This window comes from Thalia democratica, chromosome 5, assembly GCF_965202585.1.
Source record: "Thalia democratica chromosome 5, ktThaDemo2.hap1.1, whole genome shotgun sequence".
Taxonomy (NCBI): domain Eukaryota; kingdom Metazoa; phylum Chordata; class Thaliacea; order Salpida; family Salpidae; genus Thalia; species Thalia democratica.
The window spans coordinates 7,979,549-8,123,727 of NC_139169.1; positions in this window are offsets into that span (position 1 = coordinate 7,979,549).

Here is a 144,179-nt window from a genome sequence, read left to right on the forward strand (position 1 = left end):
AATAATTGAAAAATAGCAATGTGGAAAAAGAATAATTTATTTGTAGGCAGCGCTCAGTAATAACAATTGATTTTTTTTTAGACTAAGCCTTTTTAAAAAAAAACCGTAATTTAACTATTACCTTAAAAACAAACATTCAACTTTATAAATTAATATACTAATAAATCAGCCAAAATAAAAAGTTTTTAAATTTTATTAAGTAAGGAAAATAAAAAAACAGTTTTAATGTCAAACGAAATATAACACGATATAATGCAACTAGGAACGTAAATCTCACGTTAAAAACAAAAATAAAGGTTACAACTTAAAGATAATTTGTCTTAAGTAGTACTACTATAACGAGTATCAATCAACACAAATTTGTCTTTATGTGCATAAAACGGTTAATAAACAGCAAAAGTTATAAGTAAAATAACTATTGTTCCAATAATGACTTGTCTATAGTTGACTGGCTGAAGAGAACCTGGATTAAGCAAGTTTTTTGATATATAGTATCCGCATATTTTTTGATAAAAAACTTGAAAAGATCATGTATTATAGGATAAAAGTTAAAAAACTTAAGTATTTAAACTAATAGAATTTAAGATAAAAAAATGTTTTTGATAACTATTTGATATAGGATATATTTTTATTACTTAAATTATTATCTCATTACAGTTACTCAGTGTAAACTGAATTAAAATTGTATTATTGTGTAAATTGATATTAATGTTTTAAAAATGAGAGAACTTTTTATTGAATATACTACTTTTAGTTGTAGAAAAAAAAAGGTTTAAACTATCAAAAATGAAAAAAATTAATCAAATTAATCAAATTACTACCTTTTTGTGTAGAGTCAGTGGTGCTAGCATCATTATTATTGAGAGGAGTAACATCTGTAACTGAATCAGTATACTTTGCAGAAGTTGAAACTGAACTTTCAGGATTAGTAGCAGAAGTAGAATATTTCTCAGGACTTGTAGCAGAAGTTGCGTTGCTTTCAGGACTTGTAGCAAAAGTATTGTAACCTTCAGGATTCTTAACAGTAGTGGTATAAATTGCAAGAGTAGCATCATATTCAACTACGTTCATCAGCATAAAGGAGGATGTAACAAGAAATAACAAGAACTTCATTTCATAAACACTGTAACAGCTTTAGAGTAAAACATAATGATTAGTTATAGTTAACGAAGATAAAAAATATAACTTATTAATTTAATTATTTGATTACATTTTCTACATCAACTAATGCTAACTTAATTGCTTGTCTAAAGTAAGAACCACTTTTAAATTAAAAAAAAAAAACTTTTTTTAAATTTTTTATTTATATATCAGATAGAATTTACTTCAGTTTTTTTAATTTGTAATGTTTTTTTTATAAAAATGTTTTTTGTTTCATACATAAACCAAAAACTATTATTTTTCTAAATTCTCTAATTCTCTTATCTTATAAATTTTTTTCGAACATTAGTTTTATTCAGTTTAAAATTGTTAAGTTTGCTTAGATTAATACTAATACAAAATTTTTAGTATAAATTATATATATTTTACAGCTACATCCAAATTTAATTCAACTTCTGTATAAAAGGTTTGGGGTATTAAAACTTATATATTTTATATCTAAATGACTGTAATCTTAAGAACTTTTCAGAGTTAATATCAATCTATTTTTTACTCAAATAGCTATCGATTCACTTTGGAGTTAATTGACAACAGCATTATCATTTACCAAAACGTTTTTTTAAAGTAAAGAAAACTAATTACAATTTTGTACACTTAGTTTTTTGACATAAGTTAAGGCCCAAGACAAGTGGCCAAGCTATAACCTTAGGTTTAACAGGCAATAGAGGCTTCAACAAAAATGTTATTTTGTCAATGACAATGATTATAAAGTAAGAGACAAACACAAAAGAGAAGAGCAAAACTGTTATGAGAGAAAACACAACCACTAATTAACCCACCAGGTTCAAGCAACTGATGATAGACAGTTTGCAAAAGAAAGCACCCACACTAATTCTCCAAATTATTCATTAAAAATTAGCTCAACAGGCTATCAACCTATTAGCATGGAAAAAGAACAGGTTGAACCTCAAAGTGAAATTCTAAATTTAATTCCAGAAAATGATGAGTTGATTAAAGAAGGTCTAAAAATTGAAGAAAATGTTGAGAATATTAAACTTAAAATTGAAAAAATAAGAAATAAAGTTTTTTAAAGGCTAATGTAAAATAATAGTACTCTAGGGTTAAGTTAGACATGACAGTTGAGTGATGTTTCTGTATGCACAAACGAATGTTCTTTTTTGTGTAAAAATAATTTGATCTTAAAACCCATTGATACTATATTAGCAAAAAAATTTTTTGAAATTTTATATTTTGATTAAGAGTTGTTTATCTATTAATAGTAAAAACAATATTTAACATTGTAACCGTAAATTTATTGATATTTCATTTTATTTATTGTGCAAATACTATAATGTTGAGACCATTTATTTTCATTTTTTTTATCATGTTGTCTTAAATTTTTTACTCAGTTAGTTATTCTGATAAAACTTATGTTTTTATATAAAAATTATTTTTTTTTGATATGTGAAAGCCAAACACTTAATTTTTTCTCTCTTCTATTAATATTCTACATCAATTTGATTTTTAAATTAGTTCATGACTATTTTGAATTTATTTTTTCTTTACACTGTTCCTTTATTTTTTTTTGCTGTTTACCGATTAGATTTAGGTGAACATCACCTTAAAATTCTGCTAGAAGGAGGCAAGCAGAGAGTAGAGTGATATCCCTCTTCAAAAAAAAAAGGACTACAAGAGAAGATGTAATGAATACGTGCATTATTCATTATTTAAAGATGAGCTCAGAGAATATTTTGAGTCAGATACGCTTCATTGCGATAGCCAATGAGAATCAACTGACGTGTTTAAATCTAATTCTGATGCAACTAAACATCAGAACATGACAGGCAGATATATGTAAGCAGTTAGTTTAGTTTTGGTGTGCAGCGGGAAGCAACAACAGTCTTGAACTATTCTTGAACTATTTTGTGATTGCTTATTGTAAGTTTTGTTTTGTTTTATGAGTGAATATTTCAACTGTTGTTTAATTGTTTGAATATTTTTAGGTTTGTATTTTAATAGTTTGTTAAACCTTTTAAAGTTTATTGTTTTACAAAAGGTTTTGTTTAATTTTTAGTTTATTGTTTTAAGTATTTAGATATAGATTTAAATAGCTTCTAGTTTATAAAGTGATATAATAGTAATTTATAGTTTTGTATATGCTAGTATTTCTTGTTGTGTTTTATATAAAAGATTTATCACTTAAAACTGTCGTGTCTAATTATATATAGTTGTTTAATTAGAAATTAGTATTTATTAGATAATAATTAAATAAGGCAGAGTTTAATTATGATGGGTAGTAATATTAAGTTAAGTAGTGTACCATCATCAGTAGCCCACAGAGCTTAAATTGTCTAAGATTATTTAAAAAAGCTTGTTTTTAGCTTGATATTTTTAATTACTAGCAGATTAAATGATAAATCTACAGGGAGACATCAATAATATTATTACTTCTGTAAAAAAATAGAATAAAATTAGCTATGTTAAATTGAACTCTTGTTTGTTTAATGCGTCTTCTACAAATATTTGTTTCCTTAAAAAAATAGAAGTTAGTCAATATACTAAAGTTCATTTTAAAAAATTGATAAATCACTTTCAATTAGTGAGCGTTTTACTAGTTTGTTAGAATTTTAATAAAATATACCCAGAAAAGCAAAGTGATATATCCAACGAAACACTTTTTTAGAATTTATTTTTTCATATCTAAATAACATAAATTCATTAACCACATATTTTAAGTTTAATATTTATACAAACTTATTAAAAAAAACAAACCATTATTTTAGATGATTTTAAGCTTCAGTTAAACTAAAAAAAGAATTTTTCTTCCTTGTTTTGTGAAATAGTTTATAGTAAAAGTTTTTAAAATTTAGTGTTCTACTGCAACCGTATACGGTCAGTTTGTGCTCTTTTAAAAAGGGATTTAAATCCTACTATTTTATAGAATAGGTAGTTTGAATGTAAAATTTGCAAATTTTTGAGCCGTTACTTGTCTTATAGGTAATATTAATATAGCTTTAAGGTGGTGATACTATTCAAGTTTTATTGTCAGTAATTTTGTTTAAAGTTTAAAGATTATGATGTTAATATGAAAGTTAACCTATTTAAAATGATAAATATTACACAGCTACGTTAAAGCTGTGTTTTAAAATACATTTTCAAAAATGCAAACACAGTAATAATTTCTGCTAGTTGAAACTTATGTTTATTTTTATAATAAAATAGTTTAACTAAAGCAAAGTGACGTCACTTTAATTCACACAAATCAAAGCTTATATACTGTAAATATTTTAACTTCATTTTTTCTTCGATCTAACAAGTGACAAACAGTCTGTATTTGTAGCGAGACATCGATCATTCTTATCTTTCTCGTTTAAAAAAGTAAAAACAAAAAAAAATACCAACTTAAAATTCTTTTGTTTCATGTGTTATCGTTAAATATTAAATTTTAAATGGCAAGTAAGATTTATCTTTCTTGTATACTTACAGGTTTTTCAAAAAAAAAAAACTCTTATTTAAGTAAACTTTAGATTTTAACAATAAACTTACAAAAGCTATGGTACATTATTGATATTTGTTAATTTTAAATAACAAAAGTAGTCTTTCAGTGACTTATTTAAGAATTTTGTCTAGAACACTTTACGTTAAAAATGATAAGAAGTAGATCAATTATGTAAAAAACAATGTGTTTTAATTTTAATTAAGAAACAACTATTTTTATTTATTTTAATTAAAAAAAAATTAAAAAATTTATAATTAAGTCATTTTTAAATAATAAAAATTTTACTTAACAAATATAAAAAAACTGAAATGCGAGTAAATTATAACTACGTACGCTCGCAAAACATTTGCAAATTGTTCTGCAAATATCTAATAAAATGAACTGCAATTCTGAAGTGACTGCATAATTGTTTAAAACGGCAATATGCTGCGTACAACTATTATGTATTAAAATTGCTCGTAAATATATTTAAATATACATGATTTAGCAGTTATTTGACAAATTAGCTGCTTAGATTCTACAATCATACCAAACCTGTTGAACGGCTCTGTGCCGCACATAATATTAATCCTTAAAATAAATAGTATTAAATATAAGATTATAATTTTGTTTTTCAATAAATGAAGTATGAAGTAAAGTTTAATTTCAGTTTTAAGTTGTATACATACTTATTTTTATAAAACTTTTTTTTAACTAAACAATACACAAACTAAAACTGTAGAATATAATTAAAATTTATTAGTATTGTATTTACAAACTAACAACTAATAAAAAGTTTAATAACTATCAAAAAGTAATTGGTTTTGGCTGTAGCAAAATTAATAGATTAAGAAACTCTTATATGTAATTTATAACTAGAAAAATATATTTTTACTTACTTCACATTATTAAATACTAAAAATACCAAACAATAAAAATTGACAAATACTATATAAAACTCAATATAACACTTTTACTAACTAAAACTATAAACTTTTTTTACTCTTTTAAAACTTCAAATTTGTAGTACATTTATCTTAAAAAAACTAAAACAAAAATAGAATAATATAATAACTTTTAGGATTAAAATAGCTTTTATTAAACAATAAGCAAAACGTGCAAACGATCAATAAAGCGAGAATTAATTACATTTATAGATTTAAAATTTATTCTAACGCTTAAACTCTTACTGACGTCATATCTTGCTAAAACAAATGCTTGCGTTCAATTATTGTATATAAAAAAACATCAGATATTGTTAATATACTACTATCTTTTAAAATTTAGTTTTCGTAAATTTTAAGACAACTTATACAAGTTGATTCTATTATGTTTTAGTTTCTTGAAACTGATATTTTTCAGAAACATTAATTTGTGGTTTTTTATAGTTTTAAACAGCTTTCTTGTAGCTGTATTATTTTTCATACCTAAACTATACATAAAGAAAAAGCGTATATTGAGTCTGTTTAAAAATATTATAAAGAAACAAAAAGAACTATTTAGTTATATTAATTACAAAGCCAAAATTTATGAGGATTAACAATTTTTGTAAGATAAAATTTATGATTTAATTTTTTTGTAAATAATTTGCCTAAAAAGCAAATCATAAACTAATTACTATGTTTTTTAGAGTTAAACTTTGTAATATCAACAAAAAACATTATTTTTATTGACAGTTTATATCTTTTTTTATAACGGTTATATTCACATTAAATTGAAATTTTCAGTTACTTAACGTTTTGTTTTAAAAACAAGTTGAAGTAATAAATTGTAGTAGAATATTTAGTTAACATTCAGTAATAAACATGATTTCGACACACATGTTAATTTATAAATAATAATATAGACTAAGGTAAGGTAATCAATCAGTTTTATTTTTGAGAACAGTAATTTATGTTTCATCAAAAAAAAAACCATTGGATTGGAGCTCGACTTTTAGTCAGGGCTCCTTAGAAAAAATTGTTTTTTTTTATCAATTTTTACTTAGCTCGAATTAAAAAAAAATTAAACAATTTTTTACTGAATAAATTCTGTACAATATTTTATTTTCAACTGTTAGTATTTTGTAGAATTCTTTTTTATTAAAACTTTTTATTGTTTAATTATTTTTTAGTTTGCTCGGGTAAGGTGTGAAGAATAATTTTTTGTTGAATTAAGCGAGTATAATATGAGTTTAATAAGAAGGTAAAATATCTAAAACAAAACAAGCATAAATGTATAAAGTAAAATGAATTAAAGTCTAATATTTCTATATACCCTTCTGCTTATTTAAAGAAAGTAAACTATAAATAATCAAAATTATAGTATAATTAATGTTTTTAACACAAAACCTTAGTTTTTTTATTAAGTTTAACTAAATTGCTAATGGTAAACTTGTTCTATTTATACGTTTTTGTTATTTTTTAAATTAATAAATTTCATGGCGTTTGTGAATTAATTTTTTTATTTAATTAAATAAAATTAACAGTGCTTTCTTATTTATATCAAATAAGTTCAATTACAAAAATAACCTTGTTAACATTTTGGCTTTGTTAGTTGAAGCTCAATTGAAAAAACTGTTTAATGTTAACTAAATCACTAATGTAATCAATTTTAAAGTGACCAAGAGTCATAATAGTAAGATTTACTATGCAATTGTTTTAGTATCAGATTCTTTTTAACTTTTTTAAAAACAGTTTAGAAAGTGAAATTTAAATTTTTCCTTATATACTAGTATTATTAGTTCACATAAGTTTGATGTCTCTTCTTCTTATGTAAAATTTCAAAATAATATTAAAGCTTACAATTTTTATAATATTAGTAACTAAATACGTTGCTGAAAAAGTTGTTGAAACATTTTTCAACATAGCTTTGTTATCCAACAGCTTTTCAGTTGCTGAATTATATCATAATTATTTGATTGGAGTTTCGTTTAAATAAACTATCATAAAGTATTTTCAATTTTTTTTTCTTTCAAGTTTGCTTTGGTAAAAATATTGTTTATCAGAACATTTTAGCAGTATTTTTAATAAATGTTGAAATCACATATGTTTACGTATTTCTTAAAATGAAGTGAACTATTAATACACCAAATACCATTATATTATAAGTATTTTAATATGAAATAGCATATCTCAATTGTTTGAAATTTATAACAGTTTAAAAAAAATGTACATTTTATTATATTTACATTTAAAACCATATATTTTGTTACTTGAAAAAACGTATATGTTGAAAAGATTATTATAACAAGCTATTTTTATTTAATATAACAGAAAATATTGTCAAAAGAATATAAATGAATAATTTAAATTGTTTATGAAACAGTATGAAAACAAAGTTTTAAATGTTAGTTGTATAAAAAAAAACAGCTGTTAAATTAGTATCATATGAAATTACTGTGTTTATTTTTTTTGAACTTTAAAGTTTGACCTAAGAACTTACCATATAATTACTATTTTGATTACTAATGAAACGATTTGTTGTAAGTTAGAGTTTTTTTCAGATACTAAACTAAAATATTGTACTTTAACTATTATAAAACTTATGTAATTAAAAGTTACAATATAAACTAACAGTATAAAAGAATTCAAGTTTACTGAAAGTTAACAGCATTTATAGTAAAATTACATATCTTTGTGTTGATGTTAGGTAGTAAAGACAAAACATACCTTGTAACTTTTTTTTTGTGTACAAGCAGAAATTTTGTTTTCAAAAATATTTGGAATTTTTTTTTTTAATTTTAAACTTACCGTTTAAATTGTAGAAATATTAAAAGAAACTGCAACTTTTAATTTAAGAAATATTGTACCATAAAATATATTTTATTAAAACAAAAAAAAGTTTATTGCAAAGTTTTATTAGAACTTAGATAATTTTTTAATTATTAAATACTTTCATTTACAATTTTGATAACCTTATATTTACTATCTTTTTTTGGTAACTAGTTTGAGTATTTCTAAACAGAGAACGATATTAGCTAAATTTTTAGTTCTAATTAAAAAAAAACTTAAATATAAAGATATAATAAAGTTATGTAAAATATATTTTAAGTTTTTTTTCATGTTTAAATGAAAATAAGATAGTAAATTTACCTTGTTTCATGACAAAAAATGCTTTTATTTACTAAACACTTATAATTTATGTTACTTTACGTGTTCAGTATAACACATCAAACTAACATAGGGAATCTCGGTATGCAAAGTTGTGGTGACTTATGAAAAATAAGGATATTTGATTTTTTAGTTTTATTGTTTTAAATTAAAAATAAATTAATGATATTATTGTTACTTTAAAACACAGTTTGAAGGTTTTTACAAAATTAATCTATATATTAAAATCATAATTTTGAGAACACATGAACTCATATGCTGCAAGTGGTTTTTCTTTAACGCGTTCGTAAATCTTATTTATTACTGCAAAGTATTAAGCTATAAGGCTTTTCCTAAACAATTTTAAATATGAAAATTCACTTATTACTGTTTAAAAACACATTATCGTTTGCTTAAAAAATATCTAAATTTTTAATGCAGTTTAATAGTTATTAACTTCTATTTCACTACTTTGTTACCAAGCCTACCAACTAGTAACTATAAAAATTTTTTAAAGTTACCTATAGATTATTTACAGCTCATTTGATAATGAATTTAGTAACCTTAAAAAATTTATGCTATTTTTTTTTAAGTTGAGAATAAAAGAAGTAAGAGCAAAAGTAAAACAATATTCACTAAAGTAATATTAAGAACTTGTTATATATTATTGTTATTTCAAACTGTATTTTCTCTTTTTTATTGCTCGAAAATGCTCTCTTAGATAAACTACCATTTTTTTTTTAAAACACTTTTAAAAATAACATTATATTGTACAAAAGGTATGAATCAAAGTGTTTTTATTTTGTTTAAAATATACTAATTTCTTTTTTAAAGTTCGAAACCTCTAAAAGCTATTATCTAAAGGAAAGTTTACTAAAAATTTTTCAAAAAAAGTAAAACTAAGCATAACTTTACAACACCAATGAATAATAACACAGCTACTAGAATGCTGCTACAAGTTAAGACCTAAAAATATTGCCATGGTATTAGAAACTATTGGACTTATGAACTGTAGATTAATACTACTACTTGTTGTGACGTTAAATTGTACGTAAGTCTTTATTATACAAATTTGCCAAAAAAAAATATTATTATAAACGCTATAAAATAAAAAAGTTACTAAAGCTAGTTAGTAGTTGATATTTTAAACGGTATTTAGAAAATTTTTGGGTTAAGTGTGATATGTCTAATATATATATAAAATAATGTTAATATTCAAACTTGAACACCTTCTACTGAGCCTACTTGAAGGGCTTTTAAATAATTTATTGAAATGACAATTTTAAAAATACTTGAACATATGCTTCAAAGAGACAAAAAGATTGTCTTTAAATTTCAGCCAGTTCAAATTTAAAATAAAAAGCACTTTGGTGAACAAAGATGAAAAAGTTTACAAAAAAAGAAAAACAAGATGACGTAAGAATTGTACATTACAAAGATTCAGTACAAAAATCGATCTACCATCTAACTAATCAAACAACTAAAACTAACGAAAATAACAGTTAAATGACTATAAAACACTTCAAAATTTGTTGTATTCTAAGAGGAGCTTTTTCATATGTCGACAAGACGATATAAATTTACTCTTCTTATTTAAACAACCTTCCATTTTTAACGTATACATAACTGTTGATTCTTTTAAGCACAGCCTACAAACAGCCTTTAATCTTTTTTGTCTATATACGTATATATGTATATATTTAGAAATTTAAAATTCTTTATACTTATGTATACTTTTTTACTTACAAATTATCAAATCGTTGGATACTTTAAAAGTTTATTTATCTTTTTGTAAATATTTTAATTGCACAAGTCTAGTTTTTAGCAGAGTTTACAGTAGCTGCAATGTTTTTTATTTTATTTTATTGTTAAGTGAACCAGGCACAATTCATTAAAATTAAAAAAAAATTAAAAAGTTTTTGAAATCATTTAATGTTAATTTGATGCTTTCAATAAAAATAAATAAATCTATTTAAAATTACAAAATTAAAAAAAATAATTATTTAAACAGTAAAAAAAAATGTTGTAAGTTGAAGATACGCTTTATAATTAAAACTAATTAAAACTTTTTACCTTAGACTAGTTTAATTTTTACACATCGAAAAAAGCGATGTCAAAAAGTTAGTTTAATTCGAGATAAAAAACTAGTTGTGTCAAACAAACCAAATGATCTTCATACGATTAAGTCAAAATAAAATGTTCAATCTAATTGTAACAAAAATAAATCAATACTATGTCTGTTTGATTTTTCTTTATAAAAACATAGATGAATGTTAATTGACTTACCAATAGTGATTAAGTGAAATGGTTGAAAAACAAGTCGAATATGTCAAAGTAAACTGAAGTATTTTTACTAAATTAGTCTATATATGTTATTAAAAAGTACTATTCAATTTAAATATTGCTTTCATATATTAAAATTTGAGTACTAAAAATATAGAATTTATTTTAATTTATTCTAGCAAATTTGTTAAATTTATCTTAAATGTTAACGTATATTGCTAAACTACACCTTAAAAAGATATCATACCATCTTATATTTTTAAAAGTATAAGTTTTAGTTGTTTATTATAAATTTTTATAAACACTTTATAATAAACTTAAACGTTTTAAAAAAGTTTGTTTTATTTTAGTTTTATAAAATATATTTATGAATAATACAGTTGTAAGTTAAATATATTTAGTAATGTTTTAGTTTTCCTATTCTAAATAGTTTTGTAAAAACAAATGTCATTGCCTACGTTATGCCTCAATATTACAACAGGTAAAAGTAAATAATTAAAATATATTTTATGTCTTGATAAATTGATTTCACTAAATAAGCTACTACGCAAATATTTAGAACATCTTTCTAGTAGCTGTAAAAGACCTTTATAAAAATACAATTTTATTCAAATGATTTATGATAATTAAACTAGTTTAATACATTTGTTAAGAAAGCAACTTGTCAATCTAACACAACTACAATAGTTTTTTACCAACTAGCAAAACTGTAAGATAATTATACTTCAAAAACTCAATTCACCTAGTTTTATTAGTTTTATAAATTACTCTCAGCTTAATTTATTTCATACTTGTTAGATTTTGTTCAAATATATCTTTTTTAATACTTTTACAATTATTAATTATTTACTAGTTTTTGGATAGAACGAACTTGCAAGCTGTATGTTTTTCTAATATAAAATTGGTTGAAATAAGGATCGATAAATTAAACATGTTCTTGCAAGTAGTTTAAAAAATTTTCTAAAATATAATTAAAAATTACTGTAACAAATAACCCATGAAAAGGATTTGGTAAACTAAGCAAAAACCTCTGGCTAAAATTGTTAGGTCACAATTTCTGATTAGACATATAAATAAGAAAAGCTTTACTAAGACGCATACAAACGTTAACGTTTTTTTTAAAGTCAAATTAATTGCAAAGCTTGTCCTCAGTTTCTAATGATACTAAAAACCATAGCTCTAGGTCAGGGATCAGCAGCCTTTTAAATCTTTCCTAGAAAAATTGCTTGCAAGCCGTACTATTTAGAAAAAATTCTTTTCGGGCCGCAGTTATTTCAAAATGGTAGTAATAATCTGTATAAAAATACTTTTAAAACAAAATCAATGATAAAAAAAGCAATAACAAAGCACTAGTAATGAGTATTTATTGAAAAAATTCTAACTCTAAGTTTTAATCAAAAAAATTTCACATTTAGTTAGCTAAAATAATAAAAATGTTAGCTAAAAAGTACTTTGCGGGCCGCCGTTTGCCGACCCTGCTTTAGGTTGTATTATAGAAATAAAAGAAGTTAGATGTAATTTTCATCTTAAGGTTCCTTTTTCAAACTGCTGTTTTATTTTTGCAACGATTACATTAAAACAATAGTTCTAATCCAAAATTAACAGTTTTTTATACCAAACGTATTTGAACTACTAGTTTCAATACACTAATTCAGAAAAAATAAAATTTAGAACAAACTACATTAATCTATTTTAAAGTTAGTTTTACAAAGTGCACTATTTTTAATTAGTAGTTAAAAGTTTATTACTAAAATAAATTTAAACTACTAACTAAACGTTATACATAAGCAATGCAAATTAATTTGGTAACTTTGCTTATTTACACTGTAAAATACGTTTTAGTCTTCTAAACTGTTTGACTCTAAATGCGTTTTGTTTTTTTGAGCGATTATTCTTGAAATAAAACATTTTTTAACTGCTTTAGACAAATAATTTTTAAAGTTTTTGTCTTAGTTTACTTAAATAATTTACCTTTTTTCATTGTTTTTTAATTCATATTATAAAATTATTAATTTTGTTCACGTTTTCTTGTCAGCTGTAAAGCAATTTTACAAAGTCGAAGAAATATTAAACTTGACAAAAATAAACTTTCAGTAACTGTAAAAAATTTGTTTTTTTTTTGACTTCCCGATGGACCTAGGATTTTTTAATCTCTAAACTAAGTACTGTATTAATTTGCGTCTACTAGAAGATAAAATTTAATTGCAATTAAACTTGCTTATAATAACTTTGTTTAACATCAAAATTTACTTTACACTGATTAGTAATTACCAGATATTGTGTGTAAGAAACAAACTAACAATCCTAAAATAAGTTAGAAAGTTGATATTTGTAAGTCTGTAAGTATCGATTTACTTGTCACTTATTGGAACTTTAATTTTAAAATTTGAAATATTGGAAATGATAAATAGTTGACATAGTATATAGTTTAATACACAGCTGATAGAAAGCTGTTAAAAACTAAGGAAATTGTGGAATGGATTCATACTAAGACATATCAGTTATTGTACTGTTTGTTAAGAATTTACCTGTTTAAAACTAAATGATACGTAAGCATATACTGAATAGTTTTCAAAATACTTTTTCAAATATTGAAATAGTTCTTTGATAAGAAAATTTTAATAAAAAAATATTACAGTAAATTTTTTAATCAACTTTTTAACCGGTGTTTTTAAAGTACAGTGCAAACAAATATACATATATAATACAATAATGTTACATACTTTATTGATACTTACAACCAAAACACAAATTTACTTAAAACTTTGTAATAGACAAGTAAAACCGCAAGCATAAATCAAAAGGTTATATTTACTGACTTAATTTTGTTTTCGAATAAAGATAATACTTTTAATAAGCAGTTTAAGTTACTGTGAAAGAATATGCTTTCTTGATATTATGACACTATAAATTATTCCTGGACAAGACTTTAAAAGGTCCATGTAGTGTACGACTCGATAACTTGAAAACTTGATAAATTCTTCGTGCACTAGGTCCTATAACCAAACAGTTTGAGCGTTTTTATGTCTTTTCAATATCAATTTACATTTTGACCGTTTTGTATTATGATAAAATCTAATAGTTAGTCGTATTACACAGCTCTTAGATAGCTGTTACAAATTTTATCAACAAAAAGAACACATTACTTTTTGCAATTGATAAATTATATAGTTATAAAATGTAGTTTAAATTTGTTGTGATTTAATTGATTACGTAAGCATTTTGTATAATATTGACTTAACTTTTATTATATCCTTAAAAGTTCTTCTTTTATATTTATGAAACTCGTTTTGCTAAAATGAATAATAATAGAAGCTTTAAAACTTATATAAAATTTTCTACTCCTAGTATTTTTAGTATGAAGTTTTTAACCGTTATTTATTACAGTCTACAAATTAGAGATGTTTTCTGCCATCAAAAATAAATTATGAAACTAATGTCTAAAAAAAACAGATTTATATTTGAAATTTTACTGTTGGTCTTATTTTAGAATAGTATAGATCATATGAAATTTTACATATAAAGTTACATAATTTAAATTTTTCTATTTAGTTTCATCAGAGCCTTCAGTTAACCTTTTGTTACAGTAAAAGTGATCTTCCATTTTATAGTTTATTTGCTATTGATATGGTATGCAGTTGATATTGTATTTGTTATTGATGTATAACAAATTAGGTTATCTATTTAAAATAAGAGTCTAAGCAAAGTCGAATGACAATTTTAATCCTTACATGTAGCTTATAAGTCAAAGAGAAAAAAAATAATATAAAAGTTAAAATTTACATATCCCATATAAGAAATGCTACGTTACATTTACCTTATTTTGTTACAGTTGATTGTTAGCTGTAGTTTATTTAACTTTTACATTTGATAAAAAAACAAAAGTCTATGTTGATGCTTTAGCAGTCAAAAACTTTTATCTTTTATGTTAAGAATACTTTAAAGATACTTGTAGTAATATCTATAACAAACGAAGTAATTTGTGTAGATATGTACAACAATAATTTTGCTAGTTTCAGATTAACTATACGAGAATGCAGCTACTAGAAAGCTGCTACAACCTAAAAAAATTAAATATTTTTATTTTAATACTATAAATACCGATCTATACTATTTTAATTTGATGCATTATAATTAACACGTAAAATAACTTGCGAAAAAATATTTAACTAAAAAGAGTATTATTTTTCACGTAACAATATTAGTTGACTTTTGACAATAAACCTTCTAAAATTATATCTTTAGGTATAAGTAATATATTTAATAGTATTTGTAATTATAATGTTACGTTTTTATGTTGAAATTTTTATTAGTTTTAATAAAAATATACAATATATGTTTCTATAATTAAAGATACTTTAACTAATAACAATTAAAAAACAGTAAAAAATGGTTGCTACGAGTTTAAAGTAAAGTATTTTATAAATAACAAAAATTATCAAAATTGTTAAAATGGTGCAATACACTATTTCTTAATAAATAAAATGCTTTTACATGGCTTAGTATAATCTTAAATCAAAATTGGAATTTGTTCTAACATTTCTTGTTTTTAAGTGGTAAGCTTCAAAAATTATTATACTGTTCTAACTATTTTTATATATTTTTTTGTTAAACAATTTCAGTTTTTACATTAATTCGAAATAAGGTTCAATTTCTTACTTCTACCTAACATTAAACCTAAATAAGATATGTTCAATTATTTATACTCTCAACTTTGGGTAATTTTAAATTTTTTTATTCAGTTTTTTTTTTATTGTAAGGTTTTAGTTACTAGAAAGTAAAAAATTTAATAAATTTGATATTTAGCTATTTAACAATGTTACAGTTTAATATATGCAAAAGCTGTTATTTACAATAAATTGTTTCATTGTTAGAATAAAATTTTAATGACAAGATATATTTTTGTTTTAAGCTTTAAGGTTAAAAAAAAGTTAATAAAGTAGTTCTATATATACTAATTTAATGTTATTTTTTTAAATACAGTTAACATTTAAAGATTTGTTTTTATACTGTTTAAAAAATAATAAATTGTTCATTGATATTATTTTTGTAATGTTTACTGTTATATAAAATAAAAACAGCTTGTTATAATTATCTTATCAATGATAAAAGTTTCATCTAAGTAACAAAGAGTGTGATTTTTTAAAGTAAATTAATAAAAACAACATAGCTTCATTAAAGCTGTTACAAGTTTTAAGAATTTAAACTATGCTTAATGTCATATAAATACCTTTAATATAATGATTCTAACTGTAGCAAAGGTTTTTTTACTTATAAGATGTACGTTAACATAAGTGAATTAAAAATTAAAAAAACGTCTACTAATATGGGATGCATATCAGTATTTTTATTAAAGCTGTACTTTTAAAGTAAAAACTTTTAAAATATTTGATGGTAGTTTATTTAAAAAAGTACTCAAAATAATATTTAAATTATTATGTGTATAGGAAATACATAAAAATAAAAAGCAACCGAAAAGCTGTTACAAATTGAAGTAACGGTGAAGAAATTTTATCATCAGTCTTTATCAACTTATATAATATCAGTTATAACTATTAGTATTTTGTTTTGTTAATTTACATTATATAAGAAAAAGTTAAGCTTGTTTTTTATACTAGCTTTTTAAGCTGAAAAGAAAAAACAAAAATTAATTGCGAAGTTGTTCTCAGTTTGCCGACTTTTAGTTTAATTAAAATTGATTACATTAGTGATTTAGTAATTCAACAGTAAAAAGTTCATTTTAATCTACCTTAACTATAATGAACAAAACATTTAATTTTTTTATCCTTTGTTACTATGTAAGTTAAGTAGATAAGGCAGTAGCTTTTTCGAGATAGGAACGAATAGCAAGGACTCAAACTTGATCAATAAATTTTCAACAAAGGGTTCAATAAACCTAATACAAAAGAAAAAATAAAAGTTGTACTTTATGACATTATTAAATATTAATAAAATAATTCATTAATTTAATTTTTTTAAAGTTTTGTATATATATTATAACAAATAATAATTATGCTTACATGTATAAATTATTATTAAATGGGAATATCCAGCATTAATTAATATTATACTTATGAGTGCAACTTATACACCTTTGAAAAATATAAAATTTATAATTTTTGTAAAGTATTAAAGCTGAAGAAAATCTAAAATACATATTATGCTTCAATTTATTTATCAAATGAATTGTTATACTAGCTGTCAAAAAGCTGTTACAAATATTAGTTCAAACCTAAAACCATAAGTATAAAACTCTGATAGGTTTATCTACTGTTAGATAAAACTGTTATATTTCCTAATTCAAAGCTATCGTAAACAATAAGTTAAGTCTTAAAATAGTTTTCACGATAAATTACTAATACTATTGTATTATTCACGATAATATACTAAGTATTGTTATTCATGAAACAAAATTTGTTGACTTTCGACAATCAACTTCCTAAGATTATATCTAAGTGGAAGTAAAACATTTAAAGTATTTGAAATCATAATGTTACATCTTTATCTTAAAACGTTTTTGCTGAGTTGAATTAAAATCTAAAATATATTGTTCTACTAAAGTAGTACTTAAACTAATAACTAATAGAAGAAAGTAAATAAATGTTTACTACGAATTCATTAAAAATATTTTATAGATAAAAAAATTATCTAAATTGTTTAAATAGTGCAAAACACTATTTTTCAATAAATAAAATGATTTTATATGGCTTAGAATGGTAATAATTCAAAATAGGAATTTATCTCAACATTCCCTTTTGAATAGTGAACTTTAGAAATTATTATACTTTCCTAACTGTTTTTATATGTTTTTTAATAAAACATTTTCTGCTTCTACATAAACAAATTTAAAGGTTCCGTTTCCCTCTTCTAATTGACATCAAAACTAAGTTAGATATCTTTAATTATTAATACTCTCAACTTTGGGTAATTTTAAATGTTTTAATTATGTTTTTTTTATTGTAAGGTTTTAGTTACTAGAAAGTAAAAAAAAATAATAAATTTGATATTTAGCCATTTAGCAATGTTACAGTTTAGTATCTGCAAAAACTCTTTTTTACATTAATTTTTTTCATTCTTAGAATAAAATTTTAATGACGAGATATGTTTTTGTTTCAAGCTTTAAGTTTATAAAATTTTAATACAGTAGTTCTATATATTTTAGTTTAATGTTATTTTAATTAATTATTAATTTATTTTTATAAAAGATGTGGAAAAACCACATAAACACAAACATTTGATAAAATATTAAATAAAGTTTTCAAGAGCTAGTAAAACTTTTAAATAATACATTTTATATATACAGCTGATAAAAATTATTTTATACTAGAGCCTATAACATAAGTTTTATACATATTAATGCTGCTTTTTTTGAATGCAACTCTGAATAAATTTATAAATAAACAAATAATATTATAATTTTAAAAGTATTATAATATAAATTATAAAACTTGCAACCATAAAAAAATTTATAAAGTTTTATTCCATAACAGCTACTTGAATTATGTCATTAAAGCTATAAAATAAAAACACTTAAGAAAAAATAGATCCTTATTTCTAAAATAAAAGATCTAGCTCTAATGGATTTAATGAACTAAAACAACACTATGAAAACATGAGATGACCTCTAAAACCTTTCGGTTTAGAAATACTTATGCACGATACTTCGGTAAAGTTGAAGAGATCTTGTCATGAATACGATTTTGTTTACCAAGCCCGTAACAAAAATTTGAATAAAAACAATCAGAAATTACTTATATATTAACGAAAATATCAACTAAAAATGCTTTTAATGTTATATATTAGTAGATGTACTTTTATATAATTATATGATATATTATTAATAGATTGACAAACATATATATTATACAATCATTTAAATTACAAGTATAAGTAAAGATGCTATAGATACGACCAAAACTACGAGGTAAGTTGTTTTAATTAAAATATATAAATAGTTTAATAAACTATTCTATTGGCTTTACTTATAACCCATGACGTAGTTAATAAAGATTTGAATTTTAGTTTAAAAAAATAACATTATTGATATTAATTTAAAAACTGCTTTAAGTTTAATATTATATATAAAACATATTTCACAGTTTTCTTCTTTTTTTTAAGGCAAAACAAAACGGATAATTTGTAATCGGGGTGCTTTGAGAGTATGTGTAACAAAAAACAAACAGTATATTTTGATAAAACATAACTTAATAGTTGTTAACTGTTAAGATAAAGTTAAAAATTAAAAATTTTGATTTTCGAAACATATATATTAATAAACATTTTTATTATAATCTAACGAGTTAGTTTTTATAATATATTTTTTATGTGATGCTGCAGTCGTAAACTCTTAATAAAATATATAAATTATATAAAAATAATATAGTTTCTAAAAATATAATACCAATTAGCAGTATAAAAGTATTCAAATGTGAAAAAATAGTTATTTTTCAGGCCTTATTTAAAGTTGTATTTTTATTTAATTCACGAAAATGTTTCAATAGTTGTGGTAACAAACCAAAACGGCTACAGTTTGAATAAATAAATTGAAAATAAAACATCAATATTATACAAGTGATTTACAGTTATTTTTCAATTGACTATAGATAAAATATACTACATAGTATTGTTAATAAAAAACATAAAAAGAAGAACATTAAACTTTTTAATTTACAAACGACGAAGTCATGCTTTTACTACAATGTCTTTTTTGGTTAAATATTTAAACAAAAAGTTAAAGATAGTATCCAACAAAGGTTTAGCTCCACAAACTATTAGATTAATAAAACAAAATGATAATAAAAAAGTTTTTTTACCAATATTAGTTATCAGACTTACATTGCTGTTACAAATTTCAGACTAGAATAAAACTTTATAATTTATATTTTATTTTATGTACAACTAAAACTAAAATAAGATAGTTTTTGATTAGTATTGTATTATTAAATACTATTTCAGTAAAATCATTAAAATTTTTAAAACTTAAATACTATATTCTTACAAAAAAAACCTTTTACATAAAGAGTTTTACTAAAAACTTCTTTATAGTTAGTATAGTTTGTCAACAATTACATATCATGTTTTTTTATAATTTAAAGTACAGTTTCATTTATAAAAATTAAAACTAAACATATAACATTTTATAGTAACAAATTTTAAAATTTATAAAAATTTACACACTTACTAGAAAGCTGTTACAAACTGTACATTGAAAAAATACTATATTTATTAAATTATGCAAGATTATAAACAGTTTTTTGGCGCTTTTATTAGTTATATATATTTGATATAACGTAAGCGTATTCTATACAATATTATTTCTTAACAGGAACAATTTTTACTATGTTATCATTAGAAGTTACAACTTGTGAAATTTTTAATCAAATAATTTATGTTTGAAATGTTTTTGTGACTGATTATATTTATATCATGATTTTGTATCCTTTTTATTAGCTTATTATGAATCGTTTAAAAGAATTGTTAGAGTATAATAATGCTAAGAATAATTTTGATTTTTAGTTTAGTATATTTGCTTTAGAATAATGCATATCTTATAAAATTGCTTAAGATACTTGTATCAAAGTCACTTACGTATATTTTAAACTCAAACAAAAAGAAGTATCAACTTTTAGTATAATAAATCATGAGTTATCAGAAAAAAGAAGCATTTCTTTATTGAAGTTTGTAGTAGATTTTTATTAGCTGTGTTTTTGTTCAATATTTAAAATAATAATATTTAACTGATTTTAATTAAAGTTCTGTTAATGCTTTGAGAGTGTGTGTATCAAACAAAACAGACAATACATTGTTTATAAGATATATCCTGATAGGTATTAATAGTTAAAATTTAACATTTTTTTCGGTAAATACCTATTTATTTGATAAAAATTCTATTATATACTAAAAAGTTAGTTTTACAGGCAATAAACATAAATAAAAATAACATAAAAATAAATAAATATTAAACTTTATAATAACATATTATATGTCATACTGCAGTCCTAAAATTTTAATTAATACTAGCTATAACATAAGTGAGCAGTATAAGAAAATTCTAATTTTAATAGAAATTTCAATTTTAAAAGAAATATTTTTTAAACCTAATTAGTAGCAGCGTTTTAGTAGCTGTATTGTTGCTTAGTTTACAAAAATGTTTTTTAGCAGTTGTGGGAATAAATCAACACGGCTACTATTTAGTTGTTAGAAAATTTCTAAACAGTTTGCCATATTTATAAGGTTTTAATTATCATACCTTATTTACGATAAATACAGCTAGAAAAATATTTTAATTTAATTTTATTTTTTAAATAATAATCATATTTTTGTCTTTGTTTTTATTGCTTTAGGTTCTTTAAAACTGGTTTTATCAAAATACTTAAGTAATTGATTATAAAAGATTGCTTTAAAATAAGTTTTTAAAGTTAGGGTTTTTAACAAAAACCAGTTAATATAACATCGTAAAGAACAAAGTGCCACTGACGAAGCTTAGCTAGATAAGTTTATACAATTTTGTTTTTTTATAAATAGTAAGTAGATAGATAAAGTAACATTGTATTGAACAGAATGTCACTGACGTAGTGGTTTATACCAACGACAGCATGTTTATTCAAAATTCATAAATAAAAAATCTAAACCTAATTTCTTGTTTATTAAAATAACTTCAATTTTTACAGCTTAAACTAGCTGAAATTACTTTAAGTTATATGAGCAAATAAAAAAAATTGTTTTTTTTTTATGTAAAATAAATCAAATTTATAGCTTTAGCAACACTCAAATTATTTACAATGAAATATAGAACATACATCATGTTTGCAGTTTGACAGATGTACGTAAATATAATTTGAACTAAATTAGCTTTTTACTGCTACTTTGTTTTCTAAACTATGAATAACTTTAATATAGTCAAAGTTATAACAGTTAAACTATAAAATTAATACTAAAGGTTAGTTTAGTTTGTTTATTTTTTGCACATACTTCAATTAATATAAAACAACCATCGATAAAGACTTTGTTGATGGCCAAATCTTGTTTGCAGAAATTAAATTGTCTTTATTTCATTATATGACAAAACTTCCTAAATTAACACTCAAAAATATATTCTTAAATTACAGCGACTATAAAGCTGGTACAAACTGCCAACACACGTACATACTGATCAAAATTTACTCAGTTATTAATTTAAGTTGTAGTGATGCTATTGATTTACTGCGTAAAAAATGTTACGTTGGTGATGATTTATTCCATTTTTATCCAGTTCTTATACAATCTAAAAAGCTTACGTTATTATTAATGAAATAGTTTATTTACGTAGTTATTGAGAATTACAATATAAAATATTTAAGCTAAATTGATATTTATATATAGAGTGCCGTGATAGAATTTTTATATAAACTATTTGTACCATGTAATACTATTCATATTTATATTGGCTTTTACAATAAGTTATTCTAAAATAATTGTTTATAAATTTACTAACACGTGAAAAATATTATTCAAACATTTATTACGAAACAAATTATAATATAATACGTAATTTTTATTTATAAACTTATATTGTATTTACACATCAAGCAGTTTATATCTTTTGAATTGCATTATCAAAATATTCAGATTCAGCAGGATCTAAATTTCAAAATTTAGATTCGGATTTTGCCGAATTCTAATTTGAAATTAAGACTCTGATTCAGATTTGTCCAAATCCAAAATTTTTTTATTTAGTAGATCACTACTTTTTTTAAGATACAAAGCAAATGTATAAAATTAGAAGCTAAATGTTTTAATGACTTTTTTCAACAACACTTTTTTATTGAGTTAATTAAATATTGATTTTTTAAATGTCAGTAGTAGAAAACTTTTTTTAAGTTTGTTTAATTTTTTGTGGTTAACTTGAGTAAAGGATGTAGCTTTAATCTGAACTTAAAATAAAATAATTTTTATTTTTAAGAATATATGTGTTAAGCTTAGTTTATAGCTACTTATTGCAATATGATAGTTATTTATCAAATAGTCTAGTGGTTCTTAGAGTTATTAAATATTCTTATGTAATCAAAAGATATTATTTTGCATAGATTTCTTACAAATTCTTGTTAATCTAGCTGAAATAACTATTTTATTATCGAAATATTTTTTTAGATATACACTAATCTTTATGCATGCTTTTAAAATACAAATACTAAGAATACAGTTCTTTTTAATGTACAAAGTACAACAATGCACTTTTAAATAAAAGAACTCGTATTTTTTTAACGTAACATAATGATTTAGAGACATTTTTAATAAACAAACACACAGCTACTGAAAAGCTGTTTTAAACTAAGAGTTGTCAAAAATGCAAAACATAATGACTTTAAGGCTTGTTGACTGCAAAAAGATGCACTAATTTGTTGTAAATCAAATTCATACATAGCTATTAGGAACAGTTATTTTAAAAATTTACATTGTAGTATACAAATTGAAACTTTACTTTTTAGAAATTTCGTTTGAAGTTATATGCAATATAAGTTTTCTAACTGTTGTTTATAATATAAAAAAGAGTTTACTAATAGAAATAATTAATTTTGAAATGTAAAATCGTTATGTTTAAGATTATGCTAGTTGTCAACCTAATTAAAACTTTAAAACTAAAATGTTTGAAAAACAGTATAGTTTAAAGCTTTTTTTAAAAGAAGAAAACTTAAGGTAAAAAATATATTTTATTCTATATCTATTTGGCTTAGAAATACCTATTCTATTACTAGTTTTAAACAAACAAATTGCCTTGCCTAATCATAAATAGATAAGTGATAACTTGATACAAATTCTAAGAAGCTGCTACAAACTATATGTTTTATGTCAATATAGTTCATCATTATAAATACTTGGTAAAAAAATATTATGGTTTTAGCATACGATAGCTGTTTATACTAAAGTACTTACTTAAAACACAGCCTAAAAGTGTTACTCAGCAGAAAGTAATTAATCATAAAGGCATGTTCAAAAATTTTGCAAAAGTTTATTTAGTGCTTGAGTTATGGTGATACTACAACTATTTCTAGAACTAGATGCGGATATTTATTCTTTAAAAACATTTGAATAATTACTGTTAATAGTATTGGTTTTCATTTTAAATACTTGATGTTCTAGTAGTTATTAAGCAAAATAAATTGAAATTAATAAAGTTTAAAGCTTTTCAAAGTTTAATAAAAAAGTAAAAGTAGAATATTTAAACCAATACGTTAATAAAACCAATGATATAATTATTGTAAGTTAATAATCTAGATACTAATAAGTATGGTATAAGTACTGAAATTTGTTAGTGGAGTACAAAACCTAGGTAAACCAATAAAAAGCAAAAACTAATAAGCGCTTTATAACATACTCTATACATTTCTTAATAATGATCAAGTATGTGATTATTTAGTTAATATCTGGAATACACTCAGTTAGAGTTCAACTCCTTAATAAAAATGATAAATACGTCAAATCAAATTTTCTTAAATTGTAAACTTGCTGCGCATCAGGGACAACTTCGCACGAAGGTTTATTTTTGCAAAAATAAAAAAATGCTGACCTACGGTGAAGGTTAGTTGTAAAAGTTTTAATGAAATAAAAATAAATAATCATACATATATATTTCAATAATGCCGACCAATCTAATATTTGCATTAACTTTTTGTTCAAATATCAACTCTCTACAAAAAGTAAGTACTCGTACAAAATTAACGCCGTGCATATAATTATTTATGCAAAAGTGACCGTTTTTTGAACATATTTCTTTTAGCAAAGGGTTTTGGTGGTTCCAAACGGAGCTTGAAATACATTAAATTTTAAGAACTGCAAACAAATTCTAAGTTATGATATTACTTTAAAATCAAATTAACCTATTTGTATAAGTTTATAAAACGTGTTGTATGTTTTGACTTTGCAATTGAAATATCAAAAGAAAAATTAAATTTAAAGTTATAAGGTATAAAACTTTACTCATATTAACATATCTAATATTAAAATTTCTACATTTTTTACTTATATCATGTTTATTAGTACAATTATATATTGTTTCCTTAAACTTATAAAAATACAAGCATTTTGTTTTATTTTATACTGTACAAATTTTAGTTGATACTTTTAGTTTTTACCAAATTTCAAGTGGTTATACTTTTATATCCAACAGAAGTAAGTATTAATATTTGGCAACTTTTTGCAAGTATAGAACCCAATTAAATAGAACAAGTATTTTAATCCAATTTAATTTAAAGAAACTTTCTAATTAAATGTAAAAAATAGTGAAATATCCATTAAATATTCCGTTTAGAGAAGTTATATTAAAAACACATTTTTAACAATAGTTTTATAAGAATTATTTTTTTTTTACTTTAAAAGGTTACCTGAGCTGTTGATGTACTCTACTGTAGTTGTTTTTTAGTTCATTCTTATAGCTGAAAGCGCAGAAACTTGTGCTTACAGTAAAAAATTACTGTTATTACTACATTAACATATATCTATCATTATCTTGGTTTAAGAATTAGTTATGCTTTTTAATGTACAACATTTAGTTTAAGAATTGACAAAATCGAAAGCTAAAACTTTGATCCGCATAACATTTTTTCTTAAAAAACAGTAAATAAGTCAAAAAAAAACATTAACATATAAGTTTAATTAACAGTAGTGCTAGTTAAATTGGCATACTTTTTCTATTATTTTAAGTAAAAATTCTCAATTTTTAATTGCAACTAAAAACTAATTTAAACCTAAGTAAAACAACCTTAAAACATTAAGTTATTAAAAATTAAATTTTTCAGTTTCAAAACTTAAATAAAATCAAAATACCTGCACTTGTATGAATTCTAAAGTTATTTTTTTCAATTACAGAAACATTGAACTAAATAAGTTTTTTCTTTTTAATTTGAAGTATACGAAAGTTAATAAACAAGTTTTAATAGTAAATTAAGCGAATAATCTATTAAATGTCTGATTGAGAAATAATAAGTTGAATAAATTAATTTTCTAAGAAGACTTTTACAAAAAGTGTGGATATTCAAAAATAAATTCTAATAGATATAAAGGATGTTCAAAAAAGAAATCTAACTAAAAATTAAAACCGTTTAGTTTAAAAACAAATAAAAAAACAAAAATTGAACTTATTATGGTATTTCTTTTGTGTATGTTATATACCAGGGGTCATCAGGCAGTTGGTACTCGAGAGTCAAATTTAAATTTTCTAAAATCTTCGCGGGCCGCAGCTTTAGTTTTAGTGACAATTAAATAATTTTTTGGTTTTAGTTTTAGTCACTTTTAATAACATTTTACTTTTATTCCGTTTTGTATATCAAATAAGACTTAGCTACACAAAAACTATTTAAACTATACAAATTTATTGGAATAAAATTTACATTGACAAATATAATGAAGTCTTAACAAACTATATACAATCTTAAACATTTAATAAAATTAACTTGATATTTTTGTTATGTTATTTAAAATCTAACTCTTTTTAAAAACTGAGCTTAAAAAACACTTATGGGTCATTTTTATACATATTTTATGTTAAGAACAACTTTTTCATATTAAAAAAATATGAACTTAAAAAAGCAAAATTGCGTTTTTAATAGTCTGCACTTTTTAAAATTTATCTAGTTAAAATTAATATTTATTTATGTTCTAAAAAAAACTAATACTGTTTTTAAACATAACTTAAGCTAAAATACATTAATAAAATACTTAAATTGTATTTAATTAGTCTTTTACATTGTTGCCACTTTAAAACCAAAAATTTCTGAGTTATATCCAACAAGCCAAAGTTTCTTAAAAATTAAAAAAGCTAAAAATCTGCTGTTAATTAAGCTTAAATACCTAACTAAAATATCATCATTATAAAAAAAAATATATTATTTGTGAGAAGTCTAGCAAAATTTACAACTCACAAACTACTTTATAGTCATAAAAACTATTTTGAGAATCCAAAGATTTATTCAAAGTGTTTATAATAAAGGTTTAATCACACCTGAGGTTTCAACAATTTCTTGATCATGTTAAACCTAGTATGAGATTTCAAATATTTAAACTAGCCTGTTTGTTTGGCAGCCCTGTTTAAAATAAAATTCACGAAATAAACAAATAACGAAGTTTATTATGAGTGAACAAATTTAAATATATAGCAAAATAAATTATTGTAAGTCAGCTTGAATGGACGATCAAGTTTCTTAAATATTTTTAACAAAATTATAAAAATCAATTGAGCCATAAATAAAGTAAAAAAAAAACTTATTTTTATTGAGCATCATAGCAATTCTTTATCTGCAATAAAAATATGGCATTTAAAAAGAGTAAACATGAAATATAAGACGAGCTACAAGCATTGTAAAACTTAAGTTAGGAGGTATTGCTAGTAAGAAAAAAAAAACAAGTTGCTTAAGTTAGTTCTAACTAAGTACATGATTATCTTCAGTAACTACATACTAATCAGAAAAGTTGTTAAGGCAAGTTACAAAGTAGCGAAAACAATTACTAAAAACAATTTAAAATTTTAAACTTTTTTAAATAACTGGTTGGCGGTAATAAGAGATTTTCATTTATTTCTTCAATGTCAAAAAGAATCGTGTTTAGAAAATTCCAAAAGAGTATACAGCCGCATAAAAAAAATTCGGATTTTAATCAACATATTAAGAAGAGAGCACTGATACAACAAATACTGCTCATATGAGATTTTTATTAGAGGTGCTTTTACTAACTTAGACATTTTAGAAGAATTTCTAGGTATAATACCAAAGCAATAAACAACAATCCACTTAATATGTAAAGACATTTTGAAAGTAAAGGTCGGACTCGGACTTGGATTCGGCCCTACCCAAATTTTAAAATTTAGACTCGGATACGGATTCGCCCCTATCTACTCGGTAGATCACTAGTTTTTAACTAATCAAAATATATATTTAAGTGTTTGATAACTAAAGATCCTAGTGAAACAAGTTCACTGGTATATAATAAAAATAAATAATAATAAAAATATTTTAACTAAAACTTAAACTTTTTAGTTAAAACTTTATTATATTTAGTTATTATACATTTTTTATTTAAATAGAATTTTGCAGATCTATCGTTAACTTGATTTTAAAAAAAAATCAAACTGTAATTTATATGTAGAATTTCGTCATGTATGAAAAAATGTAAAATAAAAGTTTAGGTCAAAATCGAAATATTATGGACAGTTTGTTTTATATTATTTGATATAAACAAACTGTTGTTATCATAAGCGGTTAAAAAATATTTTTTAAAACAGGGTTATTTAAGATGCCTATAAATAATACAAACTTTGAGTTTAATTCTATAATATTCAAATGTTTTGAAAACATTTTTAAGGAAACAATATTTTTTTTGGAAACCACTTCCATTTAATTCTTTTATAAGTTGATTTTGCAAAGTATCTAAAAAGATATATACATTTTTACATTTTTTTAAACTGTATCAAAAAATTATCGTTACTATGTCTGACTAATCAAGTTCATAACTAACCATTTCAACTGTTGTAGATGGTCATGTACTTCAGTAAGAAGTATAGTGTAGTTTTTTTTGCCATAAGCAAAATCTCTTTTTTACTATCTCTCAAAACCAAACTTCAAAATAAAGTGTCTGTGCTTAATTTTTTTTCAAGCTAGACGTTGTCCATGTAATATTTTTTTATATAAACGAAGTTTTTTCTAATTAGGTCTTATTACAAGGCAAGCTGTATTAACGATTATGATGTAAAATTCATACTTACAAAATCGTTTTATAAGTTTGAAAATTACAAATATATATCATTTCGGATAGTTTTCAAATTTGCACGAGCGTACAAAATTGCAAAAGTACACAAAATTGCCCGAAGATACTTTTGCACGAGGGTGAAAAATTTCACGAAGATAAATTGCACAAAAATAGTTTTGCCAGAAGGGTCTTTTTTACACGAAGACATTATGCACAAGCAGACAAGTTTTCACGTGTTATTTTTTTTTTGTTTTTTTTTTATTAAATATTTTATTTTTTTTTGTTTAAGTTTTTTTTTTATTCCATTCTTACCCCTAACCCTTACCCTCGGTTAGTAAGGTATTTTTTTTGGTTAGTTTATAATTAATTATGTATACAAATATATATATATATTTACTATGACTGTTGCCCCGAACACTTACCTTCGGTCGGTATCTTTTTTTATGACATTTTTCCTTTAATTATTTTTTAAAATAAATTTTTAATAGCTAATTTTTCACTTTTAATTTTTACCTTTACTGTTATCCTAACATTTACCCTCGGTCAGTAATTTTCTTTTTGTTAATTAAAGTTTCTTTTAATTTTATTTTTATTTTTATGGTTTTTTACTCTCGTGCACAGTTGTTCCTTGGTGCAAAACAGTCTTGGTAAAATTCTGTTCCCTCGTGCAAATTTTGCTTTGTGCAATTTTGTGCACTCGTGCAATTTTGTCTACTTGCAACTTAGACTCGTTCCCATTATTTACATTTCATAACAAAATTATTATTTTTTCAAATCAACTCTTATACAATGTGTCTTCCCATCCTTAATCAGATCTGCTTTTAAGTTTTTGTCAATGATATATAAAACTGAGCGCCAGAAATGCTGTGAAATCTTTTTGAAAGAAACATACTTAGAAAGGTTCATTTTTTAGAAAGCAACGAATTGGTGTTTTCCTTATACAATAAATATTTTAAAGCAAGTTTTAAAGTTTCAAAAGTATATAAAGTGCTTATTCACTTATCCGGACACGTTGTACAAGATTTTTCTGTAAACATGTCCGGATAACTAAAATTCCGGGTAAGTACAAAAAATCAATCATTTCATATAACAATATAACTGCTGCATATAATGCAATAATAATAAAAAAGTTATATTAAAAAAAACATAGTAATTGTTAGTAATATATAATAGAATGATAAATAGTAAAAGAAAAATTCTAGGCTAATTTATTTAATTTTTCTAAGGTAGAAAAACATCAGACATACTAATCCTTTGCAACTATATGCGTTTTTTAAGGGTCAGAAAGTAAAATTCGTCATTTGTAATTCCACCTGCCCTAAATATTAATTTTAAAAAAGATTTATTTTTGTTTCAGAGAAACTATAAACAAAATTTATTTTTTGAAATAAAAGTTATATAAACCTATCTCTCTAAATAAAGAATAAAAAATCAAAAAAAAAAACAGACTATAAGAAAAACGAAATGTTTTGAGGAAGTTTAAAGTCAAATAAATACAACATATTACTCCTAACATATTACGGAAACATATTACTCTTAACACACTAGTTTTTATTTGAAGTTTTACTAAAATAAGAAAAAATCGACGTTTGTAGAATTAATAAAATCACTCAAAGTTTTCTTACAGTATGAAAGTTTAAATGTTTGTATCAAAGGATAATGTTACTGTTTAATAAATATTATAAATTTTTTAAATGTATTTCTGACCAAAACTGTCCAGATAAGTGAAGTCCAGATACGTGAATAAGCATTGTAATTACTAATAAATTTCACATACTGATACTACTACTTGTGGTAAACATAAATAATTAAAGTTTTAGATGCCGTGATTGTTTTAAACTAAAACATTTCACTTAAGATGTAAAAATTCAAATTTTTCATGTCTGTATTAAAAAACTACAAAAATATATATAATATTAAAGCATTAAATATTTTAGAAAACATTTTTAAAAGTAATTTTTATTTTTTTAACCGACTTAATATCGTAAATACTTATCCGTGAAAACAAACCATAACAAATTTTTAGTAGAAGTACCGTACTAATTTGTACATTATAAATTTTATGTAAAGAATCTTGTAAGTTAAGTTTAGAATAGCTTTTTAATAGCTGTACTTTTACTTTTACATAAAAAACTTCTTAAAAATTTAGTCTAAGATATTTTTCTGTTAAGTATATTAAGCCGTAAAAACTAATATCAATTGGGTAGCCTTTAAAAATCACAAGTAAAATCGTTTAAAAAAAAGTTTCGATAAGCGAAAATACGACCATTCAAAAATAAATATAACAAAGTCTAACTAATAAACTTATATTTTTAGTTATAGTTCTAATTCTTACGTCAGCCTTAAGCTTAAATTTAAATAAAAAAATTTGTAAATAACTATAAAATATTCTCAACAAATTTCCTAAATACTTCATAGTAAAATTACTTTATGTATGAGCATTCTTATTGCTTTATTTGTATTAAAATATTTGTTATTACTTTTAATTAAAAAAAAAGTTTATGTTAATGTTTGCTTTAACTTAAAGTAATAATTAAAAACTTAGCAGTACTTAGCGATTGTAATGGAAACCGTGAGTCTAGATTAGGGGTGGGCAACGTACGGCCTGCGGGCCGGATCCGGCCCATAGAGTAAAAATGTCCGGCCCCCGGCCGTTTTTAAACATAAATAGGATCCGGCCCGCAAATGAAAATGACCGACCCGCAAGCAAAGTGACAGGTCCACTAAAGGTCAATTAAACAAAGTTTTAATAAAACTTCTCATCATACTTTTTCAAATCAAAGCTGTAAGAATTTGACTTTAAAAACATGCTAAAATACGACTTTATAAACTAATGTGTATTGATAAATATACCATTTTGTCCTAATGTTTTATGTTGTTCTAACTTAGTTGGAATATCATTTTGTCAAAATACCCCAACCAGATTTTTTTTAAGTATGGTATTTTACATACGTACCTTTGTCAATTAAATGTCAATTATACTTATAGACATTGTTTTAACACCTAAAATATTTCAATTTATATCTTAAGTTATCAGACTAAAGAAAAGTTTGTGAACTTTAAGAATTCAAAAATGTGAATCTACTGTATCCGGATCTCGACTTAGTATGCATTCCGATATAAAAAGTCATTATTCGACTGGATCCGGACACTGTATCCGGTAAATAACTAATTCGAAATTCTCCGGCCCGCAAAAGACTAAATATCCGGCCCGTTAATTGAAAAACGTTGACCACCCCTAGTCTAGATGGCAAACTAAGTATAGAATCCACAGAATGGTACAAGCTTTACTTAAACAGAGAAATACGCCTGACTTGGGATGCAAACTATCCCCTGCTCAGATCCTTTTGGGATAAAATTTAAAAAAAAGTCATTATTTTACGTTAGAAAAAGTGTTATGACTTACAATAACCCGAAAATCTCAAAAATATGGCGTAACGTATGGAGTAAAAAAGTAGAATCTCTCAGTATTCGTTATTTCAAACGTCTCAAAAATTTAAGCGAGCGCCCAAAATCGTTTCCACCACTGAATTGCAGTGATACAAAAACAAACAGGTAACTGTCCTAACAAGTTGGGGAAAAGTGGAGTAGTTGTGGAACTAAAAGACTTCCATCAATATGTTATTAAAAGTTATTATTATTAAAGTATCTTTTAGCTTTATTTCATTTTTTATGTATTTTTACTCTCGTGCACATACTCTCGTGCACACTCTCGTGCACTCTTGTTCCTTGGTGCAAAATAGTCTTGGTGCGATTTTGTTCCCTTGTGCAATTTTGTGCAGTCGTGCAATTTTTACTTGCAACTTAGACTCGTTCCCATTATTTACATTCCATAACAAAATTTTAATTTTTTTTAAATCAACTCTTATACAATGTGTCACCCCATCCTTAATCAGATCTGCTTTTAAGTTTTTGTCATTGATATATAAAACTGAGCGCCAGAAATGCTGTGAAATCTTTTGGAAAGAAACATACTAAGAAAGGTTCATTTTTTAGAAAGCAATGAATTGGTGTTTTCCTTATACAATAAATATTTTAAAGCAAGTTTTAAAGTTTCAAAAGTATATAAAGTGCTTATTCACTTATCCGGTAACGTTGTGCAAGATTTTTTGTAAACATGTCCGGATAACCAAAATTCCGGGTGAGTAGAAAAAATCAATCATTTCATATAACAATATAACTGCTGCATATAATGCAATCATAATAAAAGTGTTATGGTAAAAATAAAAACATAGTAATTGTTAGTAATATATAATATAATAATAAACAATAAAAGCTAAATTCTAGGCTAAATTGTTTATTTTTTCTAAGGTAGAAAAACATCAGACTTACTAATCCTCTGCAACTTTCAAAAGTATATAAAGTGCTTATTCACTTATCCGGTAACGTTGTGCAAGATTTTTTGTAAACATGTCCGGATAACCAAAATTCCGGGTGAGTAGAAAAAATCAATCATTTCATATAACAATATAACTGCTGCATATAATGCAATCATAATAAAAGTGTTATGGTAAAAATAAAAACATAGTAATTGTTAGTAATATATAATATAATAATAAACAATAAAAGCTAAATTCTAGGCTAAATTGTTTATTTTTTCTAAGGTAGAAAAACATCAGACTTACTAATCCTCTGCAACTAAATACATTTTTTAAGGGTCAAACAAGTAAAATTTTTCATTTGTAATTCTACCTGCCCTAACTATTAATTTTAAAAGAAGATTAGTTTTTGTTTAGGAGAAATTATAAATTAAATTTATATTTAAAAACAAAAATTTATCTAAGCCTATCTCTCTAAATGAAAATAACTTTTTCAACAAAGAAAAGAAAAAAAAAGACATAACGAAAAACGAAAAATTTTGACTAAGTTTAAAGTCAATTTAACAGAAACATATGAATACTATAAAACAAGTTTATATGAGAAGTTTTACTAAAATAAGAAAGAACAGACGTTTGTACAATTTATAAAACCACTTAAAACTTTCTTACAGCATAAAAGCTTAACTATTTGTGCCATAAAAAAATGTTGGTGTTTAATACGGAATTAAAATTTTTTGAATATTTCTTCTGACCAAAACTGTCCGGATAAGTGAGCGTCCGGACAAGTAAATAAGCACTATACTACAAAATAGATACCGTTTATAATTGGAAACGTTTTTAAAAATTTGTATTATCGGTAGTAAAATATTTCTGTTAATTTCTTTAATGACAGCAAGATGACGTGTTTAAAAAATTTGTGAAGATTTTAAAACTACATAAATAAAACTTGGACTATTATCAATCTCATAAGATGAGAGAACTGATACAACAAACAATGCTCATCTGAAAATTTTCATTAGAGGTGTTTTAATTAGCTTTGACATTTAAGAACAACTTCTAGGTTTCGTTCTAATGCAAAGCACAACAATAATTAGAGATGTTTAAAAGCAAAGGTGCAATGCACCTATCTTAAGATTTTTAAAGTACAACTTTTTAGGAACATAACATTTAAAAGTAATTTTTTTTCTCATTAAATATTTATTACTATTAAGTTAAAGTGTGGGGTGTTAAAACTTCTCAATTTGTTGCTTCTATACTTTAATGTAAAATTAAACAACGTCTTAAATAAAACAAAATTAATTAAGCAAAACTGTGATAAAAAAAATTATATTTTAATAAAAATTACGCCAAATATTTTTTCTAAAAAAATTTCTATGTTAGAAGTCAAATAAAATGCAGCGCTTCGTTTAAGATTAGAAACTAGTGCAGCTACTAGATAGCTGCTAAAAACTAGATAAGCTCTCAGGGAGTCTCGTTTATAACAAAACAAATGATGTTCTAAACAGCTCACTGATATTATAGTTTGTGTTCAATGTAAATAAAATCAAATGTTTTTGTTTTTGTTACAAAGCTTTACTTAAAAAAAATTGTAAGTATTGAATTCATTAAAATTATTTAAAAGTATTTTTTAAGTTTTACAACTTAATTTTAGTTTTTATTCATATTTTACAACTTTATTTGTTTTTTTGGTTTGAAGTTACTTTAGTTATTATTAGCCATTTTAATTAAAATACTAAGTAGTTTAAAGATTTGAATTATTTCGAATTTTTATTTTTTTTTACTTTCATTTGTTTAAAAATTGTAGGTATATCAGTACAACACAGAGTTTATACGGTAATGTTTATGTAAAAACAAACTAAACTATTTTTTTTATCCGTATGTGTTGTTAAAAAAAATACTAACATCTATGCAGAAGTATTTATTACAGTTTTTATGTAGCTTTGTGATATTGATTATTTTAATTAAGTAAATTTTAATAATAATGTCATTGTTTATTTTATTACAAAAAAACTTTTTGGTTATTAGAAAATAAAATATATACAACCTGTTACCATATTAAAATATAATATCTATTACTCAATAAACAATGCAACCCATTAATTTACTTGAGAAAATATATATCAGTGTTGTGCGCGGCAAAGTCCCCTTAAAAAATTTGAGAAAATGTCTAAAATAAATAGATAATTATTAATAATCTGTTCAATTTAGTATTCCGTAAATTTTTGCGATCGTTTGTGGTTATAAATAAGACAAATTTAAATTGTTTTGTAAATTTTAGCCAGTTGAATGAGCTAATTAATATAGTGATTTTTAATGTAGCAAAAACTTTTAAACAATAAGAGTTAATAAAACTAAACATTAATAAAATACTAACCGTTTTATTTTTTATTGAAAAACCTATGAGATTTGCTCACTTCGGTTTTTCTTTGGTGGCTAAGGTAGGAAGAATGTTTACAAAATGTAACAGAAAAAACTAGGATAGTAGAAAAATGGTCGTTTTATTAACAACAAAATGGTCAATAAGATATCAAAGTTGAATATGTCTTAAATTAAGAAAAATTAAAAAAAAACTTTAATTTTATTTCTGCGCAAAAAAAAATTCATGTACCCCAAAACAAGTTTCATGCACCCCAAAAGTCTCGTGCACCCTAAAAAAATTTCCATGTACACTAGTGTGCACCAGTGTACACCGTGCAGACCACTTGTTTAGATATTTGGGTTAACATAATTTGACTATTAATGATTATGTATCAAATTATAAACGTGTGAAAGAAAAGGTAAACAAAAGATAAGATAGTTAGTTTTGTTTCTATATACTTCAAACATGTTTCTTTGTACTTTTAATACAACATGTAATAAATAGATTGGAAAAAGATTTTAAAATATCACTTACACTGAACAAATATATAGATTAGTTTTGAAGCTAATAGAAATTTATAGAAAAAATATAAGTAAATTGTTCAAATATAGTCTACAAATAACGATTATAAATGTCATAGTTCATTAGTTAGTTTACATTAATAAAAAATACTTGGTGTGAATCCGAACTGTACAGAGCAGGGGCGTGTCAAAGCATTTTCCAATGAGTTCAATTCGAAAGAGAGTTCACAATTTTTTTGTTCTTAATTTTCCGCTTAAGTACGCATTTCTTAGGTATGCACTGTTAGTTAAGTGCGCAATATTTAGCCGAAAAACTCTGTGTTTAGAATGCTTTTTTCTGCTTAAAGTAAAAAAAAACATATAAGTAGCAGAGACGTGTCTAGACTTTTTTTAGTAGGTAGCACAAGTTTTTTGTTCAAAAAAAAATTATTATGTGTGGTAGATTTTAATAAACACTTAAGAAATTTTCATGAATGTCTTTTATACAATTGTCTAAAGTTTTCTTATCTACATAATTATTTATACTTTAAAACTTAAAAAATACTAGTTAAACAGAAAGCAAAAAAAATGATAAGTAATAAAATTATTTATATTTTAGTAAAACAATTAAAGGGTATGCATTAGGTGATTCATTAATGATAATGCAGAAATTTGCATTAAAAAGTGAAGATAACATGAATAACGAAATTATTTATTAACACGACACTGAACACGAGAACTAATCAAAATTAGTAACTAAAGTTAATTAAAGTTTTGAAAACGAAATATATAGTTAAAGTTTCAAAAGTTAAAAATGAAACCAATTGAGTTGGATTAACATTCAAAATTAGTTTTTTAAACAGTTTTGATTGGCTTATTTTGTATCAAAAGTTTCATTTTTCGTATGTGAATCTTTTTGATTTATAACATTTTTATACAGTTTTTACTATTTTTAACATAAAATCTTTTAAAACTACGTCATAATAGATTAAAATTATTCAAAAGTTTAGCAAAACAGCACAGCTTAATCTACTTAAATATGTAAAATATCCGATAGATAATGTTTTAACTGAATAACCTAAGCTTTTTTTTCTTATGCTTTTTTTTTCATAGGGTTCACAGGAAACAGGAAACCAGTCAAAACACGCCCCTGGTACATATTACATACAAATAATGTAAACTGTACATAAGCACTAAACTTTAGTATAGTCAAGAAAAGACATTATGTTTATTTAATAAAAAAATGATTAATTGGTTGGTTTTGAAATCGTAATACCCTTTCATTTAGAAAAGTAAAAGATCGTAAACTAATTTTTGAAATATGTTTAGGTTTTATTACTTAGTATTGAAATTAGATGGTTATAACTAGATGTGAATACTGCAGCTACTTAAAAGCTGTTATAACTTAGATATCTGTGAAAATGCGATTACTTGCAAAACTATTGCTATATATACTGTCAATTGATAAATTAATTCGTGAAATATTTGTTTGCTACGTAAGCAAAATGTAAGTGAACAACGCCTTGAAAATACATTATTGTCGCTTTTTAAAAATTGAGTTATATTAGCCAAATATAAGTTAAAAAACCTGCAAAAAAAATTTACAAAAAATATGTACATAGTTTTAAAACTAGCTACAACGTTATAACATAAATATCCTTATATTTTTCTTAATTAACTATTTTACATACTATCTTCTTCAACTAACAAAGATTCAATTACATTTTGGAACATCTTTTCGCTATTACTAATGATTATTTAACTTAGTTTAAAAGTAAAAATAAAACACAGCTAACAAACACAGCTTTTGTTTAAGCAGAATAAACATTAAGTTTACATACTCTAAAAAGGTATTTCAATACTTCATTAAAAAGCACTAGCTAAAATTAATTTATAAGATATAATCTTAGACTTCATAACTAGTAGACAGTAGTTAAAACAAAGTTTATAATTTCAAATTCATTTAGATTACTTTGTATACACGTAATAATTTTTTTATAAAGAATTTTTTATTGCAATTACTCTTCTTTCGTTTGAAATTTTTTATGGTAAAGGGTTTGTTTAAGTTAAGCGTTATTACTATTTTTGAAATTAGTTTGAGAGATAAAACATAAAAAGAAACATAAATGTTTAAATATGAAAACAATAGTAATATAACTTTTTTCAGTTCAAATCTAGGTTAAATTGGTATAATATATATACTATTTTGTTAAAGGTCACTCTTAACTGTAAGTGTCTGACACACATGAATGAAACTTTTGGACGAAGAGTATCTTTGCAGGAAAATAAATTTTAACAGCGTTAGTTTTGCAAGAAGAGTCAACTTTACAAGGTGATAAATTTGCAAAAAGGGTTATTTTTTGTGCCAAATATTCTGCATGAAGAGTTATTTTTGCACGGCGTTAGTTTAGAACTGGCTTAAACATTTTATTTGTTTATCAGTTTTACATTTTTTTTTACATTGTTTTTACCCTTAATCTATACTTTTGGTCGGTAGTTTTATTTTTAGTTTTTATGTTTTTTAATTTTTATTTTTCTTTATTGTTACTGTTACCCTTAACCCTTCATACCATTGTCCATCCGAACAAAAATTACCATTCGTGAAAAAAGGAGCTCGTGTAAAAGTGTCTTCTTGCAAAACTGAACATTTTCGAAGAAAAAGACTATAAAAGTACATAATAAAAAATCTATTGCTATATCAAACCCTGTGTATTATTTTTATAAAGTAAGTAGCGTAAAGTAGCTTAGCTTTTGTTAGACCAGGGTCGGCAAACTGCGGCCCGCGGGCCAATTGCGGCCCGCGAACGGTAAATCTGCGGCCCGTGAGCATGTTATTTTTTTGAATGGAATGCGGCCCGCGAAAGAAAAATTGTGTGGCCCGCGAGCATGTAAATATGGCCCGCTGAGCAAAATTATAATTCTAGTTAAAATTTGTTCGGTAATTCGACTTAATTTGATTAGTTTGATTTTAAGTCTCTCGATAAGGTTTTAAAATAATTTCAAGTAATTACTGCTTTAGTTTAATAATGTGAAAAAGACAGATTAGCGTTCTAACAGGATATGTTTCTCAGTTTCATAATTACCTTTTTTTTACAACAGTAAGTATATATCTGAAAAAAGATTGTCAAGAGTGCTTTGATTTAATTAGTTGATATATAATACTTATTTATTAAATAAACTACATGCAAATATTTTCCATTTTGTACAAAAGTAATGCACAGTAATTAACTAAAGTGTCATTTCTTTATAGCTTAGATATTCTTTTTCAATATTTTTTATATCTCAGTTTCTTTTATAATTTTTTTAATTGTAAATGTTATATTTTCGTGTGAATACACTTAAAATAAGATAGTAATAGGAAATAAGGTTCATTTGATTTTTGTTTTGACACATTTTAATTTTTTATAAGTTTTCTGTGCACACTAACTAAAAAAAATGCTCATATTTTAAACCACTTTTTATTTAATACTTTAGTTAGTTTAAGTTTAGTTCATGCATACTTTTCTAAGATTGTTATTTATACATGTCATATCTAAATTTGTACAGACACATTTAAAACAATATATATGACATAAGTAAATATAGTTATCTGTTAGGTATACATTCCATTTTTCAAACATTGTTTTTTTCAAGCTAAATTAATTTTTATGCCTTGCATATCAATACACACAATTGCTGTTTTTTCGAGCTACCTATTTAATATAAACTAGATATAGGGATTGTAAATTTATAATTTTTGTACATTGTTAATCAAAATAGTTCAAATTCAAGCAAATAAACAACTAAACATTGCCACACACTCAGACTATCACTATTTGAAGACTTCAAATATCAGGCCAACTAAGCCATTTTTTAAATTTTTGGCTAGAACTGTTTTTTGTATACAAAAATATCAGGAATGTTTTGTTGACTCAGACTGGCGTTTTTGCTTAAAAGAGTGGCAAAATAAACTTATGATGTATGTTTTGCTCGATCCACAGTGTTAGTTTGAGTTTTAATATATGTTAAATTTTAAGTCTTGCAGCTGATATAATTCAAAATATTATCTATATTATTGTGTACATTAAAGAATAAACAATCAGTGTTGCCAAAAAAGTTGAATCCCGAAAAAGCTTTGAATTTGTGAATTTAAGGTTAAAAATTCTAGAAAAAAAATTTGAATTGAGAATTTTTGTAAAAACTTGGAATTTCAAACAGTTTTTATATTTAAAGTAGTGGAAGTTCGATTTGACTCAAATTACCAAATAAATGTTTGTTTATTAAAAAATATAATATAGTAGCTTAACAGTATTTCTTAATATTGATAAATGTTTTAAGACAGTTTTTTAAACTTTAATTAAACTTTACACTAAAAATAAAAGAAGGAATTGTACTTCCAAAAACTCCGTATTGGTACATTGCACCTTTACTTGAAAAATTTCAGCGATTGTTGTGCTTCGCGTTGGAACTAAACCAAGAAATTATACTAAAATATCAAAATTAGTAAAAACATCCTTAATAAAAATTCTCAGATGAGCAATAGTTTTTCTATCAGTGCTCTCATGTTAACAGTTTGATTAAAGTCCTAATTTGATTTTTGCGACATTATAACCTTAATGCATTTCTTAAACACGACTTTATGTTGTCATTGAAGGTATAAAGAAAAGTTTTTCATTACCGCCAACATAAATTCTTTATAAAAGTTTTCAATTATAAACGATTACTCATTTTAGGTAATAATTTTTGCTACTTTATTACTTGCCTTAACAATTTTTTTCTGATTATTCTGTAGTTACTGATGATAATAATGTGCTTTGTTGGAAACGACTTTGGCGATTTTTTTTTATTGTTTCTCGCAATAACTCCTAACTAACGCTTTTTTATTTTTGTAGCTCTTCTTATATTTTACAATTAATATTTTTAAACGCGAAATTCTTATTGCAAATAAAGAATTGCTATCATGGTTAATTAAAAACAAATATCTACTTTGCTAATGACTCAATAAAACTTTATACTTTTGTTAAACTTGTTTAAGAAACTTAATTGTCCATTCCAGCTGACTTATATATTTTTGGCATTTAAATTATTTACTGTTCATAACCTTTTTTTATTTCTTTATGTAGTGAACTTTATATTAACTGGGTTGCTACACAAACAGGCTACTTTAAAAGCTTGAAAACTCAGGTGTGTGTGATGCTTTTATTTCAAACACTTAAAAGAAATCTTCCAATTCTCAGAATAGTTTTTATGACTGTTGTGTAGTTTACTAATTGCATATTTTTTCTTGTTTTCTTACACTTTGTGTACTTTTTGATAATGATGATATTTTAACTAGATATTTAAGCTTGATTAACAACTGTTTATTAGCTTTTTCAAACTTTAATAAATCAAAGCTGGATTGATACATACCAGACATTTTTGCTTTTAAGTGGCAACCATGTAAAAGTCTAATTACTAATAAAATACTTTATTAAAGTATTTGAGAATTGATTATGTTAAATCATTTGTTTTAGTTTTCTGGAATACAAACAGGTATTAATTTTATTATGTTAACTAATTACTAAATTTCTTAATGAGTGTAAATTATTTAGCTCGCAAAAACTTTTTTCAAAGTAAATATTATTAGAAATATGAAAAAATGTTGATGATATAACAAATGTATAAAAGTAACCTAAAAATTGTTTTTCAAGTGAGGTTTTTATAGAGAGTTAGGTTGTAAGTAAAATTAAAAAAGTATTAAGTTTAACTTATTAAGTGCTAATGAAAGTACATATTTTATTAACAATAGCAGTACATATTTATTAAAGTATATTAGTCAATGTAAATCGTAATCTAATGAATAGTAGTTTGAATAGGCATTCTATGTATAGCTAAAAGTCATTTTAAATAATAAGGTGAATAAAAGTAAAACTTTTCTCAAGTGTGACTAAAACTAAAACCATAAGTTTTTTCAAATGCACTAAAACTAAAACTGCGGCCCGCGAAGACTTTGGAAATTTGAAATTTGGCCCGCGACAACCAATTGCCTGCCGACCCCTGTGTTAGACGAACATTATAACGTTTATTAAATCTAATATATCTGTAATATACGTACATTTCAAGTTTATAACAAAGGACTAACTCAACTAGTAGCTTATACTATTTTAAATCATTCTCAACATAAACCCAGACTCTGTGGTAGTTTATAACAGTATTTTTAGTAGCTGTGTTATTACACAATCATTACTTACAAAAAAAAATAAGAAATTAAGTTATTAAGTCTACAACTGTTATTTAACAATGATATAAATAAACTCGTTACAAGAGACTATAGATATGACAACACACTAATGTTCTAAAACAATCGAAAGCTATAAAGGAGTAATAATATTGTTAACAATACATATTTTTTATTCAAAAACACTTGAACTATTTCGTACGATTATTAATTAAAGATCATCAATAAATTGTAAAAATTTTAAAAAACAGTTTACATATTAAAAAACATTTTTATAGTAAAACGGTTAAAAAACGAAAGTCGATTGTTTACGTAGTGCTTATAAATACCGCAAACAAATATTTGTACAAAATCTATAAATTAAATTAAATTAATAAAGTTTCAAACTAAGTCTAAAATTTAGTTTGTAAAAGTTTTTAGAAGCTACATTTATAAAATGTTGTTAAAACTGTTATTTCAGTTTTAGATTTTGTTTCAATATTGAAACAGCTTAGTGCAGATATATGCATTTATTTATTGTATCAGTTATCAGGTTAGATAATTTGTAAATAATTTATACCGAGAATAAAATTTAAAGTTATTTGGAGTTGTATTCTACTAAATATACAGAAGACATCATTTTTACTTACTATTTGAATTTAATTTTTTTTTTCTAATTTATATATTAATTAAAAAAAAAGTAATTTATAAAACACTGATCTGTTTTAATTAAAAACTTTAATAAAGGTATGAAAATATTATTTCCTTAATCTAAATAGACACAAAGTAATTGTTATATTTAGAAGTTAAGTAACGTCCACCATTCATTTATGATTCAAAATGCACGTGTTATGTAGTTTTATTGACAACATTTATTGATTATTTTTAAGATTAGTACAATCAAGATACATTATTTAGGTTTAAAAACTTTAACTGTAAATGATGTAAACGATCCAAGTTTTTTATTTAGTTAGCGAGAGAATTTTTTATTGTATGCAGGTTCAGCTTGATAAATTTAGTACAAAAACTATTTGTAAAATTTTATTTGTATAATCTAGAAGCATAAATGTATTAAATATAACAGTTTTCTAATTTTTGTTTGACTAAAACTGTTATAATTAAAATACAGTAAAAGAAAAAGAAATTTTTTTTTTAAATATTTAGGCTTAAAAAACCTCTTTTGTTGAATATTACTGCAGTGAAACTTATTTTTGAAATCGTATGACAGCTTTCTAGTATATGTGATTGTAATAATGTTTCCTTTGCTTACAAAAAGATCTCACTTTATCTTAATTTTAAATAGCACAAGTTCAATTCAAATTAAAAAGAAATTTACTTGTTTTTTAGCTGTAACTTTTGATACTTATACTTATTATTTTATCATTCACAGTCACTTTTCAAAACCGGATTGTATTCGGTAAACAATGAAATAGCTTATTAAAACGAAAGTAACTATAAAAAGTTTTTATAGCTTCAAACTGTCTTGATTGCTGTAACAAAAGTATCGTAGTACTTTTAAAAGTTAAATTTTTTGAACAAGTACCACGTAGACAATTATAAAATACAATACACTCACTTGTTAGTATATAATATATTAAAATATTTTGTTTTGTATAACTTTGCTCTTTATTTGTGTTATCTATAAAACAAAAATAAAATTAAGCGTCAACTATTTAAAATAAGATACTTCGCATGTCCACTAAACTTTATAATTAACTACTACATGGTAATTCTAATATTGGTTAAATAAATATAGTTTTTGTTTATAGCACACATTTGTTAAAAAAATTTCAAATATAGTTCCACACAGACTAAAATAAAGTATAAAAATATTAATTATTTTGCTATTTTTCTTATTATTATCGTTACTTTAAGTTCTTATACTGCTATACAATAATTTTGTTTTTCAAAAAAAAAAATGAAAATTAGTAAAAATATATTAAAGCCAAGAAACAGCTGTTTAAAGCTACAACAATTAGTTAAGAGATTAAGTTAAAAAATATAAAAGCCGTTTAATTGTTATAATTAAAACCCTACTTAAGTGGTATAACATTTTTTGATCTGGTCGTTTATAGCAAATGACACCTAAGCAAGGCTACGTATAAAACACAACACCTAGAGGTGAATAACATTAATTAGAAGTTAAAATATATTAAAAGAAAGCACATCAATTTTTTGGTAGTTAAATTTATAGGCTTTTAATTGAAAATTATAATAAAGATCTATATAGTTTTACTTACGATGTTTACTTTTTTTTCGAACATTTCACGCAAAATACATCAAATACAAAAGTTTAAGGATCGGCAATGCGTAATTGTGCATAGAGAGTAGAAATTAATGATAATTATAGATTAAAAAGCACAGTGATGCAATAAATAAAACAAATAGGTAGTAAATAAAAGTTCTGTAAATAAAGTAAATAAAAGTTCTTCTTCTATATCTCGTTTTTTTACCTTCTTTGGTTTTTTTTAAGTATCGCTCTTACCTTTCTTTCAGCTATCTGTACAATTGATTTTAACTTGGTGCGGTCATTTGCAAGTAACTCCATATATTCAGTTTCTATATTCAAGCTTTAGAGGTCGCGATTACATACGTCCTTTAAACTTAGTTATGGACGACATGGGTTGCGTTTACGAGCAACCAACTTGCCATACAACAGATTTAGGATACATTACAATTAGATCTAATAAATCAAGCTCTTTAGGTCGCGCTCACATACATCCTTAAAACTTTGTCTCAGAAGACCTGGGCGACCGACTCGCCATACAACATTACATTTAGGATTCGCTCAGCACCCATTCTCAGAACATGACCGAGCCAGCAAAGCCTGCGCTGACTGAGTGTAAAGTACTTAAAAAACATTTACTAATAAAAAAATAATAAACCAATACGGTGAGTAAATGATATTATATTTATTATTGTAAACTTACAAATGCATTGTTAGTAAATAACAAAAATAACAGCACATTTAGCACTATTATTGATTAGATTGGATTTAAACTAAAAACCAGCAGCAAGAAATTCAAATGTTTGTAAACCAAAAACTTAATAAAGTTGTTCGCTGTACTTAAAACTAACAAGATATTCTCGATAATAAAATACGTTAGCTTAGTTTACTTCTTCACTTAGAAGTTTGTTATTAAATCACTTTATACTGCTGACATTAAGTTAAAAGACGTTTATTAAATATAGGTTTGCAATATAAAAAATAAGTAGTAGCTAGTAAATGTTGTGTTTAAAAGTGTTAAGTGAAAAAAACTATTTTATTTAAAAATCGTTGTTACGTTGATATAATAAGAAACGTATAGTATTTTTCTACATTTTTTATCTAAAGCTAAAATCAAAAATTTTATAAATTCAAGTTTTCAAAAGTTATGTTTTAATACACTTGACAAAAAAAAATTTATTTAATGTTTATGTTAATCATCGTTCCCTTAAGTTGTTGATTAGAATTTTTGAAGTTATGTTGTAGTTTCTACTACTTTATCTGAATGATAAAATTTATATTGTTAATTAATTTAAGTTGATAAACTTTTAAGTAATTAATTAAAACTATGTTTTTAAACTTTAGAATAATTTTTTAGAAATAAAAAAATTAGAAGATGTAAGAAATTTTAGCTAAAGAATTTTATCAATTGTTTGTTTAAGACTAAAGTATTCTTTCAAACTGCTACAAAATTATAGGAACTAAACTATTTATGTTTGTGTTTGAGATAAACAGTTTTGTAAACACAATAATTACTCGCTAATTTTTGTGTTTTGAAATTGTTTTAAATTTTTTATTAACTGTGAAAAAAAAAACAAACCATCATTCAATTTACCATCAATTTTATAAGCTAAAATTCTGAGAATAATGTTGTCAATTTATTATTAATTTGATATATGTTCAAAATTCATCATATCAATTGTTAACTTTTACAAAATCTATGATATCAACAGTCTAAAATAATTTTTCAAAGAAAATAAATATCCGTGCATAAAAGTTCTTAAAATCCTATTACCGAATATAAATATTAACTTTATTTAAAAATAAAATACAACACTTTTTGCTTACATAAAAAAATTAATGCTGAACATTTCAAAAAACTAAAAAGTTGATAATTTTTTTTCTTTTTGTTTTTACCAGAATTGCTTTAAATTTCAAATCAGTATTTTTTTATTTGCTGTATATATAAAATTGTATGTTTTAGTTTGACACAGAACAGCAAACATTATGAATAACACTTTTATTTTAATCAAAAGCTTATCTTAACTTTTATTTCAATTAGGTATATGTTTTAGTAGAACTCAGAATACCTTATAAAAAACTTTTTTCGTCAAAACTACGACTATTTTGTTTTATTTAAAAAGTTCATTCGATATAACAAAGGTTGTTCATAGTTTTAAAGCTTCATTTTTCTAGTACATTGAATGATAAAAATTTGTAACTGTTTTTAAAAAGAGTATTTATTTTAAATTTTTCTAATTTATTTACGTCTTTTAGCGAGTTACACCTAAAAAAAAAAACTAAAAAACGATGAAATAAAAGAAAGCCATCAAAGAAATCACCATTACAAATTAATAAATGTGAAAGTAAACTAAGTTTATGACTAAACTTTCTTATATAAGAACCTTACAAAAAATTAATAACTTCAGACATTAGCTTATAAAAATACACAACAAAAAGAATATGAGACAAATTTGCTGTAAGAAAAAAAATTCAATCTTTAAAAAGAAAGTTTTTTAATAAAAACTGAAAGGTTGTCACTAAATTGTTAACTGAATTATCATTACCAATCACCCTCTTCGAAATCGGAAAGACCATCATCTCTAACTTCGTTCTGCGGGTGAACGAAGTTTTGTGGTTGATTTATAATTTTGGGTATCGGGCGAATTGAAAAGAACTTCTGGTTTTTGAAATGGACCATCATGATGCTGCTGATTGCTTTCTCTAAAAGCTTTACCGGATCCATAGGAATCTGGTAATCTTTGATGATTTTCATGACATTTGCTGTTTGGTATACTGCGCTGCTGTCAACTATATTTGAAAATTGTTGCAAGTAACTTTTTTGTCCATTTCTACTCATTTTAATATAATTTGGCTGAGCCCTGAGAAAAGTAGCAGCTTCTCTTAAAACAAATGACCTGAGTTTGCTTCCCAGATCATCTGCTGAAACTGTCTGAAAAATGGGATTTGCAAAATACTTGTTGTAGGCTCCCATTATCGTGTCAACAATTTTATCAAATAATTTGTACTTTCGGGCTACCAATGTTTTCTTAGTGAGTTCCGGTTCATGTGTCTTTATATTTTCCAAGAGCGGCTGTAACAATTGTCTGATTTATAATATAGCCAATTTTATTAAAAAAAATTATCAAAATTTTTCAAAAGTTTTCTACTAACCTCAAACACTGATTTAAAAGCGTTCTGGTAATGTTTTTGTGTAAGGATCATGTACACTCGATCAAGAATTTCTTGACATAGTCCATCCAAGTAATTATTGTAGTGATCACGGTTATAACCATTGTGAAAAACTTTCTTCCAGAATTTTTTTTTTCCTAGTACATCAGGATGTTGTCTTTTATATTTCTTCTCTTTACTAGAATATTGATTGAAAAGTAAACATTAGCAGGGATAAAGCCCTTCTATAATCATTATTGTTTCAAAAAATGAATATTCATAATAAAAACAAAAATGTTTTAAGTATGATTATTAAGTCTGTTAAATATACCTCAATAAAAATATAGTTTTTTTAATTCTAAAACCTTATTAAATTTAATTGCAGCTAATATTCCTAAGAGAACTACAAAACAAAAACAGTCATGTTTAAAATTTTTTAATTTATTTTTAAAACAGAAATATTGAATTCATAAAGTATATATGTAACACTAACACTCTTTACTATACTAAATTTTTAACTAAGTATATTTCAAATAAATGATATATAAACAACTTACTGGTCTACAGGAGTTTCAATTTGTTCTGATACTTCTTGTACATCAGAAACTGTACCTCTATTTCTTTGTTGCCTTATTACTGTTGATCTCGGTTCAGACTTCTTCATCATATTGTTTTCTTGTTTAACTTTCGTTTCATGTTTGCCACCTGTACTTCCTCTGCTCCCTGAAAATGCGTGAGCACATTGTGTTGAGCAAAACCTCTTTTTTCCAATAAAATCTTTCTTAAGTTTTTTCACTCCACATTTATACCATTCACATGTCGCAAAGACGTCTTCTTGCTGTGGTTTTTATTATATTTGTGTTTGAGCAATGTAAACTAATTTAGTTTGAAATGAAAAAACTTTTTTTCTGTACAACTTTTTTTATCGTTTAGTTATAAAAAAATTACAGTTAAATTTTTTTTTTTAATTTGTATTAGTTAGACAAGTAGTTATTTCTCGGAGAAAAGTTATAAAAAAAAAACTATAAAATAATTCAAAGGTTGATAATTTTAATATAATTTATTTTGTATAATACATTTGTGTTTAAATTTAAACTTGTTATTGTTTCCGATTTTTCACTTTTATAAAGTATTTAAACCTAAGAGTTTTCTTCATTAAGATCTTTTAAAGTAAAAGTAGTTGTAATAGAATGTTAAATACATGGATGCAACTACGAAACGCTACTTAAAATTTGTGATATAGCTTGCGGACTTGGTAACTTCCACAAGGTAAAAGATTACAAAAAGTATTGGTCATCAAACGATGTTATAACATCAAATGCATCTCAACTAGTTCAGCCAAGATACTTAATCGCGAATGGGAGCAATTCAAACCTAGGTCAAATAAATACAATTAAAATACAAGCCTACAGCTTTTACGATGCGCGTTTGAAAAACTTCGCAACCTTTTATTTGCAAATGATCTTTGATTAACGGCAAGCAAGAATAGTATTTAGCTAAACTGATCTCAACAGAACTCGAAGTTTGTTGCGAACTTGAATTAAAAGTATAAAGTTAAGCTGAAATCACATGATGTAACCTGCAACTACCCATCAAGGAGGGAAGTTTCAAACAATCAAGTAAGCTTTTTTAAGCTACAAGTGCAAATGTTAGTAAATCCGTGAAATAATCCTAAACTAGATGAAGCTTCTACAATTAATATAGATTTTAAATTATAAACTTATCCAAAGACCACTCAATAAAATGGGTAAACCTTTACCGGAAATCTATTTGGAAGGTTAACCAAAACCTTGTCCTTTCTATACTCCAGTACACTAACCAATTTATCCACAAAAGCAAGTTAAAGGAGATATCGTCAAATTAAATAGTTTGGTTTTGTCTTACATGTCACCATTAAGTGAAGTCTTATTATCCAAAACGGAAGGGTGGATGTCGCTGTAAAGCGAGCAAAAATACTACTAAGGTAAAAAGTTGGTTAATCAGGTAGCCTAGAAGCGAGAAACTTACGGATGAAGTAAGTTTTAAAACTTTTATGGGTAGTTTGACTACTCAAAAGGTCTTCAAAGTAACTTATTATTATTATTATCTATTTTTATTTAGTTTTTGAATGATATTTTTTTTACGAAAATTTAAGTTTAAAATAACAGAAGTCTAAATAAAAGGTACCTGTATTTATTCTTTATTACTAATATCAAACTGAAAATATTTAATTTACTCTATCTTTGTTCTAATATGATAAATATTCAATACATGAAGTTAAAAACATACAAATGTAATAATAAAACAAAAGTATAAATTGAAAAAAAAAATCTTATTTGTTAGTACTTAATAAAAATAAAATTAACATAAAATTAATACTTTAAATAACCTGTGTTTCATTTGAAGTTCTAGCCTTTTTCGATTTGATAATTGGTCTATCTGATTTTGCCTTAACTATTGTTGATATTACTTTCCAATTTCCATGTTTAGTCTGAAAGTTGTCACGAAATTAATACCAGCAAAAAATTAATACATACATTTAGTCACTTAATTATGAAAAATTTAAAAAAAAACTGTATAAACACTGTCTCTAGATATATTTAAATTTTACCAAAATCTTAAAACTGAAGGTAACCTGCTTAGTAGTTCGTAGTTTACACAATTTCAAGATAAAATGTGGTGCATTTGAGTTACTGCCACTATTTTCTGACGTTTTACTTTTCCTATCAGCATTCTAAACGTTTTAATGATTGCTCATTTAAAAAAATCGTAAAATTATTAAAGTTTAATAAAAGTAAATACTGGAATAAAAACTGTTTATAAACAGAACTTTGTTTACGTGGTGCTAATAATTTTAGTAATTAGTCTTTTAGGGTCTTTTTGCCGAGTCATTTTTTTTTATTCCACCTTTATTAACGAATAAAACTTTTTTGTTAAATATTAAATTCATTAATTACTTTAAAAACTTTTTAAATTATGTTACGCAAATTTAGAACCACAAAATGGTCTATAAATGTTTTTTATTTTGATAAGTATTAAAAATATATTTATCTTATTTTGTATACTTAACAAAGTAATCTTTATTTGTCAATTAATTTATATATTCTTAAAAAGAATTAACTGAGTAAGAAGACCCTAGTTAAAGAAAAACCCAGAAAATCAACAATGTTCAATACTTGACAGTTTATAAGTATATGTTCAAAAAAAAAAACCCTTAAGATAACTTACTAAATAGTGTTGAAAAAATAGATATGTTGTAATAGGTATTTTTTGAAAATTGCTACACAGAAAAAAAATGGTCAGCCTTTTGATATGGGCTCTTGTACCGACTAAATAAACCCGAACTCAAACAAAAACTAATCAGTTTATCTGTATCATTCAGCTATTAAATTCTATAAAAATTTGTGAAGAATCAAATACAAGTAGTTTTTTAAAACTTTTGATTATCAAAAATGTCTTAAGTTTCCCTTTTTTGAATGGTTTTCGTGTTCACAAAACTGTTTTACAAATTTTAAAAATCTATTTTTTAGAATTCTTAATATAAGTGGTTTTTACTGTACTTAGATTATATCTTCTCGTCAGTTATATAGTTAGAATATTTTTAACATTAAATGTAAAATGTAAATCAGTTAAATCTTTACGAATGCATTATTCAGATACAAAGATCTTTATCAATTTGCTATGCTTAAAGTTTAGTACCAACGTTGTATAGTTCTTGAAGAGTCTATTACTACTTTATAGTTAATTTGTTGTATAAGTATAACAACTTGCCGAACTGTTTTACAAATTACATAGACCTGTTTACAAAGTGAAATTAAAACAAAAATTTAAAGAAGTTAGTTATTTATTTTTATTTATTGAAATCCTTAATAAATAAAATATTACAGTTATTTCATTTAACAATCCGCAAAAAATATCTTAAATATATAAAGACTGTCGACTGACCGTCTATCTTTAATTTCATTAATAGGTTTTTACTTAGAAGTTAAATGAAATCACATTTAAATAGATTTGTACTTAAACCAATCACCGTAAAATGTACGTAAGTGAGGCGGCATTGATGATATATTAAGAATATAGACATAAATGATTGGTAACAGAGACTGGCGCGGTGAAACAGAATGTTTCTGAAGATGTACAGCTAAGTCTCTACAAGTACTGAAACGAAAGCAGTTGGCACAAAAATCTACCCAGCTAACATAAGGGCAATGTATAATGTACATCAGCGTTTTTTTTACCTACATAAAAAACAAAAAATACAACTGCAACTTTAATTAAAAATTATCTTAGTTATTTAAAATATTTTGATAAGCTTAAAAAACAGTCTCAAGCTACTTGAAAGAACATAGTTTTCAAAATTACCTCTTCGGGAATTGAAGCTTTAAATTTTTTCTGTTTGATAGTCGACTGTGCTGAGCTACTGATATCATTTCCTGTTGCTTTTCTTTTATTTCTACCAGTCTAAAATTTGAAAAAGTATAATATTTTTATAGTTGTACAATAAATATATCAAAATTAATATAAAAAATTCTAACTTTTCTTGGAACTACAGTTTCGAGCACCTCTTGTTTTACGGATTTTAATAGTAGTTTGCTGTTATCATTTGCTTTTCTAGTTGACGCCTTGAAAGAAAATTTGTTTAAGTAACCAACAACTATTACAGTATCATACTTACATTGAACTAGAAAAATTATCAAGTTAATTCATGTACTTTTATTTAAATTTATTTAAAAAACTTCATTATTTAACTAAAATTAGTTATCTATTTATTAATTATTTTTGCATTATAATGTATATCTATTTAACAGAGGCAGTTTTAAGCATAAAAATCAAAACAGTTTAAGAACCTTCTGTGTTCCAACTTCTTTCTTTACTCCTTTTTTCTTGCGACAGCTAGCAGAATAAGCATGAGCGCAACTTTTTGAACAAAATCTTTTCGTTCCATAAAAATTTGTTTTAAGATCTCTTTTGCCGCATTTTTTAAGCTCACATACAGCGAAATACTCTTCCAGGGTAGTGTCGTTCTGTTTGTATAGGTTATATATTTTAAAAATTTATAAAGTATTTTCCAGGTAGAACTTAAAAAATTGTATTTTTCTGGAATACAAAAATACAAATAGTAAAATTAGTGATTGATAGTCTGTTTTCTTAAAAACGCTTGTTAAACATATTTAACTGTGATAAACATTTAAGATGAAAAAGGAATGTTTTAAAAAATCATCTTCAAATTCATAACAGTCTAAAGTATATTTTTTTTTTATTATGGTGTCGGAATCACAGTTTAGAAAAAAGTTTAATATTTAGCTCAAAACCTATAAACTTAAGTTAATATCATGAAAAAAATCACTTAGATGAGTAATAAACTTTAATTTATATTTATTTATGGACTGAAGTACTTTATTACCTCTTTTTATCAATCGGACTTTGAAAACATTTGCAACATACATAGTTTAATTTTGAATTAATTTGCAAGCATTTTCTATATTTAACTGAATTTCTTTAGTTGTTGACTAATTAACTTTTAATATGAATTGTATGTAAAGTAAATTGTGGTTATTTAAACATTAAAATGAAAAATATTAAATGTTAACGAATTTTAACTATATTAAAAAGAATAAATGTTTTGATATATTATTCAAATATAAATTTAGGCGTGAAAATATTTTAGTTAATTTAATTAATTTTCTTAAATACTAGTCGGACAAACAAATTCAACTAGTATAAAATAAAACACGTATTACGACTTATATAAGATACGAATAGTTAATGATTTCAAATGAATAGACTGCAAATAGTACACCTTAATAAAAATAATAAAATAATATTACTAAATTATAATCATTAAAAATTAATAAAATTTTATTTATATACATTTTTTTTAATTCTTTATACATAATATTTAGGTTATTATAAGCTACACAATATTGGGAAAGAAACTTACTTTGGAACCCTTAGCGTTAAGAACATCGTCGTTGTCCATTTTAAAGTTATTACTCATAATTATAAAACTTCTGTGTAATAAGAATATGTATAAAGAAAAGTCTATAATAAATAATAACTTTTATAAAACATTTCTTTAGCAACATTAGCACTTATTTTTGTATTTTGTTTATAGTTTGTACAAAACATTTTTTAAAAAACTGTAAGAATTTTATTATAACTTATTAAAAGTATTTTCAAACAACTTTTATGCAAAATCTAACAAAAATTTAGCGCATATAATTTAATCCTATATAAGTATGCTTGTAAAACAAAAAACGTAAACTAGTTTAATAGAGAAGACAATACATTGAAAATATAGTAATTTCAAAGTTAATAAAAAATTAAAATTCCTTTGTTAATCAGTTAAACGAGTATTTTGTTATAAACTTACACGTTTTTGTTATCGCATGATAAAATAAATACGGACTTACTTAGTCTTAGGACCTGTTGATCGAGCAACCTATTGAATGTAAATTGCACATTATTTGGATACCTTTTAACGTCTTGTCCAGGACAATTTAAGCATTTAAGCAGTGGTCGTTAAGGTCGTGAAAATATGTACCCATTAAATTGCAAAAAAAAATTTTTGCTTCCTAAGTTGTAAAATGCTACGCCGAATAACAAAACTAATTTTAATTACATAAAACGACTGCAGCAATTTTTGCGCTTTCTTGATTAAACCAAGCTTATAGTTAGATTTAAAACTAACAAAAACTTATGCAATATTCATTGTTATTTTTTCTTATTTCCAAGCGTTATTTTTATTATACGACCTTATTTAATCAATAATATTTTATTTCTACGTTTGCTAGGTCGGTATAGCGAGAATTATCGGTTCGCCAATGTTACAAAATTTAAGTGAAAACACTATCCCTAGCACGTAAATCTGGCCTGCTGAACAGAGTTTGGTTACCTTTACTATTTATGCTGGAAACTAAAAAAAGAAACTAAAAAACTTCCATAATGTTAAATTTAAAAGGTCACATAAAATTACTTGAAGTTTGTCAAAAAACAAAATATTTGAGTAATTTTTTTTTTTTAAAGTTCTAGACAACCTATTAGCAATTATTTCACACCTGGCCAAACGACTAAATACTTTGTAAACACCTGTCTTTAACAAATAATTAACATACTAGTACGCAAATAGTATTTTTTGTTGATTACTATTTTGATTCAAACAAATAAGCAAAAGTAAAAGATACAATATTAGCAGTTTAAAAAACTAAATTTTTAAAAGTTGGTTTTACTGGTCATCTGTAATTAACTGAAAACTCAACTTCTTGCTTTTAATTCCGTATCCAAAATGTTTGGTGTTAAAATTATTGCACTTTTATTAACAAAATTTTTCATAGTTTTATAAGCTATACTTTTTTTCTATTTAATAGTTTTATAACTTTAATACTTACAAAAAAATAGTAATAAAATCTAAATTTTTAAAACTTTTAAAACTATTAAAAAGGTAAGCTAAAGGTATAGTTCCCTACACAATACATAATTACTAAAAAAAATAATTAAAATAGTCAAAATAATAAGTTTGATATTAACAAAAACTAACAAATCTAACCTGTGTTAAAAAAAATATAACAAATTTTTATCAGCCTTTTAACTAGCCCTAGTTATTCTAAAAGTGTGACAAAACTGTTTGGTAAACGAAACATATCTTTTTACATATTTAAAAGTTATTTTAAATAGTGTTTTAAATTTCTGAGGACAACACCTAGCAATAAAAAGACGTGCTAAAATTAAAAAATAAAAATAAAACTAGAATTATCTACCTAGTTTAACTCTTAATTAACTGAGCACCGCCACAATAAAATAATGTTTTTAGGTTTGTATTCTACAGACAAATTTAACATCTTACTTTATCTATGGCAAGGTTGATTAACTTCGGAAAATTATTGAAACAATAATAAGTATAAAATGTCTTTTTTTAAACAGAACTAAAAATTAAGTATGTTGTTAATATGTGAAACTAATACATTATAAACTACATATATTAACATCAGAATTGAAGTTTTTAAGCAAAGTAATTATAAAAAAGTACTAAAAATTAAAAACTGAAACTTAACTATGTTAATGAAGATTGATAAGTTAAATTACGTCAGATAAATCTAATTAAGTATAAAAAACAAATACCTCAATTTACTAATAATATAATATTATACAGTTTAGAAAAATTATTTTGATGTTTAAAAGTAATCAAAACTAGTAAACATTTCTTAAAGTTTTTGTTACCAGCTTGAGTTTTAAAAACTATTTAAAATGGCTCTAAGCTGCCCTGAATTAATTCAATAGTGGAACAAGGTTAATTTTAAATACAATAAATACATCATAAATAATTATCATTATATTCATTGAAGGTGTTTGGCTTCAGTAAAAAACTAAACTACTTAAATCTTTATTTTTATTTTTCTATAACTGAATAAAAGTGTTAACTTACTATTTTAAACAAATTTTGAACTTACAAAATATTTGAGTTGTAATTATAGTTTTCTATTTAGACTTTTAATTAGATTTTGTAATTTTCTACATTTTAATCAAAGTTCTAATTCTATGTTTTTTTAATTTTTATAGCCTATACTATAAAAATTAAGGATTTTTCCTAAATTCCAGGTTTTGTAACAATCCTGTAAAAAAAAACATTTTTTTTTAAGAAAACAAGGTTTCAAAGCTTAAAAATTAATGTAAAAATACCAAACTAGCTTAAATGTTTAAAATAAAATTCCTACCTGAAATTTTCAAATAATAACATTTTAAAACTCAAACTAGCCTAAGGTTGTACAACTCATAAATTAATTATTTATAGCCAATTTTCCCAATTTTAATAGTTATTTATCAAAATTAGAATGAACAGAATGAAATAAATTATTATTATTTTTAATTTTGTGTATAAAAAATGAACTATAGTAAAACAATAAATGATAAAATAAATGTGAAGTTTTTTAAAACTCGAAAGTATATATTTTTAAGTATTTACAAAGTAGTGTTAATATAATTTAAATAAAATTAAAAATTCACAAGAACCCATTAATTTTAACATGAAGTATAAGAAATTAACTTTATTTATGACTATTAGTGAAATTAAGTGTTTATTTACTAATTATTTTTAACTATGATACCAAAATAATCTATTTAAAAATTTTTAACACTTGTAATTTTTTTTTTAGTAGTTCGACTTTTCCTATCTGGCATACTATTGTATTAAGATAAATATTACATGGTTGCCATTTTTGAGTGAAATAAAAATTGACACTGAATGACCTTAAGATGTCCAAAGTAATTCAGGGTTTTTTTCATAATCTCTAAAAAAACCAAAAAAATAACTATTTAAATTATAAACTTTTTAAGTTAAAGGCTTTTAAATATTTTTTTTTAGAATTGGTTACAATAAATCTAAATCTAACTGAAGCAAATATTTTTTGTTCAAGATTTAGAAAAAAAAAGGTTTGTGGTTTTAAAACATTTTTTAATTGCTCAGTTTTTAATTTAAAATAACCAAGCTGGCCCGAGTAATCTCTTTTTTTTTTCTAGTTTTCAACTAGCATAAGTTATCCTTATTCATTATGTGGTTTTTTAAAATTCAAATTGTCATGAGTTATCCTGAGTGCTGAAAGCCTTAATGTCACTAAAAACTATACTTTTCTTACATTGTTTTTTTTTTTTACTTTTTGCATTTAAAACTAATTCAACTGTTTTATAGAAAAAAAATAAATTCTATGAAATTTTATCAAAAACAATAAAAAAGATTATCAACTAACATGTTAGAGACTTTTTAGGTTTTTTTGATTCCAGCTAATGTTTGCTTCTAAATACTGAGATTTTACTTAGTATCAGTCTATTCCACTTGTCTTGGAAAATAATACTCATACTAAAGCTTAAATGTTTTGAGAAAAGTACCAAAATGGTCAAATGATGAGATTGGCTATTAGATTAAATGGAAAATAAAAAACCAGGGATGATTTTAATGAAAAGTTTAACTATATCGTTTAAATTAAATACTAAAGAACTTTATAAAAATATAGTACATAATGGATAACAACGAAAAGTTATGATCTGTTGATACCTTAAAACATTCAAATATATTTACTTTCGATATCTAACAGTGTGTATTTTTAATCAAATAAGTAATCTATTTTAAATTTTGAAAAAAGCTTTGTTTTGTTTTAATATTTAAATATTAAACTTTTGTTTTTTTATAGTTTATATCTTTACATGATTTTTTTCTTAGAACTAAAAAATAAAGTTGCACTTAACTGTTTTTTAGCATCTTATTATGTTTCTGATTGTTTTTTATTTAAATAAAAAATAACTTAATTTTTTAATATTTTTGTTAATTAGCAAGCAATAACGTCTTAATTCTGATGTTTTAAAAGAATGATCTTTTTGTGTCTAAGTAAAGTAGAATTACCTATTTATAAGGACAATAAAAATATGAAGATAGAGCAAAACGAAAATGAATGTTGTATAAAGAAATATATAACTAGTTGATAAGAGAAGTGCTCAAAATAAATTATCTACTTTTTTAACTAATTGTAATCAAGTTGTAAAAAAGCTGTTTTTTTTATAGTCTATCGCAATATATAGTTTAAGAAAACAAGTTTTTTTTTTGTAAGTAAAAAATTTATAAAAATTTAGATGAACAATAGGTTGCAAAAATCACATAAAAATGTTTGAAGAAATTTTATCAGAAAAAAAACTTAAAGTTCAGTCTGATTCACGTATTTGCTGAGTCATCATTATTTTTACAAAATTTAATTTTTTTTTTTTTGATTCATACCCTTATCCCTAACCAACCTTACCCAAACATAATAAAATTGCTTCAAGAAATTAAGTTTTTACAATAAATATTAAAAATAAAAAGAATATTTTTTTTTTAACTGGACAGAAAATATGTTAACTAGAACTTTGCCATGTACAGGATATTTATATTTTACTCTTCATTTTTAAATGTAAGTTTTTAATCAAATTTATTACTATTTTCAAACAAAGTTTGAAGATAGTTAGAAAACTTTGTTTAAAACTAAATAATTCAGCTCTCATATTACAAATCTATCTAATTAAATAGTATAGAAAGCAATAATGAGATTACTAGTTTTTAAATCTTTTAAAAAAAAATTTCTGATTATCTTAAGAAGAATAGTTTTATAAATTTCGACTACTTTAAAATTAAAATCAAAAATTAAAATAAATAAAAGTATGATTTACATCCAACTTAAAACTCAAAAACTAAACACCTAAATATAATAAATGAAGATTTAAAATGTACAAAAATAACTACATTTTTCAATAAAACTAAAACACCTCTGGGAAGCCTGATTTTTTCACAAAATAGGTAAATCAGCCTAAGTTTTTTTGAAAACTTTAAGCTACTCTGATTACTTGACAGAACTCATATAAATTCATAATTTAAGTTTGATATTCAAAGGATTGCAAAGATATGTACCACTCACAAAAACAGTTTAAAAAAATCCTCATGAGTTTGGATAAGATTTTTAAATATAATAAAACAAGTAAATATAGTATTATGTAGTCAATCAAGGCTGAAAACTTGAAATAAATTATTGTATTGATGAAAGTTCTTGAAAGCTAAAATGAAAAGCAGGGTTTTTATGGTTTTAAACAATATTTTTTCAGGTTTTCTTTAACTTTTCAAGGTTTTTGAAAGTAAACGTTTATCTATCTATTTTTAATTCTAAAATCAAATTAAAGTTCAAAACTTGTTAAGCAGTATAACAAAAGTTTACTGTAGAGCTACTTAAATGTGAACTTATTAAGAAAACTAAAAATGATGACAAAAACTTTTTAGCTTGATGATATTTCTTCGTGTCAAATCAACATTTAAGTACTGAACATATAAATCTGTTAAAAGTTCTAGGTTTTTTGGTGATTTTTGTTCAAAATTCCTTTTTTTTTTCAAAATTTCACAAACTCTGGGTTTTTGTAGACTAATTTGTCTAGTTCAAGCTTTTTCTAAAAATTTCTCTTTTTTGATAACCATGAAAAAAAAAATAAAGCCATTTAAAACAATCCTGAAATTCTTTTTTTTTTTTTCATTACTGATTAAAACAAAAATAAAACAAATAACATAAATTTTATAACAAATTAGTTATTGATTATGTTTTTTAGATAGCATAAGCTAAAATCAATCATTAAAAGATAAACTAAATGTGAATTTTTTTGATTCTACAGTTTATAGGTTTTTCTAGGTTTTGTAGCCTAAACTATAAAATTCCAGGATTTTTTCAAGGATTTTAGGTTTTGTGACAATCCTGTTAAAAAACACAAGTTTTATAAGAAAACCTGATACCAAAGCTGTATAATCTAGCTTATAATTTATAAAAAAAGATTAAACTAGCTTAAATGTTCAAAAAATAAAATTGCCTACCTGAACTTTTTAAATATTAATATTTTAAAGTTTAAACTAGACAAGGTTGTAACAATTCATAATTAAATTATTTCTAGCCTATTTCTAAATTTTTATCATTACTTATAAATTTAAAATTAAACAAATTATTTTAAATATTTCGTTACATAAATAAGCTAAAGTAAAACATTAATTAGAAAAATAAATGTTAAGTATTTTAGAACTTTAAAATATATATTTGTAAGCATTTACAAGGTGGTGTTGTTACAATTTAAATAAAACTAACAATAACCCTACTAATTATAACTTAAAGTATAAAAATTTAACTTTTACTTATGGCTATTAATGAAATTAAGTGTTTACTATTTATTTTACACTATTATACCAAAATAAATTATTTAAAAAATGACTAAAATTTGTATTTCTTCTTTTTAGTAATTGGATTTTTCCTATCTAGCATACTATTGTATTAAAAAAAATATTACAGGATCGCCATTTTTTGAGTAAAAAAAAATTACACTGAACAACATTAAGATGTCCTAAATAATTCAGGTTTTTTTATTTAAATCTTCAAAAAAATTTTAAAATAATAACTTTTTAAATTATAAACTTTGTAAGTTAATAGCTTTTATAAATATTTTTTTCTTTAGAAATGGTTTCAAAAATTTTAAATCTAACTGAAGCAACTAATTTTTGTTCAAGGTTTAGAAAAAAACAAGGTAGTGATTAAAAATATATTTTTAATTGTTCTGTTTTTAATTGAAAACAAACAATCTTGCCCGAGTAATCTCTAATTTTTTTCTAGTTTCAAACTAGCACGAGTTATCCTTAGTCATTCTGTTTTTTGTAATTCTAACTGTAATGAGTTATCCTGAGTGTTGGGCAACCTTAATAGTATTAGAAATTAGACATTTCTAACATTGCAATTTTTTACTTTTTGCATTCAAAACTAGTTCAATGGTTTTATAGCAAAAAATTAACTTCTATGAAATTTTATCAAAAACAATTAAACACTAAACATAACATAGTTAATCAGTACGTAAGGGTATTCAAAATATTAAAAAACTTGAGTTTATAATGATAAATTTTTACTCATAAAAACATAGTACATAATGGATAAATACGAAAAAGTTATAATCTTTTGACTCATTAAAAACATTCAAAAATATTTATTATCAATATTCAACAGTTTGCATTTTTAAATACATGTGTCATATATTGTAAATATTTAAAAAAAGCTTTATTTTATAATCAATAAGTAATAATTAAATGTTAACCATTTGTTTTTTATAATTTATATCTTTACATAATGCTTTTTGTAACTAAAAATTGAACTTACTTTTTTTAAGCATCCTTTTATACTTCTGATTTTTTGTTCGAAAAATAATAAAAAAATTAATTTAATTTTGTATTATTTTTTCTAAGTTTTGCAAGCAATAACTTTCTAAAAAATGATGTTTTAAAAGAATGATCATTTTGTGACTATGTAAAATAAAACTAACTATTTATAAAAGACATTAAAATTGTGAAACGAAAATGAATGTTTTTTAAAACAATATATGACTAGTTGATAAGAGATGGGCTCAAGAAAATATATTTAATAATAAAAATTTTAAACATATCTCCCGCACAAAAGTTTTGACTGAATAATTACTACAACAGACTAATTATTTAGTTTTATGAAAAATATTTTGACGATATGATTTCAGCAAACAGTCACAAGATTTTAAAAACGTAAAAAAAAGTTGCAGTTAAAATTTACGAAGTTTTCAAGTAGGTTGCAAAAACTTTTTAAAAATAAATACCGTTTTTAAAACTTTAGGAAAAAAAAAGCTAGTTGTATTGTTTGAATACCAACTTTTAGATGGTATATATTTAATACACAACTTAGAACAAAACTTATAATAACTGTTGAAAAATATCATTTAAAATAGCTTGAAAGATTTTAGACTTTTCATATCAAAATCATAGTAACAACTTACCTTTTCAAAAATAACATTAATTAAACATTTTAAAGATCTATTAGCAGCTATATCTACTAGATAATTTTTTTTTTCTAAAACTATGGTTCTAAAATATGCTGTTATATATGCATTTTGCTGCTCACAACAAAGTACTACTAACACATATCAAACTAAGCAATAACCTTAAAATTGTATAAACTGAAAAAATTTAAAAGAATTAATCTAAAAGTAATATTAACTTGCAGACATTTATAAACTAATATAAAATTACAAAAATGATGTTATTAAATGAGTTTGTGTAGTTTGAGTCATTTTTACTTTTGTTGAAACTTTAATTAACATCAATTTAAAATGATTCACATTCTAAGTTTAAAATTTCTTTCAGACGACGTTTAGACTTTACATTAGTTATTATCTACAAATTAATGTGCAAAATAACTAAAAATTAGTTTTAAAAAATTAAGTACACAAAAATTTTCAAATAATACATTATATAAACAGTTATAAATTAAAATTATAAACTACAATAAAATAACATGTTACATAAATACTTCCACATTGTCAAACAAGTACATATCTAACTAACCAAAAATTCTTAGTATTCGGGTAATACCCGGCTTAGTTAAATGTTTATTTAAAATTGGATTAAACGTTTGATTAAAATATATTAAACTAAGTGAAAAAAATTATTAAAATAATGACTGATGTAAAGTCGAAACGTCGTCTGCGAATAAATTTTAAACTTTAAATGTGTTTCTCTTCAAATTGGTTTTTGAAATCTCCAGTACCCCCTCCTGTTTTTAATGTAATGGTTATTAAACTCAAAAATTAAAAATACTTTTTTTGGTCAAAAAAGGTCAGTTTTAATCAGTTTTTATGTTCCTTATTATGTTTAAATAAAAGTACTTTTTTAGGTCAAAAAAGGTCAGTTAGAATCGGTTGTTATGTTTCTAATTATGTTTAAACGAAAAGTTTTTATTAAAGTCAAAAAAGGTCAGTTTTAATATGATTTTGTTTCTTATTGAGTTACACTATGTTTAAAATATATTGAAAACAATTTTCGCAACATAAATATGAGAAAATGTAAAATATTTTCTATAAAATTGCTTATTTCTATATATCTTATTAATTTATTATATTGTATGTAAGTTTGATACAAAATACTTTAAAAATAGAATTGTTTGCTGAGAACTTGATTTCGAAGAAAACATATTAGTTTATTCAATTACTTTTAAAAAGAGACTGTCGTAAATACTTTTATAGAATTGCATTGCGTTTTTAAATAAAAAGATTTTAATTTAAGTATAGTCTGTTTTGACTTTTATAACTGTCATCTAATTTTACTTAGTTTTGACTATGTAACGTATAACTAATCATAAACCAATATTCTTAATTTATCAATTTTTTAATTCATAATTATTTAATTGTTACCTCAGGTTAAAAAACCCAGTAGCGTAAATATTAAAATTAAAATACTGGTCTGATATTGATCCGAATCTCATTCTAAGTTCAGGATCTTGTCAAATCTGGGTATTGTTTAGAATTTTGGAACAGACCATATCGTATAAATCTCTCGAATTTTTAAGAAATATCTAATTTAAGCTTCAAAACTATCCTAAAATCTTCGTTATTCTCGTTATCAATAAACTCCAACAATATCTAGTGTAAGTTTCATATTTTCTTTTAATACCTCGTATAACTTTAACTAATAAAATTAATTTTTCCCGTTATATCTAGTTTAGCTTTAAAAACTACGTAAAAATAAATCCAAGACTTTTTTTGCATTTTTTTATGAACACCAGAATATCCAGTGAAGCTTTAAATCATTTTCCAGTAATGTCTAGTGTAACTTTCAAAACTTCCCTAAAATATGCCTGAAATTTTTGCTTTTTAGATAGAAGTCTAGAGTATCATAACAGTATCAAACCTCTCAAATATGTCTTTTACTGTTATTTGCAGAAAAACTACAACAAATTATATTCAGTGACCTACCAGGTCCATAACTTAAGGGTTCAACTAGCTCAAGTTAATATTTTTATTTTAGGATTTGACCACACCTTAAGTGAACCGGTCAGAAAAGCACGGTGTCACTTTAGCACAGAGTGACACTTTTGCATGGAGTGACATTTCAGCACAAAGTGACACTTTTGCATTGAGTGACATTTCAGCACAGACTGACACTTTTGCATTGAGTGTAATTTTAGCAGAGAGTTTTCTAATTTTATAAATAACGAAAATCCAACTACAGCTTTGTACAGTTTATGAAAGTTCTTTTTATCTATAACAGCTTAGTTAGTCTATGTTTTGAAATGTACAAAGTTTTAATAAGGATTAAAACATTTTAAACGTTCAAAGATTAAGTTACAAGAACTTTTACTCAACGAATTAGACCAATAAAAGATCTTAATAACTTCTATAAAACATGTTTTACTTTTTGAGTTGTAGCCCTTCGGACAGTTTATGTGCTGCAAATTGGTTCATACATTTGTCCTAACTTTAAAGTAGTATAGTTAAATTCAAAAAGACTACACTTTTTATTAAAAGTGGTAAAATTAATAATACTAATGTTCTTTGTGGCCCAGTTTTTTTACTCTAACAATTATTTTACAATAATTTGACTATGCTGTTTTTGTATTTCAAAGTACGTCAAAAATTTTAAACAAGTTTTTATCTTAAACTATTTAAATTAGATCAAATATTTTAATTACTTTATACCAGATTATCATAAATTTGCGTATATTTTTATAGATTTTTACTAAAAATACTTTTAAAAATTAAAATTAACAATTACAAACTAATCATTCGAAAAATCTTTCCTTAACATTTTTTTAACAAGCTGCCGCACCTTTAGTAAAATTTTAGCTATGCTACAAATGTTTTATTTATATTAACTTTAAGCGGTTTTAGAGTTTTCATTACTTATTTAATATGTTATTTGATATATTTTGTAAACTTAAGCTAAGCCTGAATGTATTTCTAAGTGTTTGTTATAGTTTTCAAAATCTAGTAATTTTTAAAAAACTGAGGATCCAAATTATTTTACTAATTAATTGAGCTAAACGTATTTTTAGAAATTTTTTGGCTATTAATTTTATGTTTATAACTTTGACTATTACTGTTTAAATGACCTGAAGCTATATAAAGACACTACTACTTTAAAAGTTAAATCAGTTCTAGTTTAAGGTTGTATTTTTGTTCTAATACTAATTTATGCTTTAATTTAACAAATCCAAGTATTAATTGATAGTACAAAACACTAAAGCATGTAGAAACCTAAATGCTCGAGCTTATGTTGTTTGAAACAACTTTACAGTAGCTGTAAAATAAATTAAGTATTCATACAAAATTATTAATCATGTACTTAAATAACGTTAAAGTGGCTTAGTATAAGTTAGCGTATATGATAACTAATCACAAATAAAGCTATTTTATGAACAATTGACTAACTAAAATATTTTAATAACTTTTATCTTTTACTGTTCTTAAAAGTATGAAACAAAAAAAAATTACTATACTACAAAGTTTTCAATTAAAAATTATAGTAATTTTAAAGTTTGCTTAACAGCAGTTTTAAGAATATTTCTCAGCTTTACTGTTGTCAATTATGAATTAATATTTTTAAAGTGAAAGTAAATTTGTTTGAAAATGTGTTTTAACGTACAACACGCGAAAAACAACAGATGAGCAAACTAACGATGTCTTATCTAATAAAGTCTTGTAACCAACCACTCATTACATTTTATGGTTCGTTTTATTTCTTGTTTCCGAAGACTTAAAGTTAATGAAAGTGCGGTAGGTCTTTTTATGGGTACCCTTTTATGGTTGTCCTAGTTGCAGCAAAAGAATACCCATAAAAAGACCTACCTCACCGGTCGGTCTTTTTATGGGTATCCTTTTTAAAAATTGTACAATTTCATGTCGACGTGACGTATTTTTTCAACTTTTTTGAACAATTTTTTTAAAAGTCATTTTAAATAAATTTTTTAAATTTTTTTGTACAATTTTATTTCTAAATCTTTTTACGTATCTTTTTTTATAAAATTGTTTAATTTCTAAAAACTTAGATTTTACTTTTATAACTTAAAAATTTTATTTAAACTTAAACCTAATTTACTGTTGAAATTAAAAAGGATACCCATAAAAAGACTAAACACTGCTTTAAAACTTTATTTGGGTATCCTTACTTACACTACATTTATATAAATTTATATATTTTACATTAGTTTTTGACAACCTAGTTTAATCAACAAAGTTGTACTTGTAAAGTAAAGCAAGTCGTATTTCTTTTCAATTTCGTTTTTAAAGTCATATTTGAATTATATATTGTAGTTTAAGTAACAGTTTTTTAAAAAAGAAGTATGTTTTCAAATGAAGTAGCATTCAGTTGTTAAAATTTTTTAGTTAATTATAACTTAAAAACAAAATACTTAGATAAAATAGGAAAGATACCCATATAAAGTTTTAAAGTAGTATTTAGTCTTTTTATGGGTATCCTTTGGAATTTCAACAGTAAAATAGTTTAAATAAGATTTTAAAGTTATAAAAGTAAAGTTTAAGTTTAAAACAAGATATTTTGAACAAACTCAAAAGGATACCCATAAAAAGTTTCAAAGCAGTGTTTAATCTTTTTATGGGTATCCTTTTGAATTTCAACAGTAAAACAGTTTAAATAAGATTTTTAAGATATAAAAGTAAAATTTAAGTTTTAAACAAGATATTTTGAACAAACTAAAAAGGATACCATATAAAGTTTTAAAGCAGTGTTTAGTCTCTTATAGGTATCCTTTTAAATTTCATTATTAAAACAGTTTAAATAAGATTTTTAAGTTATAAAACTAAAATTTAGGTTTAAAACAAGATATTTTGAACATACTCAAAATGATACCCGTATATAGTTTTAAAGCAGTGTTTAGTCTTTTTATAGGTATCCTTTTGAATTTCATTATTAAAGCAGTTTAAATAAGATTTTCAAGTTATTAAAGTAAAATTTAAGTTTCAAACAAGATATTTTGAACAAACTCAAAAGGATACTCATAAAAAGTTTCAAAGCAGTGTTTAGTCTTTTTATGAGTATCCTTTTGAATTTCAACAGTAAAACAGTTTAAATAAGATTTTTAGATTATAAAAGTAAAATTTAAGTTTTAAGAAATTAAACAATTTTATGAAAAAAGATACTTAAAAAGATTTAGAAATAAAATTGTACAAAAAATTTTAAAAATATACGTAATATGACTTTAAAAGTAAATTGTTCAAAAAAGTTGAAAAAATACGTCACGTCGACATAAAATTGTACAATTTTACAAAGGATACCCATAAAAAGACCGACCGGGGAGGTAGGTCTTTTTATGGGTATCCTTTTGCTGCAACTAGGATACCCATAAAAGGATACACATAAAAAGACCAACCCATGAAAATGCAATGTTTTAAGTGACGTCACGATTCGTTTTAAGAATGAAAATGAGAAAAAGAAGCGTAAAGTACCTTTAAAGGAAAAGTTTCAAACTTAGCAGGTAGACGCGAGTCGGCGGGATTATTGACGGGAGAGACGCGAGTCGGATTTATTGGCGTGGAAACGACACAACGACGGTGAGGCGAGTGAGCCGGCAAGGCCAATAAAATTTGTTTAAGACTTTTGGTAATAAACGAGGATAGAATTTTTTTTTGTCGAGTCTATTTTCTGTCCATTACAAAAATGTTTAAAAGTTTGTAAATGTGCCTACTGGGGTCTTTAGAAGTCATTGGTGTTTTAACTAATTGTATATTCATTTATTTTAAATTTTTTACAGTGTGTTTATAAATCTTGTAAACATAAATCACGTGCACTAATATAACCAGTTTTATAGCATTGTTTACTACAGTACTTTTAGATTAAGTCGGTGTTCCGTCTGGACGTCTGTAATACTTTAAATTACCATTATCAATAATCATATTTGAGAGCAGCTTAACCTACTAAAACCCAAATAATCAACATTATTACTGAAGACGGTTACATGGCGTAACTCAATTACGGCCAACAAACCTATCACCTTTGAAATTAAAATTCGAATGCGTCCACGAAGACAAATAACTACTTAACCACAAAGCAAATAAAAATCAAATTACGCGTAATAAACTGACAACTAAAGAACATAAAAAATAAATAGCCTAACCGCTTAGAGCAATGGACAACCTTCCCTGCCAGGGGCTGGGCAGTAGAACTCAGGAAACCAACTGGTTTTGCCTGGCCGAAGAGATTGTAAATGGATTTAATCGCTACTTGTTTTGATTGTTTTAATAAATTGTTTTCATTTACATTAAAAGTTTTGATTATTTTGAATCAGCAGAGGTTGGGAAATGTTAAACCAAACATTTCTCTAACATATTAAACATTTATATTGAAGAATGATTTAACTCGTCCATTCAAGTATGTTCGAAAAACTGTATTTTAATACTAAAGTTTAACTTATACCTTAGCAGTATGTTACATTGTAAACAAAATTATATATATAAAAAAGAAATTCTTAATATTTAAAAAAAATGGTTTAGTAATCATCTGCTTTTCATTGTGACGATACTATACTGTACAACTGTAATCGGTTATTATGACAAGTGATGGAAGTGTGAAATTTTTTTGTACTGTGCTGAAAGTAATTTTCAGCTAGTTATCTGAGTTCGTTGTTTATTTTTCTAGAGTTGGCAAGGTCTATGTCTAATTTTACTAGTTTTAAAGATACACAAAATGCGTAAAAGTATATTTTTTGAACAACTTTGATTTTGTCTACTTTATTGTTTCTTAACGATTAAAATTAAGCGCTCAAAAATCTTGTTGTAAGGAACTGGTGTAATACAAAAACTTAAGGTTAAAGAGTCTTTTACGACTAGTAAACTTTAAACCCTTAAACTAATTAATCATCACACTTCTTTTTTAATATTTAAACGTTATAATTAAAACAGTGTCAGGGTTCATAAGTCATTTTTAAAGTCAGCATATCATTTATCTACAAATACAAACTTATAAAATGATCTTTAAATTTAAAACTTAAAACACTCTTTTATTGCTATAAATAGTTTTACATTTACAAATATTCAAAAATTTAACTTAGAGAGCGCTACCAATTGAGAAGTTTTAATAATATTTAATTTTTCAGGTTTTCTTTTTTTTACTTTTCTAAGCTAGTTATTTAAAAATTATATAATAATAATTATATATCAGTATGTTCAATTGAACTACTTTAAAAACATGTTTAAAACTACTAAAAATTTTAAAAACAGTATTGTAAACTATAAGGCATAACATGTTTACTAATTATACAATCACATGTTTGATTATTTTTGCCAAAAGATGTTACTTTTTCAGGCTTATTGTTTGCCAATAGCTTTTGACTAGGGTTTATAGTTTGACAATACGATTTCGTGCTATTAAAACTTATTGTTCATTTTTGACTTGTGGACTAAAAGTTTGTCAGTTCTATTTTGACTAGAGGACTAAAATTTTGTTAGTTCTAACTTGACTCTGTGGACTAAAAATTTGTTAGTTCTATTTTCAGTTATGGACTTAAATTTTGTCAGTTCTATTTTGACTTTTTGAACTTTTTTTTTCAGATTTACTTTGACTTTGTGGACTAAATTTTGTTAGTTTTATTTTGAATGTTTGGACTAAATTTTGTCAGCTTTATTTTGACTATGTTAACCTAAAACTTTGTCAGTTCAAGTCTTAACTTTTGGACTAAAATATTTGACTTTTGGGACAAAAACTGGGATATTTCCCTTAGTGAGTAATCTAATCAAATTTTGTCACCTACTTACTGTGACTCAAGGAATTAAATTGTGTCTTTGTATTTGGTTTACTTTGAGTAAAATAATGTCATATACAGTAACCTCTCGCTTATTTACGCACATTGTGTCCACAGAAAAAGTGCGTAAAGATATGAGAGATCGTAAAGAAACGAGAGGTACCAAATATTTTCACTAAAATGGCTGTTTTTAATATTGCTTCTAGTTAAAAGCAGACTGGGCACTTTCCCACTTTTAACAATTTTTTTACTTTATTTATAAATATGAAAACAACACATAAAATTATACATATATTAAAAAAAAGAATTCGAATTTCTATAAAATAATAATACGAGTAGAAATAATTTTACTATTTAAATAATAAGTAGAAATTATCTTTGTCTTTATATATATGTGACATTTATATTCTATTCTACTTAGCAAATTCAATTTATAATTAAGCATTTCTTTACAGTTATAAAATGGTGTTTATTGATATATAATGCAAGACTGCTATAATTTCTTTGTGTTTGAACTCTCATTATTTCATTATACTTTCATTATTAAAACAGTCATGTTTATTTCAGAATTTTGATTTAATCTCTTATTGTTTACAAAATTTATGATATACTGAGGTATAACTAAATGTTTATCAATTAGTCAAGGAACATAAACTTACAAAGTCTAAAGATATAGATAGGTGTGTTAGCATTTTAAAACATATTTGAATTTAAAAATATACATTAAACCTAATTTGTGCAATATTAAAAAAAAATTGAAATTTTTATTTTCTAAATTTTGTAGAATTCTGAAATGCGTAACTAAACGAGAGTGCGTAACGTCACGAGTGCGTAAAGATCCGAGAGGTTACTGTACTTTAGTTAAGTTAAAAAACTTAAGTTATGTCAATACCCTCTAAGGTTTATAATCTTTTTTACACCCTATGGTATTTTATCAATATGACTCCTTATTGCCATGTTTTTTTTTTAAAGCCTCTAAGCTTTTCTGGTTATATTTAAACCTAAAAGCTTTTATAAGGGCAGATATTGAAAAAGAGTATTGCTTTTCGAAAATTCAATGCAAGTTTTGTTGTAAAATTTATCTAAATATAGTTTTAGATAAAATGTACTATTAAATAAAAATGACACAAATCTAAATGATGTTACAAAAAAATATGATAAAAACTGGAATCAAAATAAAAGGTAATATATTTATTATTTAATTATTTAGTAAAACTTATTTGGGTGAAAAATTTTTTGGTAATACTAAACTGTTACCTAAAATACTGGTTATTCTTTATCCGAGGACTCCAACCGTAATCTATGGATGTAGGTAATTTAAATTATAAACTTAACTTCATACTAATAGTGATATTAAATAACACTTAATTTTTTTAAAACTACCATAAGATTGACTTAAAACTAGCAAAAGTTAATCTTAATTCAAAAAATAATTCTTATTATGTGTCTGTTCTGAAAAATACTAAAATCAGGGTTGCAAAACTTTTTTGGCAAATTTTCTCCAGGTTTTCAAAATTTCATCTAGGTTTTTAAAAAAACACAATAGAAATTTTTAATTTTACTTTTAAGTTAGGAAGTTTAAACACTGTTTTAGTTAGTATAAAGACTTTGAGAGCTACTTCAATTTTTTTTTTTTGATGATGAAAAAATGATGATAAAAAGATTTTGATGATAACAAATATTTTATTTATACGGTAGATTTTTAGTGTTAAATAAAATAGTTCTACTTAATATGTAATAATTATTTATTATTCAAGAGTTTTTAGTGACTTTGTTCATAATTCCAGGTTTTTCTAGATTTTTTAGTTTTTTGGAGACCCTGTAAAACTTATTATTATCAAGTAAAGAACTTTTTTTTTTAATAACTAAATAATTGTTTAATAATTAATCTTCTTTTTTAAAATTAAAACACCAATAGTTATATGGTCAAAAAGATATCTATATTAAAAAAAATATTTGTTAAAACCAATTTGAAAACTTTTTTTGCCATTAAAAAAATCTTAAAAACTAGCCTGAAATTTTAGAAAAGTTACCACACTAGCAAATATTTTAGAAGAGACTTGAATTTAAATTTAGGTCAACCAGAGTTTCAGTAATTAAAAGTTATCACGTTTAAAAATACTACCATAAAACTGACTTAAAACTAGCAAAAGTTAACCTTCATTCAAAGAATAATGCTTATTGTGTGTCTTTTCTAAAAAATAATAAAACCAGGGTTGCCAAATGATTTTGGCTAATTTACTCCAAATTCTCAAAATTTCATCCAGGTTTTTAAAAAAATACAATAAAAATTATTTTTTTTATTTTAAAGTACAAGTTAAGATACTGTATTAGTTAGTATAAAGATTTAAAAAGCTACTTGAAAAAATATTTTTTGATGATTAAAAAATTATGATGAAAATAGTTTTGATTATAACAAATATTTTATTTCTATGTTAATTTTTAGTGTAAAAAAAATTGTTCTACGTAACATGTAAAAATTGTTTAACATTCCAGGTCTTTTAGTGACTTTTGTTCAAAATTCCCGGTTTTCCAGATTCCAAGTTTTTTGGCGACTTTGTAAAACTAATTATTATCAAGGCAAATAATACTCAGTAGAGTAAAGAAAAAATTCTTTCTTAGTAACCAAATAAAAGTTTAATAATCAATTTTCTTTTTCTAAATTAAAATACCAATAATTATATGGTCAACGAGATATCTATAATAGAAAAATATTTCTAAAAATCAATTTGAAACTCTTACTTGTCATTAAAACAATCTTTAAAAATAGCCTGAAATTTTAAAAAAGTTACCATACTAGCAAATATTTTACAATAGACTGAATTCAATTTTGGTCAACCACAGTTTCAATAAATAAAATTTATAAGGTAAGTATGACACTATTACGTGTTAACAACTGTATGAGTCAGAAAATAAGCCTGAGTGTCAAAGACTAGACTTAGTCACAAGTATAAAGCTAGCTTTAAAGATTTGTATATATAAGTAAAAAACTAATCTAAGTTAAAAGAAAACTTGGGCATTTATAGATCTTAAATTTTCAAGATATGAACAACTAACTACATATTAGAAAGTTTCAAGTAAAGAAACAGTTAGAGATTTTTAAAATATATCAAAATAAACCCAAGATCTTAAAGTAATTTTCAGTCTCAGTTATGCTGAGTTTTTGTAAACAAATTAAAAAAGGCTAAGTTGGTCTAGGTTTTTCATGATTTAAAACTAGACTTAATTATTTTTAGAAAGCTAAGTATGTGACAACCTTGATGTTATTGCTACTTATTATAATTAAAACATAATTAAATATATTTGAACAAATTAATTAGTTTGCTCAAATATCAGTTGAATTAGCTAATTAATATAGTAATTTCTAATAAAGCAAAATGCTTTTAAACAATGAGAGTTAAAAAGATTAAATATTAATAGAACACTGACCTTTTTATTTTTTTTTAATCTATGGTAATTGCTCAATTTGGAATTTCTTTGGGTGGCTAAAGATAGAAGAATTTTTACAATATTAACAGAATAAAACTAAGAGAGTACAAAAATGGTCGTTTTATTAACAACAAAATGATCAATAAGATATCAAGGTTTAATGATATCTGAATGTTGAATGATTTAAAAAAATATTCTTTTAAAGTTTGTTTTTATTTCTCTTGCTGATACCTTGATGTCATGATAATACTACCATCAACTCAAATGTTTCTTTTTTAAATGTGCGTATTTTTGCGAGAGGTGACAGTAAATTAAACTTGACAGCAAGGAGCGTAAACTGGAATCAAGCATGCTGTTGTTTCAGAGTGAGGTTTCATCATTGCACATTGGTGGAACCAACCCCTGCAGTTACTAATTAATAGTAGCGTGGAGGTAAAATTTGTAAAAAGAGGGTTTTTGCAAAGTTCCTTCTCTTAATCTACGTTAATTAAATATGAGTGACTTTTTGATTTAAGAGTTGAATTGCAACAGATACATTTCACTAGTTTATTTAATTTTAAATGCGATTACTTAATTAATTCTTGTCTGAAATATTATGAGTTCAAACTGAACTAAATTTACAAAAAAAACATAAAGTTATAAATGTTGTAAGCTATTTAAAAAAAAAGCAATCACTTTTGTTGAAAACATTTCAGACTGTTCATTAAGATTTTTATAGAAAAACTTAGTTATTTCCTTGAAATCGCTTTGTTATTTAACAGAAAATGAGTTTAAAACTTATTATTAGTTTGTTTAAAATCATAAAAACATGTGTTCGTTTTATACTTATAAGTTATATATAATTGGTAAAGTCACTAAAAAAAGGTATTGAAGTACCTTATGAAATTTATTTTTTATAGCTGTAATCACATTGTGTGCGTTCAGTGCAAGTAAATTTTGTTTTCGTGAATGTCGAATTGACCAAAATGGCTCAAAATTCACCTACCAAAATAAAAAAGAGTTGTGGTATTAATAGTTTCTTAAAAGAGGACTTACGTTAATTCATTTTAATTTAGTTAGTTATGCTTAGCATACTCAAATCTTTTTATTGTAGTTAAAAGTTAAATGTGTAAAATATTTTTCAATAGCTGGATTAAAAAATAGTGGATGTTAGTTGTACATGATTTTAAACAGATTTTAAGAATAAGTTTAATAAAAAATTAGTGTGCACTGTATAATGTACATACATTTAAACTTTTTTTTTTATTTAAGTATTTTAAGAAGTGTAAATTAGCCTTGAGTTTTTTACTTTACCTTAATATATTAACTATGTATTGCTAAGTTTATTATTTTTAATAAGTATATTTTACTTTTTTTTCTCAAAAACTATTATTTTTAAGTAGGCTAAGTGAATTTGTTATATTTTATAAATCTTTTGAGTAGTTATCTAAAATTTAATAACAAAAATTTAATAAAAGACAAAGTACAAGTTATTTTATAAACTGGCTTATGCTAAAAAATATGTATTTTTTCCAAAATATTAGCTATTTATTTTAGAGTTTACATTTGTTTTAAACAAAACTTATTAGTTAATTGTTTTTAAATGACATCAAAACACTCATTTTTTTGTGCATGTCATATAAATAGAAATAAAATGGGTAAAGAAAGAGTGTTAAACAGTTCAATAAAACTTTGTTTTTTAAGGTACTTTATTAAAGATTGATTGTGTTTTTTTTTTGAGTTTTAATAAATGAATGTTGAACGTAAAAGATCTCTCAAGATTAAAACTACGAAAACTTATATTACTAAGAAACTTTATATATACTGTATGTTAATAAATATTAATTGTGAATTTTTTGAAGTTTTTATATATGAATGTTGAATATAAAAGACCTCTAAAAATTAATCAGGTTTGAAAAATTGCTCGTACTTAATTGAATGTTTGTTGAAAGAGAATTAGAGTTTGTTATGTACTTATACTTATGGTTTAATTCTGCATTTATTTATAAAAAAATCATTAATTCATCGACAAGTTATATTCTTTTGAAAATTTTTTAAAATACCTGCAACCTATAAAATTTTATAGTTTTTTTACAACTTTGTAACTAATATAACTTATTTTGTTACTATTTCCTTAAAATTTTTCTACATACTATACGTCAGTTACTTAGCTATAATTTAAAAGGTGTATTTTTAGTGAATTGGTTTACTTCTTGATCAATAATTTTAGTTATTTTTTTTTGATTACTAGTATATTTTATTAAAATAGCAATCCATTTATTTTACATTTCTTAGTACAATATTCATAAATCACTTTTAAAATAGTAACTAATTTATAAAATACTATTTACCTAAACAGAGCACTTGTTTTAAAGTCAGAACACTTTAAAGATTGTGTAAATTAAAACAAATTGGATTAAACATTTACCTTTCCTATAAATCTCTCTTTAAAAACAACTGTTTTTAATTTTAAATTCAAGTCAGGTCATTTTAGCATTATAAAATTAATGATTTTGATGTGATAAGATTTTTAGCCTAAAATGTTTTTTGTATTTGATGTGGGATGATATTAATTTTAACTTAGAATTTGTAATATTTTTAAAGTACTTTAATTTAAGTTGTTTAGTTTTTTATTCTTTCTATATATTTTGCAAATTTGATACTTACAAAATATAACAAAAAATTGTTTTTTTAGTTTTGAATTTCTATGAATAAATTTGAAGTAAACCCTCAAATCAAATAAAAATTCAATTATTGACATTTAGGAGATATTATAAATCAGAAAGTCAGTAATCTAACTTAATTAGAAACTTTCTTTAAATTTTAGCGTAAACCAGTAAAACTTAAACTTTTTATTGTTGTTTAGATTGTGATTTTGTGTTTTTATAAAAGACTCTTATTTTTAATAAAATATAATTTCTTTAAAAATATTTTATTGAATAAAATTCTAATTGAACTACTCTTTACTTAACTCAATACTGTTACTTTTATACTCCATTTCTGAGACTTACTTTAATTAGAATTTAAAAGTTAATAAAAAATTAAAGTCAAAAAAATAAAATAAAAAAGAATAATAAATAACATTCTTTTATTTGCTGACTTGGTTCTTTTGAGCTATATTTGTGCTCAGAATCACCTTTATGTATGCTATTCGTTAAAAAGTATTCAAGTTTATACTCATTTCTATTCTCATAGTCATTTTAAAGTCATAAAATATTAACCACCTTTAAGTTAAATTTAAAATTAAAATAAATTAACCAAACATTTTCAGACAAAATAGTAAAAGCGTTTTAATAAGCATAGAGATGAAAGTATTTCCAATTCATAAACTACACCTTGGTTTCAGGTATCGATGCTGTCAACTCATACAAAAATATTGGGGTTCTTCAGATACGTTAGTTTTAATACGATTTTATATATTAGTTCTTGTTTCCGTTAACTTTAACTTTACTAAAACAAGTATGAAGTTTTTGTTTCTATTCAGAGATATCATATAATAAGTGACATTAAAGAGTCGAAACTATTTTATAATAATCTTATTTATTTATAGTATTCTAGAGTCCTGCGATAAGCTTCCTACATCATTAGTTTATATAGACACTTGTTCGAATCCCCATAAAATACTTGGACATGTGCAAGTTTGCAAATTTTATGATAGAAAAGACTCTGTGGAATTTCATTGTGGTAAGTTTTAAATTTCAGGATACTTAAATTTATCGAATATTACAAATTGTTCTTAATTAAATGATTTCATTTATAATAAAATAATTTTTAATTTGTAAAATGTAAACATAAAAAAAATCATTATTTCATTACAGTTTATTTTTTAACTTGTGAAAACCTTAAAAGATCTTATTTATCCAATATTCAAATGACTTATTTTTCAGTTGTAGTAGATAAAGACTTACAAAGAAAAGGAGTTGGTAAAAATATGATGTTAGATGCAGAAAAATGGGCAAAGGTGAAAGGGTTTAATGCGGCATACTTATGTTCTGTTTCTTCAGCTGAAGACTTTTACAAAAAGTGTGGATATTCAGAAATGAAATCTGGTCCTTATGAAGGATTGTTCAAAAAAGAAATCTAACAAAAAATTTAACACATTATAGAATTTAGTTTAAATAAAAAAAAATGATAAAAAAATAATTTTATGTTATTTGTTTTTTCTAAGCTATATATCTTTTCTATCTATCTTAATAATTGTTTATAATGCTGTTAGCGTGTTTCATTGCATTTCAATCTTTTTAAACACTTATACATATAATATTTAGTATTAAATAGTCATTAGCAGGGGCGTCGCGTGGGGTGTTGCACTGCCGCAACTGCACCACCTTGAAATTTTATAAGAAAAAAAAAAGTATCTGTAGCGTTTTCGTTATTTTTTAGAACGAAATCTCTTTAAAAACTTCAATTTTGAAAACGACCATTTTGCCCACTTCACTGCCGCAAACTCTTAGCTGACTGCCGCAAATGAACTCAAAAAAGCAAAATTTATTCAAGAATTACGGCAAAATCAATATCTTGCGGTAAGTAAACTAAATTGAAAATTCCCTAAAACAGGACATGCTTAAGTATCATCTACAAGCTATTGTAAACATGAAATAAAAACAAAGCTAAGCTACTGCAAAGTATTAAACTTGAGTTTATGTACCCACATGATTTTTTAAATTTAACAGATCACTTCTATTAAAACTGGACAATAAAAGAACAAAACTTGTCATGAATGAAATATTAAAAAAAAAAGATAAGAACCTTAAATCACTAAAGTCTAAGAAATTCGATTTTTTATTTTAATCTGCATACATAAACTTAATTATAACTGATTATTGTTATCATAAAATTAATAAAATATTTAATTAAATTATTTTTAAATGTAAAGTTTAAGTTCTGAAAAAAAAAGAAGTTTAATATAAACTTCTAGTTTACTCTTACAGAAAAATAATTTAAATTTATATTAAATGAAAATTAGTATTATTGAAACAGTCAAATATTTAAATAAAGTAAATAGCCTTAACTAAGAAACTTTGATTACTTAGAGTAGTTTAACATTTTAGGAAAATTTAGTCTACTTTATATGACTTTTGGTTTAATTTTTTCATAAACAAAGCAAAAGTTTTAGATAAATTGTTGAAACGTGGTTGCCTTGCCTCATAATCAGGATAACTTAGAAATGTTAAAAACTCAAGATGACCCAAGATAAATTAAAACAGACCAAATTATAAAAATATTCAGGCTGACTAAAGCAGTTTTAGTTTATTACTCTGAAAATAACAAGCTTATTTAAAATTAAAAAATAAGTGTTTTACCCCTATGGCCACATGAAAACTAACTAACCAATTTTTTACTGCTATAAGGGTTACTTATTTATAAATTATCTTTAAAATTCTTTAAAGACTCAAAAGCCTCACCAACTAAACTTAAAAAAGTTAAGCTCCTGAGAAAAATACTGTCATCAAAATGAAAAACATATTAAAATTAAATAAAGAAAAGATACCCTTAAAAACTATTGAATTTTAAACCTCAAAAAAAAAACATTAAAATTAAAAAAAAGTTTATAAAAATCTTAATGTTTGTAAAAAAAAAGTGCAAAATAGTGAGGGGTAAGGGGGGGAAGGTTCATAGGCACTTTTTACATGTTGTTCTTATTTTAACTTTTTCAAAAAGCTAATAGTTACTCTTTAATAAACTTGAAATTTCCAATTGAACTTTTATTTACAACCGGTCAAAGCCAGAGAGTACAATGATTTATTATACAAGGAGCAAATCAAAACAGCAAAAGAATACAATTTTACTGAAAACCTATATTCTCCATCATTCTTAAAGCAATTTTTATCAAACTTTTTCATCCTAAGTTTTATAAAATTTGTTTACTTTTGTTAAAAAGAAATTTAAATTTTTAAGTATCAATATATATTTTTATATATACAAAAAAAAAAACTTTTGTTATTTTTTTTTTCTTAGTGTTTCAAATATCTATTTCAGCAATTTGTTTTTTTATAAAAGAAACATCTAAAGATTTTGAGGCCAACTTATAAAAAAAAAAGATATGATTTTAGTGATTTGATTTATTTGTTGTTTGAGTTTATAATATATTAATAAGGATTCTTTTGTACCTCTGACTGTGAGTTACCATATCTCAAAAGTTAATATGAATTTTTTATATTTATAAAAGATGAGTTGTAGTAAAATTAAAACTTTATAAAATAATTTCAGTCAAATAATTCTTAAGTAGATGTTAAGGGCATAAAAGGGGGGGGGGTAAAACACTCTTTTTTAAGCGCTGATTTAGTTTGTGCCTCCCATAAGGAACCTTTTATTGTCTTTGACTTTGACCAGCTATATCTAAAAAAATATATTGAATTTTTAAAATCTGTAAAAAGCATCTTGTAGCTTTGTAAAAACTACATAAAATAAGATCAAATTGTGAAGAAAGTGTTTCTTTTTTGTAGTGAAGAATTTTTTTTTGTTTGTAGACTTTTTAATTTCCTTGCCAAGTCTGATAAGACATTTATTTTTTTGTTAAGTTAAATATTAATGAAATAACCATTCTTAGTATGATGTTTAATCAAATATTTTTTAAATAAAGTTGAGGCAAAATAAAAAAAACTATTAAAGTTGCTGTATTTTCATTATAATAACAATTTGTTTTGTCTAAATTATTCTACTGTTAGTTTTAACTTTAAAGCCTTCTTAAAAATCAATACTTATAAGTAAGCTAAAATTTTTTGAGTCTTTTAAATTAATTAATTTTTTTTTTATATTCCTATATTTGCTTTAATTTTCAAAGTATTTACATTTTTTTTAAGTTGTTTTCTTAAATAATTTTTTCTTTGAAAAAATAAATGTTTTATTTTTGAACAAAATTTCCCAAGTTACATTAGCAATTTAATGTAATTGTTGTAGAAAAAAGTCTTTATTTAAGATAAAAAAAGAGTTTTAAAGTTAGGGATTTTTTTTAAATTCTGCACCACCTAAAAAAAATACCACGCGACGCCACTGGTCATTAGTATATATCAATACATTTATATTTACTTTGACTGCATTTTACCAAAAACATTTAATCTGATTGATAAAAAAAGATAATTTAGTGGTAATGTTAACAAAACGTTTTGGTAATAAAAACAATCTTTCTAATTAAGTTATTTAAATTAAATTTACAGCATTAATGTAATATTGAATTCTTTTTTACTAATATTATAAATCCCTTAATCTTTTAAAGTTTACTAGAGGAACCACTGTAGAAGCTCCAAAAATATTCATGGACAGGTCATTTTATACGATGAAAATCTAAAAGTTTGTATATAACAAAAAATATATAACATACAGAATTGAAAAAACCGACTAAATTTATAAATCAATATAAATAAGTTTAGAAAAATGTTTTGACATTCTCTTCTTTAACCGCTAATTTTTTATTTTTGAGGATATCGAAGTCTAATAATCAGTAAAAATATTGGAAATAACCCGTGTTTTAGAAAAAAAAGGTGCCTCAGAGTAGTCTAGTCTTCAAACTAGCTTTAGGTATTGAGGGTAGCCTAAATGTATGGCAGGTCTTATTTTGAAAAATAATTGAACTTGAAGTTAATCATGAAACCAGTGGGAGTTAGTAATTCCAACATCCAAAGCTTCATTTACCCAAGAACGTTTACGCATGGGGCTTAATCTTAGTGTGACTTTACTATTGGAATTTGACATAATTATTACTTAAGTCTAGACTTGGTATTACTAGATATAAATAATCAGGCACAACAATTGGGTGGATTTCTCTATTAAACAAACTTTAATGAATACAAAACCAGTTGTATAATCACAAGATCTATTAAATATGGAAATTGTTTATTAAAGTAATTTTTATTAACCACTATAAAAAATTAATAATATTTTAAGAAGTACTTAAAATTAAATGCAAAAACAAGTGTTATAAACTATAAAAGTATGTCGCTTTTGTGGAAAATGCTTTATGTTATAAACTGTGAAAAATGCTTTACGTAAATCACTTGTTGAAAATCAAAGAAGCTAAAAAATGTACAGTAAGAGAATTACTAAACTTATTTTAAATGACAATATTTAAATCTAACAAATACAATTATAATTATATATACTAGCATTTTATAAAACAAGTTAATACCAATATTCAGTGTCTTTCTTGTAAACAGTCTCTGAAGCACCGGGCGGTTCTGTCAACAAACTGCTCAGCCTGGACTGTCAGCTTGTGACTCAAAAATTAAACGAATCGTTGCATCATGCAGTTTAACAAAGGGAAATGCGCTCTCATTCTCTTTATTCTCTTTCTCACTTTTTGTTACATCAGACTTTGCCCGGGCAAGAATTTTAATTGCTCTTAAGAACTCTTAATTTACTCTTAAAAACAAAACGGCTTTCAAGTGAAATTTGGAATATAGTTACACTTCCTCTTCCCGCTACTTTAAAAGATAATCCTCATCTCACTTCTTTTTTTCTATCTGATGAGAATTGAACTCTACCATAATACAACAAAAAAAGAAAATATATAACAACACAAAAATAAATTCCGAGATCTAGGAATAAACAAAAAAAAACATTTTATTCAGTTCTCTCAATTTATAATATTTTTTTTTTATACTTTAAAAATTTTTATGCTTCTACTAGAAGTTAATTTAAAAATAGTTTTAGACATAAGTTAAAAAAACTGCAAAAATTTGCTGTATTAAGTTGAAGAAAGCAAACATATATTAAAATATAAATAGACGCAAAAAAAATCACCCAATTGCCATGCCTAATTTACCCAAAAAATACTATTATTTTACATTGGCCTTTCTAAAAATTTATTTGTTAGTTCCTTAATCTGAAGTTTAATACTTCCAAAATTTTTTACATTTTAGACCGTCTTTTATCAACTCATCTTTCTTTATATGTAGATTTAAAGTTTCTCTTTGAGGCTCTACCAGTTCTTTATTATTGTTAATAGGTTTATAACTTGTTGAACTAGCGTCTAATTTGTCTGAAGAATTAATTTGGCTGTTTCTATTTGGATATGTTCTAACATTAGTTATTTTAACCCTATGAGTTAATTGGCGGTCGCGTTTTATCTTATTATTATTTTGTTCTTCTATCTGCTTTTTGTATCTTAATTTGCAACAATCATCAGCCAAATAACATGTTTTTTGAGGGTTCTGGTGCCTGTTAAAACTCTGGTTATTGCTTGGCTACCTATCTGGGACATTTTTTGATCCCTGAATTGGTTTAAAGTTGGGTCCTGTTGCATTTGTATCTTGGGGCAAACTTTTTGTACTAATTACTAGATCAAATTTAACTGCCTCACCTTGGGCAAGTGATCTTAAATATTTATTAGGATTGTTTCTAGCAATGTCAGTGTGATGTTCAAACAAATCACTGGTCTTTTTATCACGATGAATGAAACCATATCCTTTGCTTACATTAAACCATACCACTCGGCAAGTTACTCCATGTGTCCATGTGCTATAACTTTTGTGGGAGCTTTAGGTTTAAATTTGTTTAAATTTGTAATTTTTTTCAAGGACTAAAAGAACCAGGTTTTGCAGTTGCAAATGAACAGTGTTTAACTGCTCTGTTTTTATCTTCACGTGGATAAATATTTTGGTTTTGATGTTTTATGAAGTGGGCCATTGGACAAGTGTCAGGCATTCTACATTTAAATGCATTTTTCCCATGGGCTAAATGCAAGTAACAAAGTTTTGCACAATGAAAATTTGCGCGTTGGTCGCGACCAGGCCTATTATGCTGCTGATTAGGTTGGTTACTGCTATAATCATTACAAAACTTGTTTTAGAACTATAAGGTTGTTTCATTACTACAGTTTTTTCATTTTTGTTTATGTTATCATAGAAACATGGATCTAATATTTTACAAACAAACATTAAAGCTTAATCTATTTATCAATAATCTTCAATTGTGAAAAAAAAAACTATAGTTTAATTAATAGCTTTAGTATATACAAATTAATAATACAAAATAAACTAATTACATCGGTACAAACAAAATGTTCAAGAAACTTAACATACTTTTTAATTGTTTTCAAGTCCATATCCTCAAAATAACCAAAGTACTCTATGTCCTGTACAATACGTCAAAAGGTATCAAAGAAATCTGTGATCAAATATTTATTAATATTGAAATAATTTGTTGAGCGTTTTTTTTTTATCTTTTTATAAACTAGTAATGTAATATATCTTGATAGTTATTTTTAACGTCACTTTATTAATTTAAAACTAATGTAAACTTATAACATGAATTTAATGTTTTGAACTGATTATTTATATTTATATTTAAAAGTTTGTTAAAATTAGTAGAACATTTTTTTTTGAAAGTTTAATTTTTGTAACATCTAAATTTTTAATTGTTTTTTATCTTTAAGGTAACTTTTAGTGAAAAAACTGTACCTAAAAATGTTAGTTTTATTATAACTTTATATTTATTTTTTGAATGTAGTATACTTTTAAAGTGTTAAAAAGCTTTTGTAACTTAATTAAAAAGTTTATTTTTATGTCAAACAGCTTAGTTTTAAGATAGTAAGAAAAATTTTGATTTCTTAAAACCAATTCTAAATAAATAAGTTATTTATAAAAGTTTTTTACTTTAAAAGTTTATAATTTAAATAGCGATTACTTTGATATTTTTTGAAAATTATAGAAAAATACCCTAAACTACTAAAGACATCTTAAAGTCGTTCAGTGTATTTTTTTTTTCACGCAAAAAATTCCAACTCTGTAATATTTTTCTTAATACAATAATATGCTAGATAGGAAAATTCCAATTACTAAAATCAAAAAACAAATATTAAAAGTTTTTTAAGTAGATTTTTTTTGTATCATAGTCAAGATAAAAATTAAGTTTATACTTTTTTTCAACAATACTCAAAAAAGAAAATTTCTATACTTTAAGTTATAATTAATGGGTTCTTTTGAACTTAAAGTTTTATAATAATTATAATAACACTCCTTGTAAATACTTTTAAGTATATATTTTTAAGTTTTGAAAAAAAATAAACATTTATTATGTTTTTTAATGTTTTCTTTAGCTCATTTAAAAATATATTTTATAAATTATTATTTAATTTATAAATTTTTATTATTATTTTCATTCTAATTTTGATAAGTAATGATAAAAATTGGGAAAGTAGGCTAAAAATTATTTAATTATGAGTTGTCACAACCGTAGGCTAGTTTACACTTTAAATATTTTTATTTGAAAAGGAACATTTTTTTTTAACTCAAAATTGTTTTGTATTTTAGCACAAAATTAAAGCTAGATTAAACAGCTTTAAAATGCGTTTTTTTTTAAACTTTGGTTTTTTTAAAGGATTGTCACAAAACCTTGAATCCTTGTAAAAGCCTGGAATTTCATAGTTTAGGCTACAAAACCAAGAAAAACCTAGAATTCGAAGAATCTAAAATTTCTCATTTAGTGTAATTTTTAATGATTAAATTTTTTTTTTTTTGTTTTTAAAAACATAATCAATAATTAATTCATTATAAAATATATGTGATTGTTTATTGTTAAATTTATTATTAAAAATGAGAAACTAGGCTTAAAAGTAAAATAATACATATTTGTAAAAACATTAAGCTAACTTAAGCTTATAAATGTAATTATCTGGTCCAATTTAGATAGTTCAAGTTTTTTTTTTTATTTAAGGATTGTTTTAATGGCTTTTAAACTTTTATTTTTAAATTTGTTTTTTTTTCATGCTCACCACAAAATAGGAATCTTTAGAAAAAGCTTGAACTAGACAAATTAGCCTAAAAAACTAAGAGTTTGCGAAATTTTGAAAAAAAAAATTGGAGTTTTGAAAAAAAATCAGTAAAAAACCTGAAATTTTAAACATATTTATACGTACAGTTGTTAAATTTTGATTAGACACGAGAATTATATCATTAGCTAAAAAGTTTTTGTCATGATTTTTAGTTTTATTAATGAAAACACATTTAAATTAGCTCTACAGTAAACTTTAATTGTTGTTTTACTTTTTATCACTGTTTTTAACCTTAATTTAAATTTAGAAGTAAAATTAGTTAGATAAACGTTTACTTCCAAAAACCTGGAAGAGTCTAAGAAAACCTGAATAAAATTTGTAAAGAACCAGATGAAACCCTGCTTTTTACTTTAGCTTTCAATGATTTTATCATTACAATGATGTTTTTAAGTTTTCAGTCTCCGTTACTATATTTTTTTGTTTTATATATTTAAATATTTTTTCCAAACTCTTGATGATTTATTTAAGCTATTTTTTTTGAGTGGTACATATCTTTGCAACACTTTGAATATCAAACTTCAATTATGAATACAATTGAGCTCTGTCACGCATTCAGAGTAGCTTTTTCAGGCTGGTTAGCCATTTTTTGTAAAAATTTTCAGGCTGCCATGGGATATTTTAGTTTTCTTTAAAAAATTATTTATTATATTTAGGTGTTAAGTTTATGGGTTTTAAGTTTAATGTAAATCAAGCTAGTTTTTAAGCTTTTTAAATTTTTATTTTAAAATGGTCAAAATTTAAGAAGTATTCTTTTTAGGATTAATCAGAAATTCGTTTTGATAAGATTTTAATAATAATAATTTTATTATTGCTTTTTATAGTATTTGGTCAGATGGAATTGTAATATGACAACTGAATTACTTTGTCTAAAAAAAGATTTCTAACTATCTTCAAATGTTGATTAGAAAAAAATAAAAAAATTTGATTAAAAGCTTATATTTAAAAATGAGAGTAAAATATAAACATCCTGTACATGGTAAAGTTCTTGTTTGCATATTTTCTGACCAGTAAATTTTTTTTTTCATGGGTTTTTTTTCTTAATTGTAAAAACTATATTTCTTAAAGTATTTTTATAGTGTTTGGGTAAAGTTAGTTAGGGATAAGGGTATAAAAAAAATAAATATTTAAGTTTGTAACAAAATAAATGACTCAGCAGATACGTAAATCAGATTGAACTTTAATTTACTTTTCTAATAAAAGTACTTAAAACATTTTTATGTAGTTTTTGCAATCTATTGTTTATCTAAATTCATTGGTATACTAAAAAAAAAAGTTTTATTATTGAAATATATATTGCGGTAGACTATAAACAAAAAGAAAACAAATTCTCTACAACTTGATTTCAATTAGTTAGAAAAAGTAAATGTTTTTTTTAGCATTATCTAATTAACTAGAATTATATTGTTTTATATAACATTAATTTTCGTTTTGCTTTTACTTAACATTTTTATTGTCTTTTATATATACTTAGTTTTACTTTGTTTAGTCACAAAAAATCATTCTTTTAAAACATGAGAACTAAGAAGTTATTGCTTGCTAAATTTAGAAAAATATTAAAAAATTAAGTTATTATTATTTTTTCAAAAAATCACAAATATAATAGAATGCTAAAAAAAAGTAAGTGCAATTTTTTAGTTATGAAAAAAATGTATTTAAAGATATATACAATGAAAAAACAAATGGTTAACATTTGATGAATACTAGTTAAACATTTAATAAAATTGTTTTGAAATTAATTATAAAACAAGTACCAAAGTGTCTATTTAGAAGAATTTTAAAATTTGCTTTTGGTTTACAGAATATTTTATTTTTTATGAAAATCTTCCATAGTTTAGGACAAATAAGGCCTTTTTAGTATTAAGTTTTAATTAAAACTTCTATAAAATAGGCTTATTACCAACTTTCAAATATTTATTATATATATTTTTCTTTTTATCTATAAATATTTTTCAACTAGAACATACTAATAAAAAATTATATAAAAACATCATCATAATAGTAATACCAGCTCAAAAATTATACTGATACATATCTGCTTAATTTTTATAACAGAATAAGGTCAGCAAGTTTCCGATTAAGTTATAAAAAAAACTTTTATCGCAACTTAAAATAGCATATATCATTATTAAAATCAGTCAGATAATTAAAAGATAAAAATAAAATAGTTTTTCGTAAAGTTAAAATCCATTATTAACCAAAATTCAAAACAATTAAAAATTTTTTTTTTTGGTATTTAACCAAATTAATTTCCGGTATAATATACGTGTTATACTTTATATTATAGACGTTTCGAATCTTTTTGAATGATGAGGTTTTTTTTTCTAGTTTTAAAGTTATCGTTTAGTTAAAAAATTTTACTAAATAAAAGAATAAAATTAGGCTTCAATAGTAACTTTGTTACAAATCTATTTGTTAACATTTTAATACATCTGTGATACACTTTTAGACAACGTTTATAAAACTAACTCTGAAAACGACTGTAGTGATTTTGCTGATTTTAAATATATTAGTTGTTTTCTATCGTTTTTGTTTTAAATATGAACTAAAAATAGTTATTAAAATTATAGAAATAGTTTTACAAATGTAAAATAAAGACCAGTTGTACTTTTGAAAATTAAAGTTTTAACAAAATATTCCAGATTTTTGAAGTCGTCAGTATCTTTTCTTATCAATTTTCGAGCATATTGATTTGAATCCCAACTTCTTGTTAGACTGAGACCAAAATATTGTTACTTTTGATACATGCCAGTCAGTGCTAAGGAGAATTGCTGTATTCTGTATTTACAAACATTTATTCCGTTATACCACAAAGCTATCGTTTTAAAGTGACGTCAGACTAGTTTTTCTTAAACAACTTTTTCTTAGGCAGCTGTAACACTTGTTTTATTCTGATAAAATCAGAAAGAATCTACTTTAAAGCCCAGACGTTTCTGTATTTAAATCAGTATAACGTACAAAAAAAAAAAAGATCGAGTTTTATAAAAAGTCTAGAAAACAATAAACCGTTTTTAATGTCCAAAATAAACTTAAACAATTTGTATTAAAAAAATACAGCTGACTTACTTATTTAAAGTAAAACACGAAACAATTTTTTAGTAGTTGTTACTTTATTTACACTTTAATAACAAGACTTAGAATTTTTAGAGGTTTAATTGTTTAAAATTACTTTATTATGTTTAGTTTGTTACAAGCATTGACGAGGTATTTTAGCGAATTTTAGTTTGCCAAATAAATTATCAAAAAAGGACTTTATAAATGTTAAAAACAGTTTTTGTACTGGTATGCTATTTTAAATGAATTTTTTTAGCTTGAGTGTTTTTATATATAAATTGACTTTTGTGTTTGATAGAGAAATAATGTTTTCTAAAATCGTCTCCTGCGAAAACTACTAATTGCAATAAATCATTAATTTTATAAACTTCATATGTATCTTATATAAAAACAATATTCCGTTTTAAAATAATCTTACTATTATTAATATGAGTGTTGGTTAACTTACCTAATTTTGAAGAGCTTTTTTTACAAAAACAAAGCAATAGTTATATAAAATATAAAAACTTATATCACTAAAATATGACAGTTATAGTAAAACAATTATGACAAAAGTTAAATTGTTAAAAAGTTTATTACTTAACAATTGTTTCACGCTAGTGCGATAATCACAAGTAAAAAAGTAAACAAACTAACAAGTTGCAACGGACAAACATTTTATATAGTTTTAGGTAAGTAATTAGTTTATTAGGTAATTGGTTTATTAATTAAGTTTTAGTAATATTCAGCAAAGTAATAAAATTTCTTTAAGAAAATTATAGTTACAAATATTAAAAAGCATGCATAAAACCTGTATTACGAGTAATTTAAGTTTTGAAGTGGAGTTTTCGGAAGTGCGGGCAGGAATAAAAGAGTTGGTACCGTTTGTTTAGAATATCCCTTCTGTCTGCTTTAGCGATCGCGACCTTTTCTAATATGCAAGTACCTCAAATGCTTTGTGGGTTTTTTGCTTTGCCAATGTCGTGGATAATTTCCCAATCAATTTTGTAACCAATGTTCTTATTTTTAAGCTTCCATATATACTTTGATATTTCTGTTCCGTTCTCTTTATAGTTTTTAAAGTCACTAATATGGTTGTACCATCTTTTTTTAAAAGTTCTACCCGTTGAGCCCAAATAGTTTCTTGTTACGTTTTTTGATTTGATTGTCGCTTTATATACCACAATTTCAACTAAACATTTATTCTTAAGGCGACATTTGTTTTTTGTTCGGCAGTTGCAAAGTGTTTTGTTTGGATCATCGTTTTTTGTTTTTAAGTATTTTCGATTGTGTTTTTGGATTAGTTTCTTAATATTGCTCATGCAGCTATATGAAATTTTATAATTATTTCTGTTTATTATTTTGTATAACTTGTGGTCTACTTTTAAATGTTTATCTATTAGTTGCAGAAAAGCTTTACCTATATTGGTTTTTACTGACTGACAGTAGGGTGGGTTGAAGTAGATTGTTTTTCTTGTTCATGCTGGTTTCTTTTTGCTTTGGTTGTTTTGGTGGTTGGAGTATATGAGTTTGTGTTTGAAATTTGAGTTGGTTAAAGCATTCTGGTATCCAGTTATTGATTCATTGAAAATTTCCTTGGTTTTTGAAAGTTTATTGAGTCTTTTTTCGATCATTTTTGGTAGGTTCTTTTTGATAATGGACGGGTGGTTCGAATACTTATTAATATAATTGGTGCTTGAGTTTTTTTTTTTTGGTATGGTTTGAATGTGTCTAGAGATATATCTAGGAAATTGCATTTAGTCGCGCCTACGTCAATCGTTATTTTAAAACCGAGATTATTAAAGATTTTTATTGTGTTCTTTTTTAGTCTTTCTAGCTCTTGGTTGCTTTTTCTGCTTATTATTGCGAGACCGTCGTCTTTATAGAGTCCAATATCTTTATAGTTGTATAAGTGCCTAAGTTTGCTTAAGGCATAGAAGCCTACCATGTCGCACAGTTCCGCGCCGAAGAACGAACCCATTGGTACATCAAATTGGCTGTTACTGTCTTTTTTTACCCATTTTATCGTTTTTTATTTCTGTGAAGTTCTTTGCAAATGTTATGGCTTCAGATAAGTGTTCATGACTGATGCTAGGAAAAAAATTAATAATGTTGTAGTTTACAAAGCATTTATTTTTTATATTATCAATATTGTTAAACCATTCTAATACTTCATATGAGTTCTTCCATTGAGTTAGTTCCGATTTCCTTCTTATGTCAATAACAATTCTTTCTAGTATTAATTTGCTTAGCAGTCCAAGTTGGTTTTTTCCAGGGTTTAATGTTCTGCATTCTATTTCAAACGGAAATTTGGGTTTAATTATTATTAACTTTATTCTTATTTATTTGTGTTGTTCTTTGATTTTTAAATTTAACTAGAATTTAAACTTTGTCAAAAATTCAAACTTAGTACCATAATTTAACTTGTTTTGTTTTTAGGTAAAAAATTATTTTAACTATAAGCTTTCGTATAAAGCATTTGAGCGGGAATATAAATTTTAAAAACGATAAAAAGCACAAGATTGTTCAAATTTTCAATAATTACGTCACGATTATAATAAGCTACACCAAATTCAATTAAATTTGAAGCTCATATCATTAATTACACTTTTGCTTAAGAAATGTTTACTCTGTAAATTATCTAGAAGAAAAAACAAAGCTACATAAAGTTTTGATTATTATTGCTATAGTTGTTATATTTATTTTAAAACTTAGCTAAAAATTTAAACTTCTATTCAAACTTAGTCTTAATATTAAAATTTGATTTGTTTAGTTTCTTAAGTAAAAAATTTCAGTAATAATTTGTTTTTATTTTAATTTAATTGTTTAAATGCTATTTCCCATGACTGTCACATATCTTTTTTTAGATTTATTTAAGCACTGACGAGGTCTTTGACCGAAACTTAGTTTGCAAAATAAATTTTTGAAAGAATAAATACATTACTTCTCCTTCAGCAGTTGAGATCTCTCTATTTGTTTTCTTAAAACCAAAACATTTAATAAAATAATTATACTTTTACAAAAAATTTCACTAATTTTAATAAATAGTAGATTTTATTTTTACCTTTGTTTATATGTGACTTATTTGATGCTTAAAATTTATATTCTATTCTACTAAAAAAGTTCAATTTATATTTAAACATTTATATACAATTAAGAAATGATGTGGTGTCTATATTAAAGTTTGTTTATTTTATTACATCACTATACTTTCATTATTTAACACAGTCATATTTCTTTCAGAGCTTTATTTTAATCTTTTATTGTTAATTTCTGATATACTGAGGTATAGCTAAATGTTTACCAATTAGTCAAGGAACATAAAATTACAGAGTCTAAAGATATAGAGGATATTAGAAATATACAATAAACCTAATTAGTGCAATATTAAGAAAAAAATTGAAAAAATTTTCGTTTTTGAATTTTTTAGAGTTCTTAAATGCGTAACTAAACGAGAGTGCGTAACGTCACGAGTGCGTAAAGATGCGAGAGGTTACTGTACTTAATAACGCTCAATATATAATATAGACAATGTCTAAAACAAGCCTTAAACATTAAAAAAAATACAATACGTATACTTTCGATTTACTACCTTATGTATTATAAAAAGTTAGTATATAGTCTGATCAATCTTAATAATAATCCTTCTAACTAAATTTGCATTTTGTTACAGCTTTGCCTAAGCTGTAGTAATATTGAGTCCTACTTGGCGTTTTTTGCGAATAAACTAGTTTAAATTGTTAAGAGTAAAACTATAAGAGGTAGGTAAGTGTACTTGTGCAAGCGACATTTATCGACTCGATATTCTACTACTAATCTACCAAGTAGTCATGACCGGTACTGTTTGTATTAACAACTTGTTTAAATGTATAAGGTTTGCATTTGTTTATTTTTGAAAAGGTATAGCTTTGTAAACAAATATATATTGTTATCACAGGAATTATTTGAATAAAGATTATACTTTTTGTTTAGCTTTTTCTTATATTGAATTCTAGCAACAAAGTGCTTTGTTAAAAGTTTTTTTTGCGGCTTAAGTGAAGCTGTGTTTTCATATAAAAATAAATTTTTACTGTATAAATTAAGTATAAAAATAATTTTAAGCAAAGTAGAAACTTATATATATATTTAAAATTTCAAAGAAATCGCAGTATATACAAAATTCGTAAAAATAAGTTCACATAAGTTAAATTATTTACACTAGTTCAAGCAATACCTTATCACAAGTATGGTTGGTAATACAAAAACCATTATTTCTAGAAAAACTATTTATACTTTTTTTTTAAGCATATTAGTCTAAGTATTGACTTAAGCTTTTAGTGATCAAGTTTATTTTTGTTTTTTGATTAATAAATATAAATCTAATTTCTTGTTCGTTTGAAAAACTTATGGTAGTTAAAACTAAAACTTGTTCTCTTATAACTATAACATTGTTAAGTTCTCTACATAACTAGTTATTGGCATTCATTGACGTCCTAATTATAAACAAAAACATTACATTCAATGCATATAAATAAATAAAATTTTGATAACATTTTGTAGCTTAAACAATAAAATATTTAAATTTTTTGTTTGAAAACGTTGTAAACACTGTAATAAACATTCATGACGAGATGCATTTAAACAGAATGCAAAAAACTGTCTACGCTGAGTAAAAGTTTAAATGTTTTTAAGCATCTTCTTTCATACAACCAAAACTAAAATTTAGTTTAACTAACTTTTGTAACTTTAAATTTAAATATTAATAGTTTAAATAGTTTAACTTTTTTTTTGCATATACAACAGCAGTTTGTGTTTGAATATAATTGAAATTAGAAGTTTTTATGCTTTATGTACTTTAATTATAAACAAATTTTATAAATTTGTAAAAACACCTACCATTTTAAGCTTAAAAACTAGAAGTTATTTAAATATGTATGAACCAAGTTTTTGTACGCCCATTTTCTGCAGTTGGTTAAACTTGTTTTTTTTTCTAGCATAACAACTACTATACAAAAAAATATAAAATTTGACCAAATTGTTTGTAATCAGAAAAATTTTTGACTTAAATATAAAAACCTACTTTAGATTCAAAAAATGTTGACTTTTTTCTTAATTTTGTTAAAAAAAGTTAACCTTTTTTAACTTGAAGTTAAAATGGTAATACTAGTTAATTAATAATTTAAGTTGAGCATTTTTATCCGTTTTCTAAAATTAGTATCCAGACATTTCCCTAAATCAGGCTTTTATGGTTCTATATTTAATAGAAATACAATAAAGATTTCATATTCTTGCATACCCAATTTAGAAAAAGGATTGTCCAATCACAACCAGAAATTACTTCAAAACTCAAATGAAACAACTGAAGAAAACTGCAAATTTTGTATGTAGTTAAAAAACAATTTTCCAGTTAAAGGTGAATGTCTCTCTAAAGGAGTCATTTATAAAGCGACAGTTATGCATAACAAAAAAGAGCATATTTACATTGGTTCAACTGGAAGACAATTCAAAAGTAGATTTTACGAACGTACGCAATCCTTTAAAAATGTAAAGAAGAAAGAAAGCACATGATTAATTAGTTTCATTCACAAAATCAAAAATTGCAAACCTGATTGGAGAAAAATGATTAGATGGGAAATTGTTCATCGCAGTAACCAAAATAAGCCTAGTAAAATTTGCACCTTATGTAATTTTGAGAGACTCGAAATCGCATTTGCAGACAACAACAAACTTTTACACTAGAGATCAGAATTGGTAGGAAAATGTAGACATTTTACAAAATTTTCTTTAAAGTCTTAATTTACTAAATTTAAGTTTAATTTTACCTTTGTTTTCATTATGTAGTTGTGTTTTGTCGTGTGATTTTAGTTATAATTGTATTTACGTTAATTATAATTTATTTTGCTGAATATTACTAAAATTTAATTAATTAACCAATTACCTAATCAACTAATTACTTGTCTAAAACTATATAAAATGTTTGTCCGTTGCAACTTGTTAGTTTGTTTACTTTTTTACTTGTGATCATCGTACTAGCGTAAAACAATTGTTAAGTAATAAGCTTTTTAACAATTTAACTTTTGTCATAATTGTATTACTATAACTGTCTTATATTAGTGATATAAGTTTTTATATTTTATATGACTATTGCTTTGTTTTTGTAAAAAAAAATCTTTAAAATTAGATAAATTAACCAACACACATATAAATAATAGCAAGATTATTTTAAAACGGAATAATGTTTTTCTTTGAGGTAGATATGAAGTTTATAAAATTAATGATTTATTACAGTTAGTAGTTTTCGCAGGAGACGATTTTATAAAAAGTTATTTCTCTATCAAACACAAAAGTCAAATTATATATAATAACACTCATTTAAAAAAATATCATTTAAAATAGCATACCAGTAGCAAAAACTATTTTTAACATTTAAAAAGTACTTTTTTATAATTTATTTGGCAAACTAAACTTCGCTAAAATACCTCTTCAGTCCTTATAACAAACTAAACATAATAAGGTAATTTTAAACAATTAAACCTATAAAAAATCTAAACTATTTCAAGTTAGGAAGTCTTGTTATTAAAGTGTAAGTAAAGTAATTTGTTTTTTTTTTAATACAAAATGTTTAAGTTTACTTTGGAAGTTAAAAACGGTTTATTGTTTTCTACACTTTTTAGATGTATTTTTTTTGTACGTTTTACTGAGTTAAATACAGAAACGTCTGGGCTTTAAAGTAGATTCTTTCTGATCTTATCAAAATCAAACAAATGTTACAGCTGCCTAAGAAAAAGTTGTTTAAGGAAAATTAGTCTGACGTCACTTTCAAACGATAGCTTTGTGGTATAACGGAATAAATGTTTGTAAAATGCAGAATACAGCAATTCTCCTTAGCACTGAATGGCATGTATCAATATTAACAATATTTGGGTCTCAGTCTAACAAGAAATTGTGATTGTAATAGATATGCTTAAAAATTAATAAGAAACGATACTGAAGACTTCAAAAATCTGGGAAATTTTGTTAAAACTTTAATTTTCAAAAGTCATTATTTTACATTTGTAAAACTATTTTCATAATTTCAATAACTATTTTTAAAAACATAACTAAAACAAAAACGATAGAAAACAACTAATATATTTAAAATAAGCAAATACACGATAGTCGTTTTCAGAGTTAGTTTTATAAATATTGTTTAAATTAATTTTGTCTTCATTTATTAGTAGATTTTAAAGAAACTTTTTTTTCAAAAAGTGTATCACAGATATATTTAAATGTTAACAAAAAGTTTTGTAACAAAGTTACTGTTTAAGCCTTATTTTGTTCTTTGATTTAGTAAAATTTTTAAACTAAACGATAACTTTAAAACTAGAAAAATAAACCTCATGATTTGTAAGGATAGAAAACGTCTATAATATAAAATATAACACGTATATTTTACCGGAAACTAACTTGGTTATTTAAAATAAAAACATATTTTTTTAATTGTTTTGAGTTTTGGTTAATCATGGATTTAAACTTTACGAAACACTAGTTTATTTTTACTTTCTACTTATCTGACTGATTTTAATAATGATATACGCTATTTTAAGTTGCGATAAAAGTTTTTTTTTATAATTTACAAGGAAACTTGTTAACCTTATTCTGTTATGAAAATTAAGCAGATAATTATCAATATTATTTTTGAGATTGTATTATTATCACGATGTTTTTATATACTTTTTTAATAATATGTTATAATTGAAAGAACTTTATAGTTAAAAAAAAATATATATAAAATATTTAAAAGTTGGTAACAAACCTATTTTATAGTAGTTTTAATAAAAACTTAATACTAAAAAGGCCTTATTTGTCCTAAACTATAGAAAATTTACTTAAGAAATATACTATTCTGTAAACCAAAAGCAAATTTTAACATTTTTCTTTATAGACACTTTCACACTTGTTTTATAATTTATTTCAAAACAAGTTAATTAACTAAATAACGATTAAAAAAAGTTAAAACTGCTATCAACAACTGTTAAAAAATGCATTTCTTTTCATTTTACTAATGTTCAAAGGTTTTTTACTATAAAATTTCTAATACACGTTTGAATTTGTATGCTCTCCGTATGTATTTCTTCGGTTTTGTGATCCACTACTAGTGTGGCTGTGTGAACTCCTACTTACATGGTTTGAATGAGTTGAAAAACTTCTATTGAGTAAGTTTTGTTGATACAATTGTATTTGTTTAAAAGGTGGTCCAATGTTCATGTTATGTCGGTTTGGTATATACGTATATATCTGGTTGGACGCATGGGTAAAACAACGGCTTCCATTACAGTTTTTAAAAGTTCTCTGATTCTGGTTAAGCATCGGTCTTTGGTTAACCATATTATCGTATTTTAGAATCTTAGTGTTTTGGTAGTGCATTGGCCTTATATAGTTGTTTCTTGGGGGAAAACTCGGATCAAATGTTTCTTGATTTTGCAATAATGTCCTGTTGTTGTAAGTTTGTTGAATCATTGGGGCTAATTTTTTTGTCAATAAGGAAACTTTTGAGTTCTTTTGACGTAAGTGATCTCTTTTAAAATTGTTATCTCGGTCACTGTGAATTTCATGTTTCATTTTTTTATTTTGATAACGCATAAGATTATCTGTTGTCTTTCTTTTTAAACCTTGCCGTTTCTTTTTTTTACTTATTTCTTCTACAGTAATAGTTACATCTCCTAATGTGTGGTGCTTTTCATTCATCGCTTTTATCACTGACTCTCTGTCCTTGTACCTTATAAGAGCTTCGGATTTTGGTATGAAAAAATCTTTATAAACAATTTTTCCAAATTGTTTAAAGTAGGTTGTTATTTTCTCCTTACTGATTTTTACCCTTTTTCAGTAACTGACGTAAAACTAGCAAAAGTTAACCTTCATTCAAATAATATTTCTTATGTCTGTTCTGAAGAATACTAAAACCAGGGTAGCCAAATGATTTTGGCAAATTTTCTCCAGGTTTTCAAAATTTCATCCAGATTTAAAAAAAAACACAATAAGATTTTTTTTTTAAAGTTAGGAAGTTAAAACAATGTGTTAGTTAGTATAAAAGAATTAAAAAACTACTTGAAAAATAATTTTTTGATGATTAAAAAATTATGATGAAAAAATATTTGATGATAACAAAGATTTAATTTATATGGTAGATTTTTAGTGTAAAACAAAATAATTCTACGTAACATGTAAAAATTGTTTAACATTCAAGGTTTTTTAGTGACTTTTGTTAAAAATTCCTGGTTTTCCAGATTCCAAGTTTTTTGGCGACTTTTTAATACTTATTATTATCAAGGCAAATAATACTCAGTAGAGTAAAGAAAAAATTCTTTCTTAGTAACCAAATAAAAGTTTAATAATCAATTTTTTTTCTAAATTAAAATACATATAATTATATGGTCAACGAGATATCTATAATAGAAAAATATTTCTAAAAACCAATTTAAAACTCTTACTTGTCATTAAAAAAATCTTTAAAAATAGCCTGAAATTTTTAAAAAGTTACAATACTAGCAAATATTTTACAATAGACTAAATTCAATTTTGGTCAACCAGAGTTTCAGTAATTTAAATTTATCACGTAAGTTTGACACTATTACATGTTAACAACTGTATGAGTCAGAAAATAAGCCTGAGTGACAAAGACTAGACTTAGTCACAAGTATAAAGCTAGCTTTAAAGATTTGTATATATAAGTAAAAAACTAATATATGTTAAAACAAAACTTGGGCATTTATAGATCTTAAATTTATAAAATATGAACAACTAACTACATATTAGAAAGTTTCAAGTAAAGAAGAAGTTAGAGATTTTTAAAATATATCAAAATAAACCCAAGATCTTAAAGTAATTTTCAGTCTCAGTTATGCTGAGTTTTTGTTAACAAATTTAAAAAAGCCTCAGTTGGTCTAGGTTTTTCATGACTTAAAACTAGACTTAATTATTTTCAGAAAGCTAAGTATGTGACAACCCTGATGTTATTGCTACTTATTATAATTAAAACATAATTAAATATATTTGAACAAATTAATTATTTTGCTCAAATATCAGTTGAATAAGCTAATAAATATAGTAGTTTTTAATAAAGCAAAATGCTTTTAAACAAAGAGAGTTAAAAAAATTAAATATTAATAGAACACTAACCTTTTTATTTTATTTTTTAATTTTTGATAACTGCTCAGTTTGGAATTTCTTTGGGTGGCTAAAGATAGAAGAATTTTTACAATATGAACAGAATAAAACTAAGAGAGTACAAAAATGGTCGTTTTATTAACAACAAAATGATCAATAAGATATCAAGGTTTAAAGATATCTGAATGTTGAATGATTTAAAAAAATATTCTTTTAAAGTTTGTTTTTATTTCTCTTGCTGATACCTTGATGTCATGATAATACTACCATCAACTCAAATGTTTCTTTTTTAAATGTGCGTATTTTTGCGAGAGGTGACAGTAAATTAAACTTGACAGCAAGGAGCGTAAACTGGAATCAAGCATGCTGTTGTTTCAGAGTGAGGTTTCATCATTGCACATTGGTGGAACCGATCTCTGAAGTTACTAATCAACGGGTAGCGTGGTCGTAAAATTTCTAAATGTTTGTGTTCGCGAAGTCCCTTTTTTTAATCTATCTTTTAATTTTTTGATTTAAGATTTAAGTTGCAACAAATACATTTCACTAGTTTATTTAATTTTAAATGCGATTACTTAACTAATTCTTGTCTGAAATAATATGAGTTCAAACTGAACTAAAGTTACAAAAAAAAACATAAAGTTATAAATGTTGTAAGCTATTGAAAAAAAAAAGCAATCACTTTTGTTGAAAACATTTCAGACTGTTGATTAAGATTTATATAGAATAACTTAGTTATTTCCTTGAGATCGCTTTGTTGTTCAACAGAAAATGAGTTTAAAACTTATTATTAATTTGTTTAAAATCATAAAAACATGTGTTCGTTTTATACTTATAAGTTATATATAATTGGTAAAGTCACTAAAAAAAGTTACTGAAATACCTTATAAAATTTCGTTTTTAAAGTTGCAACCACATTGTGTGCGTTCAGTGAAAGTAAATTTTGTTTTGGTGAATGTCGAATTGACAAAATGTCTCAAAATTCACCTATCAAAATAAAAAAGAGTTGTGGTAATATTAGTTTCCTAAAAGAGGACTTACGTTAATTCATTTTAATTTAGTTAGTTATGCTTAGCATACTTAAATCTTTTATTGTAGTTAAAAGCTAAATGTGTAAAATATTTTTCAATAGCTGGATTAAAAAATAGTGGATGTTAATTGTACATGATTTTAAACAGATTTTAAGAATAAGTTTAAAAGAAAATTAGTGTGCACTGTTTAATGTACATACATTTAAACTTTTTTTTAATTTAAGTATTTTAAGAAGTGTAAATTAGCCTTGAGTTTTTAAATTTACCTTAATATATTAACTATGTATTGCTAAGTTCATTATTTTTAATAAGTATATTTTACATTTTTTTTTCTTAAAAACTATTATTTTTAAGGAGGCCAAGTGATTTTGTTATATTTTATAAATCTTTTGAGTAGTTATCTTAAATTTTATAACAAAAATTTAATAAAAGACAAAGTACAAATTATTTTATAAACTGGCTTATGCTAAATAATATGTATCTTTTTCCAAAATATTAGCTATTTATTATACAGTTTACTTTTGTTTTAAACATAACTTATTAGTTAATTGTTTTTAAATGACATAAAAACATTAATTTTTTTTATGCATGTCATATAAATAGAAATAAAATGGATAAAGAAATAGTGTTAAACAGTTTAATAAAACTTTGTTTACTAAGACACTTTATTAAAGATTGATTGTGGTTTTTATTTGAGTTTTAATAAATGAATGTTGAATGTAAAAGATCTCTCAAGATTAAAACTACGAAAACTTAATTACTAAGAAACTTTATAAATATTATATGTTAATAAATTTTATTTGTGAATTTTTTGAAGTTTTAATGAATGAATGTTGAATATAAAAAATCTCTAAAGATTAATCAGGTTTCAACATTTGCTCGTACATAATTGAATGTTTGTTGAAAGAGAATTAAAGTTTGTTATGTACTTATACTCATGGTTTAATTTTGCATTTATTTAAAAAAAAATCTTTAATTTATCAACAAATTATGTTCTTTTAAATTTTATTTGAAATACCAGCAACCTATAAAATCTTATAGTTTTTTTTACAACTTTGTAACTAATATAACTTATTTTATTACTATTTCATTAAAATTTATCTACATACTTTACGTTAGTTGTTAGCTATAATTTAAAAAGTGTATATTTAGTGAATTGGTTTACTTCTTGATCAATGATTTTAGTTATTTTTTTTTGATTACTAGTATATTTTATTAAAATAGAAATCCATTTATTTTACATTTCTTTGTGCAATTTTCGTAAATCACTTTTAAAATAGTAATTAATTTATAAAATACTATTTACTTAAACAGAGCACTTGTTTTAAAGTCAGAACACTTTTAAGATTGTGTAAATTAAAACAAATTGGATTAAACTTTCAACTTTCCTATGATTCTCTGTTTAATATCATTTTTTTTTAATTTTAAATTCAAGTCATGTCATTTTAGTATTTTAAAATTAATGATTTTGATGTTATAAGATTTTTAGCCTAAAATGTTTTTTGTATTTAATGTGGGATGATATTAATTTTAACTTAGAATTTGTAATATTTCAAAGTACTTTAATTCAAGTTGTTTAGTTTTTTATTCTTTCTAATTATTTTGCAAATATGATACTTACAAAATATAACAAAAAAATGTTTTTTCAGTTTTGAATTTCTATGAATAAATTTTAAGTAAACCATCAAATCAAAAAAAAATTCAATTATTGACATTTAGGATATATTATAAATCAGAAAGTCAGTAATCTAACTAAATCAGAAACTTTCTTTAACTTTTAGCGTAACTCTTAGAACTTAAACTTGTTATTGTTGTTTAGACTATGATTTTGTGTTTTTTAAAAGACTCTTATTTTTGATAAAATATAATTTCTTTAAAAATATTTTATTGAATAAAATACTAATTGAACTACTCTTTACTTTACTCAATACTGTTACTTTTACACTCTATTTGTGAGACTTACTTTAATTAACTTGCTTATAAACTTATTTTTACAATAGTTTGTTATTTTGTTATTTAGTATTTAATTTGTTTTCTTATTTTGTTAATTTGTTTTCATAAAACCATAGCATTCAATAAATTGTTATTTGACTTATATTTACTTTTTATTTCACAATAAATAAGCAAAGATTGTTTTTATACTTTTAAAAGCAAAAATAAATAAATTAATTGAGCAAGATATTTTAAGTTAAAACAAAAACATGTTCTTATGTACTTAGAAATCAATAAAGCATACAGGGTTTTTAAAATGTAAGGAAGAAAAAAAAAATTAAAGACTTATTAAGACTTTAAAAAATTGTGATTACGAGTAAGTAATTTTATACTTCGTTCAAAGGTTTGGTCAATTAAATTAGTGAAACACCTTGTAGATACTTTAAAAGATAATAGTATACTCAAAGGTTAATGTGAGCTAAAAAAAAGAGCCTAAGTCAGCATATTTTATCAAATCTTTGTTTATTTATACGCTTATCTCTAACCCTCTTTATTTAAAAGTATTAAAAGTTAATTAAGAATTAAAGTCAAAAAAACAAAATAAAAAAGAATAATAAAAAATATTCTTTTGTTTGCTGACTTGGTTCTTTTGAGCTATATTTGTGCTCAGTATCATCTTTAAGTATGCTATCCGTTAAAAAGTATTTAAGTTAATACTCATTTCTTTTCTCATAGTCATTTTAAAGTAATAAAATATTAAACATCTTTAAGTTAAATTAAAAAATTAAAATTAATTAACCAAACCTTTTCAGACAAAATAGTAAAAGCGTTTTAATAAACAAAGAGATGAAAGTATTTCCAATTCATAAACTACATCTTGGTTTCAGGTATCGATGCTGTCAACTCATACAAAAATATTGGGGTTCTTCAGATACGTTAGTTTTAATAAGATTTTATATATTAGTTCTTGTTTCCGTTAACTTTAAATTTACTAAAACAAGTATGAAGTATTTGTTTCTATTCATAGATATCATAAAATAAGTGACATTAAAGAGTCGAAACTATTTCATAATAATCTTATTTATTTATAGTATTCTTGAGTCTTGCGATAAGCTTCCTACATCATTAGTTTATATAGACACTTGTACGAATCCCCATAAAATACTTGGACATGTGCAAGTTTTCAAATTTTATGATAGAAAAGACTCTGTGGAATTTCATTGTGGTAAGTTTTTACTTTAGAATACTCATACTTATCAAGTTTTACAAACTATTTTTTATTAAAGAATTTCATTTATATAAAAATATTTTTTAACTAAAAAAAAATTGCTATATTTCATTACAGTTTTGCCTAAAAACTTGTGTAACACCTTATAAACAATTAAAAAAAATTTAAATGACATATTTTTCAGTTGTAGTAGATAAAGACTTACAGCAAAAAGGAATTGGTAAAAACATGATGTTAGATGCAGAAAAATGGGCAAAGGTGAAAGGGTTCAATGCGGCATACTTATGTTCTGTTTCTTCAGCTGAAGACTTTTACAAAAAGTGTGGATATTCAGAAATAAAATCTAGTGCTTATGAAGGAATGTTCAAAAAAGAAATCTAACTAAAACTTTAAGACATTTTAGAATTTAGTTTAAATAAAAAAATAAACAAAAAATTAATTTTATGTTATTTGATTTTTCTAAGCTTTATATCTTTTCTATCTATCTTAATAATTGTTTATAAAGCTGTTAGCGTGTTTCATAGCATTTAAATCTTTTCAAACACTTATACATATAATAATTAGTATTAATAAGTCATCAGTATATATTAATACATTTATATTTACTTTGACTGCATTTTACCGAAAACATATAATCTGATTGATAAAAAAAGTTAATTTAGTGGTAATGTTAACAAAACGTTTAGATAACAAAAACATTCTTTCTAATTAAGTTATTTAAATAAATTTACAACATTAATGTAATATTGAAATTTATGTTACTTATACTATAAATCCCTTAATCTTTTAAAGTTTACTAGAGGAACGACTGTAGAAACTTCAAAAATATTCATGGACAGGTCATTTTGTACGATGAAAGTCTAAAAGTTTATATATAACAAAAAAAAAGAAAATAACATACAGAATTTAAAAAACCGAGTAAATTTATAAATCAAAAAATGTTTTGACATTCTCTTTTTTAACCGCTAATTTTCAATTTTTGAGGATATCGAAGTCTAATAATCAGTAAAAATATTGAAAATAACCTGTGTTTTAGAAAAAAAAAGGTGCCTCAGAGTAGTTTAGTCTTCAAACTAGCTTTAGATATTGAGGGTAGCCTAAATGGATGGCAGGTCTTATTTTGAAAAATAATTGAACTTGAAGTTAATCATGAAACCAGTGAGAATTAGTAATCCCAACATCCAAAGCTTCATTTACCCTAGAACGTTTACGCATGGGGCTTAATCTCAGTGTGACTTTATTATTGGAATTTGACATAATTATTACTTAAGTCTAGACTTAGTATTAATAGATATAAATAACCAGGCACAACGATTGAGTGGGTTTCTTTATTAAACGAACTTTAGTGAATACAAAACCAGTTGTATAATCACAAGATATATTAAATATGGAAATTGTGCAATAATTTACTGTATATTAATTACTATAAAAAAATCAATAATACTTTAAGAAACACTTAAAATTAAATGCAAAAACAATTGTTATAAACTTCAAGAACTATAAAAGTATGTCACTTTTGTCAAAAATGCTTTATGTTATAAACTGTGAAAAAATGCTTTAAGATAATCACTTGTTGAAAATCAAAGAAGCTAAAAAGCGTACAGTAAGAAAATTACTAAACTTATTTTAAATAACAATCTTTAAATAAAACAAATACAATTATAATTATATATACTAACATTTTATAAAACAACTTAATACCAATATTCAGTGTCTTTATTGTAAACAGTCTCTGAAGCACCGGGCGCTTCTGTCAACACACTGCTCAATCTGGACTGTCAGCTTGTGACTCAAAAATTAAACGAATCGTTGCATCATGCAGTTTAATAAAGGGAAATGCGCTCTCATTCTCTTTATTCTCTTTCTCACTTTTTGTTACATCAGACTTTGCCCGGGCAAGAATTTTAAGTGCTTTTAATAACTTTTAATTTACTCTTATAAGCAAAACTGTTTTCAAGTGAAACTTGGGATATCGTTACACTTCCTCTTTCCGCTATTTAAAAAAAGAATCCTCACCTAACACTTTTTTTCTATTTTATGGGAATTGAACTCTACCAAACCATTTTAAAAACAAAAAAATAAAATAAATAAATGAATAAAAAAATATATAGTAACACAAAAAAAATTTCAGATATCTGGGAATAAACAAATAAAATATTTTAATTAGTTCTCTTAACTTATATTAATTTCTTTTTAAACTTTAAAAGTTTTTATGCTTTTACTAGAAGTTAATTTAAAAATAATTTTAGACATGAGTCAAAAACAACTGCAGAAATTTGCAGTTTTAAGTTGAAGAAAGGAAACATATATTAAAATATAAACATACGCAAAAAAAAATCACTAAATTGCCATGGCTAATTTACCCAAAAACTACTATTATTTTACATTTGCTTTTCTAAAAATTTATTTGATAGTTCCTTAATCTTAAGTTTAATACTTTCATCATTTTTTTAATTTTAAGACCTTCTTTTATCAACTGATTTTGCTTTATATGTAGATCTAAAATTTCTTTTTGAGGCTCTTCTATTTCTTTATTTTTGTTAATAGGTTTATTACCTGTTAAACTAGCATTTAATTTGTTTGAAGAATCATTCTGGGTGTTTCTATTTGAAAATTTTCTAACATTAGTTGTTTTAACCAGATAAGTTAATTTAAGGTTGTGTTTTATCTTATTATTATTTTTTTTCTATCTGCTTTTTGTATCTTAATTTGCAATAATTATTGGCCAAATAACATGTTTTTTGAGGGTTCTGGTGCCTGTTAAACCTCTGATTATAGCTTGGACACCTATCTGGGACATTTTGAACACTGTACTGGTCTGAAGTTGGGTCCTGTTACATTTATAGCTTGTGCAATGTTTTTTTTTTATTTATTGCTACATCAAATTGAACAGCCCTACCTTGTCTAGGTGACCTTATGTACTTGTTAGGGTTGTTTCTATTAATGTCAGTGTGATGAACAAATATATCACTGTCATTATCATCACTGTAAATGAAACCATTTCCCTTGTTTACATTAAACCATACCACTCGGCAAGTTACATCATTTTCTATAACTTTTCTGGGAGCTTAAGGTTTAAAATTTTGAACTTTTTTTTCTATGACTAAAAGAAGCAGGTTTTGCAGTTGCAAATAAACAATGTTTTACTGCTCTTTTTTTATCTTCATTGGGTAAATATTTTTGTTTTGATGATTTATGAGGTGATCCATTGGAAAAGAGCTAGGTAGTCTACATTGAAATGCATTTTCCCTATGGGCTAAATGCAAGTCACAAAGTTTTGCACTAGGAAAATTTGCGAGTTGGTCACGACCAGGCCTATTATGCTACTGATTAGGTTGATTACTACCACAATCATTACAAAACTTGTTTTGGTTCTCATGCCAGCCTGCGTTATTGCGTCTCCTTGCTCTATTTGTCGGAAGCGTGGCTCGCGAACCCCATAGTCCATGTTTTGTGTGTTATCTTAGTGTCTTTTTTTATGACCTACAAGGTTGCTGCCATCCTAAGGTGAAATTCTTCAATATTATGTCAATTTATAATCATCAATTTTTTTAACAATTTATAAGTGATTTTAAGAAATTTTTTTAATTTTTTTTTGTTAAGTATTTTTTATTGATGTATAAAAAAAATTGTAAAATAATATAAAAATTCAAAAAAAAAGTTGTTCTCTTAATATGCAAACTAATTTTAGATAAAATACATATTGTTGCATACGTCATACGTCGATTTACGACAATTAAAAGTTTATAACTGTGTTATACAAAACACAGCAATTAAGTGAAATTAAGCAAATCACTGTCTTTTCGTTTTAACAGCTTTGTAGTAGCTGTGATGTGTTTAGTTTTTACTAATTAAGCTTCAGTAAAACTAGTATATGCTTTGTTTGTAACCTAATAAATGTATTTTGATTGTAATATTTTTTAAATACTTTTTATCGCTTGTAGTAATTAAAAGTTTTGAGTTTTATTATTCTATACGAAATAGTAATTAATAACTATTAATCTGCATTGTTTTCATTTTACTTCATTATCAGGTTAAGTAAGCTAAATTTATTAAAGTCTCAAATACGTAAAAATAGTAGTAACTATTCATTTTCTGTATTTGTAGTTTTAAGTAGATGAAAAAAAAAACAACATAATTAATTTTTAAAACAATCAAATTAAACACATACAGTTTATTTTAAATCGTTTACAATATATCATTTGATAAATACTTTATTTATTGTGCTTGCTTCTAGTGTTTGATATTAAAAGAACTACATAGTGTAAGTAACACATAATAAACTAAATTCATGAGATTTATTTCAAGTCGACTTATTATTTTTCTTAATTTTTTTTCTCTTAGTATTAATGTCTAAAACTTTACTTTTATGTTTTGTAAATGCTAGTTGAGTACTAATAATTGATGTGTGAAATTACTATCAAGCATAACTTAGCTTCAATGTTTTTACTGAAAGTTTATTGATGTAAAAAAATAAGGTTAGTTATGTACAATAGTAGTCTAAACAAAAGCGAATTATTTTTTTCAATAATTACGTGTAGCTTAATAGTCAAAGAGAAAAATTTAGAATAAATGTAATTATCTGTATAAGCAATGCTACGTTATCATCACGTTATTTTGTTACAGCAGTTTACTAGCTGTATTAATGTTATACTTCTTCGTTTGGTAATTAACAAAAGTTTATGTTGATAGTTCAGCAAATCATAGCATTTATCGTTTATGTTAAAAACACTTTAATCATACCTTACTAAAATTAACTCTTATAACAAATGTAGTAATTTGTATTAGGTTAATACTAAGAAAGTATCAGTTATCTAATATTAACAAAACATAATGCAGCTACAAGAAAGCTGCTACAAACTAGAAAAATAATTTCCTTTGTTTTCCATAAGCGAAACATAGGCAAATATATTATATAACGAACTTGCAAGATAAAAAAATATCGAAATACATTTTGCAAGCAAACAATAAACTGCTTTATAAAATTAAGTTAGAAAAAATTTATGAACTATTAACTATTAACACAGCTATTAAAAAGCTGCTACAAATTAAAAAAGCCTACATAGACTCTTAGCCATAATGTTTTATAAATTTGTATACTAATATTGTATACTTTATTGGTTGTATTCAAAAGTATGATGTTAGGAACTCTTAAATACTGTTTTTTTATGTTTTGTTACAGTTTATCGTCTTTTAGCATTTATCTCGTTTCTTAGACTGATGGTTATTAAAACAGATTTAAAAAATGATAAACCATTATTCAAAACTGCATTAAAATCACTTTAGGCAAAAGTATTTTGTATATAAAAGTTAAACAAAAGAACTTTATTTAAGAATAACAAACTCTATAACTTTATTAGTTAACTACTACAAAATCCCTTAAAAAACCATTAATATATAAGTAAAAACAAAAAAGTCTTAGATAGCTTTACCAACTGATAAAATGATGAATGATTTGCAATAAATAGTAAAGAATATATATAAAGATGCAAATATATGTACAATGCGAGAACTGTTTAATACTCAATTCATATATCTTTCTATAAATTGATATATGATGAAAAAATCGTTAAGATAAGCTGCCACCGGTTAAAACTGCTTATAAAGTTAAACTTGTTTTATTTCTTTAGGATAAATATTAAGTTCTTTTAGCTTTTGTAGGAAACTTCTTTGTTTAATAGTATATTTTAATTTACTAAAAATTTACTTTATTTGGTTATAACTTGAAACTAAAAAACAATAAAAAACTGAAAAAAAATGAAAACTAGTTATAAAATGACCTCTAAAACTGTTTTAAATATTTTTCAGTTAATAACTATTTTAATTGTTATTAGAAAAGCTCCACAGTCTAACTTTCAATACGATCTAACATCATTAGATTTAAAAGTTTCCCTTTTAGGATAAAATTAGTTTTTTGATATAACATTTCTTACTATTCATTTTAAGTGTGAGATAGTTAAACTTATCAATCTGCAATTTCTTTACTTAAAAAAAAATTAAAACCACCGTTAGAGACAAAAACTAACTCAGCAAAACCTTAAAAGAAAGTAGAGTGCACCTTGTTTATAATTGAAGTAAGCGTTTTTTATTTTCAACAAAAAATTCTATTTTGTAAGTTGAATAAAATGTAGCGGGTCTTGTTGTTAGATATAAGTATAAAAATTAGAAAATAGTGCAGCTACTAGATAACTGCTAAAAATTAGATTCAATGACGAGCTCGATTAATACAAAATTAATGATAATTTATGCCGCTTACAGATACTATAGTTTGTGTGGAATGTAAGTAAATCAAAAGTTATTTTTTAATGCAAAATTTTGTTTATAAATAAAATTGTTGGATTCGAAAGAAATAAATTTATTTTAGTTAGCATTAAAAAAGACTTAGTTTATTAGTATTTAAATATAGTTTCTAAAAAAAGCTTTGACAGATAACAGTTAAAAGAAAAGAGAAAATTAAGCAATAAAACGTGTTTTAATAAGAGTTTGTGTAACTACATTAAAAAACATTAGTTAAGTTTAAAAATGTTATGTTTTTTTTTTTAATATTTAATATCTTTGTTTTGTTAGTTTTGTATGACGAACTGTTTTAATAATTACTTATACTACCTGATGAAATAAGAAAAAAAAAATACTTTAGCTTTTGTAATAAACCATGCAAAAGTATCAAGTATCAACTAACATTATTTCCACACTTTTATGACGTTAGAAAAGTTGTTAACATTGATGCATAAGTATTTATTGCTGTAGTACATTTATATCATAGTTACTAAACTAACTAAATTAACGAAATCATTTTAAATAGACAAGTATAAGTTTCAACTTAAAACCTTAAAAGTAAAATAGTAAATAATGTTGTAAATAATACATTCTTAAAATTATTATCTTTACTTGATTATTAAAAACAAACTTGACGTGCTACAATGTAGCAGCTACAAAAACAACAATATTTATCGAACCATAGATAGGTTGATAACACTTAAATTTCTAATATTGATTTCAAAGAAAAACAAAATTAAATACTTATTACTAACATGAATGATACATATTTGTTTATTATAATAATAAATGATCACGCATAATATAGACTTATACAATCTATAAATAACCGGTTTTTGAATTATTAGTTTAAAACAGCTTTATAGTAGCTGTTTTCACTTTTTAACTGATTTGTCTTTTATCATGTTCTTTTTGATATTTTATCAATGTGTTACTTAATATAAATTACAAGCGTGGTGATTTTAGATATTAACCAACTTTAGTAAAAATAAAGATTTAGAATTTTATCTTATGTATAAATCTTCTTTAAAATCTGTTTAAAATGTACTACTTACTTCCTAGCTAGAAGAAAAAATATAAATTTTACTTTACTAGTTAAAGGTGACACTAATTCTTTTTTTTTTAATGTATTTAAATTTATCTTAATACTTGTTTTGATAGTAAATAACTACATGATTTCAGAAAAGAAAGATTATTAAACTATTATAAATTACGTGAAAATAACTATCTGAATTAGTTGGAAATTTAAAGCAGCGGCGTAGCGAGGAAAGGGACACTGGCGCATACGTGCCACATTAAAAAAAAGTAAAAAAAAGTTAGTTTTATCCTTTGTTATTTATTTTCTCTGAATAATTTGATTTTTTCGACTTTCTTTATCTAATATTCGAAAGTTTAAACGAATATTTGGTTACAAATTACCAAATATTCTGCTTCGGTGCGTTAGCGCAATGTTCACTTATTTTGATAAAAACTCAATAAGGAAAAGTTTTATAACTTCATAAACTTTATGAGAATTTGGACTCAAAAAGAACGCAACGAGAGTATACTAGATTCATAATTAAGTGTAAAAAATGTATGTCACTAATTACTAAAAGTATAATTTTATCCAATTAAAGAAAATTAAAAGTGTTTTTGTTTTAGTTTTTGTTAAAAAATTAACCGTGTACAACATTTTTATAATTATAACTGTACAAATTATATAGCTAACAAGCTATTGAAGCTAATAAACTTAGAACTTTTTCGGAATTTTTAAAATAAGATTAGTTACTTAGCTGACTGATGCTTATGTTTAGGTTTATCCAAATTGTACGTCATTAATGCAAACATTAACCAATATACATTTTCCACTATGCCAACTAAGTTTTTTGAATTATAATAATACATATTATAAACTTATAAAAGTAAACAATTTAAAATATTAAAATTAGATTACTGTAGCTTTTTAAAATATTTTAGAATCATGTAAAACTAATCTTGTAATTATAAATACTTTTTTTTTTCATGTGGATTAAATTAGAGCAATTAGATCTTTAAACATAGCAGATTAGAGAAACAATAGTTTTTAATAATACAGCTTAATAAGCTAATGACGTGGTTTACGACGATAAACATACTAAGTTATTTAAGCTCTGACAATGTAATTTTCAAATATTTATAAAAACAATTTTTTAATAAAAAGTTGCTCGAACTTAAAACTGCATGAAAAAATCCTGTGATACTGCTAAGTCATGTTTAAAATTATTTGCCAATTTGAAGATAAGCTTAAAAATATGTAACTAGGACTTATTCCTTTGTAAAAGCTACCTAATTGAACTTATAAATACAAAAATGTAATCAAGCTACAAACAAAAACTAAATGGTTTGTTGCTTTAAATAAAATGCCACTATGCAAGTGAAAATAACTTAATCCTTAAGTACTAACAAATGATATTATGCATATACAGACACTAATAATATTAAGCAATGAAATGTTATTGTAATAACTAGGATACGTGTGATAAAGGTGAATCAATAGTAGGACTTTACGAACCAAATAACCAGCAATTACAAATGTAGTTTTTTCTTTATTTGTATTGATATTTATATTTTTAGACTGATATACCGAACTTACATTTCCATTAAATTAATCATATTAGACATACTTTGAATGAGAAAAAAAACATATTAAACTTAAATAACAGCTACTAAAGAGCTGCTACAAAATAACGTCGCAGTGTTTATTATTCTTTTATAAATATAATATATTTATAACAATTTTAGTACTTTTAATTATTAGAAAATAAACGTTGGTAAGATAAAAAACACTGATATACCTTTGTATTGTACAAGTTGTTAGTAAATCCTATTTAAAATAGCCGACTAATAATAAGTCTACTATTTTAACAAAGAGTATTTTCTAATATAATCAATAGTATGTAATCAAACACAAGTACCAAATTTATTTTAAAATAAATAAAATTTTAAGTTTTTAAAGTAATTTCCATTAAAAATTTTAAACTCGTGGAATTTGTTATTAAAAGTTGTACAGCGAAAAAAAAAATGGACAACAAGCATACAGTTAGCAAGAGTATGAACATCATAAACTTTGCTTAGTAATTTTTAAGTTGCTTTCTTACTTGTAAATGCGTAAAGATACGAGAGGCATTAAATATACTTACTATAATGGCTCTTTTATGTTATTGCTTTTAGCTAAAAGCAGAATGGAAACTTTACAACTTTTAACAGTTTGTTTATTTTATTTATAATATGAAAACAATAAACAAAATTATTCATTTATGAAAAAAAAAGATTTATGTTTAAATAAAATAATAATACTTATAGAAAGACTTTGCTAATTTTTATAATAAGTAAATTTTATCTATATTTATATGAGACTTATTTGATACTTGACATATATATTGTACTTTACTAAGCAAGTTCAATTTATAATTAATCATTTGTTTACAATTGAGAAATGGCGTGGTGTTTATATTGAAATTTGTTTCTATAGCCTTTTACATAAATATGCATTTTGTGCTGTAATGGGTTTCTTCTTTTGAACAAAAATATATAAATAATAAGAAAAATGTTTAATAAAATTTTCTTATGTTACTACATATTTTTTTAATTTGACCTTTGCCCACGTAAGGATAAACTAAAAAAAAACGTCAAATGAAAATTAGTGATATGTTTACAAAAAAATAATTAAGATTTGTGTTAAGTGTAAGTTCCATATTTATTAAGTATCACTGCTACTTTTTGCAAGGAAGTTTTATTAAATTTATTTTTTAGATGTTGGTTTATATATAAGACAAGAGTACTGTATTATTCATTTGTAATTTAAACTCTCATTATACCATTGTACCATTATTTAACACAGTCATATTTCTTACAGAAGTTTAATTCAATCTTTTATAGTTAACAAACTTTCTGATATACTGAGGTATAACTAAATGTTTATCAATCAGTCAAGAAACATAAGCTCAAGTCTAAAGATATAGAGAGGAGAGATGGCATTTAAAAACATACTTTAAATTAATAACATACAATTAACCTAATTTGGGCAATGTTACAAATTTTTATTTTTTATTTTATAGAGTTCTAAAATGCGTAACTAAATGAAAGTGCGTAACGTCACGATTGCGTAAAGATGCGAGAGGTTACTGTAACTAAACATTTTTGTAAACAAACACTTTGTAGTCTTGGAGCACTTTGCAACTTTAAATTCAAACTTATTCAAGCATAGTTATTTTGTATATAAAAAATGTGACGAAACTAGTTTAAAATCACAAAGTTCATACTAAATAACAATAAACCACGTTAGACCGAATTTAAAATTACTTTAAAATATCGCTCATGGTCTTTAAACTCATCTAGTTCGATTTCAAATATACAATACCGGAAATAATTTCAAAAATAAGCAAATTAAGAACATCAAATATCTATTGAGATTTTTTATAATCATTCCTACTCACATAATCTTACAAAGCAGTGAAGTAATTGTTTTATTAAGTAACCACTGAGGGCAAGTGCTTAAAAAAATTTTCAAGTATTTTTAGTAAAGCTAAAATATAAAGCTATGTTCATTTTTATTAATAGTTTTAATGATTTAAACTTTCCAATTTTAATTTTAAATCAAACATAACAATTATTCTTTGAAAATTAAAAAAAAATTAAACATTTAATTTTTTGAACTTTTTACATTCCTAAAAAACTTCATAAGTCGTAGACAAATTCTGGAAACAAATTCAAAACAAGTTAAAAAAACATAAGCAATATTTTTTAACTGAAATTTTATAAAAAAATAATTACTTTAAATAAAGATAAAAAGTTTCCTCGCTGAATGTTTTTTTTTACTTTTTAAACTGTTTTTTCAACTTTTCAAACTTCTCTATTTAAAGTTCTTCACTTTTTTTTTTGTATTTAAACATTATTAAGTCTACCACTATACAACTAAAACCACTCAAAAAATGTGATGACATACATAATAAAAAAAAAAAAATTCAACTAGTAGTATATAAATGATTGGTTGCTATTGAGATTGTTATTGCAAGATTATCAGAGTTTGTAACAGCTTTCTAGTAGCTGTGTGGTTTAAATAGATTCTTGTTTCTAAGAAAGTGTATTGTTTAAACAGTTCTAAACAACTAAAAAAACTATAAAATTTGTTAGATAAGTTCAAGCCTTACTAAACACTTAATTTTTTTAAAATGTTGTTTTTTCTCAAAATAAGTCTGTTTTTTGTTATATTTTTAGTACAATAAACATTACAGGTAAACCTGTTAATAATTTAAACAAGACTATCATAGTAAGTAAACGGTTTTACTGCTTATAAATTTATTTTATTTACAGTAAATAATATTCTAATAGATTAGTTATAATTAATTTGAAAAAAAAAGTAATAAATTCAATTAGATTTACTAAATTATTAACTGTAAGAAAAACTTAACTTTATTTAGTTCTTGACAATTTGCTTTTTAAAGTATAAACTAATCTTAAATTACATAGGTACTGAATACTTAAGTGCAACCTCTGTCATAAATCGTAATCTCTAGTTTCTTGTTAAAAAACTATTACTGTTGAATACATTTGATGACTATGTAGTTTAATTAGTCAAAGCTATAGTTTCTGACGGTTTAAACAGTCAAATAAATAAGGATAAGCCTAAAATAATAAGCAAAAACTGACTATATATACTTTTATTTTGCAATACTTAATTATGGAATATCTTGCAGTCGTATGTAACATCGTTGTAATTGATATAAAGCTAATAAAACGAAAACCAATATTTAGATCAAAATTTTTTCTTAAGGTATTCTTGTATCAATTTATTTCAGTTAAAAGTAAGTTTAAATAAAATATAAAATAATTTTGTACCAAGTTGGCTACTCAATACAGTAAATTTTTGATAACTTGTATATACATTGTACAGATCATGTCGTATTTTCTTTTTGTAATAGCTGTTTAACAGCCATGATTTAGTTTTATTTTTTTATGAGTACTATAAAAATATACCAAACATGACACTTTTTTAGTTTAGGAAATATAAATACTTAATAGCAATCTAAAACTTAAAAGACTGATTAAAAAAATTAGAAACAGTTTAAGTTTTTACCTAAATATGTTTTTGGTACGAAAAGTTTTTAAGTTATTGTTAATAGCTATCAACAGGACCTTTATATTAATAATGGATACAATTTCAAGTAAGCGTAAAATGCAAACACTTGTCTTTAGAAACAAACATTCTTATAATTTTATTTTGTAGATTTAATAATACATTATTGTCGTTGATTGACGCAATTATACTTAAAAACTCCTAACACTTACTTAGTGAACAACTTTCTAACAAGTAAACAAATCGACTAGTGTTATTTAAATTAGGAAGTCATTAAATCATCTTGTTTTCTATCTTCTTTTACTTATTGATAGTTTGTAATAGCTTTCTATGTTGTGTATTAGTTTTTCATAACGATTATTTTTCTCACAAAGGTATAATATATATTACAATAAATTTTAATTATTTACTTAGAAAACTGTGTATCATGGTTGCCATTTTTGATATAGTTTTGTGATTAAATTATTTTTCTCATCTAGCAACTATTTGTAGTTAATAATTTAAAGATATTTTTGTACTAAAACATAAAAAACATCTTTTATATATATATTTTTAATTTTTTTAATTTTTACAAACATTATACAAAAAAAGTTTTTTTTTACTGGTAGCTTTGAATTATAAAACTCTAGTTATAAATTTATAACTTCATTTATATCACACTATACTTTTACTAATTGCAATAACGGGCTTAATTAAAAAATTCTTAATCAAATTCTGGAAGTTTATTTAGAACAATTAAAATAAATTTAGAGAATTAAATTTTTTAGAGAAACTTCATTTAACGAACTTTGCAGTTCAAAGCTATTTTTTTATTTACCAGTAATGTAAAATTTATTGATATATACAGATACAACAAAAACAATACAACTGTTAGTTAATAAACATTATTTCAACAAATGACACATCAAAATTTGCTTCAAAAACAGTACTTAAGGGACTAACTACATTATTACTTAGTTGAATGTAAAAACTACTTAAACTTTCTATATAAATTTGCAGTTTCATACTACAAAATCACTATTAGTATCCTATAGTCTGGACTTAACATCAAACTGAATCTATGTTTTTCTCACTTTAGGTCCATTAACCAGAGTTTTGAGTTCTTTTATTGTAGTAAAAAAAGTTATAAACAAATAAAAGTATTAAATAACTATAATTTTTAGAATTTTTTTTTATATAAATATTTGTCTTGACTAAAAAATATTGCTCAATTTACTGAAATGTAAAGAGCTTGTTTTCATAACAATGTGAACGGTAAATATTTTATTTACTACCAGTTTTCGGTGGCAAAAAAATACGGCCTTTTAAAGTAAAACTAAAAAGTTAAGTACATTTTAATTGTTATCATATTTTCTTTTCAACAAAATCTGGTAATAGATAAAATATTTAACTTTTACATTATTATCTAAGAATCATATCAAAAATATTAAAACTATAACACAGCTACTGAAAAGCTGTTACAAACTAAAACAAGGATTTGCACCATGTTTTTATTATCATAAAATATTTTATACTGTTATAAAGTACTCTTATTTACTATATTTTAAAACTATACGTAAGTGTAATAGATACAACTGTTTTGTTATGTTCTTGCTTATATTAAAATTTTGGTTAGCATTTTTAACAAAACAAATATTGTTTTTTTACATTAGCCAAATAAAACACGATTTTCTTGACCAGTTTAACATAATATATGAAACGATTAAGCAACACTTATATTGTTTTAAAACTTTTTTTTTTCACTCAACTAATAAAAATAAATTAATTAAGATAACTGCATAACAAAAGTATTTTGATTTTTTAATATAAAATGTATAATTAGTTTGAAGAATATTTGATTTTAGTACATGGGATTTCTTTTATTAAAGCTTATTTTACTTTAAAAAGCTGACAAGACTAAACATAAGAAAACTTTTATATAGTTTAAGTTTAATGATAGTAGCATTTTACGTACTATGTCTGAGTTAATTTTACCATTTTTTACTTTTATTTTAGTTTTACAACTTAAGAAAATCATGTTTATGAAACATTTAGCAATATGAAAACTGCAGCAAATTTTTGACGAATCCATGAGAGAACATAACTACCAATCGATCAATTGAGCTTTGTGTTGCAAACTATTTATTTTATTTTAAGATTTCGTGTGCTCGTTTCTGATTAAATAATGTTCTTAGATTACTTTTATTTAACCGATTAGAACATTATGTTAATTAAAAAAGATATAATTTAGTCATCAATTTTTTAACTCATCATGAGGTTCATTAAAAGTCAAATGTTTAAAAGACCTATGATTATCTAATAAAACTATCTGGAATGAGTTTATTTAACAAAAACTACTACATAAAATCCTTACTAAAATAAACCCTTTGTATAAAATGTACTACATGATGAAATTGAAAGCTGTTACAAACTTAAATGGACTAGGAATATGTTGCTTCCTGAAATAAATTTTTTTTGTGATGTTTAGTTTATGCTTATGTCAAATACGTTTGTAAACACAACATTAATATCTATTTGTTTGATTTATTACCAATAAAAAAGTAAAATTTTATATTAGCAAAATCTTTAAAAGTTTACTCCTAGTTTTTATTTTACCTATAAGAAGTTATAAAAAGAACAAATACATATTATAGTTTTAATCATAGTTATCTAATAATGTTTGCTTTACTACTTATATCCTGAAGCTGAACAATTTCATAAATGTTTTTAAGTTTTGATGTATTAAAGTTAAGTACACATAAACAACTAAAACTTTATTTTATAGTTACTTTGTTTCAAACAGAAATAAATATCTTCGTATTGTAACAGTTGCTTTCGCAATGTATTAATTTAATCTTTTTAGAATAATTTTATACTTCCTACTATAAAAATCGCTTAAGTATTCGACTTTAACTGTCTGTAAAGATTACTTAAATAATTTTTTTTCCAAAACAACTGTGTCAATCGGAGTACTCAATTAAACATAAAAGATTATTGAGAGTAAACTTCCTAATGTAATATATAACTCTTTTAGTACAAAATTATAAAAAAATATAATATATTTTGATATTGCTTTTAGATAATAAATTAAACATGCTTAAATTGTGAAAGGCTAAACTTTAAAGGTAGATAATTTGTTTAACACTTTCAAGTCTATTTAAAATAGTTTACAACATTGTATCAGTTGCTTTATGAAAAAAGTTATAAAATAAATTGCGCTTTTTTGCCGTGTTACTTATAATTATTATAATTGATAATAAAAAGTCTGTTTATTAATTTGTCTTTTATAAACAAAATTTGAATAATTTATAAAAACACGTTAGAAATATTAAAACAAATGTTTCTTTATTTTTTTGTAGTATCTTCTTTGTAGGATTTTCATTATCTAAAGTAACTTTAAATTGTGATCATAGCTATATGATGTTTACTTCTACTTAATTATTTATAAATTTAAAATAAATATTATCGCTAAAAGATGTTGAGTTATAACACAGCTACTAGAAAGCTGTTAAAAAATTCGTAAGATTAATCGCCTTTTACAAGAAATAGTCATCTTGTAATAAGCTAAAATTTAGAATGTTTGATTGATGGGTACTTAACACATACGTATTTTCTAAAGATATAAAGCTAAATTAAAGATTAAAATTTTGTCTTAAAATATTACTAATTGATTTAAAGCTAGTTAAACAAAAAAGCAATATTTATATAATAAGTAAAAAAATTTACTTTTTTGACAAACTTTGTTTTGTAATTAATTGAAATTTAAAAATACGCAACAAGCTAAATTTATCTTGCTTTAACGTAGTTAGAATTCAGATTTAATTTTCAAGCATTAATAACCAACATACAGCAAATAAGCAAGCAATCTATTTTGTTTATAACATTTCATTTTCTTTTAACGAAAAAGAAAAATTTTGTTGTATATATAATGCGCAATGGATGGCTCTCATCACGTTTTCATTAGTTGGGAGAAGGCTAGTTCTTCGTGTGTTGTAACATCAAATATTAAACGCACGCAAACGGGAAAGGACATTTATTTTCGTGCAAAGTGGACTTGTCAACCGGCATCGAAAATATTATTGAACATAAATCAAGCTAACTTCTGTTCAACACAATCTGACATTTCATCTATACGTCTTTTCACAGTGTTGTTGCTTAAACGTAAAACATTACTGGGGTTTTTATAATAAGTTACTTTTTTAAGACAGGAATAAACGTATTTTTTTCCCAATGGTGTGAGGCAGTCCTTGTGTAGCAACTATGAGAGACAAATAATAACAAGCTAAATGCTAATCTTCAACACTTTGTGTAGATTTCATGAACATATTTGTGATTTTACACTGTTTTGTTTTCTCATCTCGACATTTTCTGAAAAACTCTACATTCTTATCTACATGTTCGGAATCATCTATACTTTATGTAAATAAAATGGACTTGTTTTGTTAAAGTTTTACCTCAGGTTCAAATATTTAATGGAAAGCTAAAACTAGTAAAATAACAAAATAGAAAGTAAAAATTGTTTGACTGCCAAAGTATTTAAAATCGCCCCCTATTCGCCCCCTTACTAGTTATCGCCTCTCCCCCCCCCCTTTCGCCCCTTTACTAAAATTTGCCAACTTTGGGATACTCTGCTTTTGCACAATGGAGCAATTTTGCACGAGAGCTATTTGTTTTTCAAATTACAGTTCAAGGATGAGACTAGGGATCACAGTGAAAAATAATATTAGTAGTACTAAAAAGATCGACAAAAAAGTTACCGGTGAAAAGGCAAAGCTAAGGGTTGACAGTTTTAAAAAAACAAAACGAAATAAACTAGAAGGTAAAAAAAATCGAAACGTGGAAAAGTTGTTTTTCGTGCATTTTGACACTATTCGTTAAATCATATCGTAATTAATCATACGTATATATTTATTTAAAACAAACATAAGTATCAACTTGTAGTATAACAAACCTTAAGTTCAGGGAAAATTAAAGAGTTTTAATTTGAAGTTTGTAGCAGATTTCTATTTTCTGTGTTTTCTTTAAAATTAAAAATTTATTAAACTTCACAATTTTTATTGAAAGTAATCGGGATGCCTTGAGAGTCTATCATATAAACAAACAGTATATTGTTGATGAAATTAAACTGATAGTCGTTAACAATTGGCATAAAATTTTAAATTTAAAGCATTTTGTATTGGTAAAATACTTTTTTGTTATTAATTGTATAATATTTTATTTTGTAGTAACAAGTAAGTCCTACAAGCAATTAATTTTTTTAAGAATATATTGCATGTGATTCTGCAGTCGTAAACTTTAAACTCATAATATCAGTGAGCAGTATAAAAACATTCTAAGCTTAAAAAATGAAAATTTTTCAGGCCTTATATTTAGCGTTTTTGTTTATGAAAATGTTTTTTTAGTTGTGGAAATAAGCTAACACGGCTGCTGTTTGGCTCTTAAAAAAATCTTTACAAATTGTGCCAACTTAAAAATGTTTTAATTACTATACCTTATCTACATTAAACATGGCGTTTTTTTAAATTTTATTTTATTTTAAAAGAAAATGTCATTTTGTCATTGTTTTTATTGCTATAGGTTCTTTAAAACTATTTTATTCAAAATACTTCAGAAAAAATCAAAAAAAAAATTTTAAAATAAGTTTCTAAAGTTATGTTTTTTATTAAAAATAAGTTAAAATAACTTGTAATGAATGGAACTTTACTGAAGTAGTTTGGCAACAACCGTACGTTTATTAAGTTAGCATAAACAAATAATCTACACCTATATAATTAGCAGTTTAGTTACATCAAGTTTTTACAGCTTAAACTAGCTGAATTAGCTTTAAATCATATAAACTAATAGCAAAATTTGGAATATTTTTATGTCGAATAAAACTAAGCCTTCAATGACACTCAAGTTATACACAGTTAAATATGCTATATGCTAATGTTAATCAAAAGCATAGAAAATATAAAATTTAATATTTCATCGCAAAATTTAAACATTCTTCTTTTAATATTTAAGAAAATCTGATAGTTAGAACTTATTGAAAAATCTCTTTTGTATTTTGGAAATAAGCTAATTGAATGATAATACCAACGTCACTAAATGTAAAGTATAAAAATTGGTATAAAAAACTTTGCTGCTAAAAACAGTCAAAACCGAGCTCTTTAGCAAGCATATGTAGTCTAGCTGCTAGGAAATTTGTAAAGTTGAACGTTTAAGGGTGGAAGTTACTCGTAATGTAACGACTAGATGACCTTGTTAAACTTGACAAAAATATGTAGCGTTTGCGGTTATAAAAAAAGTAATTAGATATAACACAGTGTTAAAAAATGGTTAAATGGTAAAAATAGTACTTATAATTTTGCTCTACTCTTGTAAAACTAACCAACATTCTTATTCTTTTTAAAGAAAATTGTTGATCTTTTTGGATACATTTTTTATTGTCTATTTAAAAACACTGTAAAAGTATTAACTCAATAAAATAACTATTTCTCAAAGCTAAAATTTTATCTTGTTTAAAAAAATGTCAAAAGTATAAAAGTTAAGATTTTTCTAAGACTAAAAAAAATACTACAACGAGATTTAACTAGATGGATTAAATACTGTTATCTCACTTATTTTATTAACTAACTGGAGTGAATTATAACTTACATCTTTAAACAAAACAAGATAGACAATAAGACTATAAACAATATGTGTTAAAATATAGGTTTAGTGTGTAGATACAATTAATTTGATGAACTAATTTTTCTCTCTTTGCATAATCATATTAATGTTTATTAAAGATTGATTTATCTTATGTCTCTAGTTTTTTAAAAAGTTAACATTCATATTATACTAAGTTCGTAACTTAACTTCAAATTTGAGATAATAATTTGACCTGTTTAGTAAAATTTCGTGTATGTACAAATGTATTTATGTTTACATAATAGCATGTTATCTAATATAATTAGAAGCAACTAAAATTTTCTATGACTATTATGAATATTTTTTTTTGGATTTTAATTCAGGCACTGATAAGTTCTTGAAGGAAATAATTGTTTTCGTAATATACTTTGAAAAAGTTAATTATATAAACTAGTTCTAAAAGTTTATTAATACCAAACGTTTTTTACTAAGTTTTATACTAAAAATCGATTTCAAAGTTTTTCTAAAACATTGATTTTTTATATAAATCTTTATAACTTATCATTTCGAAGGAAGATTATACTTCAATATATCAAAAAATACTTAAACTCAGAGTGTATTAAAACTTTTTGCACAAATTAAATTACTACAAGTAGTAATTTATAAATTGAAGTCATAGGCTTAGACCGTTGACTTATATTTAGTAAACTAGTACTTTATTATATTTTAAATAAAGTTCAAAGTTTGAAACGTTTACAGAAAAATTAAGAAATTAAGTTAGATATTAATAATCTAAATTATTTATCATAAAAGTCAGTGTAGAAAGTTAAATTATATATTTTAATGAGTTATTTTTAGCTTAAGTATATACTTTTTATATTATTAAATTATAGATTTATACTATATTAAAGTTGTAAAACATTCTTTATAATTTAATATGGATGAAAAAGCCCAAAGTCAGGGCAATTTGTTAGAATTTGATGGAGTAGTGAGTTATTTAATATGTTCTTTTTAAATTAACGAATAAATAGATGTGATTTTTAAACTCTTATACTAACAAATTTACGTACTTTTGCCCGCAGTACTTTCTTTTTTTTTAAATTAAGTAAAAAACAATAATTCTTTCAGTTATCCAAAGAAAACTTGAAAAACCTACTAAAAAGTTGGAAAATTGAGATTCAAAAAATTGAAGAATATTCTGAAATTAAAATACTTGAAACTCACATTCAAAGCGTTCAATCTAAAGTTTCACTAAAAATTAAATTAAAGATATTGTCAGTTACAGAAGAGTTAAAAAGATATGAAGATGCAGAAGTCAAAAGCTTGCAAGAACTGAAAAGTATTAAAGTTGAAAAAACTAAAAATGAAGATAGATTTATATTAAGAAGAAAAGAAGTAGTTAATGAGAGAAAAGTATATGTGCAAGATAAAATTAAATGTCTTAAAAAAGAAATGAATGAGCTGAAAGAACTTAGTGTGTATAGTTACTTGAAAGAAATTTATTATCTTATTCAAGTAAAACAAAAAATTTTGAGAACATTCCCAATATTTCAAGCTGATGAGTCTCATACTGATGAAGAATGTGCAATTTGTCTTGAGAATTTTAAAGTTGGAAGCAACTTAACTCGTCTTAGATGCAACGGTCAGCATTTATTTTGTCAGGGTTGTATTAAAACTTGGTTTACTGACCATAACACTTGTCCTTTATGTATGCATGTGTTTGAGTAGTGCTTAATTTTTAAATTTGGTAAAATCTAGAAGAAAATTGTTCAGAACTTTTGTCAAGTTTTAATTGTAAATTTTTAAAATAAATTCGTAAAAAAAAATGCTACATATTATTTCTAAGACTAATCAATTTATTTTAAATTACAAAGATGTTTAAACTTTAAACATGAGTTATTGAGCGTTCAGTAGGTCTTAAAGCTAATGTTATGAAAAATACTCTTTTAATACTCAATGTTATTCTTTGTAGATATTTTCTATGTTGTGTTACTTTGTAAAATACAAATCAACGTTTTAGCATAGTCACGTAACGAAAAAGAATATGTTTAAAAAATGATTATAATTAAAGCCCTAAGTCTATAGTTTGTTACTTGCAAATTTATAAGTACCATTTGTATATAATACTTTATGTCTGTAAATTATACACTTCTATAGTTTCATACCTTTTTAGATGTTTTTTAAAGTAAAATCTAAGATATAAAACTTTATTTAGTTTACAATATTAAAATACTTTCACCTCTGCAGTATTTAAATCACAAATTTTTGATATAAAAGAATTTTCAGCTAAGCACTTATTCTATCTATCTATAGATTAGGTAGTATTACTAAATAAAACAAAAAAAAAACATAGGAAACAACTAAATCATAAAAACGATTAGAATAAACTTTACAGATACAGGTAGACTGTAGATTCATTTTTGATATTATCATTAGTATATGAGTGCTTTAAAAACATAAAAAAAAGACTTAACTGAACGTTGTTTATTTATCTGAAAAATAAGTTAACATTTTGACTCATTTTGACATAAAGTAAAATTTAAAGCATATCAACCATTACTTTTAAGTTAGCAAATGAACTTGTTGTCTGTTGGCTTTTACGAGAATTATGTAGGAGATCAATTTCTCGTTAAAAATATTAAGCAACTGTAATGAAACTGAGTCTTAATATAGATTGGCCCTAACATGATAATTAGAAAGAACTTTTTGTGTGCAATTTAGTGACGTCATTTTGAGCTTAAAGTTTGATAAAACTTAAAAATAGATAGTTGTTATAAAAACAAAGTATATATTTAAACACTTATACTTGCTAAGTAGTTTCTTGAGACAACCACTAAATGTTTGTAAACTTAATGTTTTTTATTTTATTTTATAATAACCATTTCAAAAAAAAACATATTAAAACAAGCAAACTTAAACTAAAGAAGGATTTATATATTACAACTATTATGACTAAAAATAAAACGTAAAACATTTTTTTGATAACAACCAATAAAACAAACCTTGATAAAGATGTTAAATATTAAATATGAAAATTTCATAACACTGCAAATGATCTTGGAATTGAAAGAAACTAAAACTTAGAACAAATTTAACTTTTATTAGTTTGAATGATCATAAATGTAATATTTAACAAGTGCAAACTTAGAAAGTATGTCGTTTAGTTACCTAGCTTACATCAGTAATTTGAAAAGCTTTCTTAGTTGTTTTAGACACAATAAGACAGCTCACGACATACGTAGAGGCTTAGGCTCTATTGACTTTCGCAGATGTTTTCGTAACTCGAATTTAATACTAGCGTACCAGCTGTTTTGTGTAGTAGACAATTAATTAAACATTGCACGGTAAAAAACAATGCTGACGTTATTAAATAAAGCCAGCAAATGGTTGCTAAATGTTACATAATAATAAGCCGTTTGTAAAAAAAGGTTTTAAACTTAATGGTTATGACTGACATAAACACAAACTAAAATATGAAATATTGGTATAAATGATCTCAATTCTAGTGGATAATATATTTTTTCTGCAATTGAGTTTTTAACAGCTTCTAATGGCTGTAATTACCATATATATTTTTTTCTTTAGATCACTAGCTTATGAAGCTTGTAAAATTAAGTAGGTTTCCAATAAAATAAATCCAGTTTAAACAATTTCTTAAACATTATTATATGTATTTAAAGAAAAAATTAAATTTTGAATCTGCCTAATTTTGTATAATAATAGCTTAACAATATATACTAATAATATGTGCTATATAACATTTAAGTATATAAATAGGATATATTGTTTTATAATTCTGCTCAGTCTTCAATCTCTATTACCTTGAGTATTTTCAAATGGTTTTAACTTACTTGTCATTAAACGTAAACACTCTTGCTTAGGTAAAATTAAGAACTTATAATTAAATTTACAATAACATTGCTAAGCCATCATCCCTATACAGGACCATCTGGTTTGACATGTATGTTTTCCTTAATCAATTAAGAATGTATAGGCCAATAAGATCGCTTAACTCAGCTCCGAAGTACGACCCTATAGGGACGTCGAAAGATGATTCTTGATTTTTCTTGGTCCACACTTTTCCATCGTAGGTTAGCACTGAATTACATGTGTTCACATTTTCTTCACTTATCTCTGTAAATTATTATGCAAATTCTATTGCATTTGTAAGATGTGTCAGTTTGATGCTCAGGTAAGACTTTTGAATGTCAAAGTTAACAAAGCATTTGCTCGATTTTTCATTTATACTATTAAACCATTTTATTACTTCGTATGTATTCTTCCATTGGATAATCGTTGTCTTCTTCTTAATTTGATTTACAATATTTTCTAGTATGTTCTTGCTTATTTTACCTTGATGATTCTTGCTTGGGTTAATTGTTCTGCATTCGATGTTGAAAGGGAATCCTTTCTTATGGTCTCTTACTGTAAAGAACGCATCTACTGTAAGATCCCTGAATATCGGGGTAAAACGACGTTGCCTTTGTGTAAATAAATAAATAAGATATTAACTTTGTCTCGGAGACCTGTTGAGGCCAAGGAATAGTCCTTGCATATACATCTAGTTATCTTTTTAAACAAAACTTTTACGAAAAGTATAATATTGATAATTACTTAATTCTACGCTACAACTTTTATAAAAATAAAAAAGTAATATAAGTTTTAAAGTTTTTTTTTGTATAACGAATTTAAATAATTGCCTAGGACTTAAATATATTGTATTTTTTTATTCAGTTATGTAATATGTATTCAGTGAGCTGTTACAAACTTGCCTGTCTACAAAGTACAATAATTTCAAGAATAGTAGATTATAATCTTAAAGTTAATAGATAATATTGTTGTAAATCAGGGACGTAGCTAGCTCTAAAAAGTTACGAATCTGCAAAAAAAATCAAGAAAAATGTGTGATGACGTCATAACGGGAACAGAGTAGTTTCAACTACCTTTAATTTTATATGAAAGTGTGCAGTTTTTTTTTAAGTTTAAAAATAAATAGAATGAAGAAGTATAATGAATAACTGAATACAAGGCGAGTTGTACTGCTATTGACCCCCTATAATTCTTTATGTGTTGAAACTTTTACGAGCCTATAAAACCTTTCTATTAAAATAAAAATATTAATTAAGAATTTAACTTTAATAACATTACTGATAGGTCTAAATTATATAATTTTTAAAACAGTTTCTGCACTTCAGAAAATATTTGCAAAAAATGTTGCTTTAAAAAAAAAAATAAATATAAGATTTAGGAGTTGAATAAAAAACAAAAATGATAAAAAATAAAAAGTTTACAACATTAGATAAAATTCAGATGTACAATTACTTTATTTTGTCAAAAATAATTCATAAAGAAAGGAAGAGTACACGTCTTTGTAAATGTTATTACTAGCTTTGGTAGCATAAATGATTTAAGCTATAAAAAAAGAATCAAACAGTTTTTTATTAAAAAAACTTGTTAAATAAAAGCTGTAAAAAAGAATCAAACATTTTTTTTACAAAACAAACTTGTTAAATAAAACAACTTACTTAAATAACAACAAACCTTGAATATTAAACATTAATATTTTTCAGATACAATGTGAAACATATAAGTAAATTCAAACATGAAAATTTTTAAACATAAAATATATTTGTTTTTTTTTAAACTTGTTATGAATTTATAATACAACTGTACACTTGTTAAAATAAAAAAAAAACTAACTTATTCTTTTTAATCTTAGATTGAAAAAGTTATATAAAACTTATTTTAAAATTTTTTATCATTTATCAAACATAGATAAAAGAATTAAACTTATATATTTTTCAAATTTAGTAAACCACTCTAAAATTTATAAACTTTTTTTAAAATAACAGATACAATCCATATTCTTGATACATTTAAGGAAAACATAAAGTACAAAAGTCTTCATATTGTAAACAACAATGCTTGTAGAAAAATAAAGTTTACAGTAATATTTAAAAACAAGTTGAAAAAAACTTTGTATTTTACATAGTTGTCTGAAAACATCATTCAAAGAGCCTTTTCTTGAAATACTTACCTGGAACTCATTGTAACAAACTGAACTTAAAATTAATTGACTTTGTTAATAGCTTTGAGTGTCAATGGCATCAAGTTGGTGGTTTTACTTTTAAATGATATTTGCAGAATTTTAACCTTAGAAAACTTAACTTTTAAACTTAATTTTAAAAATCTGTGAAAAAACTAAATTTGTTAAAATCCACACATAGTGTAATAAGCTTACAGTAGTAATACAAATAAAACTCAAAAAAAAATTTCAAAATGTAAAGCTAACTAGAAAATACAAATGTATTAACTTATTTTTTTGTAATTTTGTAAACTACTTATAAATTGTTAATATAAAGTTGAAAAAAAAAAACAGAGATAATGAAAAATCTTTGAAAGTTGGGAATAAAACAAAAAACTCTGAAAAAGTCTCCATATAATAAAACAGTATGCATAGAAAACAAACTCATCGTAAACATATAATATAAGAATACAAGTAAAATAGGTATTAACAACAGCTCTACCCTATGACTAACACCAATTTCAGGATTTTATTTTTGAATTTTTTTTCTTGTTTATTAAAATAAGACTAATTTTTCAAATTTTTCTATGTTTTTTTTACAAAATTGGTTATAAAATAAAAAATTATTAAAACTAGCTAGCAAAATCTCATTAAAATATAGAAAAACATCTGTTATGACATTATTAAGAAACCTAAACTGTCCTTAGTTTTCATAGATAAAATAAAATTTACTGAATTAGCCTAAGTTTAAAAATAAAACTCTAAATATCCTACAACTATCCAGAATAATTTAAGTGTGTGGCTACAATTTACAACTTAAATCATTTAACTGTGCTAAAAAATGCAATAAAAACTGTAACTATAATAAGGTAAGCATTTATAAAATCTTTAAAACCAGTTTTAATCAAAAAAATAAAGTTCTAAAATACAATAAAAAAACTAAAATTTGTATATAATAATCTTGAAAAATAAAAGCTTTAACTTACTAAGCATTCATAAAATCTTAAAAACAAGTTTTACTTAAAAAATAAAGTTCCAAAATACAATAAAAAAACTATAATTAGTTTATATTAATCTTGAAAAAATGTTTATATTATTGAGGTTTTTAATTTTTCTTCTTGTTACAAGCTATTTGTCTTATTGTGTTATTTTTCTGATTAAATAGATTCTAATTTTCTTGATAAAACTTCAGAAAATGAGATAGTTATTACTGTTTCAAAGGTTTTTCATTTTTGTATATTTGTCAACCACAGGGATTTAATCTTAAAACATTTAACTCAGAGAGTCAATTTGATTTAAAACAAAAGTTAATTCTACATATTACTTTACTTTGAGGTTCATCTATTCTAAAATTTATCTTTTCATATATCTTCTATCGGTATTTGCGCTTTTGTAAGACTGAAAAATGTAAGTTTCTAAATATTTAAAGTTCTTTTTGACTCATAACAAACATTTCAATAGTACAAGATCCTCTCTCACACTAACGATTTTTTAATAATAGGTTGCTATCTGATAATAGATTTTTACACCAGGCTATTTGTGTACAATTTAGATGTAATCAATTTGTTTAATATTTACGACACTAAAAGTGCTAGAGAATCCGTAAGAATAAAATAAGTATAAACAAATACTTTAAGCTAAAGGAACAAGGTCTTTTAAGCTAAATAAACGAAAGAAATACGAGCAAATGTTTACGTATCTGTAGATTTTTAAAAACGTACCAAGCTACGTCCTGTTGTAAACTAATAATCTATATAACTGTTTAAGTTTAAAATAATCCAACAGAAAAATATTTTACTGTTCATTTTAAAACAGCTAGTTAACCTTTATTGATATATTAGCTAATAAAGATAAAAGAAAGTAATGGTGTTTAGTAGTATTTTCAAAATCTATCTAGCTTTTCAGAAATAAAATCAAAAACATACTTCGATAATATTAAATGGATCTTTAGTATAATGGAGTTCGAATACACAAATTAAATACAACAAATTTACAAAATTAACTACAATTACTTATTAAATGTTGTAAAATATAATTTTTGGTTGATTAAGAATTAATTTATATATATATTTGTTTTTATGCATCCAGATGATGCCTTAATTTGCTTTTTTAAAAATTAAAGTATAAATTATATGTTCCCACTTTTTCTATCTAGATTTCGCTTTGTATTATTTTTGTGAACAACGCTATGTTATGTTATCTAGGTAATCTTATTTCAAAAAGTATGTAAATTTTTTTTTTACTTTTTTTAATAAAAATTTATTACTTTTTCTATAACTTTAGTCAACATATTTTACTCAATTTAACTAAAAAAAGTGAAATTATAAAGTATAAGTTTTAATTATTTAGTTATCTACAAAAACAAACTTTCAAGGACAACAAGTATACGACGTTTACAATGCTTAGTAGTCGAAACCAAACGCCAAACGTTGATTTAAATTATAAATAATTTATTACTACTTGAATATTGTGTATTATTTTAAAATAAAGCGCTAGTTTTCATAAGATATTTCTATATTTTTTCTTAGTTACTTTAACAATTGTATTAAACGTTTAAGTATCAAACAAACTCCTGTTTTTACGATTATAAACAAATTAATAATAAGGTTTAAATTCATCTGTTGTTGAACAACAAAGCGATTTCAAGGAAATAACAAAGTTATTCTATATGAATTTTAATGAACAGTCTGAAATGTTTTCAACAAAAGTTTTTGCTAGTTTTTTATTCTCTAAATAGCTTACAAAATTTATAAATTTATGATTATAGTAATTTTAGTTCGAACTTTTTAAGTACTTAAGAACTTATTTAAGTTTAGTTTGAACTCATATTATTTGTGACAATAATTAATTAAAGAATCGCTTTTTAAATTAAATAAACTAGTAAAATGTATTGCTTGCAACTCAACTCTCAAATCGAAAATTCGCTCATATTTAACTAAGATAGATAAATAAAAAGACTTCTGGAACACAAGCACCCATTTTAGAACTTGTACGACCACGCTACTAATTGATGAGCAACTGCAGAGGTCGGTTCCACCAATGTGCAATGATAAAACTTCACTCTGAAACAACAGCATGCTTGATTGCAGTTTACGCTCCTTGCTGTCAAGTTTAATTTACTGTCGCCTGTTGCAAAAATAATCACATTTAAAAAATAAACAGTTGAGTTGATGGTAGTACATTATGACATAATAATATCAGCAAGAGAAATAAAAGCAAACTTAAAAAGAATATTTTTTTAAATCATTCAAAATTCAGGAATCTTCAACCTTATTATCTTATTGACCATTTTGTTGTTAATAAAACGACCATTTTTGTACTCTTCTAGTTTTATTCTGTTACATATTGTAAAAATTCTTCTATTCTAAGCCACCCGAAGAATTTCCAAAGTAAGCAGTTCTCATAGATTAAAAATTAATAAAAAGGTTAGTGTTATATAAATAATTAGTTCTATTAACTTTTATTATTTCAAAGCGTTTTAATACATTAAAAAATACTATATTAATTAGCTTATTCAACTGATGTTTGAAGAAAAAAATTAGTTTGGTCTAATATATATAACTATGTTTTTATTATAATAAGTAGCAATAACATCAGGGCTGTCACATGCTCAGCTCTCTGACAATAACTAAGTCTAGTTTTAAATTATGAAAAACCTAGACCAACTAAAGCTTGTTTTGATATATTTACTAAAACTCAGCATGACTGAAACTGAAAATTACTTGAAGATCTTGGGTTTATTTTGATATCTTTCAAAAATATCTAGTTTTTTTTTTACTTGTAACTTTCTAATATGTAGTTAGTTATTAATATTTAAAAAAATTAAGATCTATAAATGCCCAAGTTTTGTTTTAATTTAGATTAGTTTTTTACTTATATAAACAACTCTTTAAAACTAGCTTTATACTTGTGACAAAGTCTAGTCTTTTTGTGACAAAGTGTAGTCTTTGTCACTCAGGCTTATTTTCTGACTCATACAGTTGTTAACATGTAATAGTGTCAAACTTACGTGATAAATTTTAGTTACTGAAACTCTGGTTGACCAAAATTGAGTTCAAGTCTCTTGTAAAATATTTGCTAGTATGGTGACTTTTCTAAAATTTCAGGCTAGTTTTTAAGATTTTTATAATGGCAAATAGGAGTTTTTAAATTTGTTTTAACAAATATTTTTTTGTTATAGATATGTTGTTGACATATAATTATTGGTGTTTTAATTTTAAAAAAGAAGATTAATTATAAAGCAATTATTTAGTTACTTAAAAAGATTTTTTCTTTACTTGATAATAATAAATTTTACAGGATCTCCAAAAAACTAACAAATCTAGAAAAACGAAAAACCTGGAATTATGAACAATGTCACTAAAAACTCTGGAATGTTGAATAATTTTTACATATTAAGTAAAACAATTTTATTTTACACTAAAAATCTACCATATAAATAAAATATTTGTAATTATCAAAACTTTTTTTATCATCAAAAAAAAAAATTGAAGTAGTTTTTCAATGTCTTTATACTAACTAAAACTGTGTTTTAACTTTCTAACTTTAAAGTAAAATTAAAAGTTTATATTGTGTTTTTTTAAAAACCTAGATGAAATTTTGAAAACCTGTAGAAAATTTGCCAAAAAAATTTGGCAAACCTGATTTTAGTATTCTTCAGAACAGACACACAATAAGAATTATTCTTTGAATTAAGATTAACTTTTGCTAGTTTTAAGTCAATCTTATGGTAGTTTTTAAAAAATTAAGTGTTATTTAATATCACTATTAATATGAAGTTCAGTTTATAATTCAAGTAACCTACATCCATATACTACGGTTGGCGTCCTCGGATAAAGAATAACCAGTATTTTAGGTAACAGTTTAGTATTACCAAAACAATTTATTACTCAAACAAGTTTTACTATTAAATTAAATAATAAATATATTACCTTTTATTTTGATTACAATTTTTATCATAATTTTTTGTAACATCATTTAGATTTGTGTCATTTTTATTTAATAGTACATTTTATCTAATACTATATTTAGATAAATTTTACAACAAAGCTTGCATTGAATTTTTAAGAAGCAATACTATTATTTAATATCTGCCCTTTTAAAAGCTCTTTAGGTTTAAATATAACCAGAAAAGCATAGAGGCTTATAAAAAACAACCAGGCAATAAGGGGTCATATCGATAAAATACCACAGGGTGTAAAAAATGATCATAAAGTTTAAAGGGTATTGACATGACTTAAGTTTTTTAATTTAACTAAAGTAGGTGAAATTATTTTACTCAAAGTAAACCAAAAAGGTACAAAGACACAATTTAATTCCGTGAGTCACAGAAATTAGGTGACAAAGTTTTATTAGATAATTCACAAAAGGAAATATCCCAGTTTTTGTCCCAAAAGTCAAATAAGAACTGACAAAATTTTAGTCAAAAACGTCAAACTAGAACTGACAAAATTTTAGGTTAAAAAATTCAAAATAGAAGTGACAAATTTCAAGTCTACAAAGTCAAAACAAAGCTGACAAAATTTAGTCCAAACATACAAAGTAAAACTAACAAAATTTAGTTCACAAAGTCAAAAAAGATCTGAAAAAGAATTAGTATAAAAAGTCAAAATAGTTCTGAAAAGTTTTAAGTTTACAAGTCAAAATAGGACTGAAAAATTTTAAGTCCATAACTCAAAATAAATTTAACAAATATTAATATGCAGAGTCAAGCTGGAACTAACAAAATTTTAGTCCACTAGTCATAATAGAACTGACAAACTTTTAGTCCACAAGTCAAAATGAACAAAAAAAAATTAAGTCAACACAAAAGTATTGACAAACTATAAACCCAAGTCAAAAACTGTTGGCAAACAATAAGCCTGACAAAGTAAGATACTTTTGGAAAATATAATTATGCATGTGATTGTCTGATTAGTAAACTAAGTGTTATGCCTTATAATTTACATTACAAATTTAAATTTTTTAGTGGTTTTAAACATATTTTTAAAGTAGTTTAAAATGAATATATTGATACATTATTAATATTATATCATTTAAAAAATAACTAGATAAGAAAATATAAAAAATAAACCTGAAAATTTAAATATTAAAAAAACTTCTTTATTGGTACTGCTCTATAAGTACTTATATAAAGTATAAAGTACTTTTTGAATATTTATAAATGTAAAACTATTTATTGCAATAAAAAAGTGTTTTAAGTTTTATATTTAAAGATTATTTTATAAGTTTGCATTTGTAGATGAATGATATGCTGACTTTCAAAAATGACTGATGAACCCTGACACTATTCTAAAATATACGATAATATAAATATATATATATATATAATTTACTAATAATATTAGTAAATTAAGTAAATTAGTAATAAATATTTTAAAAGAGTTTAAAAATTTAACTTAAATGTTGTAACTTATATAGTTATTGTAATTATAAAATAAAATTGTGCAGAACATTTTTTTTTTTAACTTTTTCGTAGTTTTATTTAGTAACAAATTATTTGGATGTCGTCAACAAAGCTGATATAGCAATTGATAAGATATGTAAACTTTATAGTGTTCACTGTACAGCTTAGCAACAGTTCATTTAGATTATTTATATATATATATCACAGTTTCATAAACAGAGTTATTTTATATTCATCTTTTTATGTTCAGATAAATCTAAATTAAAAATAAAAACTACATAAATGAATTTGAGAGAAAGAAAAAAGAAACGTTGCAGCAACAGGCCCAGGAGGAGCGTCGTTGAAAACAAAGAGAGAAACAAAATAGAGAGAATGAAGAGAAGAGAAGAAAATACTGAGCTCATCTCAACACTCGGATCCAGTTTCGAGGATTACGTCACTGAATACGTCATGTTCCTGGCTCACGTTCAGCTTGAGTTGGACGAAAATCGAAATCCGAGTATGCAGCGCATGCGCGATGAGCTGATTGCGAAACTCGGAAGCAACTGCAGGAGGCACAAGAGGGATGTCGAGATTCGTTCCATTTATTTTCGTCCCGAAAACCAAGCACATCGCGCGACTGATGCCCTCTTGTTCAACTACAAGAAGAGAGACAAGTTTATAGACGTTGCCGCCTTCAAGCGCTTTACGGATCAGTACGCGCAACACCAGTACGGTTCGCTAGTCGGCGTGTGCGAAAGCCAAGTCAATCCGAGCATCGTCCACATTGAAGACTTTCAACTCAAGTTCGACAGCTACACTACACTCAAAAGAAGAGAGGCCTTCATCCGCAAAAGGGTCTACGTGCAGAGAGTAAACGATTTCACAAAGGTAAAGTACAGAAAGAACCAAAAAGGAGACGATGATTGTTCGGTGTGCATTGAAAAGTACAAGATCGGCAAAGAGATAGTGAAGGTGCCGTGCGGTCACCTCTTTCACAAGAAATGCTTGAAGAATTGCATGCTTATCAGCTACAGCTGCCCCATATGTAGAAAAGTCCTCGCTTAGAAAATTAGAAAATCCTTAGAGAAAATATTTTATCAAATGAAATTGGTTGCTAAGAGTGTAATACAACCTCATGTTTTTTTTAATTATTTTTTAATTATTGGTGTATAATTTATAGAGTTTTTGGTAAAATAGTATAAATATATATTATAGTATTATAACTCGTATCTTTTTTAAATAAAACTTTTAAATATTAAAAAAGAAGTCTGATGATTAATTAGTTTTTGGGTTTTAAACTTTACTAGTGGTATAAGACTATAAAACCGAAGGTTTTTCTATTACACCAGATCCTTAGATCAAACTTTTAGAGCGCTTTATTTTAATTGTTAATAAACAATATAGTAAGACAAAACAAAAGTTGTTTAATAAATATAATTTCACACATTTTGTGTATCTTTAATACTAGCAAAATTAGCCATTGAACTCTGGAAAAAGGAAACAAACGAATTTAGATAACTAGCTGAAAATTACTTTTAGCACAGTACAAAAATATATTTTACACTTCAATCACTTGTCATAATAACCGATTACAGTTGTACAGTATAGTTTCGTCACAATGAAAAGCAGATGATTATGAACGATTTTTTTAAGTACTAACAATTTCTAATGTGCATATATATTTTTTTACAATGTGTCATACTGCTAAGGTATAAGTTTAACTTAGTATTGAAGTAGAGTTTTTTTAACATACCTGAATCGACGAATTAAATCATTTTTAAGTATAAAAGTTTAATATGTAGAGAAATGTTTGGTTTAACAATTCCCAACTACTGCTGATTCAAAATATTCAAAACTTTTAATGTAAATGAAAAAAGCTAATTAAAATAATCAAAACAAGGAGCGATAAAAATCCATTTTCAATCTCTTCGGCGGCCTCGGCAAAACCAGTTGGTTTCCTGAATTCCTCTATCCGGCCCCTGGCAGGGTCGTTTATCATTGCTCTGAGCGGTTCGGCTGTCTATTTTTTATGTTATTTAGTTGTCAGTTTTTTTTTGCGCAATATGATTCTTATTTGCTTTGTGGTTCTATAGTTATTTGTCTTCGTGGACGCATTCGACTTTTATTCTAAAAGGTGGTAGGTTTGTTGGCCGTGGTGGAGTTACGCCATGTAACCGTCTTCAGTAACAGTGTTGATTGGTTTGGTTTTAGTAAGTTTAGCTGCTCTTAAATAATACTATTAATAACGGTTATTTAAAGTATAACAGACGTCCAGACGGAACATAACCGACTTAATTTTATATACCAGTACTTATTATAAAAATAATGCTATAAAACTGTTTATATTAGTGCGCGTAATTTATGTTTACAAAATTTATAAACAAACTGTGAAAATTGTGAAATAAATGAAAATACAATTCATTAGAATATCAATGACTTCTAAAGAGCCCAGTGTGCACACATACTAACTTCTAAACATTTTCTTGTCATGGATAGAAAATAGACTCAACAATAAAGTTTTCTATCCTCGTTTATTACCAAAAGTCTTAAACAAGCTTTATTCGCCTTGCCGGCTCATTCGACTTCCCGTCGTTGTGCCGTTTCCATGTCAATAAATCCAAGTCGCGTCTCTCCCGTTAATATTCCCCCTCGACGTCTGCATGCAAAATTTGAAACTATTTCTCTCAAATTTACTTCAGGCATCTTTTTCTCATTTTCTATTCTCAATACGAATCGTGACGTCACTTAAAACATTGCATTTACTTTAACTTCAACTCTTCCGAAACAAGAAATAAAACGAATCATAGAATATAAAGAGTAGTTCTTTACAATACTTTATTAGTTAAGACATCGTTAGTTTGCTCATTTGTTGTTTTTTGCGTGTTGTATATTAAAACACATTTTCAAACATTTTTACTTTTACTTTAAAAATATTAATTTATAATTGACAATAGTAAAGCTGAGAAATATTCTTAAAACTGCTATTAAGCAAACTTTAAAATTACTATAATTTTTAATTTAAATTTTGTAGTATGGTGATTGATATTTTTAATATTTCAAGAAAGCGTCAAAGAAAAAGGTTATTTGATTTTTTTTAGTTAGTCAATCGTTCATAAGATAGCTTTATTTTGTAATTAGTTATTATATACGCTAACTTATAATAAGCAACTTTAACATAATTTAATTACATGATTAATAAATTTGCATAAATATTAAATTTAGTTTACAGCTACTGTAAAGCTATTTCAAACAACATAAACTAAAGGACTTATTTTCTAAATGCTTTTGAATTTTTGTAATGTCAATTGATACTTGGATTTGTTATTACATTAAAGCATACGTAAGTATTAAACTAAAAATACAACTTTGAACTAGAACTGTTAAAATTTTATATTATTATAGTCTTTATATAGCTTCACGTCATTTAAAAGTTAGTCAAAGTTATAAACATGAAATTAATAGCCAGAAAAATAATTATATATAATATTTTTCTAAAAACAATGTTTAGCTCCATTAATTAGTAAAATAATTGGGATCCGCAGTTTTTTAAAAATTATCTGATTTTAAAATTATAACAAACACTTAGAAATACATTCAGGCTTAGCTTAAGTTTACAAAATATATTAAAAAACATATTAAATTACTATTTAAAAGTCTAAAAACGCTTAAAGTTACTATAAATAAAACATTTGTAAAATAACATTAAATTTTACTAAAGGTGCTGCAGCTTGTTGAAAAATATTCAGGAAAGATTTTTGAATGATTAGTTTGTAATTGTTAATCTTAATTTTAAAAAGAATGTTAGAAAAAAATTATAAAAATATACGCAAATTTATGACAATGTGGTAAAAAGTAGATAAAATCTTCAATCTACTTCAAATAGTTCAACAAAAATTACTTGTCTAAAATTTTTGACGTACTTTGAAATACAAAAAATAACATAGTTAACTTTTTTGAAAAAATTGTTAGAGTAAAATAACTGTACGGCTAATAAAACATAAACCAATTCAAAATATTTAGCAAAATAACTTAAAAATGTTTCTCATAAAAATTTGATAACATTTACAAACTATTAGATTAAAAATTACCTTCGACTAACTTTTTTTTGGTAATCATATTAATTACCATAGTTAATATTAACACCAGTATTATAAAGCTGTTATAAAAAATTAATTTTTAAAAAAACTGCATTTTAAAAATATACTCAAAACTAGTTATACAAAATAACGTTTATATTACAAAATTAGATAAAATTGACTATTCTAGCACTTTGTTTTTATTTTTAGACTTAATAAAGCATAAACTTTAGTTACTTTTATAAAAGTTTCGTGTTGTATTAGTGGTTAGTTAGACTTTTTAACAATATGTACAAAATCTTTATAATGTACATCAAACATTATCTGATAAATTATAAATGAAAATTGTTTACTTTCAAAACTCCATTTCACATAAAAAAGCTATAACTCTTATATTAAGCTTATATTGGTTTGATTTGTATCGTCGTTAGAAATTGTATCAAAACAAACAGTTTTATTATTTGTTTTACACAACCTGCATGAGGTAAGCTAATCAAACGGCTGTACTTGTAAACATATTAGCTGTAGTGATGTTTTTAATCAACTAAATGTACATTTTATAATTAATTAATATAGTTTTTTAGGCACTATGTTTATATAATACTAATGCCTGACTTAATTTTAATGCAGTTTTATATAATTGTATATAACTTTGTTTTTATTACAACAATCTAAAATACAAGATTTAAGCTAAAAGACGATAAACTAAAAAGATACTTAAAAAAATAACTTGACAGTTACTAACGTCATACTTTTGAATACAACCAACAAAGTTTGTAGTGTTAGTATTTAATCTTATAAAAGATAGTTTTTAATATTCTTCATTGTTATTGGTAGTTTGTAACAGCTTTATATTAGCTGTTTTATAATTCATAAGCTTTTATAACTTAATAAAATAAAACAGTTTAATAATTACATTGAAAAACTTGTTTTGATATTTTCTTATATTGCGAATTCGGGATATTTTCTTAGGCTTATTATCAAAATTTTAAAATTAAAAACCATTACAAATTTGTTTGAAAACTTTGTAAAAATACTACAACGTTATTTTTACTCAATTGTAATTAATCATGCATAAGTAAATAAGTCACAAAAATTAGTGACTAAGTTTTTGTCCTAGTAAGTCGAGGTAAATTTAAAGTTAAGCGCTTAAATATTAAAAGCATAACAGAAAAAGACAATAATAGGTCATAACTTGGACAGCAAAGACTAGTAACTTGCTAAAAAGTTTTAGGAATTTGTATTATAGGGGGATAAATAGGCATGAAGTTTGAGTTTTGTAATCAGTTTTAAAATGTTGTTAGTTTATGTAATTTTTTTAACTTAATACTATGTTTTTTGCATAGTTGTTTACATTTTTTGCGAATTAAACGTTCTGAAAGTGTTTTAAGAAAACTATTATTACTAATTTTGATTGTTTAACTGTACTTGCGTTATAAAACTGCTTTCTTCGTAGTTACTTAAACAGTATATATATGCTCGATTAAACTGTTATAACAAGCTACATGTAAGTGGTAAATTATAATAAAATCTTTAAACTTTGATTAACTAGAATTAAGAAAAAAGTTAACAATTATATTTTAAAAGGAAAATTTTTGTACATTTTTTTATATAATATAAAACTTTGTAAAAAAAAGTAGCACTGTAGGGTTTAACTTTTCATTAACAGTATGAAAATAAATTTATACAACTAGCTTTTGCTAAAATATTAAAACTAGTGCTAAAAATCACTGTATTAAAGACTTTAACCTTGATATAACTATATATCCTTTCATTAAAAATTTATTTCAACAATGAAACGATATGTTGTAGTTTAAGGTTTTAGCAGATACTTTATTTTACTATTGTTTATTAACTAAACATAAAACTTCTGATAACTTTCTTCCTTTTACCCATTATTATTTAAAAACTAACAATATAAACAAACATAACTAAACCATTTAAGTTTATTAAAAGTTTACAGTATAAAAAACTGAAACAAAATTATTTTAATTTTAATCTTAGTAAATAGAGGCAAAACAAACTATATAGTTTATTTATGTACAACCGAAAACTTATTAACGAAATAAAAGAATTCAACTTATAAAAAATGTAAAATAATGCACTACTATTTGTACAAAAATCATTTTAAAAAGTAGAAATGTTACAAAAAATTCTACCTTTTAATTTAGTTATAGTAAACCCTGTGAAAGTATTTTTTGATCAAAAAACTATTATTTGCAACATTTCAATAGTTTAAATGTTTTTGTTATATATAAAATATCTTGATTTTAATTGTCCTAGACAAGACGTTAAAAGGTATCCGTAGAGCGACTCGATAAACGAAAGATTTTTGTACACCAGGTTTTAAGATCAAATGATTTAAGCGCTTTTTTCGTTTAATAAACTAATTTTAGTAAACATTTATTTAAATTTCTCTAAAAGTTAGTAGTTTCAGTATTCTTAATAATAGAACAACAAATTGTAGATTTCAGTTAAAATAAATAAAAACTTAAACATATAATGATTAGACTTTAAATATTTGAAAAGTCTTACTTAATCGACACAGTAGTTTTTGCTATCATTTCCATATGAAAATATAATCTTAGAAGATAAGTTGTTAAAAGTCAATTAATATTGTTTCTAGAAAAATAATATTTCATTTTATTAATTTTTTTTTAATATTTGTTATTTTACGTATGCATTAAAACACACCAAACTAAAGTTAGAAATGTCAGTATGAATAGATATAACCGCTTTCGAAAAATAAGGGACATTATTCTTCTAGTTTTATAGCAGCTTTCTAGTAGTTGCATTATGCTTACTTTATATTAAATTACTAATATTATCGTAGTGTTTACTTAATAAAAACTTTAACATCTTTTATAAGAATTACTGCAAGTAAGTTAAGTATTCTTAACATAAACTATAAAAGCTTTGATTTGATAAAGTAACAACATAATCTTTTGTGTATTATCAACGGAGAAATAAAATAAAAATACAGCTAGTTAAAATCTGTTTTTAACTTGATTTCGTCAAAACGTTTTATTTATGTGTTACATCTTAAAAAAACGTCAATATATGTAAACTACACGTAAAAATAAGTATCAATTAGGAGTATATAACTAAACTTAGATTTATAAAAACAGATTACCGATTTATAATAGTTTTTAACAGCTATTAATAGCTACACTGTTTACACTTATTAGGAGAACCAGAAGGCATTTGTAACTTATAAAAAATAAAGTAAGCTTAATCTTCTATATTAAACAAATTTATTATCGTCAGGCACCTTAAGTTTTAACGAAAAATAATTATTTATCTTAAAAAAATAACATATATATGCAGTTGTTTAACTGAACTAGTATTTAGAAGTTAATAAAGTAAATAAACAAGTTTACTTAAAATAAAATTTCTTGTTAACAAATAAATCTTATTGAAATAATTAAGTATGTTAGTTTAAATATAAATAAACTATATAAAACATAAGGCAATTAAGGACCGCAAGCGTGTTTATTAATGTATTAAAATAAAGTAAATGTTGTGTTTGGTGTTTCAAAATTCTTTGTCCATCATTATTGTTGTCAAATGTGTCAACAATAATATAAAATATGTTTATATAATAATAGTAATGATATAGATAACAAGTTGTTCACTATAAAATGGTTTCGTGCGCTTAACCAAAGCTTCATGTCAGTGTCCAACTAGAAAATAACTTCATACACAAAACACATTATACAAGCAAGTTTGTTGTCTACAGTATATTTTCAGTTCACATTATTAATAATTAATAAGTAAGTATTTGAGGTTAAAATAAAATAAACTGTAGCAGTCATTTAGGTTGCAAAATATTTATATTTGATAAAGTACTAGAAACTTTAACTACACAAACAACATAGTAAACTTTTAAAGAACGAATATAAAACATTTTTACTACCAGTATTAAACTTACAAATTTACCTTAATTACACTTACAGATTACAAATTTTTTTTTGTTTTTTAAGATTTTTCTTTGTTTTAACGATATAGTTTTTGTTAAGCAGCATGTCGATGAACTGCAGCCTGCAAATAACTTGCGACGGAAATTTAATTTAATTAATTTAATTTAATTAAGAAAACTAATTATTGAGAAAGTGCTAGTTTAAGCATCTACAATACAAAACATAGTATAGTTTACATACCTATATAATTTTTATTCCAGCGCGACGACTAAACTAATAATTTTAAATTAAACTGGTAATTTTAAAGTAAGCTTGTAAAAATTAACCAGGTGTTATCGAATTAATAGTAAAAAAAACGGTTATAAGTGTTTACATATTCTTAAACACTAGCGGCGCTAAAGAATGCAAATTAGTGTGCACAGAATTTTATTTTTGTGATTTAGGGTTCACGGATCGAAGTAGCGTGCCGACCACTGATTTAATTTAATTAATTCAATTTAAATACGAAAAATAATTATTGTGAAAATTCTAGTTTAGTTTAAGCATCTATTACATAAAACATAAGTAATGGTTTCAAACAGATTTAATTATTATTCCAGCGCGACAAAAAATTTTAAACCATTATGTTTAAATTATGTATATGAAGGTGAATTTTTTACATAAATTTGTGGTTGAATCATTTTTTGGTAGTCGGATTTAAACATCGTGCAATAAAATTGTAGCACAAAAGAAATAAAACAAAACAAAACTTAACATCTTTAAATATTTTTTTGTTGACTAAGGGAATAAGTTTTATTATGAATTTATTATTTAGTTGACTTTTATATACACCCATAAACTTCTTTCTAATGTGAAGTTACAAAACGGCAAGTTTATCTAACACATTAAATATTATTTACATTTAAATAGTGACTTTAAAACTTAGGAAAAACTTTTTATTAGATATTTTAAGTAATAATTAAATAAGAGTACGAAATAAATCAACTATATCAACATACACTGTTTATAAAAAACGATCACTTACGGATATAAGCAGACTAATTAATGGTCTTCGACATTCCATTAAAGTTAGAACAAATGCAAAAAATGAAACGTTTTACTTAATTTTAAAAAGTAGATACTCAAATGACTAATGTGAGTCATCTTATTATACAACATACATCAGTATTAATTTAAGTTATATAAACCAATGAACTTTAAAAAATTCTTTGTTTAACTCGTCTGGAATTTGTAACAGCTTTTTAGTAGCTGTATTATTATTTTTTCATTCTCAATTTATGCAGATACCAAACTTAAAAGTTTTTAGTCATTTAAACTTGCCATTGTATTAATCTTCGTTTTACTTCTTTCTAACAAAAAACTTACAATAAATACAAGAAGAAAACAAACATTATTTTTAGCATAAAAATTGTCAGTGTTTTATTTTGAACATTATAATTTTAGTTAATACCACAAATGCTGAACTTGAAACAACATTTTTATTTTACTTATGAAGTAACTAAGATTATGATAAAATACAAACTATTAAAAATTAAGATATTAATTTTACGATTTAAAATTTCAAAAAGATGCATTGCAACAAAGTATTTTATTTGTTCAATTAGGTTTATTATGAAATTAAACCCTTTTTGGTTGCATATTTGCCAGTTTCGTTTATAGAACAATACTCTTAGAAGCATTTTAAATAAAACAATTTAGTCTTACTAACATTTTTTTGTTAAAAATAAATACTAAAGCGCATATACAAAATAAATTAATTATTTAAACAATCTTAAAATAGTTTTTTAACTTAAGCAACTAAAAAAAGTTGTTGTTCAATTGTTTTCTTCTATTTTAGAATTTAAGGTACATTTATAAGTTTCTTAAAATGTTTAAAAGCCAGTATAAAACAATTTAAGGTCTGAACTTTTAATTATAAACTAGTCACGGCCAATAGAAGTGTCTATTATAAACTATCAACAGCTGATTTTTGTAATTTCTTCTATATTATTATTTTGATTTTTAGTCTTCCTAAAGTACACTAACTATTTTATAATTAAAGTCATATGACATTTTTTTATTTTAAATATTAATTTTTTTTTTTTTTTAAGTAAAGTTATGAAAGTTTTGTAATGCAACTATTAGCTTTGTAACAACACTTTATATAAATTTTTCTCTTTAAAAACGTTTGTAACTAGTTAATAGAACATAATCGTTAAATTATATACCCTTTTGCAAAAGTAACTTTGTGAAATTTTGTGCCTTTGTGCAATTTTGTACGCTCTGGCAGCTACCAAATAAACACATTTAAGGAGTTAAACTTACTGTCAATTTACTGCTAACACTACTTAGTTTAATTTTTTTTTATTAATTTTGTTTCTAGTAATTTTTGTTATGAAAAAATTATAGTAATAACTTTTTCATAGTTTATGCGATTATTTTCAGCATATTTTTTAGAGATATTTTGTAACAAAATATGCATTTTGTTGTATTTTAAATGACCGCCAGGGGGCGTTAGACGATTTTATATCAAATTACACTATAAAACTTCAAAAATGTTTGTGACAATGCTCATTAGGCCCTAACTTGCGCACTACGCGCAGCTCGATATGTTGTTCGTTATTTTTGTTTTTGGCTCAGTTAGCCATAAGATCGTGCAAAAAGCACACTAATTTTAAGAACTTAAGACACTGATTGAATTTTAGAACTTTGTTATGATTGTCTTTATTTGTATAACTGTATTGTAATGTACTCAGTTAAGCCATAAGACCGTGCGAGAGGCACACGAACTCATTATAAGAACTTTTTTATTATTTTCGTTTTATAAGATCTTGAAGCTTATTTGCATGATCGTATTATATTGTGCTT